Source organism: Gigantopelta aegis, chromosome 2, assembly GCF_016097555.1.
Source record: "Gigantopelta aegis isolate Gae_Host chromosome 2, Gae_host_genome, whole genome shotgun sequence".
Lineage (NCBI taxonomy): Eukaryota > Metazoa > Mollusca > Gastropoda > Neomphalida > Peltospiridae > Gigantopelta > Gigantopelta aegis.
The window spans coordinates 32,829,646-32,973,824 of NC_054700.1; the positions used below are offsets into that span (position 1 = coordinate 32,829,646).

The window sequence follows — 144,179 nt, forward strand, 5'->3', positions numbered from 1 at the left end:
AACATTGGGTTATCTCTCGCTCTAGCCAGGGCACCACGACTGATATATCAAAGGCCGAGTAATATGCTATACTGACTGTGGGGTGGTGAAGAAAAAAAAATCCATGCTGTTCGTGGGGAAAACATAGTAGATTTTCTCTCTAAGATTATATGTTAAAAATTACAAAATGTTTGACATCCAATAGCCGATGATTAATAAATCAATGTGCTCTAGTGGTGTCGTTAAACGAAACAAACTTCATTTAACTTTAATTGTGAAGTTGGGTTGAGTAGATTCCATTTACATGCGCCTCGGTATATGTGTGCGTATACGTTTGCTTATCCAATCACTATGTATTACGGATGGTATATAGAGGCTATTTCATGGGGGTTTTCGAATATGATTTTTATGTTAACGAGTGATGTGTGAAAAACATATTTTCACACATCACGAGTTGACATAAAAATCGCATTCCAAAAACACCATGAAATGGTCTATTTATTATATACATCTTTCCTGATTTTTTATTCGCTTTTTGTTAATATTTTTAACGTCATGATATATTCCTTCCGATGGAACTTTCCCAGAAAATTTACTTGACCATAGACTTTTTAGTAAAAATTATCTTTACTTAATTATTAAATTAGCATTTATTTAATAATACTGCTGTGAAAATATACCTGGCAAAACGATCCTCAAAAAAAACACACCCCACAAAAACAAAACGAATCGAACAGAGTTTAAATTTTAACTTGCACTCAATGACAGGACATTGTGTCATCATTATTTAGCTTCGTATTCAAGTCGTTTTACATATTTTAGTGTAATTGCACTTCATATCCCTTTTTATAGGTACAATTGTTTTGTTTTTTTAAATCTTCTTTTTTTTCGGAAACTTATTTTCGTGCTTATATCCAATTAAGGTTCAAGCACGCTGTCCTGGGCACTTTTCACCGGATATCACTTTTATGGTTTCTGTAGATCTATATATTTTATTGGTATGTATGTAATACACGAAATTAGTACATGGGTTTAATACATGGATAGCATGGTTAAGTTATGGGATAAATACGTGTACGCAGACAGATTGCAGATCAAAGGGGTTTGCGCCTTTTTGCATTTATATTAAAAGTCTGTGCGCCTTAGTCTTAGTAACTAGTTTAACGTGTCCATATACCACTAGGGTTTCGAACACGGCTATCGGCAGTCCGGCCTCCGATAGGATCGGGGGTCTGACTCGGGATAGGGATAGTCGGTGCGCCGCATAGAGACTGGGGCCAGGATCTAGCTCAGTCGGTAGAGCGCTTGCCTGGGGTGTTGGTGTCGTAGGATCGAATCACCTCAGTGGACACATTTTATAATCGGGGTTTGTTTCCTCGTCCCAATCAGCGTACCACGACTCATATATCAAAGGCCGTGATATGTTATGGCTTGTCTGTGAGAAAGTGCATATAAAAGATGTTTTGCTACTAAAAGAAACAAAATGTAGCTGGCTTCCGCGTCAAGACTATATGTCAGATGTATCAAATGTTTGACATCCAATAACCGATGATTAATAAAGTAATATGCTCGAGCGGCTCTGACTAGCGACAAAGAAAAGGAGTCTTCATGTGACGACATTTAAAGCTAGGTTCTCGGGTGTTGTAACATCTACGGCGTTTCGTGTGACGACATTTAAAGGAACATTCCTGAGTTTGCTGCAATTTTTAAGATGTTATCGACTAAGCTGCAATTTTTAAGATGTTATCGACTTTTTAACTATTGTAATTGTATATCAAATATATTTTTCTGCATAAAATATTAGTGTGTCTGTATATTAAACGTGTTTTTGATCGTTCTAATATTTATACTAGGTTCAATTTCATTTTATTTCCTAAAAAAAAAAAAAAAATGTACGTATGAAATTATCCAGTTTGGGCTTCTTACAAATATTAAGACGACCAGAAACACATTGAATATATAGACACTGATATTCTAAAAAAACAAAAATATATTTAATATGTAAGTTTAATCGTAGAAATATTTTATTAGTCGGAAACATCTTAAAATGCAGAAAACTCAGGAATGTCCCTTTAAAGCTAGGTTCTTGACTGTCGTAACATCTACGGCGTTTCATGTACCAATGCTGGGGTATTGGTTCTGGCTTTACAAGTCGAGTACAACGAGGACAATCGATCCTACTACCTGTCACACCTCAAGGTGATTGCTCTAACACTGAGGTACATCCAACTCGCCCCCACCCCAACACACACTTACAATTGCTTCATCGTGTGGCAGCTCAGTCTGGTAATACTTTTGTTCCCAACGAATCGCGTGTATTTGTTGGAAAATCAGTCTCGTTTAATAGTTTGCTCTTTATCCTATCTTGCAATATCTCAAACCTCTGCCATTAAATTCCTTTAACATTTAAATAAATGTGCAAATAAGCCAAAACTGTAAACATTATGATGAAAGTATATTTGTTTTGCTGTCTTCCCACAGACGTCAATAAACCTTTTCTGAATACTGTAGGTGACCTTTTCATTAAACGTGGCACCCCTCCATGCATCAATCCTGCACCCGCCCTTCAACTATGATAAGCAAAACATGCCATTTAGCAATCAGCTAATGTTTCCCAAGCATTAATGTAAAGAGATGGACACAAATGGGCGATGGGTAATCGTGTACGAGAGTGTTAAAGTGACTATCCGGAGTTTGCTGCGGTGTAAGATGTTTTGACTAATAAAATCTTGTAACGGCAAATATTACATATTAAACTTTTTTTTTTTTTTAAATTAGAATATTAGTGTCTGTATATTCAATGTGTCCCAGTATTTGCAAGTAACCCAAACTGGATTTGGTATCCCAAACATTTCGCACGAACGAAAAAAATATGTATTGGGAAATAAAATGAAGTTTGACCGACTACAAAAACTAGAATGATCAGAAACACGTTTAATATACAATCACTAATACGATTTTTATTTAGAAAAATACTTTTAATATGTAATTACAGTCGTTTCAAAATCTCTGTTGTCATCGTCTTAACAATCAACGTAAACTGTCCGTAAAGTCCGTATGTAACACTGGTGGGTAGGCGTACTTGGTCCGCATCTTAGTTCCACCTCCTACTCAATAGTGAGTGTTAAAGCACCACACCATCATTTGTCATGCCATTAATTGTTGTAGAACCTTAATATAGTTCGGTTTAGGAAATAGTTCTTCATTAAATATATATATATATATATATATATATATATATATATATATATATATATATATATATATATATAGCTTCCCACATTAAACATTGCACCCCTCCGCTCGTGTATTTCATATGCATATTTGTTGTTCAAAAGTAGAAATACATAACATATTACATCAACAAATTTATTGAAACACTTGTAACATATAGACTTCTCCGAAAACATAATAAAAACTTGACGTTTTGAAAGTAAAATTATTTATTACAAATGCTGATAAATGCAAAATGTTTTCGATGTATTTTCCACGCTACATATAACATTTGTATATTAGTGTATACGATGAATATATATATACAAACACTACAGTCATGTTGGATCTGTACGATCCAATCAAATAATTCGTTGCAATTAGAATCATGAATATTAAACACAAACAATGTAGGACTTTGTATTAAAATGTTGAGCTGAACTCTGGTTTGGTTACGTCAATTCTACCGCGGTTCGTGGACATACTCCTGCGGAAAATGTTTCGACCTTGATGTTCTAAAATGCAGTTTTATGTTTTCTACAAATAAAATACATCATAGCAAATACCAATATTTTAAATATATACAGCTACCATATACTTAACTGGCGCCCATGCAGTGGCGTAGGAAGGTGCCAAAAAGGTGTGGGGGGGGGGGATACTTTTATATTTATACACTTTTACACTATTATAAAGCAAATATAAAGCAAAATATCTGAAAAGTGGGGAGCATGTGCCCCCCCCCCCGTTTCCTACGCCAGTGCCATGTATAGAGTATACTTAAGTTGGAGCATGTGCCCCCCCCCCCCCCCCCCCCCCCCCGTTTCCTACGCCAGTGCCATGTATAGAGTATACTTAAGTTGCTAATGTTTTACCTGTCTCGGACGAAGGAGTTGTCAGTGTTCAGAACCTACGCCCAAGACAGGCGTGTGCTATAACAACTTGTTCTGAATGTGCACGTAAACCAAATGAATTGAATTGATGGTTCATAGTTAAAGAGTAACAGATCTAACTTGTGATCTATTTAACTAGCCTATTAGAATAAAACAAACCTAATTAACAACACCGCTTGCTTCTGAAGCCTGCCCTGACGTTTGGACAAAACAGCCAACACAGAGGAACCATCAAAGACTTGACAAACAGTAGCCACACGCTGAGCACGCGAATCCAGTAAAGGGCAGAGCACTCTGACTTGGACTGACACGAGATCTTATTGGCTGTCGCCAGCAACAGGAAAAATGGCGTGTAGAACAAAATGGTGGCGAAACTGGCCAAAACAATATCTACCGGCGCGCGAATTCGTTCCCCCGACATGTCCAGCCCCGTTGATCGTCTTTTAACAAAGTATAGAGACACGGCCGCAATCAGCGTAATCATGATTAAAACCGCCTGGGGAATAAAACAGACTAAAATGAAAACGGTTTCTAGCGGCCCACCCTCTAGAGTTCTGATGCACGGATTCCTTATGTAGGCTAGACTGGGCACTGTTGCTAGGATATACAAAGGAATTAGAACACACGACGACAAGACCCATGGTAACAACGCCAATATGGCCGCCATGACGTTTCTGGACGTGTCGCAGGAGTAGAAGAAACAGCCGATTCCTAGAATATAGTCCATGTTTATGACGAACAGAGCCAGGGATGTCACCGAGGGGATCAGGGATATGTGTGCGAGACCCAGGCTGTTTAGAACATTGCAGGGGTGGATCCACTCCCCTCTGAACGTGAGGTCGGCGTACATCGGACACACGAACACGCCCATGAGCAGGTCTCCGAACGCGAGGTTCGCTACGAGGATGTGCTTCGTGGAATTCCGTAGTTTTCGGGAACACACGACGACGAGAATGACGAGGAGGTTGTTGAAGGCGATGAGGACGCCGAACACGACGAACAGGACGAAGCCGACGTCGTTTGTAGCTTGTGAAGTTATTCCTGGAATCAGCGACATCGTGTCTGAAGAAGAAAAACATATAAAACATATTTAATAAAACAAGAATTCTGAGAGTAGTGTTAAAGGTAGTATCAAACCAAAGAACACCCGGCTGGGTCACAATTCGAGGTATGTACACAGAACTTTTGATTCGTTCCAGCCAGTGCTCCACAACTGGTGTAGCACAGGCCGTGGTATGTACTATCCTGTCTGTGGGATGGTGTATATAAAAGATCCCTTGCTGCTAATCAAAAAGAGTAGCCCATGAAGTAGCGACAGCGGGTTTCCTCTCTCAATATATGTGTGGTCCTTAACCATATGTCCGGCGACATATAACTGTAAATAAAATGTGTTTAGTGTGTCCCCCTCCCTTAAAGTATTAACTGAAGAATGTGGAACCTTCTTCAGTTAATACTTTAAGGGAGGGGTTGTAGTACTCATAGTTTGGTTGATATATTACATACACTAGTATTTTAACCACATACGTTAACATTTTCGCCTATGGGGTTTTATTTGGTATAGTACGACTTAAAGTACAAGGGGCCATAACTCAGTCAAACATGGACAAATTCGATTTTTTACAGAGTTATGACCCTTTAATAAATTCCCATGAAAGTCAAACTTTATTTAGTCACTACACCCTCTTCTCTCTCACTAGCCACTAACCAACTTAAAACTAACCCACTGTCTTGGACAGACAGCCCAGATACCTGAGGTGTGTGTGCCCAGAATAGCGTGCTTGAACCTTAATTGTATATAAGCACGAAAATAAGTTGAAATGAAATGAATTTTTTTTATATTTAGCCATCACTCTGACAAAAATGGGTAAATCCCATAAATGTCAAACACAATCTGTATTTGTACATGATATGACTAAGCTGTGAAACACGATCTGTAACTGTACATGATATAACTAAGCTGTGAAACACGATATGTAACTGTATATGATATGGCTAAGCTGTCAAACACGATATGTAACTGTATATAATATGGCTAAGCTGTGAAACACGATCTATAACTGTAAATGATATGGTTAAGCTGTCACACACGATCTGTAACTGTATATAATATGCCTAAGCTGTCAAACACGATCTGTAACTGTGTGAAACACGATCTGTAACTGTACATGATATGGCTAAGCTGTCAAAAACTATCTGTAACTGTATATGATATGGCTCAGCTGTGAAACACGATCTTTAACTGTATATGATATGGCTAAGTTGTTAAACACGATCTGTAACTGTACATGATATGGGTAAGTTGTTAAACACGATCTGTAACTGTACATGATATGGCTAAGCTGTCAAAAACGATCTGTAACTGTATATGATATGGGTAAGTTGTTAAACACGATCTGTAACTGTACATGATATGGCTAAGCTGTCAAAAACGATCTGTAACTGTATATGATATGGGTAAGTTGTTAAACACGATCTGTAACTGTACATGATATGGGTAAGTTGTTAAACACGATCTGTAACTGTACATGATATGGCTAAGCTGTCAAAAACGATCTGTAACTGTATATGATATGGGTAAGTTGTTAAACACGATCTGTAACTGTACATGATATGGGTAAGTTGTTAAACACGATCTGTAACTGTATATGATATGGGTAAGTTGTTAAACACGATCTGTAACTGTACATGATATGGGTAAGTTGTTAAACACGATCTGTAACTGTACATGATATGGGTAAGTTGTTAAACACGATCTGTAACTGTACATGATATGGGTAAGTTGTTAAACACGATCTGTAACTGTATATGATATGGGTAAGTTGTTAAACACGATCTGTAACTGTACATGATATGGGTAAGTTGTTAAACACGATCTGTAACTGTACATGATATGGGTAAGTTGTTAAACACGATCTGTAACTGTACATGATATGGGTAAGTTGTTAAACACGATCTGTAACTGTACATGATATGGGTAAGTTGTTAAACACGATCTGTAACTGTATATGATATGGCTAAGCTGTCAAAAACGATCTGTAACTGTATATGATATGGGTAAGTTGTTAAACACGATCTGTAACTGTACATGATATGGGTAAGTTGTTAAACACGATCTGTAACTGTACATGATATGGCTAAGCTGTCAAAAACGATCTGTAACTGTATATGATATGGGTAAGTTGTTAAACACGATCTGTAACTGTACATGATATGGGTAAGTTGTTAAACACGATCTGTAACTGTATATGATATGGGTAAGCTGTCAAAAACAATCTGTAACTGTATATGATATGGCTAAGCTGTCAAAAACGATCTGTAACTGTATATGATATGGGTAAGTTGTTAAACACGATCTGTAACTGTACATGATATGGGTAAGTTGTTAAACACGATCTGTAACTGTACATGATATGGCTAAGCTGTCAAAAACGATCTGTAACTGTATATGATATGGCTAAGCTGTGAAACACGATCTGTAACTGTATATGATATGGCTAAGCTGTGAAACACGATCTGTAACTGTACATGATATGGCTAAGCTGTTAAACACGATCTGTAACTGTATATGATATGGCTAAGCTGTTAAACACGATCTGTAACTGTATATGATATGGCTAAGCTGTCAAACACGATCTGTAACTGTACATGATATGGCTAAGCTGTGAAACACGATCTGTAACTGTATATGATATGGCTAAGCTGTTAAACACGATCTGTAACTGTATATGATATGGCTAAGCTGTCAAACACGATCTGTAACTGTACATGATATGGCTAAGCTGTGAAACACGATCTGTAACTGTATATGATATGGCTAAGCTGTTAAACACGATCTGTAACTGTACATGATATGGCTAAGCTGTGAAACACGATCTGTAACTGTATATGATATGGCTAAGCTGTCAAACACGATCTGTAACTGTACATGATATGGCTAAGCTGTGAAACACGATCTGTAACTGTACATGATATGGCTATGCTCAATATCTTGAGGCACTGCGTGAAAAAACAAATCATCTACCAATCGAGTATCAAAATCCATAATCCATTGTGGGGGTGGGGGTATTAACTTATTGTTCCTCCGGTTGATGATGGAATTGATGTAAATATGTTGGTGTTTGGGGCTGTTTTTAATGTGTAGTCCTACATAAATAAAAAAGATATTAAATAGTTATTAAAGGTTCAATCAGACAGCTGTAGGGTATAGAATCTGGTGAATACGACAACAGGTGCATGGTCCTTATTTTTCAAATCCTTCTTATGTTCATATAATTCTAATTAATCGAATGTTGATCCTTTTGTGCCAACCGATTATAATTGATTATTGATGATGAAATTCTAACCGATTTCCAGTATTATTTTTAGTCGAATATGTGTATCTTTGATGTATTGTTGGAAAGAATTTAGGGAACACATAAATGGTAACAGCAACTGTCGACAGAAACCAAAGCTCTTATCGACAGTACCAGGGGCCTAATTCACTAAACTCTCGCAACTTTGCGATCTCGCAGTGCAATGCTAAAAGACTTACAAAGAGAATGTTTTGTTGTCTAACAGAGCCCAAGAGATCTTTGTGAATTAGGCCCCAGGACGTTAAACCGTGTTACGCCCATTGGGCTATTTCTTGTTGAAGCCAGTGCACCACGACTGGTATATCAAAGGCAGGGAACATTTTGTTTTCAAAGTCTTGATGAGCAATGTTTCGAGTAAATTGAAAATTTATTAGCAGCTAATATTAAATGTTTTAAAATCGTGTTGCGATTTCTGAAACTTGCTTAGCGAATCTCGACGCGATGCTGAACGATCCTGTCAGTGGGATGATGCATATAAAAGATCCCTTGCTACTAATCGAAAAATATAGCGGGTTTCCTTTAAGACTATACGTCAAAATTAACAAATGTTTGACATCCAATAGCCGATGATTAATAAATCAATCTGCTCTAGTGGTATCGTTAAACAAAGCAAATTGTAACTTTTAACCGTGTTACTGACATTACTTCAGAACTGACATTCAATCCCATATTACATCCCTGTATTTTAAACAGGTATAACCACTCGAGCAGTGAATTAAATTTGGCCTCAGGTATCATGTGTTCCTGTTTTTTTCTTATCTGTCCATCATTATATGTACTACGATACAACTTATTTATATACCGATACACTTTGCATGAAGTTTACTTAATACCCCGTTGTTAGCAACGCCGTATCTTGACTTTGGTCGGTTCTGTCAACGTCTCTATCCTTAACTTATCAAAAAGTAAACGTTTGCGTAAACTTAAGCTGACTGAGGTAACCCATATTTTTGGAGGTTTAAACTATAAACTTCAACTTGTATCACATATTGTCTTTGTTTTATCAGTATCCTTCCTCAAAATACTGCTGATGCGCTTGTAAATAAAATATTATGACATTATCATTGCATATCGCGATTCAGGGCATCCATATAGTGAAATATCGCGATACAGAAATTATCTTTGTACCCATCCCTAATAGTTTAACACTGCTGTGTTTTATTGCAATGCTGTCAGTGTTTGCATATTAAACGTGCATTTCCAAGTTGCTACATGTGTTTCTAATAAATCATTACAGATTAACCGATTCCACATAATATTATAATTTTTGCATAATTAAATCAGGAATATCCACACTCTAATAGAATATAAGAAGTTCGTTTTGTTTAACAACATCACTAGAGGAGATTGATTTATTAAACATAGGCTATTGGATGTCAAACATTTGGTAATTTTTACCAAGTCTAAGAGAGGCAGCACACTACAGTTTTCCATTAGTAGCAAGGGATCTGTTTTATGCACCATCCCACATAAAAATAGCACATACCACGGCCTTTGATATACCAGTCGTGGTGCACTAGCTGGAACGAGAAATAGCCTAATGGGCCCACCGACAGGGATCGATCTTAGACCGACCGCGCATCAAGCGAGCGCTGTACCACTGGGATACGTCCCGTCCTGAGGCGAGATTTAGCTCAGTCGGTTGAGTGCTCGTTTGAGGTGCTTGCGTCGCAGGATCGAACCACCTCGGTGGGGGTTTTCTCGTTCCAAACAGTGCACTACAACCGGTCAAAGGCCGTGGTATGTCCTTTCCTGCCTGTGGGAAAGTGCATATAAAAGATCCATTGCTGCATTAGGAAAAATGTAGCGGGTTTTCTCGGATGACTACGAGTCAGTATTACCAAATGTTTGACATCCAATAGTCAATGTGCTCCAGTGGTGCCGCCCTGTTTGTAATAAATAACTACACATTAATAGATACATTTATAAAATACTAGTACGTAATACACGTAGTTATACCCACACTTTACGAGGTGTATCGGTGAACATCCCTTCCAGTGGCGGATCCATAAAATCCATTTAGGGGGCCCCGAAGGCCACAAAGATCCCCGAAAGGATTCCTCAGATTCTCCAACGGAAAAAAAAATGAAAAAAATAGAATAAAAATGTAACTTTCGCAAAAAAAAAAAAAATTGGGGGGGGGGGGAGAGCCCCTTAAACTCTCACGCCCACCCCATCCTTAGATCCGCCACTTCCTACATGTTTGTCCGTCGGGCATAATTGTTGTTTCGTAATTCAGTGTATACAATGATTGTATTTCTATATGAAAATCTCAGTAAGAAACCTACTTGCGTTCTTTATGCCTCTCAGTATATTAGCAAACCTACGTGCATGTGCTTCCATTTCGTTATCGCCGGGGTACCGAGATAAAATACCGGCGCCCCCTGGCCCTCATGGCTGAGTGTGTATCGGGAAAATCCATCAAGCGATTCAGTGAAGCGGAATGATAGAACAGGTGGAAAGCGGAATTTAATTAAGGTGGACGCAGGTTTTCTTTACTGGTGCTAAGAGTTACAGGACAGGTGATCATTAAGATTATTTTCTGTCCAGCCGAGTACCAGAAAGCCGAGCGAAATGTATTTTTTCTGGAAGGTTTGTTCCCAATGTTAATGCAGCTATGGCGAAGGCGGCGGGGAGGGGGTGGGGCATGCATCCCCAAGCACACCTCCCCCACCCCCCCCCCCCCCCATCCCACACACTAACTGTTATATACTCATCATAATTAATTAATAGCCATTGGACTTTCTCGTATTTCCGTCTGATGTGAAGTCAGTCTGGGATCGATCCCCGTCAGTGGACCCATTTGGCTATTTCTCGTTCCAGCCAGTGCATGACAACTGGTATATCAAAGACAGTGGTATATTCTATTTTGTCTGTGGGATGGTGCATAAAAAATATCTCTTGCTACTAATGGAAAAATGGAGTGGATTTCCTCTCTAAAACTGTATGTAAAACAATCACCTAATGTTTGACATCCAATAGCCGACCGACTCCAAACCCTGAATGAGTGCTCCGCAAGGCTCAATGAGTAGGTGTAAACCACTTGCACCGACCAGTGATCCATAACTAGTTCAACAAAGGCCATGGTTTGTGCTATCCTGCCTGTGGGAAGCACAAATAAAAGATCCCTTGCTGCTAATCGGAAAGAGTAGCCCATGTAGTGGCGACAGCGGGTATCCTCTCACGATCTGTGTGATCCTTAACCATATGTCTGACGCCATATAACCGTAAATAAAATGTGTTGAGTGCATCGTTAAATAAAACATTTCTTTCTTTCTTTTCCAATAGCCGATGATTAATAAATCAATGTACTCTAGTGGTGTCGTTAAACAAAACAAATTTTAACTCTAGCATGGCAGCGATTTGTAGACCTTGTATCAACAATCTTCCCTTTATCTGCCTCGAATCCAAATGGACGGTGTTTTGTACAATTACTAGTAAGTTCCATCAATTTCCTCTGCGTTACGGCCATGTTCCGTTTATATCCGTTTATCAGCGGTATCTTATTCCGTGCGCACGGAGAACGGGGTGTTAATTGAGTGACAGGTCAACAAGGCGTTGCCTACTGATAAAGTGATGAGTTGAGCAGACGGGGATTCCCCATCTGGTTCTGATCGAATCGGACCAGACGGCATCGGAATTACCGTGTTGTGACGGTAAGGAATGCTGCGTGCGGCGCGAAACCAGCTGTGTGGCAAAAGAAATCAAATCATTTGTCGTTGTTAAAGAGAAAGAACCGGCCTCGGTGGCGTCGTGGTTAGGCCATCGGTCTACAGGCTGGTAGGCAATGGGTTCGGATCCCAGTCGAGGCATGGGCTTTTTAATCCAGATACCGACTCCAAACCCTGAGTGAGTGCTCCGCAAGGCTCAGTGGGTAGGTGTAAACCACTTGTACCGACCAGTGATCCATAACTGGTTCAACAAAGGCCATGGTTTGTGCTATCCTGCCTGTGGGAAGCGCAAATAAAAGATCCCTTGCTGCCTGTCGTTTAAGAGTAGCCTATGTGGCGACAGCGGGTTTCCCCTAAAAAACAGTGTCACAATGACCATATGTTTGACGTCCAATAGCCGATGATAAGATAAAAAATCAATGTGCTCTAGTGGCGTAGTTAAATAAAACAAACTTTACATTTATTAAAGAAAGAACTACAGAAACTAAAGTTTAAAACGGAAAATAATTCGAAAATTCTGAAGTTGCCAAGTGGTATAGAGCATTAACCGTGACCAAACTGAAATGATATGTAACAATGTGCAATGTTTAAATAAGTTATATTAATGAAGATTAAAGTTCAAGTGTGTTTTCTTTAACGACACCACTCGTTAGGCGTACGGACTCCCATTTTTGTAGGGGGCAGGTTGGTTTTTGTCCGAATTAAACGAAAATGCCTAAATCTGGATAAAAACATTTATTCATATTAGCATTGCTGCCAAACAGTGTTGCAAACGAATCACTATAGGCCCTACGCATTTTTACCTGGATTACTACTAATTTTGCGGATAGAATGATGGAAATGCATGGTAAAAAAAGGTCTCAGGTTAACACATTTTGCCCGAATATCTCTATACTTTTTGCCCGAATTTGAGGAATTGCTCCAGCGGTAGAAGGTAGTTGCGGGGGCGAGACGTAGCCCAGAGGGAAAGCGCTCGCTTGATGCGCGGTCGGTTTGGGATCGATCCCCGTCAGTGGGCCCATTGGGCTATTTTTCGCTCCAGCCAGTGCACCACGACTGGTACATCAAAGGCCGTGGTATGTGCTATCCTTTCTATGGGATGGTGCAGATAAAAGATCCCTTGCTGCTGATCGAAAAGAGTAGCCCATGAAGTAGCGATAGCGTGTTTCCTCCCTTAATATCTGTGTGATCCTTAACCATATGTCCAACGCCATATAACCTTAAATAAAATGTGTTGAGTGCGTCGTTAAATAAACCATATTCCACAGGCAGAATAGTAACATACCACGGCCTTTGAAAGACTAGTCGTAGAGCACTGGCTGAAACGAGAAATAGCCCAATGGGTCCACTGACGGGGATCGATTCCAGACCTACCGCTCACCAGGCGGAAATTCGAGAGAAACTAAACGGAAAATAGTTTCAAAATTCTGAAGTTACAAAGTGGAATAGACCATTAACCTTGAACAGACAGTGGTTATGTTACATTTACTGATGTAACAGACAAACACAACAAGCCTATAAGTTTAATAAACTCGCTAGTTTTCGCTATTAATGTTCTGAGTTTCCTTCCATTTAAAGATGTTTTGCGACTAACAGAGCATTTTTACCCCCCACCCCCACCCCCTAATAAGTTCGTACGTACGAAAAAATATATACTAGTATTTTGAAGTAAAATAAGAAAAAGAAGTGCTTCAAACATTAAGACACGACCGCAAATACATTGAGATACAGACACTAATATTTGTTTTTCTTTAAATAATGGGTGGGACGTAGTCCAGTGGTAAAGCGCTCGCTTAATGCGCGGTCGGTCTAGGATCGATCCCCGTTTGTGGTCCCATTAAACTATTTCTCGTTCCAGTCAATGCCCTACGACTGGTATATCAAAGGCCCCGTGGTATGTGTTATCCTGTTTGTTGGGATGGTGCATGTAAAAGATCCCTGTCTATTAATGAAAAAAATTTAACGGGTTTCCTTTCTAAGACCATATATCCAAATTACCAATGTTTGACATCTAATAGCCGATGATTAATAAATCAATGTACATTAGTGGTGTCGTTAAACAAAACACACTTCAAGTTTTTTTTTTTTTTAAACAGTGTTCTATATTTTCACCACAAGTATGATTTCTACATCTTCATAAGTTAATGTCTAATATTTATCATTATGTTTAACTGTTTAATCTTTGAAGTACTTAATTTATGTTCGTAATAAACCTGCAAAACATTCAAATATACTGAACTGAAAACCACATTGCCATCTTACCGAGTTAATGTTCATGTAGTAATAACTTCATCGAGTAAACGATATATAGAATTTCAAGAAAGCATATGACCTCGTTTTCAAAGGTTCTAGTTTGCTTTAAAGATTAGAAAAAAATGCTTTTGATGCATTCATCATGATGGGATCCCAATTTAAAAGCGTAATAATTAAGATAAATGCAACAGTCAAACTAAGCAAAAACTCTATAAGTATATATGACGTACGACTGAAATGAAATCTCCAACTTACCTTGTAAATACTTGAGCAAACGGTAACGTATGTAGAACTTCACAAAAACATGACCTCGGTTTCAAAGAGCGGCAGTTTGTTTCTCGGAATGCAGTCAGTAGCATATATCTTCATCTACAGCATATCTCTGGGCAGTGTTTTGATAAACAGTGACCTAGCGTATGTGTGTATCTGAAAGAATTCATGCTTCTACCTTCCAGAAGGCAGCTTGGATATCATTGTGGGATGATCCAGAAATCCCTTCTCCCCAGTCACCAGAGCTTCCCCTATCTAATCTGAGAAGACTTCATTAGACTTGCTGAGGTCCGTTTAGACGGGCGTGTAAATACATCTGGTGCACCGATGAGAACGTAATTCCAGAAAGGACGCGGACATTGCTTCCAGGCAACTGCGTTCGTCTTTGGGGAAATGTCAACAACACGCCATTGACGCAGTTGGAAATTGTAGCTTCAGGACATGGAGCTTAGGTTTCATGTTTGAAACAAATTGCAGCTGATATAACGAGTATATTTGTATTATTTAATAATGTATACAATAGACCATTCATATTATTTATTATTATTTACTATCGCATGCCATTTATTAGTACTCTTTCAGACTTTCACCGTCATGGTAGATAATCATAAAAAAATAAATGTTGAAAAAAGACCAAAACGTTTAAAGTTTGTTTTGTTTAACGACACCACTAGAGCACATTGATTTATTTAATCATCGGTTATTGCCAAACATTTGGTAGTTCTGACAGTCTAAGACCGGAAACCCGTTACCTTTTTCATTAGTAGCAAGGGATCTTTTATATACACCATCTCACAGACAGGATAACTCATACCACCGTCTTTGATATACCTGTCGTGGTGTACTGGCTGGAATGAGAAATAACCCAATGGGCCCAAAGACCGGGATCGATCCCAGACCAACCGCGCATCAAGCTACGTACCGCGCCCCAAAAGACCAAGCAAAAAAAACCCAAAGACGTATGCTGCATGGGGATATTTGCCGATAGCCGTTGATAGTAATAACACACGAAGAAGAAAATGGTTTATTTAACGACGCACTCAACACATTTTATTTACGATTATATGGCGGCGTCGGACATATGGTTAAGGACCACACAGATAGTGGGGGAGAAAACCCGCTGTCGCCACTTTCTGGGCTACTCTTTTCGATTAGCAGCAAGGGATCTTTTATATGAACCATCCCATAGACAGGATAGCACATACCACAGCCTTTGGTGTACCAGTCGTGGTACACTGGCTGGAGCGAGTAATAACACACGAGTTATTGTGTGTTATTTCAGTAAATGGTGCTACAATATGAGGCTAAGAAAAACTGTAACTTTAAACGCACGTATAACATGTGCGAGCTATTTTGTACTGTCATGGGGGTTATGCAAATAAACCATTCTTCTGATGTTCTCGGAATTCACGACGTGTCGGTTAGATGTCTTTTCTTTAAGCTTTCTGTTTGGGGCCATCATACTATAGATTGTGTAGCGTAAAACATAGGCGTACAGTCTTCAATAATAAATTTGTGGAGGGGGAACTGGGAAGCCGATTTGTTGCCCAAGTTGAATGAAAATGCCCGAATCTGGATAAAAAGAGATATATAGAGTTAATAAAAAAAGTGTTGTCGGCCCCGTTTTTATTGTTTTTTTAATAATAATAAAAAAATAATAATAATAAAAACCAGACTTCGAATATTCGTGTCGGCAAGCTTGCAGATATGTGTCTGTGTTATCCAGGGGGCATTGAGGTTTAACGCGAGTGACGCCCCCATTATGACGTAGAACTGTAGGAATTCATATTAATTGTAAACCAAAACGAAGAGGTGCCTGCGAACCCTGGACCTCGGCTTCTAATTTTCTGGATCCGCCCATGCCCCATGTATCCACTGGACCTGACGAAGAGCCTGCAACCCTGGACCTCGGCTTCTAATTTTCTCACGCCTAAGAACTGCCACAAGTTGACAGCTCTGCCTGCTAGACTTTAGCTATTGTGGTGCGTCTTTATTAAGTATGCCACACTTAAATATTGAATCCGTCCTCCCCCACCAAATGACACCAGCTGGCTACAGGTCTGTATATCAACACAACCACCCTTCAGGAAAACAATCAAATACATACATTTTTTTTTTGGGGGGGGGGGGGGGGGGGATTTCAAGAAACGTGATTAATTAAGACGTCCGATTAGTCCTTCCATAGAAACCATAACAATACACGCCATTGGAGGGTAGGGGAAAGAGCAAGTTGAATAATTAATGATTCTTACACACCCGTTGGTGAGAACACCATGCGTTATTTCTGGTTACACATACTTGTTTTATGACATGTGTTAACAATTTCAAGATATACGACTGGCTGCTCATAAATGATGACCAGGTCACTAATGCCATACGCCCAATACCCCCCCCCCCCCCCCCCCCCCCCAGCACGGTGGAAATCGATTACACTGTGACCTATAGTTAATCTGGCAATCATGTGTCTGTGACGCTTAAGTCAGCTACAAGTGCAACGGCTGTAACTAACTTTTAGTAAAAATTTGCTTCAAAAGTTTTTTTTTTTTTTGAGGATATGTAAGAAAAAGAATAATACATTCATGTTCGTTATATACCATGTAACTCACAACTCGTTGTTTACAAAACGTATCAAAGTCGCTTTCTCTCGTTAGATACATTTTAAAACAATTCGATGCGAGATAAATGGTATCTAATGGCCACTCATGTATTATTATCTATTTAAATGACTAATCAAAGCTATGCATCTTATACTTTATTTATACAATTTTCTTCATTTGTAAACAAAAAACAACAAGACCCAATATTTCATAGTTTTTAATATTGCATTTTGTGCTGCACAAACAATATATACAGACAAGCATGCACTCGGACATACTAGGTATAACATATAGGCCTACATATACAACGATAATTATTTTCCACATTGAAATTGGTAATCAGCATCTGAACTTGAATCAAATTAATAATATAGGTATTTAACATTCTTTAATATCAATTTAAAAAGTACATCTTTAAAGGTCTTCAGGAAAAAAAAAACAAGAAGAAAAAACGCAAGAAAAAACCCCTCACAGATTAGAAGGATAAAGCTGTATCCTAACCAGATGTGAACGATTATTTTAGAAATCACCAATTTCAATTGCCGTATCCTAACCGCATGTGTATGGCGCGACATATAAATCTGTCACGTCGCATACGCGCGGTTAGGATTAGGATGTGGCAATTGAAACCAATGATTTCTAAAATAATCGCGTCTGGTTAGGATACAGCTTTACAATCAGTTCTTTGTGTTTCCTTCCACAAATAAAACTTAAAATGGAATGATCCATCTTTTCACACAAAACATTTGGTTTTGAAAATATCCCCCCCCAAAAAAAAAAAAAAAAAAAACAACAACCAAACAACAACAAAAAACCCATTGTTGAATGCAGGCACGTGTGCAGAGGAAAGACTTTAAGGGATTGAAACCCATCCCTGCACAAATTAAATTTTCTTTAAAACAAAAAGTGCGACTTGAACCCCATAAAAACTTTGTTTGCCAGCCTAGACCACCTCCCCCCACCCCCACCCACCCCCCACTCCACCCCAGCATAAGTTCATATGCATATGCCTGGAATGTTTCTTTCTGGAACAGTTATGTATAACAATTTGATGTCATTTGTGTCTGAAAATGTCTTCTTTTTTTTTTTCTACTTTTTTTTTTTGGGGGGGGGGGAGGGGTTTAGATGAAAATTTAGTCCATACTGGTAGTTCATATTAGAAAAAAAACACCCAAAAAACAACATTACACTCAAATACATATACATGTATTTTATATTTCTATACAAAAATACCTTTCAGACACACAAAGTGCCAATCCCCCAAGTGATGAGACTCCATATGCCAATGTTTATCATCATTCAAAATCATTTTTAATCTAACTCCTAACTCCTAATTCCACAACTTTAGTTTTAATTAGTCATGATTAGCTGCTTTGTTATAACATGAACAATTGGTTAATACATCAAACAATGATAAATCAACTGGTTCATTGAAGGAATAAATTAAATAATTGCACAAAATATTCAACAGTTTGACATCTACATTTGTTCTAAATATCTCTGACACGTTCAACACATAGACATAACATACAGCTAACATTTCCGAAAGACAATGCAATAGGTGACAAAACTGTGAACGATCGACAAGCACTATCACAATATTTTTCATATTTAACATAGCACAAATCGGACATATTTTGATGGGATTTCCATCAACCGATCCATCAACATTAACCACTTCACTGCTACGGTAACTGTATTTTGAAATATTTACACTTAATATGTAAGATACCCAGGAAGACGGCTTGCATACACAAAACGGGGTGCACAATGAAAGTATTCGTAATTTGTGTTTTGTGAATGCCAAATTAATATAACAAGAGAAACACAAATATTTTATTATACTGATATAATTAATTAGTTAAAATGACTGTCAAAATGGGCCTTAAAATGGTAATTTTAACAGACACAAAACTAATGGGATTCATATTTAATAACTTTAAATAAATTTAAAACAAATAAAATTAATGTTTCTTTTTGGGTTCAGTATCCGGTATTGTCTGCACTATGTAATATTGTTTTTAAACTACATGTATATTATTAGAACATATACTGATAGAAAGAAATAAACGATCACACAGATAGCAACAAGAAATAATGACTGCATCAAAAATCAATTGATATTATCAGAAGTTGACTGGGAACATATAGGCAGCATATTCAACACTACCGACATTCAATCCCACATTACAACTTGATATGAAATACAGACATTACTACGCTAGTAGTGAATTAAATTTGGTCTACAATTCGATGTGTTTCCTTATTTCTTTTCATCAGTGTAATAGGATTTTACTTGTTGGGAGCTTTTTTGGTTCTTTAAAGTGGACCCTGTATAGCAGAAATATAATTTTGTATTTATTATTATTATTTTGTTGAAATTGATGATATACAAATGTAGTACTGTAGGTATGTTCATGCATCCTCCCACTCAACTCAGGTATACAACAGATTTATATGATAAATAATACTGCAAAACCAATATGAAGAACTAATCACCTGGTTTGGCCATCCTTAAAATCATTTATTTGCTGTAACCAAAAAAACAAAGTTTTGTAAGTCAAGAGGTTTGTTGGTAAGGACCTAATGTTTGCATTTAAAATGTATAGAGAACACTAAAAACAAAATAAAACAAAACAAAAACATAAGGAAGTATTGCTGAACAAAAAATTAATTACTGTAAATCATGAAATTAATAAGAACAAGATACTAATGTGTGAAATGCAACCGATGATGTATGTACAATACTTTCTTGATGCATTACAACGGTTCTTGTCGACACAAAGTAGATGTACTACATTAGCTCCATCCATGTCAGTTCTGTGGTCTGCATAAATTGTGGAGGAAATTACAAAACAAAAATGGCTAGCTTTCACTCATTTGACTGTGAAAACAAATGCCAACTTCTGAAGCAAATAAATTTTAAAAATATTCAGCATTTTGTTTTGGCAGTGAGATCTTTTAAAGCTTTTTCCTTTTTATTACTTTTTCTTTATATTTGTTTAATTTTTTATTTTATTTACATCACAACCATAAATGTTTCAAAATACAAAAATACATACTTAAATAATCAACAAAATTTTGATCTTTTAAAGTGTACCTGGTTTATGCAATACTATCATAATGCATTATTTTCTTGATTTAAAGTAACTGGGTGTGTAGGTTGGTGGGGGGAGGGTGTTACAGCAAACAAGCTCTTTTTTTAATGTCAGGCCTATTCATCATTTTATAGATATTAAATAACTGGCATTTTCCATGAAGAACTTCCTAACAAATCTCTCGCTATTTTTCCAGCGCTGCCTTGATATCTTTCAGTAGCATTGTAGCTATCACCATTTTCTCACAATTGACAGTCATTTTGGCCGAGTCATCGTTTTTCATCACAGTAATGAGAACCAGAGCACTCATTGCGACTGTTTTGGCAGCGAATCTAAGAACAGCATCATCGGATGATGGAATCTGTAGTACGTTCGCCACAGTGTGAACGCACCGACATAAATCATTCATTGGTTGGTTACTCTCGGAAATGTTGACCTTTGAAACATTCTCGTTCATTCCAGACAGCTTTCCTGAAATAAATAGTGTACATGTTATAGAAATGAGCATTCTGTGAGTGTTGCTGAGGCAATGTATGGTCCGTACCAAGCCCAACAAATCTACTAAGTTCAAGGGCCATAACTCTGTCAAAAGATGGATAAATTCCTTCATTTTTGGCCCTCAACTAAATTCCCATGAAAGTCAAACTTGATCTGGCCATAACTGCCACAAATGGGTAAATCCCCATTCAAGGTAACACCTGATCTGTAAAAGTACATGATAAAACTGTACACAAAAATTCAACTAAATATCTTGAGAAATTGTGAAAAAAGGTAGGGAAATTTATGTGGGACAGACAGATAGACATACAGACAAAGGGATAGAGAGGAAACCTATAGTCCACTCCGGTTGGACTGGCAGGGGACTAATAAGGGGCCATTAACAATGACATAAAATGTTCACGATTGCCCAACCATATACTAAGGATCAGAAGGAAGTTAATGGCCGAAAAAAAAGTTTTTGTATAACAGAAGTCTGCTTTTAGAAGTGGAGGGAGTGAGAGAGTAGTAAAAACAAGTACACCTTGTAAGCTTGTGAAAATATTATTTTGACAAAATTCATAAAACTCACAAGCTGTTAACTTCAGGGGGAAAAAAGTTTTAGTATTTAAACAATTTTAACTTCATGTACATACATAGGTCTTAATCTGATGGGCAAAATCTATTTCATGATTTACAGTATATAAACATACGGAAAATTTAAACTTTGTTTTGTTTTATGATACAACTAGAGCACATTAATTTATTAATCATGGGCTATTGGATGTCACATATTTGGTAATTTTGGCACATAGTGTCAGAGAGGAAACCTGCTACATTTTTCTATTAGTAGCAAGGGATCCTTTATATGCATCATGAATCCAACAAAGAGGACAGCACATACCACGGCCTTTGATATACAAGTCTGGATGCACTGGCTGGAATAAGAAATAGCCCACTGATGGGGATCGATCCTAGACCGACTGCACATCAGGCGAGTAGTTTATCACTGGGCTAAGCCTCAACCCCGATGTATGACAGATTAAAAAGGATTTGATGCACAATAATATTCGGTCTTCTCCATCCAGGCCAAAAAACTGGGAGTTGTTCTTATTCATCCCCCCCCCCCCCTCCCCTCCCTAACCATCGTGGTGTACTGGCTGGAACAATAAATAACCCAAATGGCCCATCAACAGGGATCGATCCTAAACAGACCACGCATCAGGTGAGTGCTTTACCACTGGGCTACGTCGTTCTAGTCAGTGCACCACGATGGCATATCAAAGACTGTGGTATGTGCTATTCTGTCTGTGGGATGGTGAATATAACAGATCCCTTGCTACTAATGAAAAAATGTAGCAGGTTACATGACCATATGTTAAAATTACCATATGTTTGACATCCAACAGCCAGTGATTAATAAATCAATGTGCTCTAGTGGTGTCGTTAAACAAAACACATAGAAAGGTGTCCTGTACCTTGCTGGCTGGTAAACTCCATTTCGCTCATCGTGTGCGGCTGTAACAACTCTCCGACTGGAGCCGTGATGCTCACGTTGAATTTCTGTTCCTTCGTGGTCAGCTCGAACGTCGCTGGCTGAGTTGTGTCGTTGTAGTTGATGCCCATCAGTACCGACGTGGATGCTCCTACTGCCAATGTTGCTGCGGTGAGAAATACAATAGGTATACTTAACTCCATTGAAAACACACCACCCAATTATCAGTTGTTAACGCTATCGCATGAGTGAGTTTGCTATATAAAACACACTATAACCCTAACCCTTGTATACAAATTTGGGGTTATTTATTGTCTACCAGAAAACATCCAGTTAAACAAAATCAGTTCAATGTGTTATTTCTTCTCTTATCCTTTTTTACACTACAAATCTGTGTTGTGCATTTTCAATTGAGTTCATTATTTATTTATTTATTTATTTATAATTACATTTATTTCATTGTTAAATTGAGTTGCTTTCTGTAGTTAGAAATAAAGCAGACATATTTAGCAAGTGTTGCTATTGTGAGAAATAAAACCCAGACATTTATTTTTAACTACAACATGTATCCATTTTGAGGAATGAACATTGTTCTATCATTTTTAGCTACTGGTTTTAATACTTTTATTATGAAGATCTAAAACAAAGTGCATATACAGCCAAGTGAAATAATTTTATTCTTTGGTTAGTCAACCAAAACTCTGTCTCTCTTCCCTCACCCCAATGTGCTCTTTTCTATGAAAATTTTGTCTTACCAATTTCAGGAAAATCTTGGATTTCCATACCAGGCTGTAGTTTCTGTGAAAGAGAAGTTTTACCACAACGGTAATTAGTGAATTAAACATTCTGTGAATGAGAAGTTTTACCACAACGGTAATTAGTGAATTAAACATTCTGTGAATGAGGTTTACCATAAAGATAATTAGTGAATTAAACATTTGGTGAAAGAGAAGGTTTACCACAACGGTAATTAGTGAATTAAACATTCTGTGAAAGAGGTTTACCACAAAGATAATTAGTGAATTAAACATTCTGTGAAAGAAATGTTTTACCACAATGGTAATTAGTGAATTAAACATTCTGTAAAAGAGAAATTTTACCATAAAGACAATTAGTGAATTAAACATTCTGTTAAAGAGATTTACCACAAAGATAATTAGTGAATTAAACATTCTGTTAAAGAGGTTTACCACAAAGACAATTAGTGAATTAAACATTCTGTTAAAGAGATTTACCACAAAGACAATTAGTGAATTAAACATTCTGTTAAAGAGATTTACCATAAAGACAATTAGTGAATTAAACATTGTGTTAAAGAGGTTTACCACAAAGATAATTAGTGAATTAAACATTCTGTTAAAGAGGTTTACCACAAAGATAATTAGTGAATTAAACATTCTGTTAAAGAGGTTTACCACAAAGATAATTAGTGAATTAAACATTCTGTTAAAGAGGTTTACCACAAAGACAATTAGTGAATTAAACATTCTGTTAAAGAGGTTTACCACAAAGACAATTAGTGAATTAAACAGTGTTCAAGAGGTTTACCACAAAGATAATTAGTGAATTAAACAGTGTTAAAGAGGTTTACCACAAAGACAATTAGTGAATTAAACAGTGTTAAAGAGGTTTACCACAAAGATAATTAGTGAATTAAACAGTGTTAAAGAGGTTTACCACAAAGACAATTAGTGAATTAAACAGTGTTAAAGAGGTTTACCACAAAGACAATTAGTGAATTAAACATTCTGTTAAAGAGGTTTACCACAAAGACAATTAGTGAATTAAACAGTGTTAAAGAGGTTTACCACAAAGATAATTAGTGAATTAAACATTCTGTTAAAGAGGTTTACCACAAAGACAATTAGTGAATTAAACATTGTGTTAAAGAGGTTTACCACAAAGACAATTAGTGAATTAAACAGTGTTAAAGAGGTTTACCACAAAGATAATTAGTGAATTAAACAGTGTTAAAGAGGTTTACCACAAAGATAATTAGTGAATTAAACAGTGTTAAAGAGGTTTACCACAAAGATAATTAGTGAATTAAACATTGTGTTAAAGAGGTTTACCACAAAGACAATTAGTGAATTAAACAGTGTTAAAGAGGTTTACCACAAAGACAATTAGTGAATTAAACATTCTGTTAAAGAGGTTTACCACAAAGACAATTAGTGAATTAAACAGTGTTAAAGAGGTTTACCACAAAGATAATTAGTGAATTAAACATTCTGTTAAAGAGGTTTACCACAAAGACAATTAGTGAATTAAACATTGTGTTAAAGAGGTTTACCACAAAGACAATTAGTGAATTAAACAGTGTTAAAGAGGTTTACCACAAAGATAATTAGTGAATTAAACAGTGTTAAAGAGGTTTACCACAAAGACAATTAGTGAATTAAACAGTGTTAAAGAGGTTTACCACAAAGACAATTAGTGAATTAAACATTTAATGTTGTGATCACATGTACCTCAAGATTATAAATACAAACAAGCATTTTAAATACAGATACAGATATTTTGGGATTCCATCTTATAATTTTTCACTACTGACCCAAAAACAAGATTCAAAGAAGCACAGAATCATGCTAAATTCACAGCCTGTTAAAATAATAATAAGATATAGGGTGACCCCAAAATTATATATTTCTTGAAAATCAAACTATCAGTGTTTATAATCAGACAAAGAAACCCTACGAGAATAGTCGATTGCATAGAAATCGATGAAATCATAAAGCTGACTTGTCACAATCCACTATTCTCATGGTGATTTTCATGGCTATTCTCGTATGATGCACACACATACTGCGGCATCGCCTTAAAGAACAAGACTCCTTACCTTGTCACCTATCCCTATAGCTTGTAGATTAGTTTCTCCCAGGTTTGTGAAAGACAGCTCTATAGACACCATCTTGGGAGAGAATATGGAGATCGTCCTTGTGAATTTGTAGCATACATTTAACCCGTTCCCTTTCATCCGGCTCAGGAGTTCATATGTCTTGGTTTTAACATTGACTGGCTGCACGGCCTAGAAAACAGAAAATAGAAAATACACCGAGAGAATTTAAACACACAGTAATACTTCATCAATACTGTCAACATGGATTGGATTGGAAATAATTTAATGTGCACGTTCAGAGCAAGCCTGTCTTGGGCACAAGTTCTAGCATGGGCCAGTTCTTTCGTCCAAGACATGAAGAGGTCAACATGATACAAAATTACCTTTTTATATAACACCTATCTAACAAAGGCATTTCTATCTCAACAAAAAATACATGCAATGGGAATTGGAGGTGTAGAACATGCAATGGGAAAGACAGAGAGACAGAGAGAGAGAGAGAGAGAGAGAGAGAGAGAGAGAGAGAGAGACAGAGAGAGAGACAGAGACAGAGAGAGACCATGAGAGAGACAGAAAGAGAGAGATACACAGAGAGAGACAGAGATAGAGAGAGAGACAAAGACAGAGACAGACAGACAAACAGAGAGACAAACACACACACACACAGAGAGAGAGAGAGAGAGAGAGAGAGAGAGAGAGAGAGAGAGAGAGAGAGAGAGAGAGACATATAGAGAGATACAGAGAGAGAGAGACAGATAAAGAGAGAGAGACAAACAGAGAAAGACAAACACACACAGAGAGAGAGATGGAGAGAAAGAGAGAGAGAGACATACATAGAGATACAGAGAGAAAGAGAGAGTGCAACAGAGATTTATCTCAAGACTAAGTGAGTGAATGTTGACTACACTATAATATCTCAATGAACCAAAGCCTACAACATACCAGGTTTCCCGACGCCACTGCCTGACTAATGGCTGTGTCACTCTTACTGCTGGTGAACGCGGTCGGAGTCAGCATGTTGCCAGGGGTAACGGGAACGCTTGTGCTGCTCGACAACCCCACTGTACAAAGAGGAAAGGAATGTTTTGGTAATGCCGAAGTAATATAACAAGAGAAACACAAATATTTTATTATACTGATATAATTAATTTGTTAAACAGACTGTCAAAATGAGTCTTAAAATCAGAGTATGACAAATATTTTAAAAAGCCACTAGCCACAGGGCTAGTGTGAAAACCACTAGCCCACCAAAATAAAGCACTAGCCCAAATTCCTGATCAATTATAACTGAATTTTTACGAGTATAAGAGTAAAATAAAACAAACACTTAAATCATGTTGTAACTTTCAGTTTTGTCGTGTCGTACGTTTGGTCTTTTGTCAAGTGTGATCCATCGTCATTGTCCCGTTTTCGCTTTTGCCCTCCCCCCGGAGAAAAATAATTGAGCAAACTCATGGTTGGTATCTAAACCCACTATCAAATTAATTAAATTTAAATGAGGGTACGACAATGTGACACACGGTAATAGATTGTTCAGTTTATTTGGTAGTGGGTTATACGTATGTATGTATGTATGTATGTATGTATGCCCACAAATGACTGTCGGGTCAGATGTCGGGAATTAACGTGCTTATATCAATTTAATGTTCAAGCATGCTCGTTGCGAGCACGATTTCTGACTAGGACCAGAAACTGTGCTCACAACGAGAGGGGTGGGGAAAGTGTTAGTAAAAAATATTTAAAAAATAAAAAAAAAAAAAAAAAAAAAAATTAAAAACGTTTATACATTTGATTAGATTAAAATACTAATTAATGGTTAAATAAACTTTATTTACAAGGAAGTTAAAAAGTGTTTATACAAAGGGTTAAAAAGGGTTTCTACAAATGATTACGTAAAAAGTAGAATATTGACAATAAAATATGTCTGGTTAATCTGGTATTTATGTCGGAGGAGAGTAGACGGGAAGGTCTGCCCCATTTTAATTCATTTCCCTAGGCCGTCCCGTCCACCACCTCCAGCATAATGGAAATGTTAAGAATTGGAAAGTGGAGATTGATGAATGATATCGCCATATTAACCATAACATGAACCCGCATAAAACTATGTGATTGGTGCTGTGATTTAACTTAAGTCAAAAGAGCTATCACCTAACTTTTAACATCCATTTAAAACAATGAGAAGGATAAAAAAAAAAGAGTAAATAATAAAATAACAATAAAACAATAATAATAAGAAAATAAAATAAGATTTTTTTTATTATTTTTTATTATAAACATGTCATAGTAGTAAATGAGTTATACATTTAGGACCTACTATTTATGTCGCCAGGAACGGTGATGCCAATTGCTCAAATACAGGGCATTACCCCGTGTCGGACAGATATCAAAAGAATAGAAAGAAAGAAAGAAGTGTTTTATTTAACGACGCACTCAACACATTTTATTTACGGTTATATGGCGTCAGACATATGGTTAAGGACCACATAGATTTTGAGAGGAAACCCGCTGTCGCCACTACATGAGCTACTCTTCCGATTTTGCAGCAAGGGATCTTTTATTTGCACTTCCCACAGGCAGGATAGCACAAACCATGGCCTTTGTTGAACCAGTTATGGATCACTGGTCGGTGCAAGTGGTTTACACCTACCCATTGAGCCTTGCGGAGCACTCACTCAGGGTTTGGAGTCGGTATCTGGATTAAAAATCCCATGCCTCGACTGGGGTCCGAACCCAGTACCTACCAGCCTGTAGACCGATGGCCTGCCACGACGCCACCGAGGCCGGTCAAAAAAATGGAACGACGCATTATCCAAACCGCTACAGGTAATACTAATAGGCCAAGCCGAGTCATTGCATGTGCGGTTACCATTACAGTAAATTGTTTTCCTGATTGCCGATAGCCACATGTAAGCGAAGTGTTAAATTAGAAAACAATAGGTAAATAAAACAATTACTGAAATTCAAAGCATGACTGGGGTTTACTTGATTGAGATTAACCTGTCGTCGCGATTGGTGATTTCCAAGTTCTTAGCCTAAAACATATGTGCGAGATTAACTACCACGTGACGTGTCCAACCAATCAAAACATGCATGTAATTAGACTTATTTCCTGTGCCAGAAACTTGAAAGGGAAAAGTAAACAATGCATGCTGTAACTGTGACGATGTAGAGATAGCAGAACAGAACTTTATTTTACTCAGGCCGCTATTCAGCGGCATATGAGGTACATTAACAATAATTATATGAATGTTACTGCAGTTTGCAGACGTACTTCAAGTGGATTATTATTATTATATACTGATTGCTTTGTTGATATTATTCGATGACAAACGTCACAATCAAATTTATTAAACGAAATTTCAGCCGAGAGAAAAAAGAAAACCCACGATCGAGCGATAAGGAGGGGGGTGGGGACCACTAGCCCTGCGGGCTAGTGTTTTTGCATTTCTCACTAGCCCGAACTTAAAAACCACTAGCCACGGGCGTCGGGCTAGCGGATTTGTCGAACTCTGAAAATGTTCACAAAACACTGGCAATTATATTTACAGTTATATGGCGTCGGACATATGGTTAAGGACCACACATATATCGAGAGAGGAAACCCGCTGTCGCCACTTCATGGGCTACTCTTTTCGATTAGCAGCAAGGGATCTTTTATATGCACCATCCACCGACAGGATAATACATGCCACAGCCTTTGATATACCAGTCGTGGTGCACTGGCTGGAGCTCTGAGGTAAGAGTGTTAAATGTCCATATAGGTAAATCAATCAATCAAGGTTAAGAAATCATACACTTGCAGTATTTCTCGTTGACTACAAACAATAACATGAGCCTTTGCTTTACGGCTACTGCACCTCAGCCTGTATCAGTGGATCTGTTGTGTACAGTCCAAATGCCCATCCATTGTGAATGATCATTCACACCTTGTATAATGAAATCAATGTTTGTCAGCGGTGCTTTCACTGGAGGTCCATCATCTGGACCCTGCCATCAATGACCATTCAGCTTGTGTAAGAAATTCAATATTTACCAGTGTCTTTTACTAGGTGTCAACTGTACACTCCCAGAGACCTGTACACTCCCAGAGACCTGTACACTCCCAGAGACCTGTACACCCCCAGAGACCTGTACACCCCCAGAGACCTGTACACTCCCAGAGACCTGTACACTCCCAGAGAACTGTACACTCCCAGAGACCTACGGACGGAATGACCAGTATGAATCTGATATCAGCTAGACCGGACATGGATAAATTTCAACTTACAGTCATCAAGATCTAGAAGTAGATTTGCCTCATCTCTCGCCTTCTTTTCCTTGGGTTCTTTGCTTGTTTTAGACTCCTGAAAACATGCACATGAATAAAGCATGCCATTGTAACAAGTAAATAATCATGTATGTATACAAACAGCTTTCTTGCAGTATGCTTCGATATGGTTGTAATTAATATAATATTACGTTTTATTAATGATCAGTTAGATTCATGATTGTGAAAACATCAACAGCATATGCTTAGATATATACGGTACACATCATATTCTGTCTGTATTTAGTCATTTATACTTGAAGCAGATGTATTATACACATCATTTTCCATCTGCAGTTAAAAAGTTTCAATAAAAGAAGTGTCTTAGCAATACACACAATTTAAAATAAATGCATAGTGATTACTTTTTGTAAATTTTGCTCCAAATGTTTTGATGAGGCTAAAAATAAACTGCGTACTTCTGGGAACATGTCAGAAAAATTCTGATATGGCAGGTCAGCTTTTAAAAATACTTTTTTATTATTACATCCACCCCTACGTGATCTAGATAAAATATTATGCATGTACTCGTTTTACCTACATATTAACAAAAAAGGCCTTTTAAATAAATGGTCAGCCTGTTTCCTAGGTAAGGCCAGACTCTCAGACAAACACTTATTTTTTTAATTTTAAGTCTGACTTTGATATCTTGTACTACTGCTATAAACATGCCCACAATGTTAACAAACCTTAACAGGTTTCTTCTTCTTTTCAATAACATGCACCTCTTCCACGCTGCTGTCACTCTCCTCCTCACTCTCTTCATCGTCGTCATCGTCAGAGTCAGATTCATCGACCTCGTCATTGTCGCGTCGGACTTCAAAACTTTGCCCGACGCCTCGGAGCCCTCGTCCGATTCTTCTTCTTCATCCGAACTGTCCACTTCACCAGACGACTCCTCGTCTTCACTCTCAGACTCATCTGAAGTAAATATACATACTGAACATTACAGAGTCAACTCATTAAACAGCCAGAGAGAGAGAGAGAGAGAGAGAGAGAGAGAGAGAGAGAGAGAGAGAGAGAAAACGAGAGGAAGAGAGAGGGGGAGGGACAGACAGAGAGAATCAGAGACACGGATAAACAGAAACAGCTATTTCTATGAGCATACATGTATGATAAGAGAGAGAGAGAGAGAGAGAGAGAGAGAGAGAGAGAGAGAGAGAGAGAGAGAGAGCGAGCAAGAAAGAGGTTGGGATAGAGGGACAGAGATACAAATAGACAGAAACACAGAAAGATATTTGTTTCCGAAGATGCTAACAGCTTAGAGAATTTATTAATTTAATGCTTATTCTGGCTATTTTCTCTTTAGAATTCAGGAGCCAGTGATCTTCTGAAGCCTATGACATGCACAAATATGCATAATATTATGCCTGCCAAATGCATTTTTTTAACACAACAAGACTTGCCTTCCTCGCTCGATTCATCCTCCGAGTAGAACGACTTCAGATCAGCCGTTTTCTTCTTGCCAGCACCCGCCCGCTGCCTGACCTCGTCAACACTTGCTGTGACAGGTTCCGACACATTGCGAACCGTCGTGTCAGGGGCGACCTCAGGCCACTCAGGCAGCTCCTGGTAACCATGGGCACGGGCGTTGATCAGGTGAGACAGAGTGCCCAGCTGATACTGGTCGATATCTGGGAGGATATTAAATATGAAGGGTGGGTATTAACTTCCTGCAAATTACTGATCAGTAATATCTACTTCTATTTCAAAATAATTTAATTTGCAACCCTGGCATTCAAGAAAGTTGCCACAGCTAAAAAAAATAGCCTTCATGACATTTTCCACGGCAGTTTTGCTGTTTAAGTGTAAGAGAGAAGTTTAATTTGTCAGTATTACAAAAATAAATAATTAAGAAAAGTGATACTATAGAAAATTAAACGTTCCATTGCAAAATAAATGCAATGGAAAACTGAAAACACTATGGAAGTCTCTATGACATTGCCGGACAAAGTGTTGACTTGTTTGTGAAACCACTTTCAAAGTATGGCCTGTCAATAGCGACATACATGTAAGGTAAATAGTTTTACCCAACCCTCCCACTTCATTCATTGGTCATAATTTACATAATTATATACCTGCAAAAAGTAATATGAATATATACGGAAAGGAGGTGGTAAAATACAACTGATGACCGTTACGGAAAGGAGGTGGTAAAATATAACTGATGATCGTTACGGAAAGGAGGTGGTAAAATACAACTGACGATGGAAATGTGGATAGGGTCTGGTAATTTTCACGACATTGTTTTTAGTGTGTACAGATTTGGACTATATAGTCCTAAAAATTAACAGGTCTTGTGTTAATAATTAAAAACATTTGAACTAATCTGATGTCTGGTTCATCTTACCTTTAAACTTTGATTCTAGAACAGGAGCCGGCTTGGTAGCAAGGAATATTTTCTTGGCATATTTTGCCAACACATAAACCTTCTCTCCCCACATTAGCAGTATTAGTTTGATATCAGGCCTGGTGTTTATAAAACTTTTAGAGTCTAGACTCATGACTTTAACACAGTTTTAGACTCTAATGCCATGGCAAGGCCGTACAAACTGCATGCATGTGACGTCATTAGAGATCATCGAGACTACACTCTAAAACTTGATAAGCTCGGGCCTAGGTCCATCTTACCGTTAAACCTTGATTCGAGAACAGGAGCCGGTTTAGTAGCGAGGAATATTTTCTTGGCATACTTAGCCAACACACAACCCTTCTCTCCTGGTAAGACGAGCTGGCGTAGGAATCTGGAGCGGTCACGGATGTCGTAGTTCTGGTCGTACTTGGCCAGGTTGAGCACGTACTGACAGAGAAGTTTCGTCTGTTTCGGGTTTGTGATGCACAGCTTGGCCGACAGGTTCAAAACCTGCAGCTTCACTATGTCCTCCTGAACAAAACAGATTATAGCATATAAAAGAAAGGAATGTGCATTGTTTAGTGAGGAGCATTTTTAGTGTTAAACATCTATAAGATGCTACACTTGGTCTAGAGTGTGAGACAAATGAAAGGAATGTTTAAAGGAACTTCAGTACATTGTTTATTTAGTGGCATTTTGAGTGTAAGATCCTACACTTGGTCTAGAGTGTGAGAGAAATAAAAGGAATGTTTAAAGGAACTTCAGTATATTGTTTATTTAGTGGCATTTTGAGTGTAAGATCCTACACTTGGTCTAGAGTGTGAGAGAAATAAAAGGAATGTTTAAAGGAACTTCAGTATATTGTTTATTTAGTGGCATTTTGAGTGTAAGATCCTACACTTGGTCTAGAGTGTGAGAGAAATAAAAGGAATGTTTAAAGGAACTTCAGTATATTGTTTATTTAGTGGCATTTTGAGTGTCAACTATCTGCAAGATGCTTCACTTGGTCTCTAATGTGAGAGAAAGGAAAGGAATGGATCCAATGAGGATAGATTATACAACCCATCAAATTTTAGGTGAACACTGTAGCACCAACTTCCATCCTAAACACTGATTTCACACAATTCTTGATTACACACAACTGTGTATGGATAGTGTACTGTACTATTAGGTTAATCATTATGTGAGTGGTTATAAAAATTTAAAGTCGTAAGTCCGGACCCAGACTTGACTAACATCAGCACATGACAATTACATGTTATTTCAATGGTGTTGCATCACCTTAAAGTCCCCTATGTTTACTAAAGAGTCTGTCCCAACTTTGTTGCCACTGTTAAAACATTGCCGACTAACGAAGATGCTTTAATGTCTAAAATTGCAACAAATATCAGTGAAGTACTGTCTGTTAAATGTGTTTCTGATTGTTCTAGTGTTTGTACTACATTATGTAGGTCAAACTTCTTTTTCTTTTTTGTTTTCATATGTACGAAATTATAGAGAGACCAAATCCAGTTTGGGCTACTTAGACGACTAGAAACACATTGAATATACAGACACTGATATTCTAAAAAAAAAAAAAAAAAAAGCAAACAAATTTATATATATATATATGTTTGGTGTGTAATTTAATTGTTGAAATATTTTATCAGTGAAAAACATTTCACAATGGCCACAAACTCAGGACAGTCTGTTTAAAGCTGTAAGTCTGGACTTTGTGTCTAATATACCGGCCTCAGTGGCGTCGTGGTTAGGCCATCAGTCTACAGGCTGGTAGATACTGGGTTCGGATTCCAGTCGAGGCATGGGATTTTTAATCCAGATACCGACTCCAAACCCTGAGCGAGTGCTCCGCAAGGCTCAATGGGTAGGTGTAAAACCACTTGCACCAACCAGTGATCCATAACTGGTTCAACAAAGGCCATGGTTTGTGCTATCCTGCCTGTGGGAAGCGCAAATAAAAGATCCCTTTCTGCTTGTCGTAAACAGAGTATCCTATGTGGCGACAGCGGGTTTCCTCTAAAAAGTGTCAGAATGACCATATGTTTGACATCCAATAGCCGATGATAAGATAAAAAATCAATGTGCTCTAGTGGCGTCATTAAATAAAACAAACAAACAAATTGTGTCTAATAAGAGTTGGACAGAAGTTACCTCAGTTATGAAAGTCTTTGCCATCTTCCTCAAGACGTCGGGGGCGATTTTGGGCACTCTCTCACTGTACTCGCCGATGAGCCACAAGATGCTGGCCCGCGCCATGGGCACCGTGATCTGTTCTACCATCTTCGCCATGTGGGTGATGATCGCTCGGTGTTCCGTGGGCTGAAACGTCATCACACAAACACCATTTCATTTTATTACAGATAGTTGAATCATTTTCTGTGAGTACCTTAAAGTTTGTAAGCTATCACACTGAATCATAATGAACTTAGTTTTTTAAATCTCAAATCAATGAAACTGCTAAATAGAGAATCGATACATGTAGTTAATGACATAGAATATTTACTCTATTCTGTGAAGATAAGAATGGGACATTTTCCATTCGGCACAAAAAGGATAAAGCTGACATCTTCCATCATTAACTAGCTATTATTTTTATCCTGGAATGCATAAAAAAAATTAAGGGAAAAATTTACATTTGTGTAATTTCACCTACATTGTACAATGAACTAGAAGCCAAATGAATATAATGTATGTCTGTATGTGACATCAAAGTGATAATCTGCTGGTGTACATTTATGTATTTGCTTTAATCAGTCATCTTAATGGGCCAATAGAAACAGTGGTTGCAGGATAAATAATGCTACACTTGTATTGAAAGGTCAGAATACACAATTCTATCGGCCTTCAAGGAGAGCTATTATTCTCGCTCCCCGTCACATCCCCGAGGTCTGAAAGTAATTTTAATGTCTCCTTAGCATGTAGGGGTGGAATGTAGCTGAGTTAGTTGAGTGCTCGCTTGAAGTGCTTGTGTCACAGGATCAAACCACCTCGGTGGATCCATTCAACTGATTGGGTTTTTTTTCTCATTCCAAACAGTGCACCACAACTAGTCAAAGACTGTGGTATGTGTTTTCCTGTCTTTGAGAAAGTGCATCAAAAAGATCCCTTGCTGCATTAGGAAAAATGTAGCGGGTTTCCTCATGTCAGAATTACCAAATGTCTGACATCCAATAGCAAATACTTAATTAATCAATGTGCTCTAGTGGTGTTGTTAAATAAAACAAATTTTAACTGTTTTCCTTAGAATGTATAATTTACATGCTATCAGTATGGTAATCTCATAAATGACTACCCATCATCTACGTCAGGGTAGCAATTAGTCACCCTCCTCAATTTTGTTTACATTGAGGTCTGATATACAAAACATACATGTATACCTGCTACACTATTCAGTGGTGGGAACATGATCATAATTAAATCCTAAATTAATGCATCATTCATCTTCTATGCTTGTTTTCAATCCTGTACCAACTGTAGACAAATCATGTGGAAGTTGTTGGACATTTAGAGCATACTGTTAACTTGGACTCCAAGGATACATCATCAACCTCAATAACTTAAGTCTACAATCTTGTGTATACATGTACATGTACTTTTATTAGTTAAGCTTTTAGAATAAGTAATTATAAGCTATTAAATGAGCTTCCATTTTGTATCATGTTTATGTCCTGAGGGAAATAATTTTCAGTTGTCACAAGCTTTAGCGAGTGACAATGAAAATTATCTCACGAGGGACATAAACATGATTCAAAATGGTAGCGAGTTTAATATCCTATTTATTACCCATAATCGATCTTAATTTATATCACTAAACTCGTTTGGTTGGCGTTCCTGTAAGGTTGTAGTGTGCCAATCAACGACATCCATCGTGTGACGTCAAAGCATTACAACCTACTTGGCGTTCTTGTGGGATATATCACTTTGACCATATGGGTATGTAGCTTTTAAAATGCAGTGGTGAAGCTAGGTCAGGTAAAACGTATTAAATCCCTATTATTGCTCAAAATAAAAACATGTACAGGGCACCTAAATTGTTTTAAAAGTGTAACATTCTATTTTACAAATGTCCAAAACCTGGTCATAAACACTGATTGTGAAAACAAATATTTAAGTGTATTAAAACAGTAATAATTGTGTTTGCGTTTTGCATTACTAAAGGACAAATATCTGTAAGAATGGGAGGTATAAAATTGTAACATGTAAAACCACAAATTTGGAAGTCAAAACAAAGAATCCCAAAACAACTTTACTCAACTGACATAAATGCCTGCAGTTAAGATACTAAAAGCATTAACACAAAACACTGCCCAAAACTAACATACCAAAATCCAAAGCAATAGTCAGTGTTAAATTGTTAACAAAATGTAACTTAGTTATTAAGAGTTCAAAATGAACTATTGTATCATATTGGAACAAAACCAAATCCCTCCATTATATCCTTAAAACGTTTCCTGTTTATATTTGAAATATCATAAAATATGTATCACAGATAAACCAATAGCTAATTGACATTTTTTATTCATTAAAAACTTAAACAAACATGGGTTCAGATAGTACATCGATTTGGGATGTAGCTCAGTGGTAAGGTGCGCTTGGTCTAGGATCAATCCTCGTCGGTGGGCCCATTGGGCTATCTCTCGTTCCAGCCAGTGCACCACAATTGGAATCTCAAAGGCTGTGGTACATGTATGTGCTATCCTGCCTGTGGGATGGTGCATATAAAAGATCTCTTGCTACTAATGGCAAAAAAAAAACACACACCCAAATGTCTGACATCCAATAGCCGATGCTTAATAAATCAACATGCTATAGTGGTGTCGTTAAACAAAACAAACTTTATCTTTAACCGTGCTCCTAGATTATATGTATATATTAAATCTATGTGACAAAATAATTAACATTTTCAAAAACTGTATCTTAATGGTATAGTGGTTAAGCCATCGGACTTAAGGCTGTTAAGTAATGAGTTCACCTTCCAGGACTGGCTCCCACCCAGAACAATTTTAACAACTCATCAGATAGGTGTGTGGCCACTACACTGACTTCTCTCCCACTAACAACTATCCACTAACTCCATGTTCTGGAAAGAGAGCTCAGATAGCCGAGGTGCATGCCCAGAACAGCATGCTTGAACCTTAATTGAAGCATGAAAATAAGTTAAAATGAAATTACCTCCCTTAGGGGACAGGATATAATATATAACTCTATAGCAGAGTACTTTTCTGAGGTCATACAGTTCATAGATGTAAGACTGATTACCCTCCATGGACCCATCCCCCACCCCATAGCTAATATATTATGGCTGCACCATATCCAGTCCTGTCTCTGGGAAAGTGATAGAAGATCTGGCGACATTAAAAAATATTGTAAACTGACTGCGAGTGTGTTCTGTATGGTGATTGGTTAATTATATTCTTTTTGTGGGATCAAATAGACAATAACACCCAGAAAGCTAATGACATCATTAGCAACTGGGACAGGCGAATTGACGATTCAAGGGTCTTCAGTTACCTGTAGATTGTAGTCAAGTATTTTTTTCAAGAAATACCAAATATACAGTTAGTTCTGTAGAAAAACGATTCAGTTTACAATGGACATAACCATATGGACTTTTTAGATTTGTGGGTGTTGTTGTCTATTTGATCCTGCAAATGTCATTTTTGACCGACGGCAATACTGTTTATCTTGCATGAGTGAATTGATATTCACATCAATTCACGAGTGCAAGATAAATGGTATTGTAGAGTAGCGAGTTGGGTATTCCATTTATTACGCATTTTCAATATTTATCATTTTATGGAAGATTTCCGAACGATACTGTTGTTGAAAATAAGTTTGCATTGATAACAAGAGGCAGTGTTGTGTCATAGCTGTGACATACATATCGCTGATGATGTAAGTTTGTTGTTGGCATAACTTGCACAATGGAAATTATTCTTACACACAATCAACTGTCTACAGTGAAGCACTATTTATAACGTCAAAACATATTTAGGGGAAGAAATGAATTGTTGTCTTTTTCATGGAAATATCACCTTTCTTTGCCAACTTGTCTCTGCCCACATGGGCAATAAATGCTTTTCTGTAACCTCTAAACCATGTGTCAAAGTAATTGTGTGTCAGATACCAAAGAGCCAAAACTTGAAACGTGAAAATGTGTTGTTAAACAAACATTCATTTCATTCTGCCAAGGTTGATTAGAATGTAAATAAAAGCATGGAAATAGGTCACATTATGAAAACAAGCATTTTAAGAGCATTGCTAAAGAGATACATGTCCCCTACTGGGTCCAACAAATTTACGTATCTCCTAAGTTCTAGGGCCAAAAGTGGGCAAAATGCCATGGAAGTCAAACTTAATCTGTGACAATACATGATAAAGCTTTATAAAAAAAATTCAGCTCAATATCTTGAGGTATTGTGAAAACGTTTCTGGAAAACAAATGTTCATATCTCCCAAGTTCAAGGGCCATAACTGTCAAAAATGGGTAAATCACTATAATGATTACAGAAGTCAAACTTGATCTGGAACAGTACATGGTAAAGCTAGATACAAAATTTCAGCTCGATATTTTGAGGCATTGTGAAAAAAAGTCTGGAAAACTATATGTGGGACAGACCGACAGACCGACAAATAGAAAGACTGACAGACGTAAGGACGGAGACGAAACTTATAGTCCCCTCCGGTTGGACCAGCCGGCGATTAATAATCATCATCAATACTAGAAGAACAGATTTAGTTGTTAGAAACATTATGGTATGAGTTGTAACAACCACAGACCTCGTTGTTAAACAGGACTAAAACTATTACATGCTACCAGCACCAAATGTCCGACACCACAGACTACATCTTACATCTTTTTTTCGTTTTACTCGGGAGCGTGGCTAAAATGGGGAAAAGTCAACTATAAGCTCAGTCATTTGTAGAAGATAAAGAGATGTTATTAATGTACAGAACAGATACTATAATTAAACAGACTTGTTAGTCAAAACTGTTCATTTCTATGCTATAGCGTTAAATAGAGCAAACTATTTTTAACTACATTTTAATATTTGAAAAGAACTGATAAATTACTACTATTGATGGAATTGTTTATGAGTCATTTGGAGCAAAGATATGTGTTGAAGTAAATGCTAAAATGTTTTTCCTGTTGGAAATGGTCTAAAATAGGGATCGTGTTGTGAAGGTTTGTTAATATCATTTTGGTTTATCACAAGATAACAATGCTATCATGCAAAGTTTAAATAACTTCATCAATTTTTTTTTTTAAATATAAAATATAAAATGATGATCAAAAGAAACTATCATTCAGTTTCTGAAATAGTAAAAAACGACACAAAACACATTTTGATGGAAATGTTATATTTCAAAATTATAATAATTTGGCGAGATCTTTTGATCAACAGTATATTATATAATAAATCAAACACCTAATGAAAGATTTTACTGCATTGCATATTGTCTGTCAGAAATAATTTCTGAACTATATAATTATGCCAAATTTCTAACATAACTGTTTTGTCATGTTTTAACCTCACAAGCAGTTTTAATATAATATTTTTCATCTACAATTAAAAAAATCAAAAATCAAAGTAATTATATGAATGTTAAAGATTAGATCTTAGTGTTTGTTTAAATTTGTAAATATTCTTACCCGCATCTGCAGTAGTTTTTTTATGACCACCACACTTTCGGCAACTACACTTTCTGTAATAGAAAACAAACAGGAGAATGTCTGTTAATGTTCGCTAATGTTAGTGTAAGTCATGCTAAGAAAATCAACAAAAGTACTTATTGGTTTTGACCTTTTTAAACCTATATATATATTTTAATATATATATATATATATATATTATTTTTTTTTTTTTTTTTTTTTTTTTTTTTTTTTTTTTTTTTTAAAGCTATTATGGGTATAAAAAACAATTCATTTCATTTGATCAAAGTTGTAAATGGCATGACATCAAGTATTAATCAGGTCAAAGTGATAACCTAAGAAAGGGTATGACTAAATAACACAAAATAGTTCTAAGCATTTGACATCAATCATACAATTATGATACTGCACTCTACTTTAAATAATCATATTTAGAAACATATTTATAAAAGGTTTTCTGAAAGTCCCTGATGTAATTTTATTTAAAGATCTCCATTTCTGTTTTCCAGAGTCCATCAGTAGCATTTCACATGTCAGTGGTCTTTCATTTACACCAGAGTAAATATATTGTGTGAAATAAATAAGGGAACATGTGAACTGGAGACTAAATTTAATTCTTTACAAGAGTTGTCATACCTGTATAAAATACAGAGTTGTAATGTGGGATCGAATGTCAATCATGTGGGATTGACTGGCAGTAACACAGTTAATGTCTTGATAATGTGGCTGCAGGTTTTGGATGGTCAATATTTGTTGTTATTATTTATATGTTCCCTTATTTAAACAGTATAACAGCTATGTGTGACATAGAGAATAATACACTAGTAGCCGTAAGATACCATTTATCTCGCAAAAGCGAGTTTGATAAGTTTTTAAACAAGTTGTAAGATAAATGGTATCTAACAGACATGAATATATTATTCTATTTCTTACATATCCTCAAAAACCAGGTTTTAAGCAAATTTTAACATCTTTTTCAACTAAAAGTTATATACAGCCATTGCACTTATAGCTAACTTACATGTCACAGACACATGATTGTCAGGATAACTATACGTCACAGAGTAATATACTTCCACCGTGTTGATTTTCATTGGCTGCATGGCACTAGCGACCTGGTCATTACCTAGGAGCAGCCAGTCGTATGTCTTAAAATTGTTAATACACGTACGTGTGTTAACAACCCATGTGTTATCGAAAATAATGCATGGTCTTCTCACCGATGGGTGTGTAAGAAAATGATTTGTGAGATTACAAGAATACTGTACTCACCATCTCTGTTTGACATGAGATGTACCAAACCGTTCAAGCAGGCGTCAGTGATTTCCGAGATATTACTTGCACATCGCCCAATTGCCTGGATCGTAGCTGCAGCAAACTCTTTATCAGGACTCAAGACATACGTCTAAAAGTAATACAGATAACAATTCAGCACCTTAATAATTATTTGAGAGTACCCGGTATACAGTATGTCATTTCAAACAAAAATTAATGAAAATTAAATAACACAACAATTACAGTCTTAAAGTTGATAGTTAAAAAGTAAAATAAATGAAAAAACAGCTAACATGTACGTGTATGTGGCACTGTATTTTTAAAGGACATCCTATTAAAATCGTTCTGCAGAATTTCAATTCTCAGGGGCCTGCTGTCATATAAACATGTAAACTATTTCCTGACATATTTAAATTACACATTCAATTTAGTCTTTTTTACTGAAACACCAAAACCATTACATTATACTGTGTATGTTCTTGACTAATGCAAGCAACATTCCACATCAATATTGTTTCTTTTTCAAACTGCTCTGTTGTTATTACAATATTTGGAATAATATTAATCAATGAGCACCAAATATTAAAATAGTGTTCATACACTTCGCTATCAACTGAATACCATAACTTTCTATTATTTTTTAAAGGCATTTACAAGACCTTTTCGAGGATTTTTAAAACATTTCTGCAATCCTCAACATAATCTAACAATATTACTATGTTTCTGATGTGAACAATGAATCTCTTTTTGTGTTACTTTAAATTGGGAAAAATATATTATCAACAAATTTTCTTTTTACTGGAAAATGACATTTGAAAATTCCATGAATTTCCAGGATTTCCAGAACTCTGTAATATTCTGAGCTACAACTGCTCAGTTTTTAAAATCATGTCAACTAGTATGTTTTCTAACTAACAGCTCACATTATTGTTGAGACTACTACCTGCAGTTCACGGAGTACTGTTGATATATTCGTTTCTGTAGCAAGGTTTGTCAAAATCTCCAGCTAAAAACAGAGATGGAAAGAAAATTAATAAACCACATAACAATTTTTGTTAAAGACCACCAATATCATAAGGTTTGACATTTATCTTAATGCTAGATAATAAAGAACAAATTTTGAATCATATAAAATTTAATTTCCATTACAATCAATTTGGTCATCTAATACTGAATCCAACAAAAGTTTACAAATTTCATTAAAGTTTTATAACATCTTAGGATTTCACAGATCCACAGCCTGATACTGAAGTTAGATTAAAATGTACATCAAACTTACATATTTTAATCATTGGCCCATAACAGGCTTAAAAGGAAACTTGAGATTGAACACAATGAAAAATGCACAGATCCTGAATACAACTAGTTCCATATATCTCCCTCAATCTCTCTCTCCATCACCCCCTCTCTGTCTCTTTCTCTGTCTTTCTCAATCTCTCTCTCTCTCCCCATTCCCATCATTCCCTTTACTTTCTCTACTTAACAACAGATATGATTAAATACATGTACCGAACCTTGAGGAGTTTGATGTGCAGAGCATCGCTTGATCGCACGTAAAAACTTTTTAAATGTGGCTCAAACATTCCCTGAAAAAAAGAAAAGAGTCAAATTACATCAATTTCAAAGCACAATGCATTTAATTCCAATAATAGTTGAACGAGATTAAATGATACATTACTCTAGCTTTGTATACTCTATCTGAAAACTAATTTCTTCTGTCTGCAAGGAATAATTGTTAAATATCACAATACAAAGAACGTTTATCATTAAGCAATCATTCTTGGACCTGTTGTATTATTTGACTTTTTCCTAGTTGCATATAAACATGGAAATGTTGGTGGGGGTTTTTTTTTTGCATTATCTTTCACTATTTACACAAATTTATTTATTAACAGACTAATTCTTCAACATGCAACAAGTATTTTTTGTTTTTAATGTTAAAAGTAATAAATAGCAGACCTCATCAGTTTAAGGTGAGCCATCACTTCCACTCGCCATCACTCCCCTGAGACCAGTTCAAGGAGAGTGATTTTTAGCTCCACTTAGTATGTGAAGTTATATGGTGCCAATATGATAGTGTCTTAAACGGCTCCCAAAAATCTAAGTATGGGGAGCATTGAATCACTCCTCTCAATGTCTGGTCACGGTGAGGTCTGAAATAGTTTCAGAAAACATTAAACGTAATGATATTTCAAATCAAAATCTATAAATACCTTTCGTCTGATCGTCATGGTTGCAATGTTACTGAGAACCACATACTGTATTTCTCTGAAACAAAGATGTTTCAGAAGATGCATTTTAAATAATTTAAAATATATTATGCATAAACGTTTCTGAGGATAGTCAATCTGTAGGTTGTAAGTTTATTTTTATTTTCACACATGTACAGTTGCATTAAATATATATTTTTACCAAATTGTTTTCTAATGCTAATCAACTGCTTTAAGACCCAACAATTAGGGGGTATTCTTTTAGAAAAAAACATCTTTGAAAACTACTACAATTATAATTATATTTCAACTATACAGTTAGGTCTGTAAAAGGTACAATGGAACAAGGCTGTAAAAGACTTGACAATTTCTTTTATAGACAAACATAAATTAATGCAACTACACCACCATATTCAATGTGGTTTAGATTTGTCAATTAAGTGTAGAATTACTGAATTAGTTACAATATGTTCATAGCAATCATTAAAAATAAAGAAACAAATATGAGCTCACTTGTGGTTTCTAAGGAGACGTATCAGAGACTTGGACACAACACCCACTTCAGCTTTGGGAGCACAGTGATAATACAGTTGGGCAACTGCCATCACAACCTGAAAACAAACATAGTCAGTCTACTCACTGAAATTTAACACTGTAATGCTGAAAAAAGTTTTGTTTTGTTAACAATACCACTAGAGCCCATTGATTTACTAATCATCGGCTATTGGATGACAAACATTGGTAATTTTGACATATAACACTGTTCAATTAATAAAGATAGTCAAACCCGCTTATTTGCATACCCTCGGTGCTGCTCGATTTTGTGCAATTAACCGAGTTAGTCGATTAACCGATGGAGTACCGACTTTCACTTTGTAACAGCCATCCAACTACAAAGTGGCATGGGAGACAGTCTAGCATAATGCGGTACTTCATACCGGAACTATTACAGTTAACACATGTCACATGCAGTTGGATATATATAAATGTAAAAAAATATATCTATCGATGACGTTTTTGTTTTAATCTGTCAGACCAGAAATCATTTTATAAAAACAACCCAACAACGTCCGTCACTGGGCGTCGTTTTCTAAAAACACAAACTTTGTGCATTAAAAAAAAAACACTGACCATCCACTAGTGTAAACAAAGTGTATTAGCCATGTAGTTAATGAGATAAACTTGAAACAACAGAACCATCAAAAAGTTCACGTTTCATCGGTGCACGTGTTTACAAAATGACGTCAGTTTCCGGAATTACCGGGCTGTTGATTGACCAAATAGAATTACGTGAACTTGTATGAATTTGCTGGTATGGTGTTCTTTCCATCCCAAAAGATATGGCAAGCTTTGGTATTATTTGTGATCCCGAAATAATGACTGTGCTATTGTTAAACAATTAAAGTTAAGCTCGGCTATTGAGTCGTTATCAGTTCCAGCAGTCTGCATTGCATGCATGACCGGTCTAACACAACTGACTGACCTTTATGGTGCGGTCCGACTGATTGGTGTCTAACAATATAGCAGAAACTTAGGGACGATCCATATATAACGGTCTTTGGTTTGTTTTTTGATGACCTCCCCCACCAGTCATTTTTTTTCCGCTACATTTTCCGGGAAGCAAGTGATAAATTGTTTCTTTTGCATTTAACAGCTATAGCGTACACTGCATCTAATGAATAAGTGAACAACAACCCTTTCTCAGTCACATTTATTAAAAACATAACCACCTAGGACGATTGATCTGTAATCTTTTAATTACTAACAAGGCTTCTCAACATAACGTAATTGATACAGAACAATGATTGCCCTGAACACGTCAATCGAATAGAGCCTCAATAGTTGAGTGCGCATGCATACAAGCGCACAGGCGGTACTTCTAAAAATAATAGTCGGAGAGTTACATGTTATTGAGATGGCCTCTGATTAACAGCAATATATTGCAAACAAAACATTAGGTGTTAGGTTTATTCAATTTAATTATGTCATTCTTAAATCTTGTAGTCGGGTATTGTGATTCACCAGTAGTAACCTGCACACCATCTCATTTGCATGCCACACGTCGACTCTATAAACACCGATTACAGTCAGCTTACCACGCAGTGAGCTCAAACAAAACAGATTAATCGGTGATTTATTTGAGTTTTTTTGCCAAAGTTTGATAGACTTTCTCAGTGATTTGTGACATTAATTTAGCACAAAAAAAAAATAATCATTATTTATATGTGCAAATAACCGATATATAGCCTGTAGTCTGTGCAATTAACCAGATGTTTTGTAGTGTTATAAGGGTAAATGGTTCCGTGTTGGGTAAAAATAGTCGATTAACCGGATTATGCTATAAACCGATGTGCAAATAAGTGGAGATGACTGTATATACAATTTATATACAGACAGATATTTCATTGGCATATAAGAAACCTGATATATTATCTCACCGCAGCATTACGACTGTTCAGCAGTGGTTTGGCCTGACGTAGTAGCAGTCGATGATCACTGTCCATGATGTAAACTTTCTTCTTCAACTTGCTGCTGGCTTTCTCGTCATCTTCTTCCTCAGATGATTTCTCAGAGTCGTCATAAAACGGCCGATCAGCCTCTTCAGCTTCCTCCTGAAAAATTTAATAACTTTACAGATAGATCACCAAATGGACAAACAATACAGCTATACAGACAAGACACAGACAGAGACACACAAATAGAAAGGAAGACAGAAAGACAGACACAGACAGATAGTCAGATTGACAGACAGACATACCCACAAGAAGACACTTATAACATACACTATTTTCAATGAATGATAATACATAAATCATGTAATGGAATATTCAAGTGTATGGCATATCATGCACAATGGGTTTATTGCACTTTGTCAGTGTTTTTTATTTTTTTATTTTACAACATTTATACATGTGACAAAAAGTTTTGATTATCCAAAATATGCATTCTCAAGACCTTGTCGTGACAAGAATTGAGGTGATTAATTGCTTCCCTAACTAAGATTGTGGGACGCCATTTAAAATATATTCATACTATATTAATTGAAAAGCTAAGGGGAGCTATAAATTACTCTGACTGAACTAGTCTCAGGGCGAGACACCACAGCATCGTAAAAGTCTAAAATTAACGAGCTACTATCGATTCACTAATATCAAAACCTATATTAGCTCGGCCATTTACCTTTCGACCGACCGTTCAAAATTGCGCCAAATTCCCTCAATCAAAATTGCGCACCCTTTTCTCTTTGGCATTTAACTGCTCCATTCAAATTCCATAGCACCACCACCACCCCCACCCACCTGCTACCGATTTGATCGGGCTGCTGGTGCTCCCTTGCACCTGCCAGTGCAGGCAGTCCCTCCTCTCCCCTCCCCCCACCTTTCCTGTCATGGACAGAGGAGCCGGCCAAGGCCGGCTCTTGTGCCCACGACAGGTGTGTGCTACAACAGCTTGTTCTGAATGTGCACGTAAAACCCTATGACACGACATGACATAGTCTCAGGGGAATGATGGGGAGTCAGTGTTAATCACTCTTAAACAGCGAATCTGGACTACATGACAACATATTATTCAGTTAAAGTTAAGAGTTTGTTTTGTTTATCAACACCACTAAAGCACATTCATTTAATAATCATCGGCTATTGGATACTTTTTTATATACTAGTTGTGGTGCCCTGGCTGGAACAAGAAATAGCCCAATGGACCCACAGATGGTGATCGATCCTAGACCAACCACGCATCAAGTGAGTGCTTTACCACTGGACTACACACACACCCCCACATATTACACAGAAAATGCTACATAACACAGACATCACAAGAATAAGATGTTCACTAAACCCTGCACTGACTCACTTCTAAGTTTGGGTTGACGAACTGCGTGCGACAGTAGCGTGTCAGCATGTTGATGATGACCACCTGTCCCCATTCCTCCACGTCCACCAACAGGTTCACCAGTTTGCGATAGTTCTTGTGGATCAGGTCGATCCTCTCAGGACAAACCTCCTCAAATGCCTGAATTGCACTCCCAGCCACAAGCTGAAAAAAACAACATTAGTTATTACTGTGGATTACATTTTTAAATATTGTATTCAATATATTGTTCTTCATATATGCCTGAATTACACTCCCAACTATAAGCTGAAAGATACCAAAATGGATAACATTTTTTAAATATTCTATTCAATTTTATAAATTATTCAATATATTTATTAATAATTACAAATATTTTACTTCAAATGTTTGAACTGCACTTTTAGCCACAAGCTGAAAAACTCTGATTAACATCAATTAAATTGTTAAAAATATGGGTGGCTACCACTGACAGAACTGAAAAAAAAGGGGAATATTTTGGATAAAATTGTTGAACATATCTTATTACATTGTATCATTATTTTCCCTGAATTGGACAAAGGAAATTATTTATGTTTCAAACAGATAATTTTTTATGTAGGCATATTATATTTTTGTTCACAAACCCCAATGAGTTCAAACATTATTGTTCAAATTAAACAGACATTAATGAATACAAATTAATTCATCTCAAAGAAGACATGGTTCCTATTATGAAATTGACATTACCGTTGTTTTGTCAGTCAAGAGTCTTTCAATAACTTCCATCAACTGATCTTTAGTTTCTGGATCTAGACTGTAAAAGAAATTTAACAATAATCTTTTATTAATGTCAGTTTATTGTGAATATTAGGAAGCGGGACGTCGCCCAGCGGGGATGTGCTCACTTGATGCACAGTCGGTTTAGGATCAATCCCCATCGGTGGGCCCATTGGATTATTTCTTATTCCAGCCAGTGCACCACAAGTGGTATATCAAAGACTGTGGGATGGTGTATATAAAAAATCCATTGTCATTAATAATGGTCTAAGATGAATAAATCAACATGCTCATGTGGTGTCATTAAACAAAGCCAACGTTTTGTGAAAATTATGCTATATATGAAACAGTGAAATCAGATTTTTTTTAAAGTTTAAAAATCACATCCCACCTGTACAGTTTAGGAATGCCGTGCGCCGCTGTTTTCCTCACATATGGCGACATGTCCATGACGGCCTCCTTGATAGCTAACATCATGATGGGCGCGATCACCGTCACGCGGACACTCGACAACACTCGCAGAGCACTCGCGCGGATCAGCTGATTCGGGTCCTGCAAAAAAACAAGTCAAATGTGTATTCAGGCTCACATTTAAAGTCTATACTGTGAGAACCACTGGTCAGTAAAGGCTATAGCCAATATATATATATATATATATTTATTTATTTTGTAATGATTGACAAAACACTACAGAGCACTAGGAACAGCTTATGAAAACATGAATTTTGCAGAATTAAATGTTTAGCCTACCATAAATCTTTTTGATACACTGTGATGAACATCCATACATGTACGTACAACTATAAACTAAGCTTCAATGTTTTAGGACTTATAGTTTGTAAAAAATGGATCTAAATTTGAAACTTTAATGCAAACATTGATGCCGTTACCATCATTGGAAACACATTACCTCGCCTATTTATTTCGTAAAAGTGAGACAAAATCTGCATTTTGATGTGACGAAAGGTACATGATCCACTAACACAGTTTAAGTAACAGCTGTAGACTCCATTTAAAAGTGTTCTCGAGATGGCCAGGGCTCGTGCTTAATCATTTGTTATCTGTGGCAATTTTAAAATGTTTCTGCCAGAGGCAAAATGCTCAACTGAAGGAATTTTGAGCCTGTCTATACCAATTCTTTAGCAACAAATAAACATAACAAAAATTATTCCTTTAACAGCAACAGCATTAGAAGAAGTAAATATCTTATTTCCCAATTCACACGTTGTGAATAGCGTTCGTTTGGCAAATAACCTGTGAACACAATTTGTGAACTGGGGTAGGATTTTCTGTCTTAATCTTCACAACTTATGAAATAAATGGCGGAATAAACACAAATCATTTATGTAATTACGAGTTGGGAGTGTGTGAGATTGGAGTGCTAATTGTCTATAACTCACCTGAACACTCTCCACTTGATGAAGTAGTGTTCACAATTTAGAACTGGTGAATTCATGATGTTCACGAGCACCAAACGAATTCAGCATTACATGCACATACCTCTGGTTTATATCAGCTACATGTGTATATCAGGAGATTTAATCCATTTTGATACAACCACTGGGCATGTAAACTTGCACAGAACATCAAATAAGCAATTTATGTGGTTAGTTCTGTTTTCTCTCCAGCTTCATTTGACATACTTTTGACCATCCTCTGTGGTGTCATGGTTAGGCCATTGGTCAACAGGCTGGTAGGTACTGGGGTCGGTTCCCAGTTGAGGCATGGGATTTTAATCCAGATAATGACTCTAAACCCTGAGTGAGTGCTCCGCAAGGCTCAATGGGTAAACCACTTGCACCGACCAGTGATCCATAACTGGTTCAACAAAGGCCATGGTTTGTGCTATCCTGCCTGTGGGAAGCGCAAATAAAAGATCCCTTGCTGTTAAAGGGAAAGAGTAGCCCATGCAGTGGCGACAGCGGGTTTCCTCTCAAAATCTGTGTGGTCCTTAACCATATGTCTGACACCATATAACCGGAAATAAAATGTGTTGGGTGCGTCGTTAAATAAAACATTTCTTTCTATGACATATTTTGTATAAACAGTTATGCTGGGTCTTTTGTAGTATTACATACAAAAAAGAAAACAGAATGTTTTCACTGCATAATCTCACCTTTAGAGCACGCTGAAATGTACTGATGGACAACAATGCAAGATCTTGCTGTTCTTCTGCATATCGGGTTAGGTAGACGTAAACTAATTTCTTAATCTGAAACAGTCCAACATCAAAAATCAATTGATATATCCACACTAGTCAAAGCAAAACCTAGCTTAAAATAATTGTGTTTGTAGTAACAAACAAAATCAAGACACTGAAATAGTGTCTTCTCCAGTTTAAGAAAAAGGATCTTTTGCTATTTTTGGAGTGGGCACTATATCATTGCACCCACACCCACACACACACACACACCGCTTGCTAGTTATTGCTCTGCTATTCAGTAATAAAATTGTCACCAAGATAATCACAAATGCACATTTTTAATACACATTATTAAAACAAGCATTATATTTCATCTTGAAGACAAAGAAAATGCTTTATACTTACAAATGGCACACAATGTTTATAACATAATCACAAATGCACATTTTTAATACACATTATTAAAACAAGCATTATATTTCATCTTGAAGACAAAGAAAATGCTTTATACTTAGAAATGGCACACAATGTTTATAACATAATCACAAATGCACATTTTTAATACACATTATTAAAACAAGCATTATATTTCATCTTGAAGACAAAGAAAATGCTTTATACTTAGAAATGGCACACAATGTTTATAACATAATCACAAATGCACATTTTTAATACACATTATTAAAACAAGCATTATATTTCATCTTGAAGACAAAGAAAATGCTTTATACTTAGAAATGGCACACAATGTTTATAACATAATCACAAATGCACATTTTTAATACACATTATTAAAACAAGCATTATATTTCATCTTGAAGACAAAGAAAATGCTTTATACTTAGAAATGGCACACAATGTTTATAACATAATCACAAATGCACATTTTTAATACACATTATTAAAACAAGCATTATATTTCATCTTGAAGACAAAGAAAATGCTTTATACTTAGAAATGGCACACAATGTTTATAACATAATCACAAATGCACATTTTTAATACACATTATTAAAACAAGCATTATATTTCATCTTGAAGACAAAGAAAATGCTTTATACTTAGAAATGGCACACAATGTTTATAACATAATCACAAATGCACATTTTTAATACACATTATTAAAACAAGCATTATATTTCATCTTGAAGACAAAGAAAATGCTTTATACTTACAAATGGCACACAATGTTTATAACATAATCACAAATGCACATTTTTAATACACATTATTAAAACAAGCATTATATTTCATCTTGAAGACAAAGAAAATGCTTTATACTTACAAATGGCACACAATGTTTATAACATAATCACAAATGCACATTTTTAATACACATTATTAAAACAAGCATTATATTTCATCTTGAAGACAAAGAAAATGCTTTATACTTAGAAATGGCACACAATGTTTATAACATAATCACAAATGCACATTTTTAATACACATTATTAAAACAAGCATTATATTTCATCTTGAAGACAAAGAAAATGCTTTATACTTAGAAATGGCACACAATGTTTATAACATAAAGTGATGGAAGTGTTTATGTATTTTGTAACTTTATAATATTATTGTAAAGTAAACAAAACAAGTATCTTTAAAATGTACTGATCAGTAGATTACTGAAGTAATCAGTGATTAGGATAGAAAAATCTCTCTTTTCTACACATAAGTTAAAAAAAAATTTATTTAGTTTGTTTACCTCCAAATTCTTGGACACAACATTTTTCACGACAGCGGGAAACAGGTCTGATGCATCTTTTCCTTTTGCCACCATCTACAGACAATAAGAAAAGGAATATTTGAAGAGTTCAGGCGCAAAACGCAATATAAACCATTTTCTTTCTTGTTTTAGTTAAAGCCATTATTGTAGGCCTGCTGATTTGCTGCAAAATGTCATTGATCCTTATGAAATTGTATTGGGTAAATCCAGGGTTTTTTTATCAAAACGTGATATACGCCAATTAAAAAACCCATTTTTATTGAAAATGAAAAATTGATATATCACGTTTTGCGCCTGAACTCTTCATTTGTTTAACAACACCTCAGTATTTCTTTAGATATTTACATTATGATGTCTTACAGTTATTGCAACACCCTGCCATCAATCTGGCTACCACTACTGAAAATGTGCAATAGATATTGTATACGAACACCCCAAAACATCAACACACATATGTAATAACAAGTATATTACACTACAGCATTAACCTACCCCGACAATCCTCTTCATGGCCTCCAGTTTCAGATTGTCCTTGTTGCTATCCAACATGGTCTTCAGATCCTCATGTCTGCATAGAAACAAAATTATTATTTACTTTAAATGAACTTTTTACATTTGCATGTAATTATACTAGACTAAACAGCTGCAATGAATACACAAAGTCAGGGTTTTTGCTTTCTGGTTGGTTTTGTTTTAGGGTTTTTGTTGGGTTTTTTTTTTTGGGGGGGGGGTTTGGGGGGGGAGATTCATTTTTCAAATAGTTGATTGAAGTGTGGTCAAAAAAACAATTGTTGACATAGCAACATATTAATATCTCCACTGGGTTCCAGCCAGTGCACCACAACTGGCATATCAAAGGCTGTGATATGTGCTATCCTGTCTGTGGTTCGGTGCAAAAAAAAAATCCACTGCTACTAATGGAAAAATATAGCAGGTTTCCTAAGACTATATATCAGAATTACCAAATGTTTGACATCCAATTTATAAATCAATGTGCTCTAGTGGTGTCATTAAACAAAACAAACTTTAACTTTATATGTAGGCCCTACCAAATTACTAGCAAAATTATGCAAAATGTAAATAAATCTCATTTGTAGGTCATTCACAGCAAAGTTCTTTTCAGTAATTTCTGATGGGGGCCTGTTTGCATGTACATTTACATCTAGTACAAACCAAGGTGGTTTGGTGGAGTTAGAATACTTAGGTTTTATGAAAATATATAGTCAGTATTTCTGCCAGAAAGAAATTTTGGGGTATGGTGCTAGATGGAATTAAATGCAACCACAGTCAACAGGGGGTATGGAGGCCCTCTCACAGAAAGAAAAGGGTTAAGTTTTGGGTTAGGGTTAAGAAAATCATACAGTAATGATAAAAGTAATAATTAATTTTGTCAAAAGGCATGGCTTCTAGAATTTTTGTAAAATCCACTAGCCATGGGATCAGTGATTGAAAACATTTACTAGCCACAATTAAAAATTCACTAGCCCTACTTCACTTAATACAATTATAGTAATTAATTGGATATGTTACCTAAAGATGGAGATGGATATTAAAAACACTAAGATTGGGGGGTGGGGGTGGATGCAGGATATTCATATTTACAAAAGAAACTTCAATGCAGCATTTAACAACTGTTTTCACTAGCCGTTGGGCATGGCAATAGTAGTTATTTACTAGCCCAACACTGAATATCACTAGCCATGGGAGTGGAGCTACCATAAACTAGAAGCCCTGCAAAAGGTTAACTTTAAAAAAAACAATTGGCAAAACAATTTGGGTATATGGCGCAATATCCATTTTACCCTCTGGCAGAAACCCTGATAGTTCTCTTTATTGTTCTGAAAATTATTCTTACAAATTTCAATTATTTTATGATTTTATTTTGAAAAGAAGAATTTGTGGTAAAAATTACTGCACAGAGTGTAGATCCTATATTACCATAATAAGCACAAAATAGACTTCCAATGAAACTATCGAAAATGTATGACGTTTGTCAAAATATAGCATAAACACCTGTACGACTTAGCATCTTGTTTTTTTGTTTTTTTTAAGAAAACATATGTTTATGGGATTTTATCACTGTTTTTCATAATAAACTAATGTGACTTGAGGTAAGTAAAGTATTATTGTATTTACAAAGCAGGGGTGCAGAAATGGAAAATATTTAACTAGCCCGACGGACCAGAACCAACTAACATTTACTAGCCTGCCAGAATGTCTACTAGTCCGCCAGCCTATAGAACAATATATTAATTATTATTTTTTAACAATATCTTTATAACAGTATGTCCCCGAACCCCCCCACCCAGCATTTTCGCCCACTTCAGGGGCTCAATTTATGTCCAACTATTTTACTAAATTAACCCTCTGAACAAAAAACACACACATATTAGTCAAAATGAGGTCTTTCACATTAATTTTCTTTCATATAGAGTTACAAAATTCAAGTGACATCTCGCAAGTCTTTAACAGAAAAATCTATTCAAAACACATTGGTAACATATTTTCAACATAAACAAATCATTTGTAGGAACTATTAATCTTTGATCGGCTCCGTTTCCTAGGAATTAGGCTAAATCAAAACGGAACCATTTTTGTTTGCTGTTATTTATTTATTTTATTTTTGTGAGTTTATTTTTGTGTGCGTTTGTTTTTGTAGGTTTGTTGTTGTTTTTAGCTATAACGGCATTTCATTGTATCAATTTGCAAAAACAGTGTTGGGGATGTTAAAAACGGAAAATGTTTGTTCCGAACATCTATTATTAAATGTTGAATAATGTAAACAACAAATGTTTGTAACTTTGTAATGCCGGTTTAGCCATATATTTAATTTTTTGCTTCCTTTTAAGCCATAGATTTTAGTGCCGTTTGAGCCAAAACTAGCTTCTACTTTGTTCAATTTGGTTCGGTTTTCATTTGAGGCCGTTTTGGCACGGTTCCGTTTTTGTTATAACCTGTTTAAGGAATATTGCACTTGTGCAGTTCGGAACTCCGAAGTGGCCTATTGGCAATCCGGTACATGTATCATTGTGTATTCCCTCATAATTCTGAACCGTTTGTTTGAGTGGTGTGGAATTCTGGCATGGCTGATGTGGAGTCGCGGATTCAATGCAAAAAATAAAATAATAATAATAAAATAAATAAATAAAATTTGGTCACAAAAACCCCCAGATCGCCTGCCAGACTGGTAGTTGTAAGTTTTAACTCGTCCGTCAGAATTTTTACTTGCATTTGACGAGTGGGTGAATACTTTCTGCACCCCTGCAAAGTTTTGTTTATATTATATTTTAATTTTTGCTTGTCGTATCGAAAATAAATGATGCCTGGATATCTTGCCAATTTCAGCTTTAAATTGCATAATGGTGTCAAATGATTTGATGATTTGGTGGATAACACTAACAGTTTAAACCGGGCTGTATTTACATATCAAATTGGGAATTTTCAGTGCCACTTGTTTTCATGAAGGGGTCTACATTGTGTATGTTCTCCCTGGATCATCCCTGATACCTGCAATTATGGACCAGTTTTTAACGCCAGTCGATGTCGGTCGGTGACACTGTCACTGTCACTGTCACAAACTGTGACAGCCTGACTCAGTGACTGTGACTGAAACTGACAGAACTGAGATTGAGAACAGATGGCAGGATGCCGTCTGCACCACAAGGAACGAACCTCTTAAAATCTGTTGTGAAAAAACCACTACTGGCAGGATCGTTGGCCAGTTCCGCATCTCCACTGCCTGTGGAAGATGGTGGTTTGTCATTGGCATAACTAGACGACAACTGTAGGCCGTTCCCTGACAGTGACATTATGATGATTATCGAAGTTCGGTGATAAAACGGAAGTAAGATAAATGAGAAAACCGGAAATCATGTGGCAAAGATTTGTATAATTTCGAATATTTAATAAAAACGAACGCGAAAGACGACATTCCAAATAAATTAAATACCATAATACAAAATTACATGCGAAATTATTAATTATGATTTACATTTAAGATTTTTTTTTTAAAGTTTGTTTTGTTTAACGACACCACTAGAGCAAATTAATGTATTAATCATCGGTTATTGGATGTCAAACATTTTGTAATTCTAACATGTAGTCTTAGAGGAAATCCGTAACATTTTTCTCATGAGCAAAACGTTTCTTGAAACTCGATCGCTACATTTTTTCCGTTAGTAGCAAGGGATCTTTTATATGCACCATCCCACAGACAGGATAGCACATACCACGACCTTTAATATACCAGTCGTGGTACACTGGCTGGAACGAACAATAGCCCAATGGGGCCCATCGACGGGGATATATCTATAGGAATGGAAAGAAAACAAAAAGTCTGTTTTATTTAACGACGCCGCTAGAGCACATTGATTTTTATCTTATCATCGGCTATTGGACGTCAAACATATGGTCATTCTGACACTGTTTTTTAAAGGAAACCCGCTGTCGCCACAAGGCTACTCTTTTACGACAGGCAGCAAGGGATCTTTTATTTGCGCTTCCCACAGGCAGGATAGCACAAACCATGGCCTTTGTTGAACCAGTTATGGATCACTGGTCGATGCAAATGGTTTACACCTACCCATTGAGCCTTGCGGAGCACTCACTCAGGAATCCCATGCCTCGACTGGGATCCAAACCCAGTACCTACCAGCCTGTAGCCCGATGGCCTAACCACGACGCTACCGAGACCGGTCTATAGGAATGGAGTGATTATAGTTAAAATAATTTATATTAAAATGGGGGTAGATATTACTTGTACACTGTACACAATCCCCTTACTAAATATAACCCTGATCAGGTGCGGCACAGTGTAAAAAATAGTGGTACGGCTCGTGCATGGTTGCCAGACTCGCCTTTCAAATTACTTGTAAGAACATTTTCACAGATCTATACAATAAATATAACCCACACGCACGCACGCACGCACGCACACACACACACACACACACACACACACACACACACACAAAAGTGGTACGTCCATGCCGCACCTCTTTGAAAGGTGGTACGATCATGGCCGTACCGGTCGTACTGTCTGCGCCGCCCCTGTTGATATGTATATGTATATGTATATATATATATATATATATATATATATATATATATATATATATATATATATATATATATATATATATATATATATATATATATATATAACTTTATATTTTTGTTTTGAGATATTTCATTGATAAAAAAAGAATCAAAAGGATTGCACAACAGGTAGAGCCTATATAAGTGCTCTCCTAAACAAGATGGACATCAGACAATATTCATAATCATATATATCTAAAGCATAATAACAATGTCTAATGGCATAACATATTTAACATAATTAATATTTTTTAATATATAGTAATAAAAGGTACAGAGTAGATAGAATAGAAATGGGATAGTCGAGAAAAATATAGTAATGATCCTATTGTTGGAGCTAACCTTATATGGGGCAGTAAGATCAGAATAATAAGTTAGTTCAGCTCGAATCTCTTACTTTCAGCTATATATTTATGTACTGCGTTAAAAATTAAATGGTTTTCTTCAATTGGTAGGTTTACTGACCCGGATAGTAGTAGATCAATGTCTAAGATATCAAGGTAATTCCGTAATGATGCAAATAAATCATATCTTTGTCTGATGAACAGAGGGCAGACATAAAAATTATGAAAATTATCTTCACACTTGAATTGATGGGTCACTTTAAAAAAAAAAAAAAAAAAAAAAAAAAAAAAAAAAAAAAATTAAAAGAAGTTATTCAAACTAACATAAAGATTGCTATTTAAAGAAATAATGAGTTCTATATATATATATATAAAATAAAAAAAAAGCTCTCAAATTTTTCTTTTGGAAAAAAGGAAGAAAGAAAAAACACCATCCATAAACATCCACCCACCCACCCATATTTCTGTACGTTTGTTAATTTAATGTCATAGGCCTTAGAAGTGGGGGTGGGTGTATGGGGTACTGGCTTCAGACTCTGAAGATATTGCTTAACCCCATCCCAACTCCACCCCCGCTGAAAAAAATCGAAGTAATATATTAACTGTCCCTACCCCCATTAAGGTTTTGTTATTCCTATTTATTCCAGTTTGTACACAATTAGCTGAAAAAGATACATTTTCATATTCATATATAAATACTCTATACAGTACTGCGTAAAACAAATTTGGCTAAAGCATTTTCAATATGGCTAATGAAAATTCCATTTGGCTAATATTTTGGCTACAGGTATTTTTGATCCAGGGTGAGCCCTGTCACAGTTATCTCCACATGCATAACTTTATATTAATCCCATTCCGACTTAAATTCCAATTATCAATAATTAGAAATCAATACATTGTCACCGTATTGAAACAAGTCCTAAAATAATAAAAATGGATGTCTCACATATTATTAATAGTAACGGTCACATACTAAAACAGGCTACACAAATCTGAGATAAAATGCACGTGTAAATGAGCTCATTAGACACATCAAATGACGTAATTTCATGTGACATTAGTTATTGCGCATGCGCATGGGGAATCTGCCATTTTAGAAACACCTTGGAATTAACCTGTCATGAAAACAGATTTTACCTTGCCTTGGAACTGACAATAAAAGAAACAACGGCTCAAGAACATTACGTTCAAGGGCGTCTTTCAGTTTTAATTGTATAAAAATTGTTTAACCATGTCTGAGTTCGATGCCAATCCATTCGCTGATCCAAATCAAGCGAACCCATTTGCGGTGAGTTTTTTGTTGTCGCAGACTGTACAGGATTGCCTTTATTAAATCCTATCTTCGTGTCATACTTCTAAAACAGCATTATGCGTTGGATGTTGTAAACATTACTTTACAAATAAAACATATTTGTATTCCTATTATTATATTAAAATTATAATTATCAATATAATACTTCATTTCCTGCACCGGTATCCTCTAGAGTCTATCCAGCTTCCTCAGTTCCTGACTCCTGGTGCTGTCAAAAGTCGTGGCATCATCAATTGACTTGGTTCAGTGAACATAACATTAAAACTGGTATAGTACTATTTTGAAAGGACCTCTAACTGTAACAACATTTTATTATTGAAATTGCATCAAGCCTACACTAATACAAATTTATGTAAAAACTTAATTACATCCTATATCCTGGAATAATCAGTAGTCGTGCACATAATAGAGTTGTGTAAACATGTGTAACCAAAAATCAATAACATAAATATTATTTACTTAAAGCCGCACACCCTAGTTCCATCCAGCAAAAATAAATTATAATTTGGTTAATCTACAAACCTGTAACACACTTAGATCACGTTTTTATCAAATGGAGTGAAAAAGCAAGTTTTATATCGATAAATACCATGGGAATCCCCATGTCCCAATTGCTTGAAATAATTTTGAAAGATATTATTCTGATGTCACCGGTAAATGTCGCTCAAAGCACAACAATGCCTACGTCACGACAAATTTCACAGACTTTGGGTGCGTTCGTTTGTTTCACCTCTCCTGGACATGTTCCAACTGTTCTGTCCTGGTTGTATCCCCCCCTCCAGATATCGTAAGACTTAGCAAAATTATTGGTTTTAAGGGTTTGTAACGTTTTGTATTGAGACACTTGTCTGAACTTTATTGTTACTGAAAATGTTCACGAACTGTGAAGAAAAATCTCACAGATGAACAACAACAAATTGGATGTTGATTGCACGAGAAAACAAACCGAACCAAAATGATAACGGTCACGTGATATACCAATGTCTGTGATATTGAAATGGAAATATCCCCTCTAAAAACAGATTGGACCTCGCTTGCTTAACGTTTTTTTCTCGACAACACGTTTTGTGAAAAAATGCAAAAAATCCATTTCGTGGTTTTACAAACATCAGGATTACCAAAAAGAACTTCAGGTGAATGGAAATGTGTATTCTAAATAATAAAATGTAAGTAAAGTGCAATTTTATTTGTGAAAAATGGGGTTTAATAGCGAAAAACAACGCCGTAATGGTTAACAAATAAACGTAACTAGGGTGTGTCCCTTTAATGAGTGCACTCCATTCTTGTTACATGTTGAGCATTTTCCGTCTCTGGACCCTTCCCTTGTATTTGGGTTGAACATATTTTTTATTGGTGAAAAAGAAAGATATGAATCACTTAAAAGTTAAATCAAAATGTTTCTCTCATTTTGGACATATTCCATTAAACTTAAAGGACCAGGCCTGTTGCTTATAAAAGTTTTAGAGTCTAGACTCGAGACTCTTAATAGGAAGGAAGGAAATGGTTTATTTAACGACGCACTTAACACATTTTATTTATGGTTATATGGCATCGGACATATGGTTACGGACCACAGATATATTGAGGTAGGAAACCTGCTGTCGCCACTTCATGGCTACTCTTTTCGATTAGCAGCAAGGGATCTTTTATATACACCATCCCATAGACAGGATAGCACATACCATGGCCTTTGATGTACCAGTCGTGGTACACTGGCTGGAGCGAGAAATATCCCAGTGGGCCCACTGGCGGGGATTGATCCCAAACCGACTGCGCATTTACCACTGGGCTACGTCTCACCCCATGACTCTTAATAGTCTGAGGCAGTAATGCCATGACAACGCCTTGCAAATTGTATGCATGTGACATCATAAGAGATTGAGTCTGGACTCTAAAGGTTTCAAGCATGGGGCCCAGGAAGTGTTGTTTCTTAATTTGCTGATAAATGTGAGGTAACTGGTTTGCGGGTTTTATTTTTTAAAAATGTGACATGTGCTACTATTTATGTGTCGGACTGTTACATGCTAGATTACTGTGTCTTACCAGTTGGTCACACATTGGTATGGGAGCAGGTCAACTCTCCCCCTACCAACTCGCCCCAGCGGTTAGTCAACTTGCCCCACACTGTTTAGTCCACTCGCCCCACACTGTTTAGTCCACTCACCCCACACTGTTTAGTCCACTCATATCAATTAATACACTAATATTTTAAAGCAATAATGTGCATTAATTATTGTTGAATATGCACCCCAGTCGAAGTCCAAAAGCCTTGCCTGATCATTCCTTTATGGAAATAATGGAAAAACTCACAAATGTCGTTAAAATGAGCTTGACAGTTCATAATGGATTATTATTTATCCGATATTAGGATATAAAACCATTTAATAAGTGGTCGCAATAGAGGATTTTCACTGTAATATTAGTAAATAAACTGACATCAAAGTTGTAGATGTCCATTTTTAATTTCGTCACAATTATTTACGGAAGTTTGGGGTGAGTTGTCCAAATGCTGGGGTGAGTTGGCTTGGGGTGAGTTGACTAGCATTCATTGGTATTGATCACAGTGTTCGAGATTAAAATTTTTGGTCAGTATCCCAGTTGGATAGTAACATTTCAAAATCTGGTATCCCATCTCAGAATTTAGCATCCCACTTTTGGATATTTAGTTACCTGACATTCAAATATCAAGCAATCCAATTTTAATTTTAATAAATAAAAAAAAGGCTGTATTGGTTGAAAACATTTTATAATGGCTACTTGCCTTTTCAGTGTTTTATCGACTTTGGAATTACTAGGCCTAAGGAACACTTAAATTGGGAGGAAACATCCCAACAAAAACAGTAGTGACGTAGCGGTTTTCAGTCTATTGCTATGCCGCTATTGCTTCAGTGTAGCATTAGACTGGGTACGAGTTGGTGGGGGTGGGGGGGGGGATATTGTTACGATTGCATTGGTCTGGGTATGAGCTCGAAATACTGTGATTTAACGTCACTGGTAAATTATGACTTTCATTGTTTCAATGAAATATAAAAACTTGGTATTAAAAAACCCCAAAATGTTGTATGGTATCCCAGCGGGATACTGGGTTCTTGAAGTTTGGTATCTAATTTATTAAAATCTGATATCCCCGGGATATCGGATACCATTAATCTAGAACACTGGATCATTGGTTGAATATGTATTTTAAGCCAAAGTTATAAACCAAACTGGAAGCAGTTCCTATGAAATAAAATAAATATATGTCTGTAATCTCTGGCTGTCTCTGATAATTTGGATGGACCATTGTCCACATGGAGGAAAATACATGTACAGTTAAAAATGAAATTGTTAATCATTCGGAGAGAAATTACTTGTAATTTTTAAATTAAAAAAAATATCTGCATAAATTATTGTTTATCAATAATGTTTCAGGCCATAGGATTTCAAATTTAATTGGAAACACTTTTTTGGTTCCGTGCCTTGTGATCATGGGAACCCGTTAGAAACTCTTTTTAGGTTCTGTTGAATAGTCGTACTCGATATAATAATCATGGGAAACGACATTTCGGTTCCGTTATTTTACTAACACCGTACCGACATGGTACTGCATGGTACAATTAATATTTCATGAGAACTGTTGTTCTGTTCGTGTGTCTGTTAAACAACTTTAAAATCACGAGAACCGTTACGTGATGAACAATTACATTCTAAAATAAGTACCATATATCAGTAATTAAAGTGAAAATCAGTTTGTTTTTGAACCATGAATGTGGCACAGAACCATAGTTAAGTCTTTTAGGATTAGGTAGGCCTAACTCATCGGTTATGAGAACTATATTCACATAACCGAGCAATCATTTACGTAAGTAAAACTCAAGTGAACTGACTTCTGGTTACCTAACTCTTTTAAATGTTGTCCCCTGTACTGAAAATGAAAGTTTCCGTAAAATCCAAAGGCCTGATGTTTGGTATTCCACAATGAGTGGATGTTTATCACATATATACATGTAGCTTGTTCTAAAGTAAAACAAAAAATTGTCATTATATAGATTTTAAATGGTATTTTAATTTTATTTGCAGGATCCTTCAGTTAGACAAGCTGCAGGAAATCGTGGTCAACAAGCTGGAGGTTTAGATGACTACAATCCATTTGCAGAAAACAACAAGACACGGCCAGCGTCTGGGGTAAAGCATAGTGAAATTAGTTTTATAACATACACAGGGGACAATATTTCAAAATCTTAGGTAACCAGAAGTCAGTGCACATGAGTTTTACTTAGGTAACCAATTGTTCAGTTACGTGAATATAGTTTTTTGTAACCGATGAGTTGGGCCTACCTAATCCTCAAACACTTGAACTACGGTTCTGTGCTACATTGGTGGTTGAAATGTATTTAAAAACATAAACTAATTTTCACTTTTATTACTGATATATGGTACTGTTAATTTTAGAGTGATGCCATTTAAGTGTCCGTGGTGGGTGTCGGGTTGAGTATACTTAGTTCATTTCATGTTATTTTAAGGGGTTGAATCCTGCATTCTAGTTTTGAGTTGAGAACTACATGTAGTTTAGTAGTTAATGTTTATATTTTTATACAGGCGATTTAATTATTTGGGCATACTTAATATGGAAATAGTGTCTATCATTGTGATTTTTGTCCAGGCAGCTGTATTTTTATTAGGCTGCGAATTTAGCAGGATTCAGTGGTTAAACAAATACTAGATTTTGAGGTGGAAGCTTAATATTATCAATGCTTGTTTATAGTCAAATGAATAATGAAAAAACCTCTTTCTTGCAGTCGACTGCTTCTAATGCACCACTTGTACCACCCCCGCAGCCAGCCCCACCCTCTCAGCCTGCGATCATGAAGCCATCTGAGGATCCCCCACCTCCCTACGCTCAATCTGCCGCTCAGAAAATAGACACGTCTGATCTGCAAAGACGGCAAGAGGTTTGTTCTGCTTGATGATGTGTCGCAAAAGTGTCGGCAGTTGGTTAAAATGCCTCATTAATTCACAGTAAAAGTTAGTTTGCACCACATTCATGATCATCTTTCAGTTGATTCAGCATTCAAAACGATTTTTGGACACAACATGCAAAATGTGCACCTACTCATTTTGACTCCCTGCAAACAAACTTATGAACGTGTAATCGTAACATTTATTCAAAACCAAATTAGGACGTTGTTCCAGGTGATCTAAAAACAAAAACTTGTGTTACCCATACCAGGGTTTCTGCCAGATGGTAAAAAACGGCTATGGCACCATACACAAATCTTATGCAGCTTTAAAAAAAAAAAAGTTAACCTTTTGACAAAGTTAATTACTTTTGTCATTACTGTATGATTTTTTTAACCCTAACCCTAAATGTAACCCATTTTCTTTCTTGGGGAGACGCCCCATACTCGCCGACTGTGGTTGCATTCAATTCTATAGCGCCATACCCAAACATTTCTTTCTAGCAGAAACCCTGCATACACAAAGCAACAGCAGTAGGATTTATAAGCTTTCTAATAGTATGGTGCAGTATCGTTCTTGCAAATGTCAAGAGGCCTTTAACAATTGCATTATACGTTGATGATAAAAAAGAAAAGAAAAGTGCATTAATCGGCATGTAGCTGAAAAAGATTGCATATTGTTCATCAACCCCTGCAATTGACCACAGTAATTAGTAGTGCCATGGAGTTTTTAAATCTCAACAGCATTTTGTTGCCTTGGATTTTATTCAGGGTTTTTTTCAGTGGCATTTGTTTTTGAATTGGACATTTTCTTAACCTTTAGACTACTGGGTTAATTTTTAACAAAAACCACGTTGAGTGGGTACAAGTTTAACATTTTTACTGACATATACTCACTTAAATTATTTATAAATACATGAAATAAAGTTCATATATGAATCTGTAAGTATTATTTTCGTGGGTTTTTGTAATTTTTATGAGTTTTAGATCAGTTAATGGTGATTAAAATTAGGCAAAAATTTGAAAAAGTTTACTTACGGGCATTTATGGCCAGCTATCCAGTATTTATGTCAATTATTCCTGATAACCCGAACTATGATTCATATTGCAATATTTGGTGATTTTCATTGTTGGTAAAACGATCAAATTTATTATCAAATTAGCTGTCACAATCGGCTGTCAATCCCTGAAAATGACCGTGACGTGCTGCCATTGTTGTCAAGTGAAATACTTGCTAAGAAACACTTTTTGAACTAAAAATTTCAAGGTATTTTCAATTGAAAAAATCAAAATAAAAGCCACCATTTTGACGAGAAATCTTTTTTCTTTTATTATATTTCCGTTTCCGGTGAGTTCTGTGTGCAAAACGGCGGGGAATGTGAATTGGGGAGTGCACTATATGCAGTATACAGTATGTCGACTGAGAAGGTTAATTGCAGGGGTTGTTCACTATGTATCTGCATTTTAGAATTTCTAAGTTCATTTTAGCAGGACTGCACATGGTATTTCGAACACTGATTATATATACATTCAATTTAATCTTTTTTACTACTGGATTAAAATTTGACAAAAACTGCATTGTAAGGGTACAAGTTAATGTTTAAATTGGACAGCTAATCCAAAAACGCATACTAATAAAGAATTGAGTTAAAACACAAGTTGAAGATTTTATATATTTTTCAGGAGTTGGAGAAAAAAGCTGCAGAGCTTCAGAAGAAGGAACAAGAAATGAAAAGTGCACAGTTCAGAGGTATTGGATCATACATGTTACTTTTGTCGATGAAACCATCTTATCACAGTTTCACCCAGAGGGTATGGAGGATAAAACTATGTACTCTAAAATCATGGAGGGGCGGGACGTAGCCCAGTGGTAAAGCGTTCGCTTGATTCGCGGTCGGTCTAGGATTGATCCCCATCGGTGGATCCATTGGGCTATTTCTCGTTCCAGCCAGTGCACCACGACTGGTACATCAAAGGCTGTGGTATATGCTATCCTGTCTATGGGATGGTGCATATAAAAGATCCGTTGCTGTTTAGTGAAAAAGAGTAGCCCATGAAGTGGCAACAGCAGGTTTCCTCTCTCAATATCTGTGTGGTCCGTAACTGTATGTCTGATGCCATATAACTGTAAATAAAATGTGTTGAGTGCGTCGTTAAATAAAACATTTCCTTCCTTCCTAAACTCATGGAAATAATGGATACATTTTTAATAATGTTTAGAAATATTATAGTGTGAGAACTGCTGTTTAAAAGTTTGTCAATTTATACATGTAATGCAGTGTCCAATTTCAAGATTTCAAGTCCATAACTACTTAGTAGGGTCACTTAAGATCTGTTTTGTTTTCAAATTATTTTCTGGCAGAAAGCAATAAACGTATGGCTTCTTTTGTGCAGTTGATCAAACAGATATAATCTGCTTTAAAATTGTGGTGTAGTTAGTAATATTTTACCCTTAGTGATATGTGTGTGGGATACACAATATTTCAATCCAACAGTCGTTCTGTTTGCATGTTGTTTATGCAAACTTATATTCACATGGGCAGCCATTCAGTTACTTGACAAAATGTTAAGTTCTAAACTTAAAAGTTGCAAACTTCAGGATCACTGAGACTTGATTTGTCTTTCAGAAATTTAAATTTTTAAAAATAAGTTTTAGACCAATTGTTTTTTACACATAAGTAGTGAAATTGTAAAATAATTAGCTCATTGTAAAATGTATTGCTTTAAAATACAAATAAAAATGTGTTGGGATGACGTTACTCACCAATTATGTGAATAAAATTTGCGTAACCAAATAATTGCAGACCTCAACATGAAATTTTTGTTTAAGGGTTGCGCGGGGGTGATTAATTGCTCTTTAAACTTAACTTTTAGGGAACCATTTATACAAGATAAATATTACAATATTGATATCAAGTAAATTTACTTACTAATGGGAGCCAATACTTAATTACACTCCTTGAACAAGTTTCAGAAGATTGATGGAGAGCGAGAATAATAGTTCCCCATAAATGTTGAGGTCTGCAATTGGTTATAAGAGTAAGCATCACGTTAACTGATTTCCGATTGCATGTGATTTTGAAATACTGTAGCCTATAATGTGATCTTTTTGTTTTGTTTTCCCCCAGAGAGACAGAACAACTGGCCTCCACTTCCATCCTGGTTTCCCGTCGGGCCGTGCTTCTATCAAGATTTCAGTGTAGATATTCCCTTAGACTTTCAACGCGTTGTCAAATTTATATACTACATGTGGTGGTGTAAGTATCTTTTCATTATCCATACGCTTTAACCCTTTGTAGCTCAGTGCCTGAAGTGAAGTTAGTCATAGGATTGATCGCCAGTAGTGGATTCAGGTTTTGCCCCATCCCAATCAGGTTTTTCCCCCCATTCCAACCAGTGCTCCACTACTTTTACATGTCTGAAAAAGTGTACTTGAAAGATTCGATCCTGGCTTATCGGAAAAAGCGATGGATTTCCTTTCTTCTCTCTGTATTTGGCACACGATAGCTTAATTCCTGTACATATTTTACAATATAGTGAAATTTGTTGAGTTGTCGTTAAAAAAGCCTAGTGTATGACTTAATAGTGACTAACAGCAATGGGAAATATTTTTCCCAAAACAATAATTCAAGAATAAACAGTTTTGTCATCTGGCTAAGAATAAGCAAATTTGAATGGCATATTTTTGTCCTGTTTTTGGCGTGTGTTGGAGTGCATATTGCCACTGTAAAGTCATAAATGTGAACATCCAACTTCAGAAATAAAACCTACTTGTAATTGACCAACAACAAATTGTCCGCAGTCCTTTTTATCACATTTGAAGTGCTAGCGTTGAATGCAAATATCTTGGATATCTTTCAGAAGTTGTCTCATTTTAATGTCATGTTATTTTCTCTTTCAGTTCATGTGTTTGTTTTGTTTCTCAACATTCTGGCAAGTCTTGCCTACTTCATTGTGGACTCGGGAGATGGCGGCACTGTGTTTGGCTTATCTATCCTCTGGTTTATTCTCTTCACCCCATGCTCCTTTCTATGCTGGTACAGACCACTGTACAAGGCATTTCGGTAAGTGCATCATGTCTAATACTATTTCAGTAGGTGGAATCGGTGTGTCCCACCAATGTCTGGGGATAAAAAATAATGTGTTTAAATATTAAAAGTTGTTGAATAGTAATTGTGCTTTAATTGTGGTTTTTATTGTGTATATCAACAAAAACTGTGTTGTTGTTGCTTGGTCAGTTAAGTTAGTGTTTTCCTTAGCTTGTTTTAGCATGGTGCAGCACCATTCCTCAATAGTAACACCATCTTGCCTTAATTAGCACAATGCTTCCCTGAGATTAAACAAGCCTTTTTTACTAATTAATTCTAAAATTGCTCTTATAAAAAAAAAAAAGGTATTATTAATTAATAAAATACGCCTTTTATATCTTTTGCCATTCATTTATTAAAGCAAGCCCATAAATTACATTAATGTTTATTTCCATTAATTTTTGTATATTTTTAATGAAAAACAAGTGCCCCGAAAATGGTGAAAATGCCCCAAAAGATTTTGGTCTGCCATGCCTTTCCTAATTTCTAGGGAAATCACTATAAGTATTGAGTTTTAGTAATATATCCATACGATAGTAACATAAAAATATAAAAATTATGGTTCAACAGTTGAGACATGCCATTTTATTTACAATACTGTAATTCTTTTTCTTTCTTTTTTTTCAGGAGTGACAGTTCCTTCAATTTCTTTCTCTTTTTCTTTGTATTTTTTTTCCAATTCTGTGTGTACATTATCCAGTGTTTGGGAATCACCAGCTTCACAGTGTAAGTACCATTTGGCTTTGTTTGCTGATAGGTTATAGGTTTTTTTTGTTTATAGATCACACTCTCTGCAATTCTGTATACGTGATTGTTTAATATTAATGGACAACATCAGTTAGGATAAGCAATGAAATGGACATTATCAGTTTTAAGGATAAGCAATGAAATTGGATCTGCTTCTAAAGATAATTTGTATTCGATTACAATATTTGACTAATTTAATTTTCACTTGTTTTTATGTTCTTCATGATCACTGAATCAGCTCTTTAAACTAGTAACTTCATGAATATTGATGAGATCAGGCATCGAAATAAGTCAATGCATTCCGGACTTCTGTATTTCAGTTTCTGGTAAGGAAATGCATCAGTGTGAAATTGCAAGCAGTAATAGTCATTCCGCATTTAAGCCGCGTCCACTAGATTAATTTACTTCCGGGTTTCGTTTTCTCGATCGAAATTGCACCGAAGTTCGTGCGCACTTGTGCAATTGCAAAGCGATTTCGGCAATTCACGTTTAAGCAGCACCCACTAGATAAATTTACTTCCAGATTTCGTTAGTCATACCGATAACAGGAATATAATTCTAACTTTCATATAGTTGTGGTAACCTATAGGTTACCAGGCTATATTTTGTGGTAACCTGTAAATGGGTTACCAGACACGATGCTTATTTCGATGCCTGTGAGATGTGTGATATATTTGTTTTCTTTCAGTGGGATAATAACTGGTCTGACAACGGTTAAGCTGAATGTGGCTGCAGGATTAATTATGATTTTTATTGGAATCTTCTTTGGATTACTAGCCATTATTAGCTTTGCCTCCCTCGTGAAGGTATTTTTCAGTGGGAGGCCGTCACAGTCTGTCGTGAAACCCTTTGCTGTGGTGTTAGATATTAATAGAATGTTGTGTGCATGTCTTAAAACAAACATGAAAGAATCAGTAAAGAATAAAAACCCAAACCTAAAGTAGGGATTTGGACGAGTGCAGGGAACATTTTGTTTGAAAAATCTTGATTAGTGATATTTCTAGTCGATTGAAAATTGGTTATCAACTACTGTTTAATGTTTTAAAATTGTGTAGCGATCTCTAAAACGTGCGGAGCTAATCGTGTCTCGATACCGAACAAAATGTTCACTGGAGTGGATAAGATACTGGACTGTCATATGCCATGTGAATCGATGCAGTAGGTTCGAAACCTGCTAGTTAACACTTGGTGGGTTTTTAAAAATATTTTCCTTGATTTACAGTGCTATTTCGATCACAGTATTCTGGGGTTTTCCCAATTGCAATTTACGTTACATGCTTCGAGAGTTCCTGTACACTGTTTTTTCCTTAAAGTGAAGTTTAAAACAATGAAGGATACATTAATGCAAAATTCATGATAAAGAAAATAGTGCAATCTACAGTTCTAACCAGCCTGACAGTATTTTTTCTTTTTCATTTTTTAAAAAATGTTTGGTAATTACAAATCTGATGAAACAGATCTTGACATGAAATGCAAATAATCATTACAGTGATCAAAATACCCGGTTTCCAAAAATGAAGATGGGGGGAAAAAGAAGAAAGGATAATTAGTCCTAATTATGTTAAATTAATTGTTTGTTTTTGACCCCTTTTCAAAAAAGTGTGTAAAATTTATATTTTTAAAAATTCCCCTGAAAACCTGTCGGACATTCCCGGCTTCAAAAACTTCAATCTGTAATGTAACCAGTATTGTTAACAGCTTGAATAAAATGTCCTTCTGTAACTTGTACACAAAATACAATTTATAAGTTTTTTTGAACAATGGAAACATTTTTAAAATTATTTTTAAATCCTATATGCACTTATTTGGCACTATACCGGCCTCGGTGGCGTCGTGGCAGGCCATCGGTCTACCTGGGTTCGGATCCCAGTCGAGGCATGGGATTTTTAATTGACTCCAAACCCTGAGTGAGTGCTCCGCAAGGCTCAATGGGTAGGTGTAAACCACTTGCACCGACCAGTGATCCATAACTGGTTCAACAAAGGCCATGGTTTGTGCTATCCTGCCTGTGGGAAGCGCAAATAAAAGATCCCTTGCTGCCAATCGGAAGAGTAGCCCATGTAATGGCGACAGCGGGTTTCCTCTCAAAATCTGTGTGGTCCGTAACCATATGTCTGACGCCATATAACCGTAAATAAAATGTGTTGAGTGGTGCGTCGTTAAATAAAACACTTCTTTCTTTTATTTGGCACTAGAGTAATATGTCAGAAGATAGAACAATGACTGTATTTAGTTTGTTTTGGTGACCATTGATTGTCATCTGATATTCTGTCTTCAGTCGCAAATTAATCGGGTTTGACTGATGATTTTAATTTTATTTGTTATTCTGCACCAGTCTTACACCACCTTTATAAAAATGAAACTGGGTTTATTGGCTAATGATGTTGTTTCATTTGAGGAGGATAGAAATAAAAGAACTACCGAATGATGTTATCCTACATATGATGATACTTTCAGATATCTTTATTCTTTTTCCTTAATGATGAAATCAGCCAACATTAATATCGTAATAGTAATGATACAGAAGTTACTGAATTTAAACAGTGGTTTTTAAGTTAACCTATCATAGCCTATAGGTTAGTCTTCTGTTTTCACGTAATCTGTTTATAAAATATGGTCAAGGCCTGTAAAGCCTCACAAAATTAGATAGTTCTTTAACTGGTATGGGTTACAAAAACTTATGTTTTTTTAACTAAATATTTTGGTTAGATTTGGGAGGTTTTATGTACGAGCTATGAATTGTCTTAGGATTCATTCATGTTTGTTTGAAAAAATCATGCATGTATTGCCATCTTGTTTCATTTTATTTATTTATGTTTGTTTTTTGTGGTATACTGGTATTACAGCAGCTGCTTTCTTTACCATTTTAAGATAATTTTTTTAACTTTAAAATTCAAAATAATGTAATAGTTCTGTTTCAGAATGAAACACTTGAAAATGGAACTAAAGGTGCTATGTCAAAGTTGAAACTACAATATTTTGTTAGTTTCACATTTACTTGTAATAAAAAACCCTACAAATTGATCAATCTCATGGGTAATCGTTACATAATTATCTCAAAAATAATCGTTTTGAAAAGTCTTCTACTGGACGACAAGAGTGGTTTCTCAAATAATTTGTGGCTAAATATAGCATGGTCCCATCTTTGTCTCTTTGTCAGTTTTCTGCAAAGAATTATAGAAAAAAACTTTGTGTGTTGAATGTGTCCACATAAAACAGTGATGTCACTAGTTAATGCATGTGACACACTCAAGATCCCTTTAAAATACATTTTTTTCTACTAGTAAATGGAATTATTTGGTTGTACATTTTTATAGGCATATAGCTGAAGGTATAAACTTTGTTTCAAAGCAAACATGTATAAATATTTTTAACAGGAACCACCATTATTGCAACTTGACATAGTACCTTTAATGCAATAGTTTATAATTGGGATTTATTGGTCAGTGTTTCAAGCATAGGTGAGGTAACAATGTAGTTTTTTCGGAAAACACAAAAGATGGTTAAGAATGTTCAGTGCTGCAGTGCCACACTTCGGTTTCATTTTTGTAGCCTTTCATTTTGTTCCTTGTAGAGGCTGGATAAATGGGATTAAAGTCGCTACCAACAGTAGTGTAGGTGCCGGAGCAGTGATGCTTTTTGTCGCATTCTTTTTGTCCTTAGAGGCTGCAGCAACAATCTTTATGTTAATTAAGGTAATATGAAAAGCAAAATCTGCTCATCTTATAAATGATCGGGAAGTGGTTTCTGCTATAAGTCTTTGACTTACAGTGTTAATTAAAGCTGCAAGTCACCTACCCAAACTATAACATCATTTAAAGAACTAAACAAATATATTATTTGTTTTTCACCTAAGAGCATTTTAAACTCTAGCTTTTTGGTGTCTTAACATATGGTAGTGAAAATAGTGGAGTGAGTCCCTATGATATATTGTTTTTCACACAATCTTCTCAAGTGGGCTGTTTCACATTCCACTGAGTATTTCATGACCGATACATTCATGATACATATTATGTTGTCAGGGGTGATTTATCTCGGTCAGATGAGTGTTCCCTTGGGGTGCTTGTGTCGCATGATCAAACCACCTCAGTGGATCCATTCAACTGATTGAGGTTTTTCTCATTCCAACCAGTGCACCATAACTGGTCAACGGCCATGGTATGTACTTTCCTATCTGTGGGAAAGTGCATATAAAAGATCCCTTGCTACATTGAAACATAATTTAGCTGGTTTCCTTAGATGATTACGTGTCATAATTGCCAAATGTTTGACATCCAATAGCCGATGATTAACTAATCAATGTGCTCTAGTGGTATCGATAAATAAAACAAACTTTATATGGTCTGGAAAAGTTCATATGAGAGATAATTGTTTGCTTAAGAATTGTTTTCTTTTAATAACCTGTGTTTATATTCCTTTTTTTTTGTAATGAGTTGGTTTTTGTCTTTTTCAAATGCAGGGTCACAATTTACATGTATCTTTATGCAGAGTTTAAGCTCAAAGCCAAAACATTATTGGCAATTTAGCAAAATTTTATCAGAAAATTGGTAGCCAAATTCAAGGTTTTATTTTTTACATTTTTTTTCTCTCAAAATTTGGTTGTTTGTGATTTACTAATGAAATTAATTTATATTTGGTAATATGGTCAACATTAGCTTAAACATTGCATATGTTAGACACCCACCAAATGCCTGCAGTTTAAAAATTGGTTGAGGTATTTCTAAACATTTCCTTTCTTTTCCTAACATAAACTAAAAACTGGGATTGGTAGATTAAATTTGGAATGGTGCATAATATTGAATGTAGGTATAGTTCTGCTGCCTGTTAATGAAATTGAAATCATTGTTATTAAAGAAACATGCATGACGCCAACATGCTCTGTTTTCATTACTGGGCAGTTCCTACGCCATATAAGTGTAAATAAAATGTGTTGAGTGCGTCGTTAAATAAAACATTTCCTTCCCTTATTGGGCAGTTTTTAAGCACTCGCGAGTGCCTGTGGTTGTTGATTCAGTAAGCAAGTGTTGAAATAACTATATTCAACATGAAATGCATGCAGCTTTAGTTTAAGATGTGCTGATGTGTTATTAAACAAATATTCCTTTACTTTGTAAGCTGTTCAACAAATAGTTAAGATATTCAAAAAACACACAACATGCATCTTTCACAGCATATATTAATTAAGAAATTAAAGTTAAATTAAAAAATAAATACTAGTCTAGTAAATAAACAAAATTAAGATGTATTAGATTTAAATTGGTTAATGATTTAACTTTTTTAAAAAAAAATGAAACACAGCCTGACAGGTGTGTGTGCATGATGTATTGTAGACTGTTATAATAAATATTGTTAAAGTGTTGTTTGTCAAAATGTTATGGATTCAGGGATCAAGCTTAACAATTTGTTATCTGTAGCAGTTTTGAAAGGTTTTTGCTGGAGGTAAAATGCTCACCTATAGTCAATCCCATCATTCTATAAAACTGTTTTTTGTAAATAATTTCAAGTTAGTTTGACGTAAGAAGAAAGTAAGTGTTTTGGAAATAACAAAAAAGTACTACTTTTGTGTGCAATTTACAAAAATAAATACATGTAGCTTGTAGTAAATTCCATAGTAAGAAAAAAGGCGTTCCTGTGTGACGGACTATACCTGTACATTTGTATGGTGATTTTGAGCCTGCCTTCAGCAATTTTAAATCAGTAACTTTTGTAGCAAATTAATGTAACCTTCAAATTACTTTAAAATATATATTTTTAATTATTACTATATTTGATTTCAAATGCATTCAATTGATAGTCTGTACATGTTCATATTGGTTTTAAAGGAAACATGACACGAGACCATATTATAGCTCATTTTAAAAGCAAAATGATATAAAAATAATATACAAATAACTTTATAACAATAAAATACGTGTAGTTAACTTAAAATGAAGAAATTACGCTAATCAGTATCGAAGTACGATTTATGCATATTTATTCGTGAGTGCTCGGGGAAAAAAAGGGAAGTGACGTCAGAGCCGCTGTACTCTTCCATTGTTGTTAACTGTTTATATATGGAGTAAGGGGCTTACGATCTTTTCAGTCCAACAGTGCCGTACTGCGCAGCCTTTGGGTGTAAAAATAAACAGTTTAAACAATCAGGATTGTCTTTTTATGGTTTTCCAAAGGATTGTATCCGAAGAAAGACGCGTGTATTTTATCGCAAAAGAAAAGATTGGACACCAACACCGCATAGTACTTTGGTGTCTGTCAGCCTATTTACAGCCCGGAGCCTGAACGTTACCCGGAGACAAAAACAGTACTCTGTTGCGAATGCCGAGGTGTACATTGTACATATTTGGCACAAAGATACACCTCAGCATGATGTATTTATATATGTTAAAAAAAAAATGTAGAAATTTTTATTGATTTATTTTTTTGGAATTTTTTTTTTTTTCATGTTAGGGCTGTAGGCCTACATAAACAAAATCTGTATTCACCATCCGAAGAAGGAAACGTCAATAAGTAATTAAATATGGCATATACAAACATGGGATTTGGCATGAGGATACATCTCAGTACGATGTATTTAAATATGTTTTTAAAAAAACGTGTAGAAAACTAATAATAATTTTAAATAATGTTTTTAATCTTCGGGCGGAATACGTCACAAAAACGTTCCTCATCGCCCAAATCCCAAAGTAACACGAAGTTCAATACAAAATAAACCACTGCTATTGGTGTCGAAATAACTATTATGTTTCATCCATGGGCTGACTTGAGAATCGGAGTGTTTTTTTAGTTAATTGGTTCTTTCTTTCCGTGGCCTGCACATGTGATTCCTGATTGGCAGGTGTATATTGCAGGGTATCGACCAGGTAAGTGATTACCACGGTCTAGACATACGTACAAAATACATGCCAGTTTTTTTAAGATCACAGGGTATTGTGGCGTAACCTGTCGCGACTATAGTATAATGTTAATGGACATTATCAGCCGCCCTGCTTCATTACTGTAAATAATGCTGTAAAACCCTTGATTAAGTAGACTTTCCCATCTAAAATTACAAAACTGACCAATTGCGTAGTACCAAAGAAAAGAAAATTATCACTTGGGTATCGTGAGTGGTCGTTTTTACTCTAACGCACCCTACCAATAGGCCTAATAATATGCTACGTTTTTTTATGAGAAAAATACTATAACCCCATTTAGTTCTATTGATGCAAATAGAAATATATTTAGTTTAAAAGCTGATTATACTCTCAAGTCATTTATGTTGTTTTACAAGTCAGGTTAATGAAAGTGAAGCGCCTTGTCGTAAATTAGAGCGTTTGTTTACACTGTGCATACAGATTTCATTATGTACAGCCCGAACATAAAAAATGTGATATTTTCTAAAAAAAAAAAAAAAAAAAAAAAAAAAAAATGTTTGTCCTACATTTATATTTTTTACATATTTAAATACATCATATCGAGGTGTATCTTTATGCTAAATATGAACAGTATACACCTCAGCATTAGCATCCGAGTTTTGGTTTTGCCGGGTTACTTTCGGGCTCCGGGCTGTAAATTGGTCGACTGGTCTGGTCTGGCACCATCGGTTTCTCCACCCTCCGACTCGCTATCCGTTTTTTCTTCAGTATCACTGTTGTAAGTAAATGTGTGTCTTTCTTCATTTACTAACAGCTCATATTGATACGGCAAAACGTTTTGCGAACGAACACTCATTGTTTTGGTAAGCTGTGCAAGTCTTAGATTCTTTATGAGTGGTACGGACTAATGCTTTTAAGTGTAAGGCTTCAGATCAAGTGACACGTCTCTGACGTCGCGGACCTCGTGATTGCCCTGCTCATTAAAGATCGGCAATTTCCACTAAGAGCTCGTATCTGGGGGGGGTTTTATGGAGATATTTTAAGTAAGTAATTAAAAAAAAAAATGTTTTTAGGTGATTCAATTTATAATTAATTGTACATGGTTGGTGCCAAATATAGGTTACGTGACATGTTTCCTTTAAACTGTAATCCTGCTGTTTATAGTAAAACAAGCATGTTAAGTAACAAGGCGCATGCATATTGTTTGTTTAGTAGATGGTGCTTGTAGTGTAAATGTTGGTTATTGTACATATTTATAAGCATTGGAATCATATAGTTTTATGTATTCGTCTCATTGGTGCAGAACATTTAAAAACATTAAGCCCAAAATGGCTGCACATCTCTTTTTTTTAAAGTTGACATTGCGAACATTAAGCAGGGCTTAAGAAGTCATGACTAAATCACACATTTTCAGACATAAGTTTGCAATTACATGTACATAACATCATACATATTTTCCCCACGTCAAGCATTTTCATATTTATAATACCTTTTAACATCATCCATTTTGTTTGGCAAAGACCACAGAAAAACAAAACAATTGGTAATGATATTGATTTTGTGTTAATTTAACTTAAATACAAAGGATGGTAATTTCTTTCAAGTTTCGAGTGAAAAATTAGGTCTAGATAATAGATTAATTTTTTTAGTTTAAAATTCTACCCTTTAAATGGTCCGGGTAAAGTTCTGTTTCTGACCCAATTTTCCTCTTTTTATTAAGGTACACCGGATCTACCGCAGTACTGGTGCTAGCTTCCAGAAAGCCCAGGCTGAGTTTGCCCAGGGTGTGATGCGGAACGAGACAGTACAGAACGTCGCATCTGATGCAGCCGCAGGAGCAGCACGGGGGGCCGTCTCACATTATGGAACAGGAGGAGAAAACCGGTACTGAGAACGTGGAGATAACACAGGAAATCACCATCACTGGGGTGCAAGAGGCACACAAGGGTATTGCTTGTGAACATGTGACAAGAGATCCACTATTGGCAACAAGCTAACATGTCTTCGTCATGTGATTATAAATTATTATTTTTTTTTTTTTTAATGAGCAGGTGGAGTATGCTCAAATGATGATTTACAGTTCAGTTTTGCCTCTAAAAAAGTTGAGCATGTGTAGTTATAGTATGATCCAATAACTAAAGATAATAAAACAAGATTGAGGAATCAGATGGGGAAAACATCATTTTTGAAATCATATGCTGACCATCACTTGTGGCTCACTGAATTGTTACTCAGTGTTAGGTCACTTTTAATTGCCACCTGTGTTTATAGGTATAAATTATTACATTTTAGCTCGTAGAAATGGGGATTAGTGATGCTTATTATGGTACATACACATTTGTTAGTAGTATACTTATACTGTACTTTGTGTGTTTTTGTTCTAAAAAAAAGAAAGAAAGAAAGAAAACTATGTGGACATAGTCGTTACTGGTGTATACCATGAGTGAAAGATGATGGTTGTTGTGAACATTTAATATCACCAAAAGTTTAATTTCACTGAAACACATGCTTGAGTAGGTTAGATATTCTATGTGCACATCATTCTAGTTTAATCCAATTGTTTAATGTATTATTTATATTTATATATTGTTAAAAACACAGACAAAGAGGTCAATTTTGTCTTTGGACCTTTGGGATTCTCCAGTGGTGTATTATGTTTTATCGTTGCTTTAGTAAAACTAATGTAATCGCAGCATTACATTCACCAGCTTTTATTCACCTGGGGCTTAATTCACTAAACTCATGCAACTTTGCGATCTCGCAGTGTAATGCTAAAAGACTTGCAGAGGATGCTTTGTTGTCTAGCAGAGCCAAAGAGATGTTTGTGAATTAGGCCGCAGACATTTATAAGTATGTGCTACTTAAAGTGTCATTCCTCCTCGTGTGATAAGACTTAATAGAACTGCTCAAAATTGATGGTATCAATCTATTCCATAAGGGTAGATACAGGATATTTCTAAGGATGGGTGTGACTTTAAAAAGGTCATTTACAGTATGCCAACATGCATTTTACATGTATATCTAACGGTGTTCTCCAGCAACACCTAACCGATCAAGATATATCTGTGCACTAAATATTGATTAATAAATCATCAACTATTGGATGTCATGCTACATTTGTCCATTAGTAGCAAGGGATCTTATATAAGCACCATCCCACATACTTATTAAACTTTGGCTTTTGTAGTCACAAAAGAGAAAAACAGACAATGTATTTGTATGTTTTAGGGTGATTGTTTTTGTTGTTTAGTGAAGAACTAAAGAGTGTGAATCGTAATACAAAATAAATTCATTATGTGAATTTTTATTTTAAAAATATTTTTTAATGTTCAGTAAAATGTTAGAAGTAAACAGTTATGCTAGTCCATTCTATTGAAATGTCTGATTAAAAAACTTTAAAAATAAAAAATGCGCTTTTCAGTAATAAGCAATCCTAAGTTTAGTGGTTGCATATATGCTGCTGGATAATCTGAAATAAATGCTATTCAATAGTGCATTTTTCACACACCAACTGACACATTTTCAGCATTATCTCCTCAGAACAGTACACTGGTAAAACATACTCCTCACTACCCTTGATCCTTCAAAAGAAAGCCGGACCACCTTCTGCACCTAGGTTTTCTCATGGGCCCTAGCTGGTAATTTTGACTGGCTTGTGCCCAAGTATATTCATTGAATGTTGCATAAAACCCAGGTTAGCAACAAGTAGTAATGCCTTAAAGAATAGGCTGGCTTTGGGTGCGCAGAAGGTTTTGGCAAATCATCCATTAAACTTCAAAAATTGTTGCAGGCACACATTCATGATTTTAGCCAATTTTCATCCTGTCACATTCATTAAACATTAAGTCCAAACCATTCTAGTGTTTTGTAATACACATACCACAGAGTGCTTGTGTCACTTGAAGGCAGGGCAGTTGACTTACTTGGGGGAGCGGGGTGTTGACCGTTAGGTGATGATGGTTGTGAAGGTCAGGTCAGGTCAGGTCATGGGGCATTCAGAACAAACTGTTGTAGCTCGCCTGTCATGGGTGCAAGTTTGTGCGTGAGCAAACCCTTGCGTCCAAGACAGGAATGGTTGCGAAACATCTAGTTTCATTATAAACACTGAAATCCTGTCAGAAATAATACCACTGTTTTTAAATTAATTTTTGTTTTTGTTACAATTTGTATATTTATTAGGTGATGGATATTTCTGGGTTTATTCACAGTGGCTTTCATCATAAACTGTATGAACTTCCTACTGTGTACAAGTTTGTTGAGATTTATCTAGTCTGTTTAACTTTTGGTATATGGTCCCTTGTTGGGTTTTTTAAATACACCATTACTTGTAGTATACAAACATTGTGCTTGGTTGTATCTAGAAAAGGGGTGTGTGTGTGTTTCTGTTGGGGGTATCATATTCAAAACATTTTGATTAATTATTTATGCTTTCTGCATTGAACTCCACAGGTGGTTTTAAAATGTTGACACACATTTCTGGTTTTGATCTTCATTCTTATAGAATTATTGTTTATAAATGCATGTATTATTTTGTCGTCATTATATACGCAATGTATAGATAGATATTTATGGTGTATAAATGGATATAATATATGATCACATTGCTTATAGAAAACAACTACAGTGACCGTTATTCCTTTTATCCTATAATATTGCCTTAGAGTAACTAAATAATAAAAGTATTTTTACTAAAATTATTAAGCTTTAGTATGAATATCATGTCGGTACATGGTTTGAAAAGGACTATTTGGGATCCCATAGAAATCCATACAATTTATACATAGAGGATTTGGAAGTACATATATAGCAGTGTGTCACTTTAAGAAATAATGCAAATGAGAGAAAACTGAACATAGAGGATTTGGAAGTACATATATAGCAGTGTGTCACTTTAAGAAATAATGCAAATGAGAGAAAACTGAACATAGAGGATTTGGAAGTACATATATAGCAGTGTGTCACTTTTAGAAATAATGCAAATGAGAGAAAACTGAACATAGAGGAAGATATATAGCAGTGTGCCACTTTAAGAAATAATGCAAATGAGAGAAAACTGAACATATAGGATTTGGAAGTACATATATAGCAGTGTGTTACTTTTAGAAATAATGCAAATGAGAGAAAACTGAACATAGAGGATTTGGAAGTACATATATAGCAGTGTGTCACTTTTAGAAATAATGCAAATGAGAGAAAACTGAACATAGAGGATTTGGAAGTACATATATAGCAGTGTGTCACTTTCAGAAATAATGCAAATGGGAGAAAACTGAACATAGAGGATTTGGAAGTACATATATATATATAGCAGTGTGTCACTTTTAGAAATAATGCAAATGAGAGAAATGTACAATCATAACATTTTATTAATGTTAATAAGTACAAATTTAAACTCATAAAAATTAATTCCAACAAGAATGTTCATTTAATCATTAATGAGCATGATTGTAAATAATATTAGTTTTAAATTCTCTAGCAGGTTTGTTTGGTTAATTTTTGTTAATCATTTGCTTATGGAAGGATGATTTTAAAATGGAATTATTAATTGGGCATATTAATGTAAATTTTTAGTTATATTCCTAGTAAGTTCAGGGTTTCAACTGTTCTTTAGGTGAATACTGTAGTACTGTGGTTCTCTTGGCTAATAAAATACATATAGCTGACATCTAGCGAGACCAAAATTTCAGATATGCAGGCACGGTTCGCGGATCTGGGGACAGGGTCTGGCAACATGTATTATGTAAATCAAGACCATACTGAGTCTTAACGTAAGTGGATGGCAGTACAAAAGGCTAGGGCACAGGAATTGTACACGGTCCTCTTTGGGTACACAAAAAACTCACTTTTCCTTATTTTTCTTGGGGTTTCAACTGTCCTATTGCACCCTTTCCACAACTAGATGTGGTTATGTAAAGTAAAAAAAATTTTTTTAATTTGGTCATTGCCCTGAAAAATTCATCCATTTCGCTGGGTGTATGAAGAGCTACTGCCCTCATGCATTCCCATCACATATGCCTATACCCAAGGAAAAACTGTTAACGTAAATTTAAAAAAAAAAAAAAAAATGCATGCCATGCTTTCACGCAAGTGTCATATTAACATCTTGATGTACTGGAATGCATATACACAAGCAGTAAAATAATCGGTATGCTTATGAACATTTACATCAGACTGCTGAACATTCAAAATAAAAGCTGTTGTCCACTTTTCATCCAACATTGTTAAAATTGCTATAAACCAGGAACTAGCAAATAAGCTTCGTGTGTGTCATTTATTAGAAATACATGTAGACATGTAGTAAGCAAACATTTTGATTACTATCAAGTGTGTGTTTGTTTTGATGATTAACAATACCTGTCTCATTACAATTGATAGGATGGACCACTGATAATATACTTTTTATGTTGTTCATCTGTTCTTATTGTGTAGCCTATCCATGCAGAACTGGTGATGACATTCAAGATTCCATTGATAGTGAAATTATGTTCGGTTTATGCAGTGCTTCTTGTTGTTGTTGTTGTTGTTACTGTAGTGTGGGGAGGTACTACATGTACAGGTTATTAATCGGGTACCTGGCTATTGTTGAATGACTGCAAACCAGTAGCAATCATGTCATTGTATTTTGTAAGTTTGTGTTGCTGACACAGAGTAGTAAATAAATGTTTTATTTGGTCAGTTCCTTGTGGTGTTGTGCATTATTAAACAATTTAGAATAATATAATACATTGTTATTTACCAGTTCCTGTAATCCTGTTTGTTTGGGGTGGGGGTTTACGGGTTGGTTTTTCTTTTTCTTTTTTTTCTTCTTTTTTTAAATTCTGGTATGTAATACATTTACATTATATTATATGTATGTGACATGGGATTTCATTTACACTACTCTGATATTATTTTGGGGTATAAGCCCCTCTCTCTCTCTCCCCCCCCCCCCCCCCCCCACATGTTCTCTAAATAGAGAATTGTACTGGATACAGTGAAGATAGGTTTTGACCCAATGATGTAGACAAATCTCAGGACAGTGAAAGGTAATGCTGGAGAAATTAAAAGATTTCTTTCTTCGATTTAAAAAAAATAAAAAATTCTGTTGAATTATTTTAAAACCCCTATCTCGCCTCCTTATTGTTTACTAATGCAAAATAAAACGGCAATTACAGCGTTAAATTTGAATAAACATGTATTTTTGTTATTAGTGAACATTAAAATCTGCTTTAGTACATTTTAATTGTATTGTGGCAATTTATTTCTTTTTAAATTGTTTTTTTTAAATGTTAAATACTACTAAGTTCATGAGGTGTAATTTGCCTTTAGGATGTGAATGTAAAAAAAACCTACCCAAAAAACCAACAAGACATTGGCACTGAACTTGAGATCATGTACAGTTGTAAATGAGTCGAGAAGAATGGGAAAATAATAAATTATCTATTATTCTGAATCTTAAAATATGTACTTGAGATTGTTATTGTTATATTTGTTGCAACAGGTCCTCGAGGTATCTATTTATTTGGCTTTGTACTCAATAAATCTCACATTATGTGGGGTTTTTTTCCCTTTGAAGTTTGATTTTAATGATAAAACAAATAGTAGAAAGCTTTTAATATAAAACATTGGTGGAAAAAACATTTTAAAATTAATCTTTCATTCTTGAACTAAAAAAAAATGACAATTTGTTTTTTTCTATTTACAAAAAAATGGATCTGGAATGAAATTATGCAAATTTAAAAGTATCCGATACTAATTGTGTTGCGATATATTCTGTACAAAGCCAAAGTGGTACGACATGTTGCAGATGGTGACCACAACTCAAATATTTACAGCTAAGATGAATTGGTTTCCGATTATATAGTTAATATAGTTAGAGCACTTGTTCTGTATTTATTAGAACCCACCTCATCCTATTCTCGTCTTTGTGTGAATGATACAAAACCTGCTTGTGCAGAATTTATCAGTTTGAAACATGCATGCATCTATATTTCTCCTATTTCTTGTAAGTTGTATACATTCTTGAAAGCTAATGAATATTCGTCAAGTCGTTTCACATGTAAAGTATGTCATGAATAAACTGAATATGTACAAGTGTTGTGCTCTTTGTTTAACTTTATGTACGAGTGTTGTGCTCTTTGTTAAATGTCATTGTGCGGTGGGAAGGTAGACACGAAGAACATGCAAGGAAAAGGAAGGAAGGAAATGTTTTATTTAATGAAGCACTCAACACATTTAATTATGGTTATATGGTGTCAGACATGGTTACGGGGCACACAGATATATAGAGAGGAAACCCGCTGTTGCCATTTCATGGGCTACTCTTTTCGATTAGCAGCAAGGGATCTTTTATATGAGCCATCCCACAGACAGGATAGTACATACCACGGCCTTTGTTAAACCAGTTGTAGAGCACTGGCTGGAACAAGAAATAGCCAAATGTGGCCACCGACGCGGATCGATCCTAAAACGACCTCGCATCGAGCACATGCTTTACCATTGGGCTACGTCACACCCGCAAGGAAAAGGGAAGTATTTGTTTACTTCAACACATTGTTAAAACACTGCTATTTGGTGACTTGACATAATATGGTTATTTCAAAACTTTGTCTAGACTGAGGAAAACTGTTACACATGTATTAATATTACCACTAGCACTGTATACATGAAGATTTTAAATCCAGGTAGAGTCCACTGGCTGCCAGACTAATGGATGTTTTGTATGCACTTTTCTATAGACAGGACACAACACAAAGGGTATCGAGGCCTTTGATGTATCGGTCGTGATGTAATGGTTAGTTTGGGATAAGTCATATGGCAATAGATTATGTAACTCGTCACAGCTCAGGTGAGTGTTCTACCATTAAGCTACCTTTGTACATCCTGTCACTCGAGGAAACAACAGTTTTCTTTAATGACCGCTTTTATATCCACCATGCCACAGACAGTATAACACATGGATAGAACAAGAAAAGGGCCTACGAATGGGAATTGATCCTCGACCGTCGCGACGTCAGGCAAGTGCTTTACGACTGTGCTGTGCTGTGCCACTTAAGGACGTACTGAGAAGAGTTGTCAGAGTGAGGACATAATCTTACATAATATTAAAGTTTCAATGAATAGAATGTACAGCTTACATGGGCTCACATGTAACACTGCAAGTCATTTGCAAGTGTGGGTCCAGGATTGTGTGAACAGGGGCCCCAAATTCCATAAAGGGCAAATTTTAGTCTACAAAGACAAATGAGTGGAGCTCCCGAAAGATGCAAGATTGATATGGGTCCAGGAGCAGGCTCGTCCAGAAACGATTTTAAATGATTCGGACAAATTTTCAGGTCAATTTAGTGGGTTTTGTTGGGGGGTTTTAACCACTGCACACCGGTGATTCCATCCACTCTGGGTTAGGCCTGCTTACCATTAATGTGATTTTTCATGCACGTTTCCATGCAAGTAAATGTACTTTCCCAAGCAGATTACTAACAATTAAAAAATTTGGTGTCCAAGTATACTTTTAAGCTGCTATTAAATACTTTGTTATGACAGCATCATGCGTACAAAATCGCTCATGGGTCAACTCTTTTCTCTTTTGTTTTTTCCCCCCAGTATGCTCAATACACAAATACTGATTGGAAAAGGTACTGTATAGATAAACTTGCACTAAATCAAGCTACTTGAAAGTGGGCCCAAAGAGTTTGTACCAAGGTACAACATCAGTATCCACTCGGTTAACCCAGGCACTGAGGTACAAAGTCATCTCCTTCGAGCATGATAACCACGAACACGCACACAAAAATGTTGTTCGTTTTAGCAACACCACTTGAGCACATTGATTTTATTAATTATCAGCTGTTGAATGTTAAACATTTGGTAATTTTGAAATAGTCTTAAAGCTAATATTTATAGCTAAGGGGTCTTTTTATATGCACCATCCCCAGACAAGAAAACACATACATGTTGCCCTGGTTTGAATGAGAAAAAACCACAATCAGTTGAATGGATCCAATAAGGTGGTTTGATCCTGCAACACGAAGCACCTCAGTCAAGCGCTCTACCAACCTACGAGCATAATAACCGCTGAACACAAAAGTTGGTTTGTTTTGTTTAACGACACCACTAGAGTACACTGATTTATTAATCAGCTATTGGATGTCAGACGTGGTAATTTTGACGGTCTTGGAGTGGAAACCTGTTACACTTGTCCACTAGTGGCAAGGGATCTTTTATATTCACCATCCCAGACAGGATAGCATATACCACGGCCTTTGATATACCAGTCATGGTGCACTGGCTGGAACGAGAAATAGCCCAATGAGTCCACTGACGAGGATCGATGCTAGCCCGAGACTCATCGGGAGAGTGCTTTACCTCTGAACACCAATTAGTGCCACAACCACTACACCACCGAGGCTGGTTATGCATAGTTCTCGGAAGATGTCAGCAATTGGGAGGTCCAGTTATAATTAATTACATTTCCAGTGGCGAAGGGGGCAGTACCCCTCGTTCACCCACCTAGTCTGCCGACAAAGCTATGTAGGAATTAAACATGCAAGCAATTATGGTTAAATGTAAATAATATACCAATTTGTGTCCTTAACAAATAATAACAAGTAGACTTGTTTAGTATTGGAAATTTTATTTGTCAAAAAAAACGTTGAGAAGTGGTTTTTGGTCAAGCAGCGTCAAACGTATTTGTTACAGCAGTAAAGTTACATAAAGTTGAAAAATATTCAGTTAAACATATGTCTGTACATTTCAAGCACTTTAGTGTGATTGGTGTACACATGACCACCCCATCAAACCTTCACAAAATTGTATAAAATCGCAAACATGTTTTTAGTGAATTCAACTAACGTTTTGTTTTTAAAGATAATTTTAAAGGCATGATGACCATGTACACCTTGATGAAAAGGTGCCATGTGGCAAATTTAATGACATGTTACTAGTCTATTTGTTCAAATTGTTGTCTGAGATGAGAACTGCACTCGTATGTTAGTCAAAAATGCTAAGGCCTAAATAAAAAGTGGGTGTTTCCAGGAATGTACTGAAAAATATTAAGCAGGGTACTTTTTAAAAACTACATTCAGTCCTACATGTAAGTGTCCTGATAAAAAATGCCATGTATGCACTCTTTTCACCTTAATATTAATAAATAAAACAAACTGATCAAAATAAATAAATAAAAATACATGTAGGCCTACATTGTAATTAGAATTAAGGTTGGCCCTTTTAAATGATTCCCGAAAACACACATTTTTCCTAGGCCTAATAATATGATATAAAATTTAACTCAAACCATAGCACATTTTAGAGTATTAAACATACTGATAAATAATTAAATAATGTAAATAAAACTAAATAGCAAAATAGTCAAAATAAATACTTCTATATTGTTTACATGTACATGGAATGAAATTTTGGCTATGTTGATTCACCACAACACAACAGAATTACTCAATAAAAACAATGACTTGTGCACATAACACCGGTAATCATTAATCACAGATTTTGGCGGACGGTACAAAAATTCTTAGGTGTAGGAAAATGCCTGTAACAAGGGAAACACGTAACATTAAAGGCATACTGTCACAGACCACTGACCTATTAAATGGCCTAGCAAAGTATTATGTGAAACATATGTATTTGATTTGTCCCTAAATGTACTTTATTCAACAATCTACGTAACCATCATACTCCACTTATTAATGATATTTTGCAAAAATAGTTGAATTATGGCAATGGTCCATAATTTAAAAATTAATATTGCCAAGAGGATTGACATGGATTTCACTCCATCATGGTTTAGTTAAAGCGAGTCAATAGCCAGATTTGGTTTCTAAACATTGATGTAATTTTCATTTATTATCCACTTTTGGAGAAATAAGGTCCTTAAATCTGTGACAGTATACCTTTAAAGTGACATATCCTAGTTTTTAAACACAATGGCGTACATGTATAGAGATACTACTGGAGCTTTTTTGGATAATTTAAATCAGACATTACTAGATTTTATTGTTTAGGTTATACATTTCTGTACATACAAAAAGATTTTGGTCATTCTCATTATTTTGATACCACTAAATGCATTTTCATATTTTAAAAAGAGCACATACCATTGAAAAAAGAAAGAAATGTTTTATTTAACGATGCACTCAACACATTTTATTTACGGTTATATGGCATCAGACATATGGTTAAGGACCACACAGATATTGAGAGAGAAACCTGCTGTCACCACTTCATGGGCTACTCTTTTCGATTAGCAGCAAGGGTTCTTTTATATGCACCATCCCACAGACAGGGTAGTACATACCATGGCCTTTGATATACCAGTCATGGATACCTCTGAGAAGTAACAGTCTATGTTTAAGGCTATTTCCCGGTTTTAATATCACAAACTCCTGTCCGACTCTAATGTAACTTTATCCAAATGTTATGGTTAGTAGATTGACAAAACCTAGTGCCAGTTTTCACAGGTTCAAACTAGAGCCTGCATCTTCAATGGACAATTTATAATCTTCACAGGCCTCTCAAAATTGTGAGAGCGACTTTCGTTCGCACGTCACTCGCGTATTTGTTTTTGCGTAACCCATAAATTGTTTATGCAAGTTTTCAATTCTCAGAGGTCTGCTTCAGACATCTATAAAGTTGTATCTATTATCCATGCGAATTTAAAAAACAACTGGCATATTTTATTTTAATTTGGCGAAATAATGTTATGTAATAATTGGTATTTTGATACAAAGTAACTGGGTTTCTGCAATTTTTGAAGTTTAACCGATAATTTGTCAAAATGTTCTGCTGACCCAGAGTCAGTCCTGGTACATAATGCATCCAACATCTGTGTTCCTTCAACGTTTGATATACTGTGTGGGATCATCATAACACTAATCTATATGACAATCATGTATTAATGGAACAGAACAGTTCGATGTAAATTTTGTCATTTGTGACCAACTGTCCAATCCAATTCCATGTGTTTTAACCCATAATAAAGTTACATTCTCTGGTTACCATATTATAACATCATGTACAAATGTGAAATACAAGCTCAAATGCATTTAAAAAAAAGTTGTGTGTGTTCGCTATGAACGGATATCATCAAATGTATACGCTTGATTCGTCGCCTGTGCCGCCATAGCTCTGCAAAGCACAAATGACAGCCTGTTGTCAGTTTCAGTTAACACGTGCGTTTGCTGATTTCAAATTGTAGGATTCGTCTCAAAAAATTAAAAGAGAAATCTTGCGCTGTACGAAGAACGTTCGGTTGAGAATACGGTACTAGAGTCTTTAGTTAAAATCGGTTTGATCTTGACAACGTATTATCGACAGTCGTACCTTCCTATTTCAGAATTGTTATTTTATAAAGTGTTAGTAGAACTTTCAAAGTTTAGTTTGTATACTAGTAACACATTAATCATGTATATATTTTTAAAATAAAATATACTAAAGTAGACAATGAACGTTTTCACTTCTTAATTTTACGTGTTAAAATCGACAAATTCAAATAAATATTATTTCGTTTGGAAAGTGTAAAGTTCGGGGGGGGGGGGGGGGGGGGGGGGGGGGGTTGTTTAACGACATCAAAGAGAAAGCATATTGATTTAATAATCATCCGACCCCATACAAAGGTAAATATAATGTGTTGAGTGCGTCGTTAAATAAAATATATCCTATCCTTCCTTCCATCTGCTGTTGGATGTCTAACATTTGGTAATTTTAACATATACCAGTAATCTTAGAGAGGAATCGGGTGTTTGTGCAGGGGGAGGGTATTGGAGGTCGAAACCCTTACTTGCCCAAGCTTAAAAAAAATTGAAATGTATTTTTGGGGGGAGCATGGCCCCATATAAACTTCGCTTAACACAGTCTATAACTCCAACCCCGCTGAAATCCCCGCACACGCGCCTTGGAAACCCGCTACATTTTATTTTTTTTGCAAGAGATAGTTTATATGTACCATCCCACAGACAGGATATCACATACCATGGTCTTTTTGTATACCCACCGATGGGGATCGATCCTAGACTGACCGCGCATTTCCAGAAAACACCTTTTTAGTAATGAATAAAAATAACATATAGTCTTGAAAAATGTTAAGTAAATCGAACACAGTACTTTTCCTCTACCCCTAGAGTGTTACGTAATTAGTAACACCCCCTTACATGTAACGCGTATGCCATCAGCTGGCCACTGTCAAAATTTCAAGGCAAATCCCCCACTCACCGACCCCTGGAAAGGCGTTGTACCATACCTCTATGGATATAAATATGTTTTGGAGATATGAGACAGTTCAAAAATTGCGAAATCTCGCGTGATCTCTTGTTGGGGAATTCTATATTTGTGATAAGCCAATTAAAACCGAGATTGGTACGAGCCCGTCAAAGTGTCCCACTTTCAAAATACTGGTTTTGTTTTTGACCTGGATAAGCCAGCGTAGTGAAACTAATGCGGAGTGCGGCGTCATATATGCACCAAACGTAATTGGATTTTCTGTTCTATATGCTTAGATAATAAAAATATTCCAGGGTTGTAGTTTTAATGGCATAAAACAGTTCAAGGTCAATTCTGTCATTTGTGACTAACTGTCCAATCCAATTCCATGTGTTTTAACCCATGAAAGTATTCATCAACAGTTTTTGGTGACATCACTATTCAGAGCTCACTCTGGGACACATTTTGTGTTAGCCAATTTCCACATATATAAGAGTATAATTTACTTGAAAATTATTAAAATGTGGTTAACTTAAGGGATATTTTATGAGTCAGACTACCAGTAAATGTAGCCATTTTGTACAAACATTAGCAATATATTGGCTAACTTGGTGGACAGAGCAAGTCCTGAGCATTTACAAACTCACAAAATGTACCACCTGTACTATGAATTTTTACAAAATATACTGTATACAAACACCATTATGATAATGAATGTTCTGATTTTCTAAACACTATATAGTTTTGACTTATCATGTATGAATTATTTTACCACATGTACCAGTACATACATATATACATTGTATGTTCTTTCAGAACTTAAAAAGATACAAAATAACCTTAATATTCAAGTGATGCCAATCTACAACAAATGTGCTATTTTACATAGATCTATAGTACCCACACAGTGATGAAGGACTCCCAAATTTTAAAATGACAGTAAATGCAACTTATAATACAGTTTTCTTTCTAATAATCAGTTTAAGAAGCAGATTTTGCTTTGACAATATTCAAGTTATATCCAGAGTTCTTCAATTTCAGGAATGATAATAATCGATGCATGTATGTATCCTCCCCCACCCCTTAGCATGACTTCCCCACCATTAGCATAGCTCCTCCACCCCTTAGCATGGCTCCCCCACCCATTAACATGGCTCCTGACACCTTAGCATGGCTCACCACCTCTTAATAAGGTTCCCCTACCCCTTAGCATGGCTCCCCTACCCCTTAGCATGGCTCCCCTACCCCTTAACATAGCTTCCTTAACATACAAAACAAAGATATATTTATTTTGGTCATTTCTTATCATTTGTCATTATCCTAAAAGTATACAGAAGTTAAATATGCAACATCATTGATATAGCCCAATCATAACTCTTCCCTGCCCCCACCCCCATGACACACACCTCCTTTTATATTTATGAGTCACCCCATAATATGATTCACAGACAGTATAGGTTCTCCTTCCCCACCCATTCAATATAATCTTGGCTATACCAATTATCTATATTTAAAAACTTGGGTACTCTCAAACCCATAAACTGAACCAGTTTTTGATTAAAGCATCAGATATGTCGTGTATTTATCATCCATGGACTAGTGATATGTTCCAATGATCGATTATAATCGACAATTGATCAGTTGAGCTGTACTGATGCGATCATCCATTACAAACTTCCATAACTGATTGTCACTGAAAATGTTAGCTACTGTTCGGCCCGTTTTCCACTAACACAATTATGTGTGTGTTTTATCGCGTGCATTTCCACGAGCAGAAATGTGTTTTTCCATTATCTGCATTTTTATAAACGGATCACTCTACACAATTTTATGTTTTCGGAGTGTACTTCGAGCTGAAAATAAATGCTTCAAGTTATTATGTCAGTGTTCTAAAAAAAACTTGAGCGTGGAAAAGTTGCTCACCGGTCGACCTTTTTTTAGCACGCTGAATGCCCGCGGGTGGAATCGTGTATGCGGAAAAGGTACTATGTAAATGCGTTGTATCGAAATGTTAATGGAAAGTGGGCCTAATTGTTCCAACAGTGTAGATGATGGAATTGATGTAAAGGTGATGGGTTGTGAGTTTTTGTTTTCATGTGAACATAAAGAAAACTGATAATGAATAGGTATTAAATACACGTAGTAAAATTAGCAAAATGTACGGATTATCCCTGTGAACATGAACATAGGTCCTAATAATTCAAATGCTTTTTAGAGTTCACATAATTCTAACCGGTTGTGTAATCAAAAGTTAACTGACCGACGATTGATGATGAGATTCCAACAAATGCCCAACACTACCATAGCTACATGCAAGTATATGATTGTAAGTCATTTTCTGTGAAACTTGGTGATTACTACAAACTGACTACACATGAAAATGCATATGAACAATTTGAAGTATTTTCACCATTTATATTATTGCTTTCAATGGTAATATTTTTTACCCAGGAGAATGGAATGGTTATACAATTTTAAGTGAATTTTTTAGATTCATCGTTGTCCATCATACAACTAAGGTAAGACTAGAGAAGGGTTGAAGTTGGACACCAAAAAATTGGCGACTTTGGTCAAACAATCTGCATCCAAATTCATGCTTCAATTAGTCAAAATGTTAAAAGGTCAGATCTGCATGTACCCAAAGGTAATAATAGCATGGAATTTTCAAAGTAATTACTTTTTGAAGATTTATTGTAATAATCAAATATATTTGCAACGTTCAACTTCAACTGACCGTAAGCAATTAGCTTAAATTGTGTTAAAGGTATATGTACATGTGAGAGAAATACAAATATACCTGTATGTGAATGAAATACATGTACGGCTAGATGTACATTGTAAGGTGAGATACACGTAGAATGAAATAAATTAGTGCAATACAAGTCAGAATGAGATTACAAACAGAACCAAATCACCGTATTCAAATTTCAACTGGAACAAAATTAACATATGTGGAGCGATATGAAGCGATATTCAACTATTTTACTCCACATGGAGTAATATGATTGACATCTGGTTCAGTTGAGTAGAGTCTTGAGTTTCCCTTGTCTGTGTAGTTTGTCGGTTTCAGTGCCACCGCCAATGCATTTACCATTGATGAAAACACGAGGCACCTGAAATCAAAGTGAAAAACATATAGTGAAGATTCGTCACAAGTTTTTCTAATATGCAAAATATCAACAAAGTCTATGTTAATCAGTATTTGTTGAGGATTTGCCGAGACAAAGACCGGTTGACTAGACGATGTTGATATTTTACATATTAAAAAACACGAGTAATGAATTCTATTTATCCTATAACACTTCTAAAATAACATTTTAATTAAATTTTTAGTAAATCACAGCATTAAAGTCGATGCCACTGATAATATGATGTCATCAAGATTAGCACACATTAGTTTGACATCACGCATTTTAACTAAATTTTTTAAAACGTTATGCTCAGGTACAGGTATATATATATATATATATACCACCCTTTCTCACCAATATTGCCCAATTTAAACAATTTGCTGTCGTTGTCGATTTGTCATTCCAAACAATGTGATAGGATAAAGAATTATCGCTTTCCAAAAGCTACCAACCAGTACTAATGACATCATTCAGAAACAAACTGGGAGCTGTAAGATGTTTTACTAAATTTATCTGCCCGAAGGAGCAATTGCGCTAATTTACATTGTCGTTTGGAAAGTATGCAAAACTAATACGATGATAAAATACTATTTGCAATATATATTGCGATAAATGTGTTGCAATGCTGTAATATTCCATTGTATTTATGTGAAAATTTGAAATAAATGATTCTTGATGCAAAAAAGTTCTAGTACTTTGAACATTGTTGCCCAAATTCGAGTAATCTGTGTTACATTTTGTTTATAAACACAAGTCATGTTAACAGAACGAAGCAAAATACAATATCAAATGCATATTTCAGAGCCCTAACATCACCGAATCAATGACAAGTATACTTGTTACATACTAGTAGCGAATTTCGAAGCGTTGCGTTAAGCATGTAATCTACGAGACTGACCCTATCATACACATGAGTAGTGCCAATCGCTCATGAATACATGTAGGTTTGTGAACGTATTAATGCAATAATACCAAGTAGTCTCATAAATAATTGGTATACTTGTGGCATTATTTTAATTTATGGGAGAATGGTATAATTTCATGTTCATTCTGCCAATTATGTGTTAATTGTAATCTCTACGTTTCTTTTTTTTTTGCTTTTGTAATTTACGTTACATAGCTATCAATTGGGCTCAGTTATACAATTGAAGCATGATTTTTTGGGGGGTCTTTGGCTGTGATGGAGTATTTTATCCAGCAAATATGATGTTTTTGTAAGCATTCAAATATTTTTCCTTTTGATTATTTTGCACTGTCAATTTGGGCAACAATGGTACCACCAGTTTTGAATACCATCTATACAAAGGGTATATATATAACAAGATCTGGACATAGAAAGAACCACAATTTTTACGTCCCTCTGGACTATCAATATAATAATCATGGAAAACAACATTTTGGTTCTATGATTTTACGAACATGGTACCCGAAACTATTGTTACTGTGTAATCTGAAGGCCTGCATTAAACTTACATGCTGTTAACCAGTAACAATGCTACACAAAGAAACCAGATGCCCCTGTGGAAAATTAACCTGTGCTGTACTTTCTTGTGTTGACAATGACATGGTAACAGGTCGTTTCACCCTTATTACTAGTTCACCCGAATTGTTTTGAGCGGGGTCTATTCGTACCTCCAACCGAGTCGTTTCGCTTCATGTTTCGATTCGCCCTAATTTTATTTTCTTAATAAAGTACATTTATTCATTGATTTGTCCTATGTCCATTGATTTTTTGATGTGAAACATTGCGATCTATTTTGCGTGTTTATATTTACAGATAAAAATAATATAATTTTGTTTATTTCCAATATCATTTACTCAAGCCATATACACAAAATACGTACAGGCCTTAGATAATATACAGACAATGTATTCATTAATAATTATGAACAGTCACACTACATACTACTGTTGTGCTGTGATTTCTTATTAAATATGTACATATACTAAATACCCAGCTGAGGTTCAAACACTGAGTATGGTATGTTGATTTCGACTAGCTTCAGTTGACAGAAAGTAAACAGCTGATAGGGCATTGATATCCAAAGACAGAAAATTACCTAATATTTGGAAAAAATACTTCAAAACCATAATATATATTTTTTATTTTTTTGGGGGGGTGGGTGGGGGAGGGGCGAAACAACTCTATATGAATGAGATTTAGGGTGAACCAACAATGGGTGAATAGGACCAAGGACGAAACAACCCATTGTTCGAAATGGTTTTAGGGCGAAACCACCAGGATTCTTACGACAGAGCAAAGTGTTTTTCTTTTTCAAACTACTAGTAAAGCTCTGTAACATCAGAATCAAGACAGATTTAGGTAAAAAAAAATATTTTAGACATATCTGCTTGCAACCATTTGGTTGTCAACAATTGCCAAAGCATTACACAGTTTCCTCTAGGCTTTCCCTACATATCAATATCAAATGAATACGGGGAGGGCTGGAGGTGACTCAACTAAATTTCATAGTATTACTATTAGTAGACATTTTTTTTTTAAAAGGCGTTCCCCGTTATATAAGTGTGCGTACCGTGCTTTGTCCGGTCATTGTTCCTAAATAATCTTGAATTTGATCACAATCATTTTCGCCGTCAATTTCTAAAACTTCATAGTCGCTAGCATCCAACTCTTTTCCTAAATATTTTCGAAATACATCTTTCGCCATGGAACAAAATGGGCAAAACTTTTTTGAGAAAACCATGACCTTCTTACTGGCTATCTTGTTATCGACGAGTTTCTGAGCTCGGTTACTCATAATGGAAACGATAGGACAATGTACTTGTGACAAATGAAACGTGATATGGCCCCTTTTTTTATATATATATATCAATGACAGATGAAGAAAATAGAAGTCACTTTTGTAGACCGGTTTCCAATAAAGAATCACGTTTCAAACATGAATCAACTATTATTCAGTGCGCATGTCATTATTAAAGGTGTTGGGTAGGGGTGGTCTCAAACTTGCATATAATGATGCCTTAATTTTTGTTCTGAACTGTAAATATTATACTTTGAGCGCGCGCGCACACACACACACACACACACACAGAGAGAGAGAGAGAGAGAGAGAGAGAGAGAGAGAGAGAGAGAGAGAGAGAGAGAGAGAGAGAGAGAGAGAGAGAGAGAGAGAGAGAGAGGGAGTGGGAGAGGGGGAGGGGGAGGGGGAGGAAGAATGAAATAATTTCATGTGCATTATTTATTCTGCCAATTATGTGTTTTGTAATCTCTACGTTTTTGTTGTTGTTCTTTTTGCTTTTGTAATTTGCGTTACATAGCTATTAATAGGGCTCAGTTATACAATTGAAGCATTATCATTATTATTATTATTTAATTGTTTTTTTTTGTTTGTTTTTTTTGGGGGGTGGGGGGTTGTCTGGCTGTGATGGAGTATTTTATCCAACAACTACCAAAACGGAACCTTATTCGTTGGCGAAAACGGAACCAATTTGGCTATAACCTTTTTTTGTTTTTGTTTTTGTTTTTCTTTTCTTTTTTTTCTTTAGTCTTTTCGTGTGGGTTTTTTGTGTTGTTGTTGTTGTTGTTGTAATATACGACCTAACAGTTAAAAAATCGATGCATTGTGTCACGTCTGGACCGAACATGCATCTATTCCGTCCCTGAGATACTTAAAATAGTCCTCCTACAATATGTTTTTGTAAATAATTTGTTTTGTTTGACGTAAAAATAAAAGTAAAAAAAAAAAATGTTTTGGAAATAATAAGATAATACTATTTTTGTGTGCAATTTAGAAAAAAAAAAAAAAAAAAATTGTAGTAAAATTACTTGAATATCTTTATTGTGGTCCCATTGGTTCAATGAGAAACGGTTATATTAAATAATTATCAAGAGACAAAAAGTAGCAAAGATAAAATAAAAATGTATTCCACAATTTTTATCTTGGTCTGTTTGACACCCAATAGCCGATGTATTTTTCGTGCTGGGGTGTCGTTATACATTCATTCATTCATTCATTCATTCATTCATTCATTCATTCATTATCTTGGTCTATATGATGCAACATCTAGATCGTTCAAAAATATATTGATGCATCCCTAAGACAATACGATCGGCTTGAGAATTATTATTGTCGATGATCTTTTGTAGTAACTTTACTTGAAGATATATAAAAAAACAACTTTAATGGATCGGAGACCCTTAAACGCTTACAATCGGGTGTCAGAATAATTTTAGGTGATGCATATGTGAAATAAAAAATTCCTTTTTGCAACCATTTTTGTAACCATCTTCGATTCAAGCAATGCAAAAATGTATCTGTATTTGAAGAAAAAATGGAAACTCCTTTCCCTTTAAAAATCTCTGTAGGCCTATTTCTTTTTCTCGTTCTTCGTATGATTCCCACAAAAGATGCGGTGTTCATTAGTTCAGTGACTGTCCCATGCAGTTTTGTGGCGAGTGTTGTTGTTTTTGGCCATATTAATTGTCTGGCTGTGTTGTGTAGGCTGCAGTGTTGTCTTATCACTTAATAAATACACCAATGGCGTGTAACAAATAAAGCCTCTGACAGTCCAGCCCAGCTCCAGGCCTTCCCGTGGCGGAATTGTTTAAACTAACAGGAGAAGGGACGAAAGGTGAATATCTGGCGCCTAAAAACCAAACATTTCGGGTAGATGTGGCTCGTGAGCCTTGGATGGCTGCTCGTCTAGGAGAAGGAAAACTGATATCAAACCTCCACTGCCTTGTGGCCACACCTTGTCAGAGGAAAGGCTAAGGGAGTAAACCCCTACAGAAAATCATCACTGCCATGGGGTTTAGGTGGGTAAACCAAAGGCTAAGGGATCTGTCCTGGAAAAAAAAAAAGGACGCTGAAGTCGGAGGTAGTTGACCAAAAGGTGCAAATAAAACAGTAGGACGTAAATGCCATGACTGCAAACTACCACGCAATAAACTTCAAATGATAGTCAAATAAAAAAACAAAACAATAAAAAAACCCTAAACAAAACAAACGTTATGGTGTTCCATCAGTAGCCCACCAGGCAGATGGAGTGCCGGGGTTTAAGCCTCGAAGGAGCCCACCCCAAACTACTGGTGAAAAAACAAAGACAAAAAGATCTTTGTTTTTTGAAGTAAACATTATTGTTTGGGGGTAAAATAGAATGTAAGTTAAGGCCACTTCTTATTTTGGTGGCCTTCTTCGTGGACATCTTGGAGTTAAATGATGATGCAATACTAGTATATCATTTAGCAAGAGGCTGTTATAAAATAAATTCCACATCTCGACTCATAAAACTACATCACAATTTTGCTGTAAACTGTGATAAATTGCAAATTCCTTGTTTTGATTGCTATAATGACGGCTATCTTGAATTTAAATGTTCTTGCAATGTCTTGATGATCTGGGAGTAGTTCAGAATTAATTTCTGGACCCTAAAACACTGTCACAGACATCACCAGTTCCGTCAATGTCCAATATACATGTAATAAAATATTCGAGATGCTGTCAGTTCGGTGTTTAGGCAGCCATCTTGAATATTTCAAAATGCTCAAGAGTGCCAAATTTGCAGTCAGTACCTTCTAAAGATGCAGAAACCGCAAAGAACAATTGTGGCTATCGAACTGCAAGGTTTAATGCCTTGAGTCATGACAAACAGACTATTTTCTTACGTTTAGTACTTTACAGCTTGAGTGCGCAAAACAACTGGAGGGTTGAAAATAAAAGAAGACAATCAACTTCCTTTTCCGCATGTAATTCAACATGGTGAGATCGAAAATAAAATATATGTTTAAAATCGTTGTCATCCTTGTTATTATGTAAACAAAATAACGAAAACGACTACAGTTTCAGAAATAAAATTATGTTGTGGTTATTGTATACTGGTATTATAATTATTTACTGTCTTGTTTAGGGGTATAATTATTTATTATGATAGTTAATGGGGGTCTCAATTTTTTTTTTGAAACGATACTTTCTGGATAAAAAGTACCATACCATGTGAACAAAAAGTATGATTTGTTGATATCACAATAAATTACACGTGCAGCTTCCAGTAAAGTTTGGACAGACCCTTTAATTAGTGATTTGTTGTGACTTTATTATACAAATGTCGAAATGAACAGCAGTCCACTCGGACCGTTACGGTTTACCATATATAACTAATAAGATCGATGACAGTCACTTTTCGAACCCTTGTTTTGGCTTTGTACACAATACATAAAACACATCCAACGGTAATTTTTTGATATATTTTTGACAAAAGGTACTTTTTATTTCTTTTTCTTATAAAACTTAAAATTAATATTTTGCCCAGTTATGAAAAAAAAGAAAATACTGACCTGTAAACAGTGTTGCTGCTTGTTATAAAAATTTGACAGGGGTCAAAGTTAGACCAGTTTTTATTTGAATGTGCGAAGCTTTGGAATAATGTAGCTAATTTTTAATTTGAATGACACTTTGAATCTCCATAGAGGGTTTCTGCCAGAGGATAAAACAGGTATGGCGCCATACCCAACTTGTGTGCACATGTTTGTAATTTTTTATATAACTAATTCAAATGTGCAGTGTATGTGCGTCGTTAAATAAAGCATTCCTTCATTCCAAAACAAACTTTTAAATCATAAATTTTCTTGGACAGGTACCAGAAATTACGATTTTTAAATGTAATGTTATTGTTTGTTTTGATAGGCGCGTGTTCGGACAAAGACTGTGAAAAAGGCTGCCCGTGTAATTATTGAGAAGTACTACACAAAACTGACTCTGGACTTTCACACAAACAAGCGAGTTTGTGAGGAAATAGCCATTATTCCCAGTAAGAAGTTGAGAAACAAGGTTGCTGGGTAAGTAATTATGGATGTGTGAAGATTTTCTGTTTGTATTTTAATGGATATATGAAGATTATTAATGCATTTTGTATTTACACCAAGGATTCTCGAAGCCAAATATTAGCACATCAAGGTTTTGTCTGTGGGACTATGCATATACATGTAAAAAAATGTAGCGGGTTTCCTCTCTTAGACTATATCGAAGTTACCAAATGTATCCCGATGATGACCAATAAATCAATGTGCTTTAGTGGCATCGTTAAACAAAAACAAACTTCTTTTGGTATATCACAGGGAACATTTTGTCAGTATCGCACCACGATTTGCTGCACAAGTTTCAGAGGTCGTTACACAATTTAAAACATTAAACTGTAGTTGCTAATAAATTTGCAATTGACTAAAAATATCGCTAATCAAGATTTTGAAAGCAAAATGTTCCCTGCATCAAAGGATGTGGTATGTAGTGTTCTGTCTATAGGAAAGTGCATAAAAAGATCCCTTGCTGCTTATACAGTATGGGTAATCTGTGGCAGCAGTAGTTTCTTTTCGACCCTGTGTTGAAATGACCATATTCGACACAAAATAGGTTTATTTTAAAATATGCTGAGGTGTCACTATATTAAGCCAACATTCCTTTCCTTTTTTTTGACAGGTTTGTGACCCATTTGATGAAGAGGATTCAGCGTGGCCCAGTGCGCGGTATCTCCATCAAGCTGCAGGAGGAGGAGCGAGAACGAAGAGACAACTACGTCCCAGAGGTATACACCACAGCAGTGCTTTAACATCCAATAGCTGATGACTAATTGATCAGTGTGCTCGTTAAACAAAACAAACTTAGACCCCAGGGCTCGAAATAGTGGCCTGAAATCAATTGAATTGTAGTCCCATTTTTTAGACCTAGTAGATGAAATAGACATTCACCAGGCTCAAACCACCAGAAATATGCAGGTGATTTGTTTTTTGAAGAGAGATGTTTGTACAATTATTTCATCTGCTATTTAGCTCCTAATTATGTTGTATTGTAATTCCATAAAGTCTGGGTGGGACATAGCCAGCCAGTGCACCACGACTGGTATATCAAAGGCTGGGTATGTACCACACTGTCTGTGGTATGGTGCATATAAAAGATCCCTTGCTGCTAATCGGAAAGAGTAACCCATGAAGTGGCGACGGGTTTCCTCTGTCAATATCTGTGTGGTCCTTAACCATATGTCCGACACCATATAACTGTTAATAAAATGTGTTTAGTGCGTCGTTAAATAAAACAATTCCATCCATAATGCTGTAAAATGTATCTGAGATGTCATCATTTTCCACACATTATATAGTCTCTACCAATCCCTGTCACCCATGCTATCTTTTTTCTTCCAGCAGGTCATATGTTTTTTAGCATGACCTATTTCTTTTGACTGGCTATCTTTAAAAAAATATAACAGCAGGCCATATTTGGCTTTCTATTTCAAGTCCTGTACTGACCATTTCAGGTCTAGATCTGGCACTCCCCAAATTTTATTTTAATTTGGTTAAAATATTTTATGTAATTTGTATTTTGTGGGTTCTCGGACAGATGATGATTATCAAACAGTAAACTTTAATCCACCAGTGTGGTTCTCGGACAAGATTTGATGATTATTGAACAAATCCACAAAAGTCCTATAACACCATTGAGAAACAAAGAAAGAAAGAAAAAAATGTTATGTGGAAACGAAGGTCTCATTATTTCACACCCCTTAGAGGGCATCTCATTGTATTTAGGGATATGCAGAGATAGATCATGCTCGTGCCTAACAATAAAAAGTCTACAGGGTGTATACTACCAAATCAAATCCCATAGACGACAATAGTAACATATGTGGCTAAAACTCCTACCTGCAACGTATCAACCGACATAAACGTCACAGATATAAATACTACCACCCCTTACACTTAAAGTGAATCAGAAAAAAATGGGGGTCAAGCTGCTCGTTTCTGAGATAACGGGTAGCGTCTATGACTACCCTAGTTTCGCACAAAATTCGAGTACTTTTTTTTACAGGTACCCCATACATGTTTCAAGCACAAGGCTACTTGACACATTGGTACTAGATGAAATAAAATTGCACATTTTTTTTAACCAGATGAAACTATTATTTTTTACAACCAACACACTCACATTTATAACCAATCACAGGACTTGTGGTGTTCACTTCTCTATCAAAAGTTGGTTGCTCCTCGAACTTTGACCCAGCCAGAAGTTATTTGGTTTAGTACTACCTACAGTGGTTTTCAGCCAAATGATCCTTGGATCAGTCAGTTATTAAAAAGGGACCACACCAATACCCAAAAACTAATCCTAACTCTTAACCGTAATAATGGTTGGGGAGGGGAGGGGGTATTAACAGTTGGATGTTTTATAAGTTTGTCCAACAACAACAACATAAAATATGATTTGACTGTTGAGATGATAAAATATTTTGTTTGTTTGCCCATACGATTCCTACAAATCTGACAGTTGGTTTGTAGATTTGCAGTGGGCGGAGATAGATTACAGTTTAACCTGTAGAAGAAGGTCACGCTTTGTTGGCCATCTCTTCAACTTGAAACTGTTATAGGAATTGTTCAGGCATCAAGAGCTATAGCTCCAAGAGTTGCTGCCCTTTTCTTATAATATTTATATCTAAAGTTGGCAAAAAACAATTGGTTTGCTATAATTTTTGTGAGCAAATATTTTTCTTGTAACTCTGTATCCAGGTTTTGTTGCTATATAGGACCACAATTCACTGTTTTTTTGCATTATTTTATTCATAAACATTGTTTGAAGTTTACACATTGCTTGAAGTGTTGTGCTGTTGGATTTTTTTATACGCCCATCTATGGCTCGTATTATGGTATGGCGGTGTCCGTCCATATGTCCGTCTGTTAACTTTTTCTTGTCAGGACCATATCTTGCATAGAGATGCATACAGGACCATCAAACCTCATATGTCGGAACAACTTGGGATGGTGGTGTGTCACATACTATTACTAGGTCACTATGACCTACTTTTCACTGTCTACTGCACATAACAGTAAATCCTTGTCCGGACCATATCTTGGATACAGATGCATCAAACCTTACATATAGGAACAACTTGGGATGGCGGTGTGTCACGTTCTATTACTAGGTCACTGTGACCTACTTTTCACGGTCTACTGCAAATAAAAGTAAATCCTTGTCCGGATCATATCTTACATACAGATGCATACAGGACCATCAAACCTCACATGTAGTAACTACTTAGGATGGTGGTTGGTCCTAAACTGTTCATCCATCCCATTGAAAAAAATTCACATGATTAGAATTGAATCATACCCGTAACATATTCATTAATATAGATACGGTTTTCCATGAAACTCCTGATGGGCGTATTATGTACCTCACCGGTACTCTTGTTAATTTTTACTTCACATTACATTTATTTTTCTTCAGCTGTTCACTTGGGCTGGCATATCATGAACTTGTTAATGTATTAATTACTTCGATGTACACACATTTACTTTGATCTGTTTCTTGCAGGTGTCTGCTATTGACATGGATATCATTGAAGTGGATCCAGACACAAAGGAGATGTTGAAGTCTTTGGTAAGTTGTCATACAAAGTCATGGAGGTCTGAAAACAGCAGTACTGGTGTGTGGTATACAAACTTTATAGGGCATGCTGTGGCTCATTGGTAGCGCATTTTGTCAAAAAAGGTTAACTTAAAAAAATTAAATCTCCAAATATTTTTGGGTATGGTGCCATACCCGTTTTACCTTTTGGCGGAAATCCTGTTTTCTGATTATTCAGTATGAATAGCTTATTTGTCAGAAGGAGATTACCCCTCTCGACCAACTACTGAAATTACCATATGTTGGGTTTTCTTTCCAAATTATTGAGGGACGTCCCAGTGTTTCATTTTCAATAGTCTCCAGTTGTGAGTCGAGTTATTCATAGTGATGTTCGAATGGTTTCATTACCAGTAATCTCAGTTGTTAGTTTAATGCATATACAATTTATGAAAGTTAAAACATTATTTGTAGTGTTATATTTGTAGTGATGTTACAATGGTTTCATTTCATTAAAGACACTAATTTTGCCGTCGAAGTGACATTTAAAAACAAAATATATAACGAAGCCTAATAATGACACAATTTCATCGTTTTATTTTAAAGAGGAACACCATACAATAACTACCAGCTATTTTAACCAGTTATGGACGAATATTCCAAAATTATGTTGGGAACTATATATTCTTTGTAATTCTATACCTGACGAACATTTATTAAATCGCTTGCAGTTGCCTTTTAATGACCAAGTCAGAGAGTTACATACAAGAATGAGTTCAGTGTATATATATCTAGATGTTTGACATGTCTTGATCTTTTTATTTTCAGGACTTTGCCAATATCTCCAATCTTCAAGTGACTCAGCCGATTGCTACAGTGAGCAGTTTCCGGGGTCCACGGACATGAATGTGAACATTGGGACAGTATAAAAACTATAATTAAAAAAAAATATAAAAAACTAAAATTATTGTCTTGTTTTTATGGCAATTGGTATTCATCTTCTAAGATGGGGCCAGGATGTAGCCCAGTGGTAAAGTGCTCGCCTGAAGTGTAGTCGGTCTAGAATCGATCCCAGTCAGTGGCTCATTGGGCTATTTCTCGTTCCAGCCGTATGTGCTATCCTGTCTATGGGATTGTGCATATATAAAAACCTTGCTACTAATGATTATATGTAGTGGGTTTCCCCACTAAGACTCGGAATTACCAAATGTTTGACATCCAATAGCTGATGATTAATAAATTGGGGCTAGCTCTGCCACTTGCCAAATTTCCATTTTCTGATCAACCCAAGCTAAACCTGTAAATCAATGTGCTCTATTGGTGGTGTTGAACAAAAAAAAAGTAATTCACGCCATAGGTGTAAGCAAACAAGATTTTGCTTGGATTGCAATTTGTGGTTCATTCAACCTGAAAGTTGTGCCAGAAAAATAATCTAGTACACATCCCTAGACCAATGCGCTTTATTATTATTTATTTTTTTCTTCCATTGGTCAATTGGGTCACATAGTTCAGGAAGTAAATGGCTGTAACTCCCTGTTGAATACATCATTCCTCAACATTGTATCTTGTGTCACACAATATAGTCCAGGGACTTTTGTAAATCTGCATATTTTTTTTTTGCTCCAGACCGTAAAATGTATTTCTTTTTATTCAAAGACTATCCAGAATTGAAAATCCATTGGTAGCATTTTTTTTTGGTCATTTGATCATGGCAGCCATCTTGAAATTAAAAATGGCCATCATTTTAGGGTATTTTACATATATCTTTACTCCCAGTCAACAAAGAAACAATTTTTGTGTCGTTTTTCAATTTGGAGGACAACGAACTCTCTAATAACATTTTATTTAGTCATTTGGACATGACCGCCATCTTGAAATTCAAAATACCGTCATTTAAATATCTTTACTTTCGGTTGACCCACGACAACAACAACTGAGGTATCTATTTACATTTATGAGCTCCGTGAATGAATTTGTACTAAAGGAAAATTGTCTGACCTAGGCAGCCACCTTGGAATTCAAAATGGCCACCATTTTAACACATTTTCTCATATATTTCAACTCCCAGTTAACATGGAAACAATATTTTTTGTCTATGTACATTTTTGCAATTATGAATTTATTGGTAAAATTTTTATAGTCATCTAATGATGACAACCATCTTGAAATTCAAAAATGGCCACCAGTTTAATGTATTTTTTTGTACATCTCGACTTCAGGTTGACATCGAAGCACAATTATTTTTGTCTATGCACATATCTAGGATCAATGAATTAATTGGTGACATTTTTATATCCTCCAGTCATAGCAACCACCTTGAAATTCAAAATGACAGCCATATAGAAATTCAAAATGGCCACTAATTTAATCATTTGGCAAACACTTTTTTTCCTAGTTCACATACATTTTATATCAAATGATCATATTGGATGTAACATGGAATCTTGGGAATGTACTCTGGGTATGCTGTTTTCATATCCCAGAGAGATGTGGCAGTTTCCACACTTTGGTTTGGTGATGGCTTCTTAAATTTCTTTCCTTTCAAAATAACTGCATCTCTTGTACAAAGGACTTTTGGGCTTAACACCATGCAGTAAAATGTTCACATTTTTACTGACCTCTTTGTACAGTTCATCACCAATTCCAAACTGGCTAAGAGCTTCAGATATAGCTGGTGGATCTTTCCTGAATACATCCAATAATATATTTTGCCAGTGCCACCAATTAGTCCATTTATGTCACATCCAGTTATTGCATGAAAGCCTTCTAATGTTGGGGTTTTTCTGAACCGAGTTCATCATAAATTAGTTCCATGTTGATCTGGTTGTGATTTATGTCTGCACCTTTAATTATGTATTGGGACCCATGTGTGTAACCTTCCCAGGATGAGAACCCAACAATGTATCTAGTGTAGAAATTCACTTCATATCTGCCAGATATGTTGTCAGTGATAAGTTCAGGATGTTACTCCTATCAATGACATGAAGTAGATATACAAAGGATCATCTGAAAATACATCTAGCAGATAAAAGTATACAGACACCATAAAAGATGTTCTCCGATAAGTACCAAAATACAGATGTCGGTACACAAAAAGCAGACATGCACATGATTCCTCATACTCGTGAAGTAATCAGACCAGGCAATGAGGTGGATTTCTGTATCAAAGACTGACTGACTTGGGTTTTCGTCACAAGATAGTTACATGGTAGGCCTGAATACACAAATAAGTATATATAAATCACAACCAGTCAACCTGTAACCATTTTATAATGAACTGTGTCTAGAGATAGGACAAATTGGTTATGGTGGACATTAATAAAGAGAATTCATTGTATTCACAAAAGCTCCACAGATTACACTGATGCCAGCTTGGAATTGGTGATGAACCATACAAAGAGGTCAGTGAAATTGATGCAGGTACTCTTTTAGATGAAAGAAATTCAAACACCATTCACCAAACCAAAGTGGAAACACTGCCACATATCTGGGACATGGAAACGGCATACCCAAAGAGCACATCTCCAAGCAAATATACAAGCTCAAGATTCCATGCTACATCCAGATATTCTTGATCCATGCAGACTTGGTTGGGGTCAGTGGGTTTGGTATATTTGTGTCTGTGATGTTGGAGGTGCAAACTGCACCAGAATATGTCATTGAACTGAGCAATTCAACTGTGGCGTCAGTAAGTAATGTACAGAGTATTGCATGCGTGAAGCTGATGAGGACTGCTGCAGTATGCATTATATTACAGACAAAAGTAGATGCCTAATATGCCATTATGAATTATAATTTACAATAGGTATGTTCCTTTATTTCATTAGTATAAAACATAAAAATAATAGATATTGCAACATTTTAATTATTTTACCTAAAAATGTACTTCGGAACACAAAATTGCATTTGTATGTGGACTAAGAGAAACATTATTTGCCAAATGATTAAATTGGTGTCCATTTTAAATTGCCATATGGCTGCCATTTTAAAGTTTAAGATGTTTGCCATGACTGGATGACTATAAATCTAAACAATTAGATTCATTAACTACTGAAATGTACGTAGACCAAAAAAAAAAAAAAGTGCTTCTAGTTAACTGGGAGTTTAGGTATAAGAAACATTTTAATATTATATTAAAATGGTGGCCATTTTGAATTTAAGATAGTTGATATGATTTAATGACTATAAAAATGAAACCAACCGACGGACGGACTACAGAAATGTACATAGACAAAAAAAACGTTTAACTGGAGTTGAGATATATGAAAAATATATTAAACATGGTGGCCATTTTGAATTTCAAGATGGTTGCCATGATCAGATGAATAATAAAAATATATCTTTGAATTTACTGACAAAAATGTTTTAATAGACCCCAAAAATATGTTTCTATGTTAAATGCCATAAAGAAAATATATGAAAATGACGGCCATTTTGAATTTCACGATCATACACTGCAAATCCTTAAATTTTCCATGACTTGTGTACCATATTAACTTGAAAAACACTTCCATCTCTATTTGGATTCTGAGGGATCGATGTCAGAAGTAGTCTGTAAAGTTACATCAAGAGAATTTTGCTAACAAGTTTGACATCAGAATATTAAGTAACATTTATCTTGGGGACTAGCTCAGTTGATGGAGCGCTCAGCTCAGGTGCTTGGGCTGAATTATCAATGGTTGATAACCCATCCACCCCCATGAACCTATAATCTCATTGGGGAGGTTTCTGTACCAGCCAGTGCTCCACAACTGCAGGGTTTCTGCCAAGGGGTAAAATGGGTATGGCGTCATACACAAATTTGTTTGCAGATTTTTTTTTAAAGTTAAAAGTTAAAGTTAACCTTTTGACAAAATTAATTACTCTTATCATTACTGTATTTTCTTAAAGGTAGAGTCAACTCAAACAAGAGCCTTATGTGTTGGAAAGATGTATACCCAGACCACCAACACATACTGACACTTTAACAAATGAAAAACGCGTAATTTTTGAGTTAATAAAACAACATGATTATTCCTGCTAACTGGGGGCAGCCATTTTGTTTCGTTTTTGCGACGTCCGGTGGTATAGCTTGGGGCGAAGTGACGTCAGCTCCGTCCATCTTCTCTATGCACAGTGTAAATAAACGCTCTAATTTACGACAAGGCGCTTCACTTTCATCAACCTGACTTGTAAAACAACATAAATGACTTGATAGTATAATAAACTATTTAACTAAATATATTTCAGGTTAAATCAACAGAACGAAATGGAGTTATAGTATTTTTCTTTTTAAAAAAATCCAAAGAAAAATGCATACTATTAGGCCTATTGGTAGGGCATGTTCGAGCAAAAACTACCACTCATGATACCCAAGTGATACTTTTCTTTTCTTTGGGACGATGTAATTGGTCAGTTTTGTGATTTTAGATGGGAAAGTCTACTTATTCAAGGGTTTTACAGAATTACTTACAGTAATAAAGCAGGGCGGTTGGTAATGTCCATTACGGTTTGAGGTGTATCCGTGCTGTTATCACACAATACCCTGTGATCATAAAAGAGGCACGTGTTTTTAGTGTGTCTAGACACAGTGTCTGGGGACCGTCTGAATATACACCTGCCAATCAGGAATCACTGAAAGGCCACGGAAAGAAAAGACCAATTAACCAAGAAAACACTCCGATTATTGTTTCAGTACGTGGGTTAATTTATGTACGAAACATAATACAGTTATTTTAACACTTTGAAAATGGTGGTTTATTTTGTATTGAAAAATAATATATAATTGGTACTGGCTTACTAGGATATATATAATTACAGAACATTGCGATGCATCTGCAAAAATCAGGTATGTTTTGTTTCATCAGTTCGAAGACTACTTCCTGACGTGACACGTTAGGTATTACGTAACCACCAGCTCGCCAGAGGGTGTATTCACTGGGATGGTACAAAATGGCTGCACCCGTTATATATAATAGCCATCACATTTTATTAATTAACTATACGATTATACTTGTTAATATTAAGCAATAATGTGCATTATATACCGTTGAATATGCATACCAGGCCAAATGCCTTAATTGTCCCCTCCTTTAACCTTAACCCTAAACTTAACCTATTTTCTTTCTGGGGTCCCATACCCTCATCTGACTAGTTGCATTCAATTCCATAGCGCCATACCCAAAAATTTCTTTCAAGCAGAAACACTGAACTGGTGTATCAAATGCTGTGGTATGTGCTGTCCTGTCTGGGAAAGATATCTTGATGCTAATGGAATTTGAAAAAAAAAAAATTCAACCTATAATTTTTTTTTTATGAGGCATATCGTTGATATTAGTCGTATTTCCCACTTCTAATAAACCAATACCTGTAAATTAAATAATACCACTAGCGCACATGTATTAATTGAAAACGGTCTACTGAATGTCAAACATTAGGTAATTCTGACTTAATATTCTTAGAAAGGGAACCTGCTAAATATTTTCCATTGTAGGAAGGAATCTTTTATATGCATCATCCTACAGACAGGATAACATATATCAAAGCCCAAAGCCTTCGATATACCAGTCGTGGTGCACTAGCTGGAACGAGAAATGACCCGATGAGGCCATGGACAGGGAGAATCATAGTCACTTCATACCCAAGTCATATCGTACCATGCTGCCTGGTCATTTCGTACCCTAGTCATTTCGTACCATTGTGAAAAGTCATTTCGTACCCCCGTCATTTCGTACCCTAGTCATTTCATTCCAGTATATAGAAAACGAATTGACTATACCATAAAAGCAGTGGGTTTTGTTTTTGAAACTTTATTTTGACAGTTTGAAAACCAGAACACGTTATTGTGCAGCATATCGTTATTGATACCCATAATACCTGTCAACTGTTATTTCCATTTTACCTAACAAGAGCCGTATATGGTATATATTTACTACTAACTGCCAACTTCGATTTTGTGTGAAATGGCTCCAGATAATTAGTCAAAAACAACAAAACAATATAATGGACCAACAAAATATTATTTATTTATTAGGTCTTCTTTTCAAACTTGCTTATTTGCATCTTATTTGTTTAAGAAATAAACAATAACAGCCATTAAAACATTAACTACCTTACTGATTGCCAAATTAGCCAATTGCTAATGTTTATACAAAGTGGCAATAATTGTTAGTCTTTTGCTGATAAAATATCCCTTAAATTAACCACTAATTTGTAATTTAATGTTATTTTGTAAAAGACTTTACTGGGGTGATTATTATAAATTGTTATACCATGGTACGATATGACTTTCAGTTATGGTACGAAATAACCAAGGTACGAAATGACTTGGGTACGAAATGACTTTTTGCAATGGTACGAAATGACCAAGGTACGAAATGACTTTTTGCAGTGGTACGTGGTACGAAATGACCAAATTAGGTACGAAATGACTATGGTACGAAGTGACTAGCAACCGACAGGGATCATATGATATAACTAAACAATATGAATAACTCTTTGTTATAAAAATAATATGTATTCATTTGATTTGTCACTTGAGAAGAATATCACAATTGGCCATATATCACTATTATCAGTGTCTTTGGCCCTGACTTGATCCACCTCTGCGGCCTTGTCCAAAAGCAAAACCTCCGCGTTTTAGGCTATCGTCCGCTGGGTAGGAGTCTGAACGTCCTCGTCCCCGCCCTCTGCCTCCCCCTCCCCTGCCGCCTCGTCCACGGACCGCTGGAGGCTGGTGCTTCTGTTTCACGAACAGATCCATCGACTTTACAATGTCCATTTCATCTGGAATGTGCACGTATCGTATCTGTTTTCCCTGAACATAAAAGTCGGTGAATTTGGATTCTTTCCCTTTGACCGGTTTGAAAGTAACATCTTTCATAGTCAAGTTCATAAAACCATCACAGAAAGCAATTGTTCCGACAATAACGTTTTCATTTCTCAATTCCACTTGAGTCTTTTTGCCTTCGACGGTTTTGAGCAGGCACACCAAAGTGTTATTAATTTTAAAATGTTGTCTCGCAGATGTCATTTTTCAATTTTTTTGCGATTACGGTCTGAACCAAGCTGCCAAAAGCGGATATCCGGTTTGTTGGGATAAAAACCGAACCGTTTTAATTTTGGACCAATTTTTAAAATGCATTCTAGGATTTGATGGACTTCAAAAACGGTCACGTACAAGAAGTTTGTTTTGTTTTACGACTCCACTAGAGCTCATTGATTAATTAATCATCGGCTATTGGATGTCAAACATTTGGTAATTGTGACACATAGTCATCAGAGGAAACCTGCTACATTTTCTTAATACCGCAACAAGCAAGGGATCTTTTATATGCACTTTCCCATAGACAGCAAAACACATACCACGACCTTTGACCAGTTGTGTGACGCAGACAGTCTGTGACATGATGGTCTATGCCACGGTTAACATTAACATAATGGACGTTTAGTTTTTGACAAGATGTCAGTAAACATTATGTCGACTCTGTGTAGGGTAAGGGTGAAGAGGAAGGTGGTGACGAATATTAAATTATTTACTAGACTGTCTTTAAGAACAGCCCTAATTGGAAGAAAGTGGCGATGTCTATTAAATTATTCCCTGTTTGTCTTATTTATCTATTGTCTTCTAATTTAATGCCTCGCCTACTTGCGATAGGGATATTGGCAATCAGGGACCACAGCCGGCTTGGCCTGTTTAATGTGCGTAGCTGCTGTTCAGATAACATTTCACATCTGTACAAGATAATACGTTTTTTGTCTATCAGTTAACGAGTTAAATCCTGTCAATATCTTTGTTGATATCTGTCCGACATGAGATATATTGCCCTGTAGACTATTTGAGCAACTATCACTGCTGCTGGTGATAATTCACTATCGAATACACTGAACAAGCCCATACATTGTACTGTGCATTAAATTCTTTTGTTTTAGGTGGTTAGAGAGAGGAGTTCGTTAAATTGTTTACCCATTCTGGATGGGGGGGGGGGGGGGGGGGGGGGGACGGGACAATGGTTTAGGATTAAACTTGACAAAATAGGGTAGATCATGCAGGATTTTTAAATTTTTATTATTAATTTATTTTTGAAACTTCATTCACCTGTACAGGTTGAGATACATTTTCACTAAATAATACTAATAATACTAAAAACAAAAATTTAAAATAATTTTTTTTATACTTATGTACAAAAGAGAAGAAAACAGGTCAGCCGGTTTTTGTTTAGGTACTATAGGGGTTGGTTTCCTTGAAACATTGTTTTTCAACCATATATAAAGTGTGTTGTAATTGATCAGAAATTTGGGCTAGTGCTTTATTTTTGTGGGCTAGTGGAATTTACAAATCCACTAGCCCTGTGGCTAGTGACTTTTTAAAAAAGTTGTCATACCCTGCTATTTTGCTCTGAAACATTGACCTACTGGTTTGACTGAACACATTTATATTTTGTTTATTTATTTTCTACAATAAAGCTTTAAATACAGTCATCCGTTATTGTTGTCAATAATTAATTTGCTCTTAAGATTTATGAAAAAACCCTGAATGTTTTGCTGAACTTCAACCTACATTTACTTGTCAAACATTTGATAATTCTGACAGTATTCAACAGAAACCCTCAATTTTCCATTAGCAGCAAGGGATCTTTATATGCTTTTAACCGAAGACAGTACTGCACCCACTACCGACTAAGTAACAAGTCTTGTTTTACGGATTTGGGATTGCGGGTGAGGTGGGGGTAAGTTTGGGGGCAGGGCAATATGTCCGACGAATGTGATTGGTCCTATGACCCAAACACTTAAAGCGAGCAGTGTACTGAATTTGTTTTACATTTTGAATTGGAATATTCTCCATCCCTGTTGGTGATGGTAGTACTAAACCAAATAACTTCCGGCTGGGTCAAAGTTGGAGGTGCACCCAACTTTTGATACAGACGTGAACACCAGAATGTTTGTAATTGGTGATAAATGTGAGTGTGTTGGTTGTAAAAAAATAAATATATATGTATATAGTTTTATCTGGGAAAAAAATGTAGGCATTTTTACTTCATCTAGTACCACTGTGTCAAGTAGCCTTGTGCTTGGAACATATATGGTACCTGTAAAAAAAAAAAAATCTCAAATTTTGTGCGAAACTAGGGTAGTCATAGACGCTACCCGTTATCTCAGAAATGAGCAGCTTGACCCCCAATTTTTTTCTGATTAACTTTAAGGGTAAGGGGTTGTAGTATTTATATCCGTGGCGTTTATGTCAATTGCTACGCTGCAGGAAGAAGTTTTAGCCACATATGTTACTATTGTCATGTATGGGATTTGATTTGGTAGTATACACCCTACCCTGTTGGTGTTAACATTTTTCTTACTGTTGGTAAATAATTTGGTTTAGATACAATTCAATTTTTTATACCCAAGTTTGTTTTGCTTTACGATACCTCTAGAGCGCATTGATTTTTCAATCATCGGCTACTGGTGGTCAAGCATTTGATAATTTTGGGGGCGGGACGTAGCCTAGTGGTAAAGTGATCGCTTGATATGCGGTCGGTCTGGGATCGATCCCCGCCGGTAGACACATTGGGCTATTTCTCGTTCCAGCTAGTGCTCCACAACTGGTGTAACAAAGGCCGTGGTATGTACTATCCTGTCTGTGGGATGGTGCATATAAAAGATCCCTTGCTGCTAATCGAAAAGAGTAGCCCATGAAGTGGCGACAGCGGGTTTCCTCTCTGAATATCTGTATGGTCCTTTACTACATGTCTGACGCCAAATAACCGAAAATAAAATGTGTTGAGTACGTCGTTAAATAAAACATTTTCTTCCTTCCTCTCTCTCTCTCTCTCTCTCTCTCTCTCTCTCTCTCTCTCTCTCTCTCTCTCTCTCTCTCTCTCTCTCTCTCTCTCTCTCTCTCTCTCTCTCTCTCTCTCTCTCTCTCTCTCTCTCTGATTTTTGAGTGAAGTGTCATCTCATACACCTTTGACTAAAGGCATATTGCTATGGGGTTGTAACGTGCTTCAAAATCCAGCATTTAAAAAGATGCCCCGAGTTTGCTGCCATAAGCGTACGAGACAGGCGGGCAGTGGGAGAGGACAACTTCACCCTAATGCTAGAGCAAAACCTCAAATTCCGACAAAATGACAGAGATATTCGGGCAAAATGTGTGTGACGGAACATGCTCTTAATTTTGTTTTCGCCTGTGGCGTTATTAATTGTTTTAGAGGGCCGTGTGCAGTTCCAATATGCACTTAAGCCCAGGTGGGCACTTTGTTACGTAATACCTCTGCGCGACGGTCGTCGAGCTCTTTCTAATACACACCCAGACCAGTTGCGGAGGCCATGTTGCCAGTAGTTACGTAATACCTCCGCGAGTGCGGTTTTTACGACCGTGATTTTGGCCACTAGGCGTCATCAAGTCTGGCCATCTAAGAAAAATATGCCTGCTTGGTCGCTGTGGAAATATCACTTGATAGGGGGAGGACCGCGTTGTACCCCCAGGCGATATTTGGACTTTTTGATAAATAGCTAGGGTTTTAGAGATATGGGCAGAAACATATTGGAAGGCTACCAGGGAATGCGTCCGTTTGGACTTGGTAAATATTATTTCTGCTCTGTTGTATAACCTTGATGTGATTGATGTGACTTTAAATATTTTAATACTGTATTATACCAATATTATTTAGACGGTGCTGCCGGTAATCTGACGCAGTAAACTGTAGGCTCACTGTTCTAATATATATAAAGCTTAACCAGTCATCCTAGAGGACCTAGGTAAACTGTAGGTTATTGTCTTTATTGTGATAGGTACCAGTATTAATTCTGTATTACAAGGTTACTGAATGAGTAGTTAAGGGTTAATTAAAAATTAACCAGTTAGGAATAGAGTTGTAATTCCTTTATTAATTAAGTTCCCCTGGAAGCGTTTCTCAATTATCACACGTGTGGGTGTTGTGTCATGGTGAAGTGATTAGAATATTGTGTAAACTAGACACCTAGAGATTAACTAATTAAGTGATCAGTTCTGGGTTGTTATTATTTGTTGTTGTTAATTAACTACTGCGGCAATACATTTGTCAGCGTAGTAGTAATACAGATTCCAAAGTGTATTGTGTTTTTGTTGTGTTTTCTAGTGAACTAAACGTGCTATAATAATACATACTTTATATAAGATCTTATCTCTGATCATACCTAGACGAGCCACGCGGGTATAACTGCCCGTTACAGAGAGATCTAATAGATATACAGTTAGGAGAGATATTTGGATAATCGTGTGTTTCATTCAGTTACGGGTATTATAGGATCCCCGTGACAATGTGCTAATCTGAGGTCGTTTTACCATGTATGTCCATCATTCTACCCTCAGAATTAGTAATCCATGTAAAACTGCATAGTGATTTGTTTGCAACCCTTGGTAGTAATCATAATATGAAAAAAAATGGTATCCAGATTTGAGCTTTTTCTTTTAATTTAGGAAAAAAAACCTCGGCCCATACGTCTATGTTTTCTGCCATTGTAAGATATTTCCGACTAATAAAACTATTTTAACAACTAAAATTACATTCTAAATATAGTTTCTTGTTTAGAATACCAGTGTTAGTATATTCAGTATGTTTCACGGTGTTATACTGTTTGTATAGTAGCCCAAATTGGATTTTTGTCTCCCAGTAATGTCATATGTACGAGACACGACCACTGCCCCTCCCCCCCCCCCCCTCCCCCCTCCGGCTCATACGCTTATGTGAGGGGTAAATTGGTTGGGACATGGGCGAGACGTAGCCCACTGGTAAAGCGATTGCCCGATGTGTCATGCTATTAGTCTATTTGTCATTCCAGCCAGTGCACCACGACTGGTATATTAACGACCGTTGTATGTTCTATCCTATCTGTGGAATGGTGCATATAAAATAAAAAATCCCTTGCTACTAATGAAAAAACAAAGAGATGCAACCTTGACCTGTCTATGACACGGACTGAACACGCGGCCATTTGCTACCAGGTACAGACAATCTGATTAAAATTAGCTCTACTGGTCTCACCAGTAGATCTAACAGCATTGCGTGGAACCCCATGTCCAGGTGACATTTCATCTATAAATAACGATTTAAATATCGACCAATTACCAAAACGTTTTATAGCGTTATTCGGGAGCATACAAATTCTAAAAATATCGGGCGAGACTATTTATGCAATAGGCGAACTTGTTGGTCTATTTCAACATTGAAAGAACAGGGGGAAAAGTGCAGTAATAAACTCTGGAGTGTATACTAGTACAAACAGGGTTTATGGCTATACCATCACGTTTTTTTTCCCGTCTTGAAACTAATTTTATATAAAATTTTATATTGAAATCAGTTTCCGGCATACTTCGTAATTCACCCGAATCATTTCGTATACCCTCGGCATAATCCCGAATGTTTTCAAATTCTTTTCAAATCACTGGCATAATTTTGCAAGTAAGGTTTTGATTGGTCGAATGAAAGGTCAGCTGGACATGAGCTCCAACGGTCTGCTATTAGATCCACATGTAATTGTGGAGCTAATTTTAATTAGATTGACAGTATAGATCGCTGGAAATGTCGGCGCAGGACAGGGTGTTTGAATCTTAAATTAAATATAAGAGTACGAACATCGATTAAAATGAAATAACAATTTAACGTCTACGTTTCCCATGGACGCACCATGTAAATAATCTTATAACAGTTTCACAGTTCAAATCCTAAACGAGTTAGCTTGAAATTCGCACACGCAGGTGTATTACAAACCAAATCGACTGGGAATTGATACTGCGTAATACGTCTGCGGTTGTTAGTTCATATTCAGATTCAACTTTGTATCTGACCTGACAGCCGCAGATAGGCACTGCAGACTCTGTGTCGTGTTCCGAATTCATTTATAGCAATTCCATCTCTACTTAGATCATTGAGACCCATTGAATTTCGAACACAGCAGACATGGTCTTGATTGGACGCGCCTGGCAAGGCATATAGATCAATGGAATTGAAGCGATCTTTTTATAGCGCGAAGACATGCACCACGACTGGTAATTCAAAGGTCGACGTGGTATATGATTTCCGGATCCCAAACAACCCCTCTCCCGAAACTGTCCTTGTTTAAAAGTTAAAGTTTGTTTAGGTTAACGACGCCAGTAGAACACAATGATTTATTAATCATCGACTATTGGATGTCAAACATTTGGTAATTTAGAGAGGAAACTCGTTAAAGTTTTTCATTAATAGCAAGCAGGCTTTCTGCCACAGGGTAAAACGGGTATGGCGCCATACCGAAATTTTTGCAGATTTTATTTTTTTAAAGTTAACCTGCAGACAAAATTAATTATTCTTATCATTACTCTATGTTTTTCTTAACCCTAACTCTAAAAATAACCCATTTGTTTCTGGGGGAGGCTTCCCATACCCCCTCTTGACTGTGGTTGCATTCAATTCCATAGAACCATACCCACAAATGTCTTTCTGGAAGAAACACTGGCAAGGGATCTTTTATATGCACCATCCCACAGACAGGAAAGCACACACCACGGCCCTTGATATACCAGTCGTGGTGCGCTGGCTAGAACGAGTAATAGCCCAATGGGTCCGCTTTATCACTGGGCTACGTCCTGCCCCTGTCCGTGTTTAGGTTACAAGTGTCCTTTTCCAATACCTTTTCTTGGGGACCATGTCTCAACCTCATCCACTATAAATGTCGCTAGTCACAGGCTGAGTACTGTGCCATACGAGAGCAAGACGGGAAGCCTTTGCCTACCGTGTGGTTGGCAGCAATTCCGAGTTTTCGCTATAGAGTGATCTCTGACGGCAGAGAGCGACAATAACCGTAAAAATGTCCGTCTAGCCCTCTGACGGCTGAGAGCGATCATAACCGTACAAATGTCCGTCTAGCTTTCGAACGGCAGAGAGCAACCAGAAGCGTCCTAATGTCCGTCTAGCTCTCGAACGGCAGAGAGCGACCATAACCGTCCGAATGTCCGTCTAGCTCTCGAACGGCAGAGAGCGACCAGAACCGTCCGAATGTCCGTCTAGCTCTCGTACGGCAGAGTACTCGGGCTAGACCCGCCGGTTAACGAACACAGATAATGTAAGAACTTTCCGATTAGCAGCAAGGGGTATTTTATTTGCAGCACCCCACAGACAGGACAGTACATACCACGGCCTTTGGTATACCCGGAGAAGACTCTCTATTACTGTGTTCTGGTTATTCTTGTACTTATTTTGGGCCGTTCCGTAAAGCGATCTTAGCGCCAAGTGTAACAACACCAAGATCACCTTAAGTGCACGAATATGTTCAACTAAAACTTTTATTATTATTATTTGTTTTGCTTGTTTGTTTGTTGTTGTTATTTGTATATAAATTTAATTTATCTATTTTACCGTATCCGTCTACACTGGAACATAATTAGAAGATTAAACGAGACATACCTTTAAGTTGAAGTTTGATGATAATTCTGTTCTACTGCTGAGGGAACGGAGGAATCAAGTGAGATGCGCGCGCAGGTCGATCATACTTCAAAGGATTGTGTGAACAGAACACACACACACACGGAGAAATCAACGGGTGGGCATAACAAACAAGGGAGGGCACTTGATTCCTCCGTTCTCTTCCCTCAGCAGTAGGACAGAATTATCATCAAACTTCAACTTACAGGAAAGTCTCGTTTAATCTTCTAATTCTGTTTATTGCTGAGTAGCACTCCGGAAACAAGTGAGATTTCAAAGCTGGTGTTCTGAGAGCACACAGGAGATGAACCAGTTATGACAAAAGGACATTTAAATTCACACTTCTTTATTCACCATTCTACTGGCAAAACAAAACACAACTAAAGTTAACTGTTAGGATATCGGTCAAGGGAGTGTTAAAATAGTTCTCAAGTTAAAACTAAAACACATACTGGTAACATAAAAAACCTCACCCATGAATACGTAATTCAAATGTTCAGTAATTATGTAACTCAGTACTAAAAAGAACATAACCTGTATCACTTCATATTAATCAATGCAAGTACACCATCACTAAAACCTTGATAATCTGACAAAGGTTTATTATAAAATGTAGCAAAAGTTGATGAATTACTCCATCCCGCTGTACTCAGTATAGTTTGTAAAGGCACTCTTGCTTTGCTAGCTGCAGAAGTTGCAGCTCCGCGTGTACTGTGTGGGGGTAAAAATAGACATATCAATTCCAGCCTTAAATAGCAATGTCTTGATCCATCTAGAAATTGTAGACTTACTCACCACTTTATGTGGTTTCACAAAACTGATGAACAAACTGTTAGTTTCATTTCTAAGTGTTTCAGTTCTCGTCAGATATTCTGACAAAAAGGTAACAACACATAAGCTAGAATCTTGAAACGCTCTTAGAGTTATCTCTGCTTGATGAAATCCAGGCCTGCTTTGCTTTAGCAGGTCTCCAAAACGAAATTTAACATAATGATCTGTAACAGTCACATTTCTAATGTCAATCAAATGTAGAGACTGTGCTCTCTGTCCTGAGAGCAAAGCCAATAAAGAAACTGTTTTCAAAGTTAACATTTCTAACGTCAAACTGCAAGCTGGTGATAAAGATTTCAAATAACGTAAAACCACATTGGTATCCTATGTGACCATATTTTTTGGCAATGAAGGTCTCAAATTAAACACTCCTCTCATGAAACGCTTAATCAACACATGCTTCCCAACTGGGCAACTATCAATTAAAATAAAAGAAGACAAAGACGAACGAGCTGTATTTAGGCAACTATAACCAAGTCCGCTGTGGAATAAATCTGTAAGAAATTCTAACACCTGAGCCACAGAGGGTGAAAATGGATTAATGTCCCGAGTGCTGGTAAAGCAAAACCATTTCCTTGTGTAGGTGTCGTACTGCCTACGGGTTCCGCCACGCCATGAAGACATGATGATGTGCTCTGCAGCCCTTGGCTTTGGACGACATTCCGGACAGCCGACATGCTATATGAGACGCAACTTGGGCAAGTGATTCTGGACTCTCTTTGTTGGATGAGACAGGATACTGTTGTCTGTGTGAAAAAGAAAAGGACAGTCGATTAGCATTCTTAAAAGTTTCCCAAACCATGGCTGTGTGGTCCATAAGGGAACTACAACTAGTAATTCAGCCCCGTCCTCCTCCAGCCTTTTGCAACATTCTACCAATGAGAGAAAATGGGGGAAATGCATAAGCATTTAAACTTGACCAATATACTGAAAAAGTATCCACATATGCTGCAAACGGGTTAGGTTGCCATGAAATGTATGTAGCAACTTGGTGCTTAAGCTGTGAAGCAAACAGATCAATATCAGGTCTGCCCCAAATATCAACCAACTTTTTAAACACAGCAGGATTTAGCTCCCATTCTGCATTATCATGTTTGATTCTGCTCTGTTTATCTGACTGTTCATTCTTGACACCATGAGAATGATTAGCTGATAACCATGCACCATAATTAGATACTTTTAGTCAGTTTATTGCACTGATTAGTTCCCCCCCCCCCCCCCCCCATGTTGTTAATGTAACCTATAGCAGTTTTATTATCCAGTTGTAATCGGACATGAGTATTACTAATGTTGGAGCAAAAAGCTCTACGGGTAAACCAACCCCCAAGCAACTGCCATAGACTTATCCCCAACCATTTCTGTGAGACCAGTGTCCTCCTGTAACCTTACTACCATAGACTGTGCCCCAACCATTTTGCGAGGCATGGACTGAAGTATTATGGATGATTTGTGCCGTCTGTAAACCTGTCAAGGACCCCTGGGATCAACCATCGGATCAACAATCCAGCTACATCCTGATAGAACTTTGCAAATTGCAGAAATAGTTTTTTTGCCAAAAAGTTTAACCTTTTTTTAGCCGTCTCATGCTTGATAGAAACTTTCTCATTGTCTAGCTGTTATAAAAAAATCCCAACCTGCAAAACTGAAGTTTGGAAGATTTTGTTGGATGTACTACAACCATGCCTGAGAACACATTCAGCTACAACTCTCCCTGACATAGCCAGTTGCAGCAAAACTGGTATCTACAAAGGCTGTGGTAAGCTTTTACCCTCTTTCTGGGATGGTGCATATAAACGATCCTAAAATGCTAATCGAAAAGAGTTGCAATTTCTGGCGACAGGTTCAAATCTCGATTGTGTTGGATGTACTATAAAACCCTGCCTGGGATGATATTAATGTTGATCTCCCTGCATCGTTATTCCTACATTTCTTCCTTCCACCCTGACTATTCCCTGTAAAGCCACTGACATCATCGATGTATGAATAATTGATGTAGCCCCTTTTCTCGAATTTGAATTTTTAAAAAAAATGGCTTGGTCAATTTTGTAAACACTCGTGGTGCTGAGCTTAGGCCATTTGGAAGTGCTGTGAATTCAAACAATTTAGTCCTATGTCTGAATCTTAAGAATTTTCTGAAATTCTGATCTATGGGAACACTGTAGTAGGCATCCTTCCAATCAATGTAAGCCATTTAACACCCTTTAGTCATCAAACTGATAACATTTTTCAGAGATTCCATTTTAAAATGCATGTATGTAATTTGATTATTAAGACTTTTGAGGTTCAAAATTAGCCTATTAGAACCGTCCTTCTTGGGTCTTGTAAAAATATTAGACACAAATTGGCCAACATAGGGCATCGCTTCAACTACCACGCCTTTATTAACTAACATAATTAATTCAGTGTCCATTGCCCTAAGCTCAGCATCTGAAAACTTGTACCCACATGGCTCTTGTATCTGATTGGGAAATGTTTCAAACTCTAATGTACAACATTTAACTGTTGCTAAAATGTGCTCATCAGATGTTGAAGTTTCCCAGAAATTAATGCATTGCTTAATACATCCAGCCTGAAAATCTTGAACCTGTTGTGGCAAGTCTAATTCAATAAATTTCTAAAATGTAGCCATTCATCACACATCATCTGACTTACCTGTATAGGTTCAGATTTGTCCATATCCACCAGAGTTACTTCTGACTGGGGTTGAACGGTCTGTTCTGCTGTTCTGCCCTCCGTTTTTGAAAATGGAAGTTTTTTGGACGGAATTTCTGTTGATAAAACTGTCATGTCCAGCATCCTTTCTAGGATAAAAAGGTCCTTTGCCCTTATTGGCAAATCCTGATATACCTTTTTGCCCTGCGAGCTTGTAGCCAACTCTTATTAGTTTCATTAATATCTTTCACTGCTTGTGGCAAGTCGTCTCCAAAAAGACAGGTTGTGACTGGGATGTGAGCTGAACATAACTGTCCAAACTGAGCATTCAGATCAGGTTTTATCATTTCCCGACGACGTTAACTAATTTCTTGGCTAGTGTTTGCTATGAGTGCAAAACTCAATCTAATTAAAATTAGCTCCACTATTACACGTGGATCTAACAGCAGCCAGTTGGAGCTCATGTCGACCAATCAAAACCTTACTTGCAGAATCATGCCAGTGATTTAAAAATAATTTGAAAACATTCCGAATTATCCTGAGGGTATACGACATGTTTCGTATGAATTACGAATGCCTTATTTAGACCAGTAGAACTAAACAGATTGCTAACAGCACTGCGTAGTCTCCAATGTCCAGGTAACATTTCGTCTGTAAATAATAATTTAAATATTGACCAATCACACTTCGCCTTTTATAACGTTATTTGGGAGCATACAAATTCTAAAAATATCGGGCGAGTCTATTTTAGTGGCCGCAGTACAGCGAACCATACCAATACGTATGGGATGGATTATCAGTCTTCAATTTTACATTAAAAATTATTTATTTATTTATAAAAAAACTAAACTAAATCAGTCTTCAGTTTTACATTACAAATTATTTATTTTATAAAATAAAACATGTTTTAAGGCATTCGTAATTCACACGAAACATGTCGTATACCCTCAGGATAATTCGGAATGTTTTCATTAGATTGTGCAAAACTGTCAATAGCATATCGCATTGTATTATCTAATACAATACCGGCATTTGTACCTGACGCCCTTGCTTGCAGACAATCTTCAAGCAACTTGGCCAAAGGGACCAAACCCTTTAGAATTTCCCCCTGGATGTTTTGAAGTTTAATATCCCTGGATCTAGTAGCTGGTTTTAGTTTACTCCAAATTTCAGGATTGACTTTTGACACCTGAAGAAATTCAACCTTCTTCGGTCTGGGATATTCATCAGACTTGGCCTTCAGTTTTTCTTCTGGCATTTTCTTACTCAAAATGTTTTGTATTTATTTTGACAACTGACCTCCCAAATCTGGTCCAGTGGTTTCCTCTTCAGAAAAATCCTGACCAATTTCCTTGAAATAATCTGGGAAAATCGTCATATCAGATGTGTTGTCACAGCCTTTGTCCGCAACCAGGCAACCACTATCCACCACAGACTTGTCTGTTAATAAGTTTTCGATCTGGTCATAAATGTCATCACCCGAAGATTCGGAAAAAGAATCAACTCGGCGACGTTTCGCCGAACGCTCACCGTAAAGAACAAAATCCTCATCATCACTGCAAACATTCGATCTCTGAATGTTTTCAGACATTAATTTAACAGATGACGCAAGTGAATGCACCATGTTGTAAAGTTCACTCAAAGATTTGTCTTTAGCAGAGGTATCGGGACCATTCTTATCCGATATACCCACAAATGAAGAATTATCCCCCTTATCTGTCTGAGGTCGCGTTCAATCGGTCAATGCAGTGCTCGTGTCACTGGAAACTTCGCTAGAAGATTTAGCCAAACGTGAACCCGATGACTTTTTTGCCGCTTTGCCCTTGGTAGGCATATCTGAACCCAATATTGCACCGATTAAGTCAAATTCAGACACAATAGTACTACAATTTGCAGTTTTCACACAAGATGGCGGCGTAACGTTCGCCATGTCACATGGCATGGGCCTACAAGTTGTGGCCGAACAAAGGTTCAAAAGTACAAACATACGTATACAAAAAACAATCAAACAATGAGAACTTATTCTCAAAGTTACCAGTAATTGTACTGAACCGATGGGAATGTTAAACATGTAACACTTGTGTCACAAAACATGGAGATTGCTCCACACCAACTCATCGGGTAACCATGCTAAACGCGCTATGATCGACCTGCGCGCGCATCTCACTTGTTTCCGGAGTGCTACTCGGCAGTAAACAGAATTATATTGATAGTAGAAGGCCACAGACCACAATTAATTTCGCTATATGTTTCTATATAGCCTTAATGGCTCCTTAATGGCTATAACATTTGTATCAATATCAGCAAGCCCGTGGATTTTTGTATGTACCTTTGACACATACCCTGAAAAGGACAACCCCTGTTGTCCAGCTCTTTCTCCTAGCATATTGGTTTAAACAAACACACCCTCTAAAATTGGCCGGAGTACACCGGAATTATCACAAACAAGTCTTCCATGTCAACAAGTTACACGTTTACAAACTGCATGCTCTCCCCTGTCACTTCAGTCAAATAGTTGCCACTTCATAGCTGTCTGCCATGAAATAATCAATCAAACAGCAGACTATTTGCGCGGACAAATTTCCGGATTTTAAATATTGGGGTTTTTTTTCTCGGTTTTTTTATTATGATGATTGTTTGAAACACTTTATTATTATGATCATGCTGTTCCAAATGTGTAATGTTTACTTGAAATACATTTTATCCTGTCTTTACTCTTGACGGGGAGATGCTTGCGTCGTAGGATCAAATCACCTTAGTGGACTCAAACTCTGATTGTTTTTTTTTCCCGTGACTACCAATGCACCACGAATAGTATACCAAAGGCCGTGGTATGTGCTGTTTTGTGTTGGGAGGTGCATATAAAAGATCCCTTGATACTAATGGAAAAATTAAGTAGGTTTCCTCTCTAACACTGTATGTTCCAAATGTTTGACATCTAACAGTCGATGATTAATGTGCTCTAGTGGTGTCGTTAAACGAGCAAACTAACTTTAAACTATCTTATCTTATCCGTGTCCCATGGAACATAAATATAGGCTACTGATCCAGGGCCGTACCCTGATCAAAAGCCGGGGGGGGGGGGGGAGACTACTTTTTATAAACAAATGAAACACTAAACAAATTAAACCCTAAGATGTGTATCTATTTTCTGGGGGGGGGGGGTGGAAGAAGAAAAAAGTGAGATTCTCAGGGGGCAACTGCCCCCCACCCTCCTGCTCCCCGGAGGGTACGGCCCTGCGATCGTAGAATCTCTCCATGCACCATTGTATATGGGGGGGGGGGGCGGGTGGTGAGTAATGATTATTATTAAAAACAAATTAATTATTAAAAACAAATTTTTTTTTAAACTGGGGTGGGAAAAACCGAGGGAGTTACCTGTATACAGAATGGAACACCCCCCAAACCCCCCCCCCCCCCCAAAAAAAAGAGAAGAAAAACCCACTTCAAAACACCGTACATTCTCCCTACTCCCCCGCCTCGACTTCCCGGTTCCCGATGGCTTGATTGGTAATACTAATATCCTAATGTACATGTATATTATTTATAAGAAAAACAACAAAATGAAACCAGACAAAAAAATACTATTACTTAACGAAATCCTCACATATTAATTGCTTCATTTGTGAACAACAAAACAGCACATACAGGTAAATACAGGTAGGTGTGTGTCAACTTGTAAGTAAAAGCTTGTAATGAGAACGGGCAACGGGCAACTCGTTTTACGTGCCCCTATCCACGAAGGTTCAGGCACGCCCACCACGGATTTAGCCTCTGACTTCGCCAGTGACTAACTCCGGAGCAGGAGGGGGGGGGGGGGGGGGTGTAAGTTTGAGGTGGGCGGAATTTGGAATAAAGCCATTTAGTAAGGTCAACGCGAGCGCGGACCAAATAGCAGACACTTCGTAAACTTGAAGTACACCGAGTGGGAGCCGTGCTCTGATTGGCTGAATTTCGATTCCTCGGTGAAGCCTGTATTTTACCTAAGTCTACAAAGAGTAACTGCATCCAAAACATGCCCGGACACTAAAATTTAACCCAAAATAGTTAAGACTTCTCAGCCAAAAGGTTTTTAAGGTGATTTTGAGCAATTGAACGGGCGCCAAAATAAAATGCGTTAGACTACTTATAAAAAAATAAACATAAGAATTTTGAACTGCTTCCAAAACGTTTAAAGTCTAACTAGCCCAAAAAAGAGGTTGGTACTCACGGAGGTAAAGGTTGTTATCTAGGGGGTTCCGATGTAGTCGTGGATGTCAAGGTGCGGGAGGAACTGCCGGTAATCGGAGTCTGCTAGCGACTTGGTGATTGGACGGTAATGTGGACCCGCGACGGTTTTTAGGACACGATGTAATGTCGGGTTGTCCATCTCCGGTAGTAGCAGACCTTGATTAAACTTCCCGTTCCGGCGGATGGTTACGCACACTGCGTTCTGTCTCTCCCGCATATTGAGCCGGTGCACCGCGAATTCCCCCTCGTTGAGTCCGTCGGGTAGAGGTTGATATGACTGCTCCTTAGGGCGGCTAATCAGGTGGCGTACATCTGAGAGATTAGTCTTCACCAACTGCTGGTAACGCTGTTGGAGACGGCCGGCCTGCAGTGACCACCATCCCTCTGGTTCTGTCTTCGGCTGCGGCGGTTTAGAGGGGCGAGTTGGCTTGGGTGGTGTTGAACTCGGGGGAGTGTTCGCCTTCCTCCTCTTCACAACTGGCTCCTTCCGGGCCTGCGCCTCAACGGGTGTCGTCGGTAGGGTCGGCGATACGTCCGGAAGCGCTTGAGTAGGAGTAGGTGTTGGAGGCCGATTGGACGGGGTGACACAGATGGCTGTGTCAGGCTCGTCCATTTCGTCTTCTTCCAAGGGGACGGTAGCCGAGACAGCCGGGGCCGGAACCTCTTCTATCTGGGTCGTCTTCCTCTGGTGAACGGTGTTCGGCGGTCTAACAGAAGGAGTCGCCGCCGGCGGTTTAGCCACCGGTTTTGACCCCCCCCCCCCCCCCCGCGCCGCCGCTGGCACACGTCTCCTCTTCCTCCACCTTCCTTTCTTCTGAATCCGGTCTCCGTACACCAAGGTCACGGTTGCCCGTGACCCGGTGTACGAGACCCGGTATTCAAGCAGCATTCCATAGGTTTTCATCAGTCCCCCCAGGTGGGGGGGGGGGGGGGGCAGATCGAGAGAGCAAGGGCTAACATCCGTCATCATCGCGAAAATAGATTGGAATGTGTAATGAGAATGAACTCGTAATATAACGCCTGGAAACATATTACCTGCCAGGCATATTACAAGCTGTTACATCATCAAAACCTCCCCATCCCACACTTCCCTCCACACACACACCTTCCAATCGTAATCAAATCTTGTTGACGCATTCAAGCCGACGACAAAGCAGATGACAAAGCAGATTAGCAGAAATCAGAACTCACTTTCACAATGATGTAATTAAAGACAATTACCAGCTTTTGCACAGTAAATAGATTACAGGTAATCACATGACGTGGTGACCGACTTCTAGGGTTGGTGGTAACGCACGTGTTGGTAGTGACGTGTCGTGTTGGTGGTGACGGCTCCATATAAAATGACAGGCTCACGCAGTTCACGTGCACAATCTCATCTCGCATTAACTTCTAGACGTTTACGCGAGTATATTTTTACTTTTTACACGTCCATCTTACTTCGCAGCAAACATGGTAAGTACATGTACTTTTGAGTAGTAAAACTATTTAGATATTTAAAATAACATGTTTAAATATTTTTTCAAGGGACTGTCCTGAGTTTGCAACTATTGTAAGATGTTTCCGACCAACAGTCTTTTTAAAGATAACTACATATCATATATTGTTTTGGTTAAGAATACCAGTGCCTGTCTATCCAGTGTATGTTAAAATTGGGTTTGTTTAACGACACGACTAGAGCATATTAGTTTATTAATCGTGGCTATTGAATGTCAAACATTTTCCATTCGTGATGAACTGGCTCGAACGAGAAATAGCCAAATGGGCCCACTGACGGGGGTCGATCGTAGACAGACACCGCATCAGGCGATCTCTTTACAACCGGGCTACGTCCCGCCCCCAATGTGTGTGTGGTCATAGTCATTTTTCACTTTACTAAGTAACTTTTTTATTTCGTGCGTACGAAATTACTGGGTGGTACAGACATTAGTATGGCAAGAAACACCTTGTTTACGCGGCAAACCTTAATATTCTAAATAAGAAAATATATTTCATAATTTTAGTCTGCAACAAGGCTGTGCTAGTTAGAGATTGGGCTTTAGATTCTTTGATGTAGAGGGGTACGGGTCGAATTCATGCCAGATTGTTTTACGATTTGAAAAGACAGGAATTTAGTCTGTTTACACAGTATAAGCATATGACAATTTCGATATTCTTGAGTTATATATGCGAAGATTGTGTATGGGATCGATTCGTTTGCAGTTAAATCTAAAATTAACGAAATACGTCATTTATAACCGAGATATAGAACCTTTAATATCAAGGAATACAAATTAATCATATTGCACTGGTTATTTTATTCTGATATTAGTGGGTTGTTTACCTTTTTGAAGTTTTATTTTAATTTTTGTTACATTTTCGGAATTATTTTAAAAGTATCTGCCCTATATCTAAGTTTTCCAGTGCTAATCTTTAATTTTAATTCGTATGTACTGGCCCCATGTATCTGTCTAGTATCTCGTCTATAGGACAGCCACTCCCAAGGAAATCCTTTACTGGAGATGTTGCCCCTCTTGCATCGTTACAAAGAGGACTGTCACTAGCAGACTAGTTGAATTAATAAAGCACGCGCGATTCTAAATTTAGTCTCTTTTTTTTTTTGATTGAGAGACGATACAAGTTATGCAGCATACATTGTCTGTTCTGGCATTTTGCCTTCACTCCTGTACTAAAAATGAGATTTAATCTGTATAATTAATGGTAATGTGTAAAAACCCTCCCCCCCCCCCCCCCCCCCCAACACACACACAACAAATTATACTGGATTTCGTTTTCAAAAAAATATTATTTGAGTTTGTATAGGTTTAACTTTAAAACTTAAAGTAAAATTCATATGAAAATATTTTAACTTTATTCATTATGAAGTTGCATACCAATTCATCAGTTTCGTTTTGAAGCAAACGGACTATATATGGTGAGCACATGGTTATTATTCAGTAAAGACCATTCTTATTTTGATTTTGGCTGTGCAGTTAAATTTCAATGTGATAATTGAAGGGCTAGTTTAATCTGAAAAGGGACGCTAAGATTTTTTTTTTTTAACTGGCCCAGCTGGCGACCATAGTTTCATGTTAATTTTCAACCCTGATGTAAATCGTATGGAACATAGTGCTTGACAATTGAATACGAACAATTACCTAAAATCCGAATAGTTTCAGCTCTCTATAACCAATATTTGTCATCGGATGTCTAGCCGTGTTTACATGCGGAGAATGATCGGAAGTATGACCAAACATGTTGGGCCGTTGTGGAATCGTAACAGTGGTGATGGTGCATATAAAAGATGCCTTGCTACTAATGGCACAGTTTAGCGGGTTTACTGTCACTGTCAGAATTACCAAATGTTTGACATACAATAGCCGATGATTACTAAATCATGTGCTTAAGTGGTGTCGTTAAACAAAACACATTTTTAACTTTTTAACCTTAAAACTTTAAGACGACTAGAAATACACTGGAAATGCCTAAAACTGCTATTCTAAACGATAAACTGTATTCAAGATGTAATTCAGTTGTTAAAAATGATTTGTTTGGAAATGTTACAATGTTGCAAACTCAGGATAGTCCATTTAAAAAATAGAAACTTTAAAAAAAATCTTCCTTTTGCCATGCGAAAGTCTATTAAAGATTTTATGGAAATCGGCCGTAATAGAAAGCTTTTAACTAAAAACTGAAACGTGTCAATTGGCATGATTCTTACAAAGCCTACTGCATTAACTCACACTGCATTTAAGTCAAGAACAACTTTACCGCTCAGCCTTCATCATTTCGGTACCGCTTAGCCACCTGAACATCCAATTATACAGGTAAGCCCAATTAGTCTTTTTGCATGAAAAGGGAACCGATGAACTGCCATTTTAACTTTTATAATACGTTTCAATTTCGTGTTTCAGAGGGAATGCATTAGTATCCACGTGGGACAGGCCGGAGTCCAGATCGGCAATGCATGCTGGGAGTTGTACTGTCTGGAGCACGGAATTCAGCCTGATGGACAGATGCCGTCCGACAAGACGATTGGGGGAGGGGACGACTCTTTTAACACGTTCTTCAGCGAGACCGGGGCGGGCAAGCACGTCCCCCGGGCGGTTTTCGTTGATTTGGAGCCAACCGTTGTAGGTCAGTATTAGTCTTTTAAATACGTGTTCACGGGGGCAACGAACCAATCCGGACTAGAATCGATCCCCGACAGTGGACCCATTGAGCCATTTCTCGTTTCATGCAGTGTTCCACAACTGCTTTAACGCCGTGGTATATCGTATTGTCTGTGGGATGGTGCATATAAAAGATACCTCGCTGCTGATAAAAGTAGCCATTATTTGTGATCCTTGACAATTTGTCTGTCGTATAACCGTAGATAAAAAAGTTAGTGTTAAATAAAACATTTTTATTTTTTTATTCTGAAGAAAAATCAATTGTCCTGTACCGTTCCTAACTAGTGCTTTTTGGTACCATTAGGGTTTTGCAGATTTTGAATTGGAACTTCTTGCTTATATTAAATTAAAATTCAAGCATGCTGTTTGTGGCACAGACTTGGGTGATATTTCCTGTCCAGGACAGTAGTTAAAATTAAAATGTTTTGTAGTTTGTGCAATAGTTTGCTGTAGCGATGACCTGTTTAATTAAATGTCATATTTTTGGTTTGGTACAATCTTGACGACAATGTCCAAACCACAATGCAATCGAGGTGGGTTATTTTCAGAATGCGATGTGTTGAAAATGTAAAAACAATGAATTACAACTCGTGAACGTATATGTAACCGTAAGTCTGATGTCGCACGGCAGTCAGAACTATACGGCATATTGAATAAGTTCAATCATCTTTTGGTGATCTCTCCAGATGAGGTTCGTACCGGCACCTACCGCCAGTTGTTCCACCCGGAGCAGCTCATCACCGGCAAGGAGGACGCCGCCAACAACTACGCCCGCGGCCACTACACCGTGGGCAAGGAGATCGTCGACGTCATCCTCGACAGGATCCGTAAGCTGGCCGACCAGTGCACCGGTCTCCAGGGATTCCTCATCTTCCACAGTTTCGGCGGAGGAACCGGTTCGGGTTTCTCCTCCCTGCTCATGGAGAGACTCTCCGTCGACTATGGAAAGAAATCTAAGCTGGAGTTCGCAGTATACCCAGCCCCTCAGGTAAGAACTTAAAAACAATATACTGAGCACTCAAGTATACAAAGCGATAATAAAAATTCAGTATTCTCGCTCTCAAGTTGGTGTTAATTTATTAATAGCAATTCAACCTAAAAAATCGTCACAAAATTTAGTATTCCCAGTCCTTCTGGATGTTAAGAACTATACATGTTTTGCCATGTTAAAGCGTGACCTCTGATTCAAAACTGGAAATGGGGTCGGGACGTAGCCCAGTGGTAAGGCGCTCGCTCGATGCGCGGTCGGTCTAGGATCGATCCCCGTCGGTGGGCCCATTGATCCATTTCTCGTTCCAGCCAGTGCACCACGACTGGTATATCAAAGACCGTGGTATGTACTACCCTGTCTGTAGGATGGTGCATATAAAAGATCCCTTGCTGCTAATCGAAAAGTGTAGCCCATGAAGTGGCGACAGCGGGTTTCCTCTCTCAATATATGTGTGGTCCTTACCCATGTCTGACGCCATATAACCGTAAATAAAATGTGTTGGGTGCGTCTTAAATAAAAAACATTTTCTTCATTCCCTCAAAACTGGAAATGGAAATGTATACCGAGTGTTTCATATGTGACATCTACATCATACAATACTTAATTAATTTTTTTATTTAATATCCATAAGAAATGTATATATTTGTACATCCATATATTTCTACTATTTTCGTGGTTTTTGCCATCTGTAGACTTTTGTTACAACCCAACATGATACCCTAAAATCTGAATAATTATCTACTTAAAAATACTTTCAATGTAATTTCTTTCGTGGAATGCCATGTGACTGTAATACGATAAAACTAATATTTGCAATACAATGTAGTGATCGTAATATTCAAGTTGCGCATATATCTTATATAGTGCAAGTGGTTTTTGTTTAGCTTTAACTACACATAATGTTTGGATTGTAAATGTAAACGGTATCCATATATTGAAAATTTAACTTAAAAATATGGTCTGCATGGGTAGTTTAAAAATATCTTTTTGGCCTTCTTGAAACACTATTAGCCCTTAGCTATTAAAGGTCGCCTCAAGCGATTGATCGACTGCTAATTATTATTTTTTTGGTTGAAACATTTTACTGGATATAGTTTTTATTCATTTAAAATTTATTTTCGTGTTAATATGCAATTAAAGTTCAAGCACGCTATCCTGGACACAATTCGGTGATAGGGGTTTAGTGGTGGTTAGTGAGAGATGAGGCGGTATAGTGGCCTTACACCTACCCTTAGTCATTAAAACTCGCTCTCGGTGGGATCCGGTACCAGGATGTGAACCCAGTATCTACCAGCCTCGAATCAGATGGGTTTAACTACTACACTACCGACGCCAGTAAAAAATTTTCTTTATAGTAAAGGACCGGCCTCGGTGGCGTCGTGGCAGGCCATCGGTCTACAGGCTGGTAGGTACTGGGTTCGGATCCCAGTCGAGGCATGGGGTTTTTAATCCAGATACCGACTCCAAACCCTGAGTGAGTGCTCCGCAAGGCTCAATGGGTAGGTGTAAACCACTTGCACCGACCAGTGATCCATAACTGGTTCAACAAAGGCCATGGTTTGTGCTATCCTGCCTGTGGGAAGCGCAAATAAAAGATCCCTTGCTGCCTGTCGTAAAAAGAGTAGCCTATGTGGCGACAGCGGGTTTCCTCTAAAAAAAAAAAGGTGTCAGAATGACCATATGTTTGACGTCCAATAGCCGATAAGATAAAAAATCAATGTGTTCTAGCGGCGTCGTTAAATAAAACATCCTTATAGTAAAGGATGCACAAACGACAATGGTTATTGCTCAGTACCAGTTTGTATTTATGTTTTTCATTTTAGATCTCCACGGCTGTTGTCGAACCCTACAACTCCATCCTGACCACCCATACCACCCTGGAACACTCCGACTGCGCCTTCATGGTCGACAATGAGGCCATCTACGACATCTGTCGACGAAACCTTGACATTGAGCGCCCGACCTACACCAACCTCAACAGACTTATTGCGCAGATCGTCAGTTCCATCACCGCCTCTCTCCGCTTCGACGGGGCCCTCAACGTCGACTTGACAGAGTTCCAGACCAACTTGGTGCCCTACCCACGTATCCACTTCCCCCTGGCCACCTACGCCCCGGTCATCTCCGCCGAGAAGGCCTACCACGAACAGTTGTCTGTTGCTGAGATCACCAACGCAACCTTCGAGCCTGCCAACCAGATGGTCAAGTGCGATCCTCGTCACGGAAAGTACATGGCCTGCTGCATGCTGTATCGTGGTGACGTCGTGCCCAAGGACGTCAACGCCGCTATTGCCACCATCAAGACCAAGAGGACCATCCAGTTCGTCGACTGGTGTCCTACTGGGTTCAAGGTCGGCATCAATTACCAGCCGCCCACCGTCGTCCCGGGAGGTGACTTGGCCAAGGTCCAGCGTGCCGTCTGCATGTTGAGCAACACGACCGCCATCGCCGAGGCGTGGGCGCGTCTCGACCACAAGTTCGACCTGATGTACGCCAAGCGCGCCTTCGTCCACTGGTACGTCGGTGAGGGTATGGAGGAGGGAGAGTTCTCGGAGGCTCGCGAGGATCTTGCTGCCCTGGAGAAGGACTACGAGGAGGTTGGCGTCGACTCTGTGGAGGGCGAGGGTGAAGAGGAGGGTGGTGACGAATATTAAATTATTCACGAGACTCCCTTTTTAAGAACAGCCCTAATCGGAAGAAATTCCCTATTTATCACTGGAATAAAGCTTTGAATGCAGTCATCCGTTGTTAATAAGTATTTTGCTCTCAACATTTATGAAAGAAAACTGAATGTCTTGCTGAACTTCAGCCTACATTTGGGTGCAGGGCAATATGTCCGACGAATGTGGTTGGTCCTATGACCCAAACACTTAATGCGAATTTTTGAATTGGAATATGCTCCATCCCTGTTGGCGTTAGCACGTTTCTTGCCGTTGGTAAAGAATTTGGTTTACATACAGTTCGATTTGTTTTGCTTTACGATACCACTCGAGTACATTGAAAAATCAATTATCGGCTATTGGAGGTCAAGCATTAGGTAATTTTGGGGGCGGGACGTAGCCTAGTGGTAAAGCGCTCGATCGGTCTGGGATCAATCCCCGTCGGTTGGCCGATTGGACCATTTCACGTTCCAGCCAGTGCACCACGACTGGTACATCAAAGACTGGTCTGTGGGATGGTGCATACAAAAGAACTCTTGCTGCTAATCGAAAAGAGTAGCCCATGAAGTGGCGACAGTGGGTTTCCTCTCAGTATCTCAGTCGCAAGGGTCTTCTAAACTTACGATAGTCGGAAAGAAATATTAAGTTAGGTGAGGAACACAAACCACTCGTAGCCCAGTGGTAAAGCGCTCGCTTGATGCGCGGTCGGTTTGGGATCGATCCCCGTTGGTTGGACCATTGGGCCGTTTCTCGAACGGCTGGCTAAGCCGATGTTCCAGGTTAATAACCATTTAGGTACGTTCCTATTTGGCTTGGAAGGCTGTCGAGAGCCTTCCCGCGATGGCGAAAGGCTGTTTGGAGGCTGCGTCAAAAGCCTCTAAGCATATCGCTCAGTTATCTGGCCGATTGTTTGCGAATAGTCTTTTGTTACGGCGTGACCATTACCCTGGCGGGTTTGAGTGCGTCAAACGTTGCGAAGACGGTTTTTCGTACACGTTCGGTACGGGAAAATTTACTTTTCGGTCCCGATTTTAATATTGTCCTAGACAAGGATTTGTCGCGGCCAGTCCCGAACACTCAACCCTCAACCTCTAGTAAACGTCGGTCCACGTTTTCGGGGTTCAAGCCTCCTCCTGTGAAAAAGGCTGCTTTTTTTAGTCAGCTCAGATCCCTCGGGTTCCTGACACTAGGAGGCAACCAGGTAACAACCCGTCTTCTGCTAAGCGCGGACGCAAACGTCGTACTGCGTTCCGTTCTCAGTCCACCAAAGGCGTTGCGCCTACGGGTGGTAAGCGGTTGGGGTGAGGGTACGTGAACGATCGGCAGTTGCTTTCGGAGGTACCAGTAGCAACCATGCCCTTGGGGGGCAGGCTCCGCCATTTCCTTCGAAATTTGTGCAAGCTGCCTGGTCTCGACCCCTGGGTTCTGTCGGTCGTTCGACACGGTTACAAAATACCCTTTTCTTCGAGCCCCCGTCTTACTTCCACTCCGAGAATGCCGCCGTTACCGTCCGCGGTCGGCGCGTTTTAGTGGAGAGCATGATTGCCGAGTTTATCGACAAAGGGGCCATCCAGAGAGTCAGTCTGGACACTGGAAGAAAAATGGGGAATGGAGACCAATCCTAAATTTGAAGCCACTGAACGTCTACGTCGATGTTCCTTCCATGAAAATGGAAACGGTTCATTCGGTCCGGAACCTGCTTCAAATTGGGGAGTGGGCTGCGTCGATCGATCTGAAAGATGCATACCTCCATGTCCCGGTGCACAAGGCGTTTTGGAAGTTTCGGCGCTTCCTGTTCGACGGGAAAGCGTACGAGTTTCGTGTGCTCCCATTCGGTTTGGCGACGATTCCCCATGCTTTTACACGCGTGGTAAAAGCGGTGGTAGGTCATGTTCATTTGTTAGGGGTTCGAATGCATACCTATCTGGACGATTGGTTGATCCCAGCTTCGTCGCAACAGGAGTGTCAGACCAATGTCGGGTTGCTTTTGGACACGATCCTCCAATTGGGTTTTATTCCCAATTGGGTGAAATCGGAGTTAACGCCGGCTCAGATTTTCACATATCTCGGAGTGGTCTTCGATCTTGTGGTAGCGTCGGTTCGTCCCACCGATGCGCGTATCCACAATTTTCAAACGTCGGCGCGAAGTTTGATGGGGGAGCAAAGTACTACGGTACGATCTCTCCACGTGGTGTTGGGCCACCTCGAATCTCTGGCCTCATTGATCGTGCGGTTCAGACGATTCAAACGACCACTCCAGTGGCATTTGTCCCCACGGTGGGACGGTCACAATTGGGACACGATAGTACCTCTGGGCCCATGGTTCACTCATCCGATACAGGAGTGCCTGTCGGACAAGTGCATGTCCCAATCGGTTCCGTTGCATCCCCCTGCTCCGGATCTGATCCTTTTCACGGATGCGTCGCTGCACGGGTACGGGGCGCATTTGTTGGATCAACACATTTCAAGGGTATAGAATCTCTCCGAGAGGAAGCTTCATATCAACTGTTTGGAGATGGAGGCAGTGCATCGTGCCTGTCTTCATTTCCAGTGTGTTCTTCGACACCGTCGAATCACTCTCCACTCCTTCCATCCAAACACATCTCTCATCCAATCATCGGTGTGATAATCACGTGCCAAATTGCAATTTTTCTATTGAATTGTACATGTAGTTTTTATGGAAATCGCTAAACCATCCATGCCGGTTTATTTAAAAAAAAAATACCATGGGACTCTGTAGTCAATCGTTACATTTAAAAATTCCTTGTGGAAATAAAGACAATGCAGAATTGGCGAATTTAGTTATGTGGATGACTTTCACGGATGTTTATGCTCATGCAATCTTTCACAACGGTCGATTGCATTCAGTTCTAAATTGGAGAAAAGAGAAATTTGAAGAAAGAAAAACAATTACTGTTATTTTTTTATGTAGCAACGAACGAATTCCTAAATCCTTATTGCAGTTACAAACGAATAATATTTATATAAAGACCCGTCCCCCCCCCCCCCTCCCTCGAATATGGCGAGGGAAGTAGTTGAGTTTAAGAGCGCTCATCTGGGATCTATTTCACAAAGTTGTCTCAGGCTCTTTTAAACAACACTTCATCGTCCTGGCATCTCTTTGTGCACTGTGCTGCTCTGCGAGATGGTAAATTGGCACAAAAGTTTAAAGTGAATCAAGCCTCTGAACTGCAATGGGTCATAGCATCACATTTCGCTCTCGGTGGATTTGAATTTGTCCGCGCTCCAACCAGTATTCTACTAGTGTGAGATGATCACATTCAAACTGCTGTGATCGCACGGCAGGACATTCAGTGGCTATCTTCTAAAATAAATTGACTTGAAAACTCAGTCCAAGAAAACACCCACCTATTTTAGTAGGTTTTGTTTAACGACACCACTGGAACTCATTGATTAATTAATCATCGGCTATTGGAATGAATGAATGTTTAACGACACCCCAGCACGAAAAATACATCGGCTATTGGATGTCAAACAATTTGTAATTATGACACGTAGTCATCAGAGATTACTTGGTAAATTTATTTTCTAATGCAGTAAGGGATCTTTTCAAATGCACTTTCCCACAGACATGAAAACACATACCACGGCCTTTGATCAGTTGTGGTTCACTGCTTGGAACGAGAGAAAAAACAGTCAGTTGAATGGATCCACCGGGGTGGTTCGATTCTGTGACGTTCATTCATTTGAACTTATTTTAGTGCTTATATCCAATTAAGGTTCAAGCACGCTGCCCTGGGCACACAACTCAGCTATCTGTCCAGGATAGAGGGTTAGTTGTTAGTTGGTTAATGGTTAGTGACGCAAGCACGTCACGCGAACACTCAACCGACTGAGCTAAATCCCCCCTCCCCACGACAGGTAAATGAATCCACCGAGGAAGGTAGCTTTTACAAAGCAATCTTTGCATCGCTGTTTACCAATTAAAAATATGACCTGCTGGCACCCATGGTATGTACTGTTCCATGGGGAAGTGCAGTAAACAGATATCTTGCTTTTCGATAGGAGTAGCCTATCATCCTAATTAAAAACAATAAAGCAAAGGCTGTGGTATGTGCTATCCTGCCTGTGGGATGGTGCATATAAAAGATCCCTTACTAATGGAAAAACTGTACGGGTTTCCTTTCTAAGATTATATGTCAAAATTACCAAATGTCTAACATCCAATAGCCAATGATTAATAAATTGTGCTCTAGTGGTGTCATTAAACAAAACGAGTCGTAATGTATCGACTGGGACGAGAAATAGCCCAATGGGTCCACCGACGGGGATCGATCCTAGACCGACCGCGCATCAGTCGAGCGTTTTACCACTGGGATACGTCCCGGCTAATTAACCACGGACCACAATTTATTTCCAAGATTTCTCGGACGAGGCATCTCGCAATGATGTTGCATGCCGATTTCCCATATTTAGAATCGGTGCTCACAATGAATTTTGATTGGTTCTGTGGAAGAATTTATCGTCCGGAACAAGCTGTCTGGTGGAATATTGTTCCTGTCTTGGAGGCCATCCGAAACGTCGTGTTTGATGGATGGACTTCAAGTCACACCTTTCATATCGCAGATTGCACGCACCACGTCCAGAATAGCCGACATTTGTACATCAGAAAATCAGTGTTGAAAAAAGTGTTTGTATTGTAGTCCAGCCGTGAGAAACATCAGTCCTCGCGGGAAGGGACCGGTCGCTGATATTAACATGTTGAGGAGTGAAGAGTATTTGGTTTCCGTGTGATTTGGACGTATTAAGCAAATTGTTTTCTGAGCATGGACTTTGAGGAGTGTCGTGGGGATGGTTTGTTTGGCCCGAGGTATTAAGTTCAAGCGTATCAATGTGTTCATTTGTTATTATGAACAGAAGCCGCAAAACCTAAAACATGTTGAGGTATCTATGTAGGCGCAGACCCGGAAGTCGGGGGGGGGGGGGGGGGGGGAGCGAGAGGTGGTGTCTGGACATCTCTGTTTACTCCAAAATGTTTTCCCCCACATTGTTTAAAGTGTATTCATCGCTAATATACAACTTCCTTTATTCCATTACTACATGCATGTAGACCCCACCTGGAAAACAAGCTCGATCCACGCCTGCCATGGACCTCCTAGAAGCTTTGGGTGGAGTGGCAGGTAAGGGGGACATCGTACAAGGTGGGATTCATCATAAAAGTTTTTATTTCCCTAGAAATCAAAGCAAAAATCCGCAATCAAGAGTTTGACCAATATTCCACTCAGTCCTGAGAGTTGGTGTGCCTGAGTGACCGACCTTTAATTATCCTGTCGGTGGACCCATTGGTCTATTTCTCGTTCCATCCAGTGCACCACGACTGGTATATCAGTCCGTGGTATGTGCAGTCCTACTTGTGGGATGGTGCATATAAAAAAATACCTTGCTACTAATGGAAAACTGTATTGGGTTTCCTCTTTAAGACTATATGTCAAAATTACCAAATGTTTAACATCGAACAATCTAATTAAAATTAGCTCCACTATTACATGTGGATCTAACAGCAGCCCGTTAGAGCTCATGTCCAGCTGACCTTTCATTTGACCAATCAAAACCTTACTTGCAAAATCATGCCAGAGATTTGAAAAGAAATTGAAAACATTCGGGATTATGCCGAGGGTATACGAAATGATTCGGGTGAATTACGAAGTATGCCGGAAACTAATTTTAATATAAAATTTTATATAAAATTAGTTTTAAGACGAAAAAAAACCCTGTGATGGTATAGCGATAAAATCTGTTATACTAGTATACAATCCAGAGTTTATTACTGCATCTTTCCCCCTGGTTTTTTTCAATGTTGAAATAGTCCAACAAGTTCGCCTATTGCATAAATAATCTCGCCCGGTATTTTTAGAATTTGTATGCTCCCGAATAACGCTATAAAAGGCGAAGTTTAATTGGTCAATATTTAAATTGTTATTTATAGATGAAATGTCACCTGGACATGGGAGTCCATTCGATGCTGTTATATCTACTGGCAGACCCAGTAGAGCTAATTTTAATCACATTGATTAGCCGATGATTAATAGCTTGAAGTGCGGTTGGTCTAGGATTGATCGCTGTTGGTGGGGCCATTAGAATATTTCGCGTTCCAGCCAGTACACCACGACTGGTATATCAAAGACCGTGGTATGTGCTCTTTTATGTGTGGGAATATGCAAAAAACCCCCACAAAAAAACAAAACAAACAAAACAAAAAACAAAAAAAAATACTAATACTAATAATTACCAAATGTTTCACATCCAGTAGCAGATGATTAATTATTTAATGTGCTCTAGTGGTGTTGTTAAACAAAACAAACTTCTTTTTTTTTAAAAATAAATGTTAAATTCTTACTCAAGAATTATGATATTCGATGGATCGAAATTTGAGTAAAGCCCCACTGTGTCTAATTTTTTAAAGGAAGGACATATTTTATTTAAGGACGCACTCAACACATTTTATTTACGGTTATATGACGTCAGTCATATGGTTAAGGACCACACAGATATTGAGAGAGAAAACCCGCTATCGCCACTTCATGGGCTACTCTTTTCGATTAGCAGCTTTTATATGCACCATCCCACAGATAGGGTAGTACATACCACGGCCTTTGATATACCAGTCGTGGTGCACTGGCTGGAACGAGAAAAAGCCCAATAAGCCCACCGACGGGGATCGATCCCAGACCGATCGCGCATCGAGCGGACGCTTTACCACTGGGCTACGTCCCGCCCCCTAATCTTTGAAGTGATGGCGTTTGTCTATGAAAGTCCCGATGACGGGGATTGATCTTAGACCGACCACGCATCAGCCGAGCGCTTCACCATTGGGCTACGTCCCGCGCGTACATCCACAATACCTAAAACACCTTTTCAGAAAATCAGGCTTTGTAAATTGAGCCCTCCAATGTCTACAGTGACTACGACGTCTTATAAGAGGATTAATCCTCGTCCCGGTCTTACTGGATAATGAAAACACAAACTACCAAACCGGGATTCCTTACTGGAGAACCGATTCGCAGCATTTCCACTTTGCTCTATGTTTCTTTTTCATTAGCAAGAAAAACACAACTTAGGGCTTTTGGGTTTTAAACGGACACGACACTTGCTAAAGATTCGCTTTCACGATGTAACATTTAGAGACGATTTGTTATATTTGTCGCCTGTATATATGAATTTGTGATGAAGGGTCGAGGTGGTGGACATGGATATAGATTTTCACTGGGGATAACCGCATGCGGATAACTATAGTTACTCGCATCCAATATGGCTGAGGACGCACATGATGAGTATTAATCAATGTGAATTTCCGTATTTCTAAGATTTACATTAACATTTTAATAGGGCGTATCGGCAGTTGGTTTAGTATGAATATATTTTGAATCGATGTACTAAGGATAAATTGTATTATTCAGCTGATAATGAAATCAGAAAGTTAGGCACGATGAAGGTAACTATGAAGCGATGATGTTGGTAACTGTCTAGTCGACTTCAGATGGAATGTGGGTATCTGACAAAAGGGATGCGGGTAACTACAGTGATGAGCGTAGCTGTAGGACGGGAGTAACTGCTGTAGTTGTCTCTTCATAACTAATGATTCTGGAAACAATTAGTAAAACAATTTTTTATAATGTTTTCCCCTTCATTTTCTTTTTCAGATTATTACATGTTCTATTTGTGCGATACATCCTCCGCCCGAGCCAATACTATTTTAACACACACCATCAAAATGCACATTGGGACCATTAAAATATTACGGAATGCTCGAGGGGGTGGGTGGGTGTAGGTCCAAACGTTATGTGGCGTTACGGGGTGGGGGGGGGGGTGGGTGGGGGTGGGGTGGTGGTATTTAACAGTGTTATGTAACGCACTGGTATTTTTAAAATTATTATTTCGGTTTTTTTTTATAAACGCTCTGTCATAGCGACAGTGTTTAACATAGGCCTAGTTAGTTATAGCTAGACGTATACACTCAATAAGGATTATAAATCGAGTTGAAATCGGTATCTGCGCTTTCCCAAATTGCAAAACAGTACGTTAAAATTACATTACACCCATCGCATGATTTGTTTGTGCATGGGGAGTGGGTTCCAAACATTACATGATATTTGGGGGGCGTATGGTCTAGCGTTACGGAGCGTCACATAGAAAATAAAAAAAACGAGTTCCCGTGTGAGACCGCACTGGCTGGAACGAGAAATGGCCCAATGGGCCCACCGATGGGGATCAATCCTAGACCGACCGCGCATCAAGCGAACACGTTACCACTGGGCTACGTCCCGCCCTCTTCTGAAATTAAAGTCCCTCTTTTATTATTACGCGATCGGTAGTTTGTTTAACGACACCTCAGCACATTTGAGGAAATACGACTATTATATGAGAGGGAGAGGGAGGGAGGGAGGGGAAAGAAGAAAGCAGCTCTAGTGATATTGTTAAACAAAACAAACCAACTTTGTATAAGGCCAAACAAAATAAATGTCTGGTGTCTGGTCTCTGGTCAGAGCGCGCGTCGATTTTGACATTTTTGCTTTAATTTCCCGAGGTATGACGTCGATTTTTGCCGGGTTTTTCTTGCTAGGACATAACACCGTATTTGAAGGCAAAATGGTCTACACGTTGGCTTGGACCATTAGCTTTCTTTAACTTCTCTCTAAAACAGGTCCTGTTGTTCTGAATGAGTAGCATGGTTTGTTTTAAATATATTTGCGGCCGAAGTCGAAGTAATAAAAGCAGCCTTGTCTATATGGAAAATGTAAAGGAAAATATTTAGGGTATCATGGCCACTGAGGATTGATCAAGGCCAATCTAATTAAAATTAGCTCCACTATTACATGTGGATCTAACAGCAGCCAGTTGGAGCTCATGTCCACCAATCAAAACCTTACTTGCAGAATCATGCCAGTGATTTAAAAATAATTTGAAAACATTCCGAATTATCCTGAGTGAGTGCTCCGCAAGGCTCAGTGGGTAGGTGTAAACCACTTGCACCGACCAGTGATCCATAACTGGTTCAACAAAGGCCATGGTTTGTGCTATCCTGCCTGTGGGAAGTGCAAATAAAAGATCCCTTGCTGCTAATCGGAAAGAGTAGCCCATGAAGTGGCGACAGCGGGTTTCCTCTCAAAATCTGTGTGGTCCTTAACCATATATCTGACGCCATATAACCGTAAATAAAATGTGTTGAGTGCGTCGTTAAATAAAACATTTCTTTCTTTCTTTCCTAACTGGAGATAAGTATTATATTTAATAACAAAAGAATCGCAAATAGAAATTAAGTTTTCTTTAATTTATTTTTAAATTAGTCATATTGAATCACAGTTGTTGTTGTGACTGTTGCAATTATCAACGTCTTGTTAGCATTTCAGGTCCATTTTGACAGTCCGCACATGCCAGGAAATAGATTAAACTGTTCACGTTTATATGTTCAGCGTATTTAAAGGTACCGTGTTTCTGAGTTCACTGTTTCTTGACCTTAAAGAGAAGCGTATCTTAATACCCAACACTAATACCCGTAGCGTGTTCAAGAGGCCGAACATTAACGTACAATGTGACTGGTGCCATCGTCTTCCATCACATCACCTTTATATTACGTTGGTTGCAAAAACCAGTCCAGCGAGCGACCGCTCCCCCTCTCTCTCTCTGTCTCTCTGTCTCTCTGTCTCTGTCTCTGTCTCTGTGTCTCTCTCTCTCTCTCTCTCTCTCTCTCTCTCTCTCTCTCTCTCTCTCTCTCTCTCTCTCTCTCTCTCTCTCTCTGTCTCTGTCTTGTCTAAATGAGTCGTAAAACGGTAGCTTGATGCGCGGTCGGTCTAGGATCGATTCCGGTCGGTGGACCCATTGGGCCAGTGGTCCACACATGGTTTGACAAAAGGCCATGTTATCTTATCTGTGGGATTGTGCATATAAACGATCCCATGCTGCTAATCGAAAAGAATAGCCTATGGAATGGCGGTAGCGGTACAAAAGAACATTCTACCCCATCACTGAAAAAAAAAATCACTCTCCACTCCTTCCATCCAAACACTTCCCTCATCCAATCATCGGTGTGATAATAATCACGTGCCAAATTGCAATTTTTCTATTGAATTGTACATGTAGTTTTTATGGAAATTGTTAAACCATCCATGCCGGTTTTTAAAAAAACCACCTTGGGACTCGGTAGTCAATCGTTACATTTAAACATTCCTTGTGGAAATAAAGTCAATGCAGAATTGGCGAATTTAGTTATTCACGGATGTTTATGCTCATGCAATCTTCCACAACGGTCGATTGCATTCAGTTCTAAATTGGAGAAAAGAGAGATTTGAAGAAAGAAAAACAATTACTGTTATTTTTTATGTAGCAACGAACGAATTCCTAAATCCTTATTGCAGTTACAAACGAATACTATTTATATAACGACCCCTCCTACACCCCCCCCCCCCCCCCCCCCCCGAATATGGCGAGGGAAGTAGTTGAGTTTAAGAGCGCTCATCTGGCACCTATTTCACAAAGTTGTCTCAGGCTCTTTTTAAACAACACTTCATCGCCCTGGCATCTCTTTGTGCACTGTGCTGCACTGCGAGATGACAAATTGGCACAACAGTTTGAAGTGAATCAAGCCCTTGAACTGCAATGGGTCATAGCATCACATTTCGCTCTCGGTGGATTTGAATTTGTCCGCGCTCCAACCAGTATTCTACTAGTGTGAGATGATCACATTCAAACTGCTGTGATCGCACGGCAGGACATTCAGTGATTATCTTCTAAAAATAAATTGACTTGAGAACTCAGTCCAAGAAAACACCCACCTATTTTAG

The 144,179-nt window shown here is 37.2% G+C and overlaps 7 protein-coding genes across 9 annotated transcripts; 3 read left to right on the plus strand and 4 right to left on the minus strand.

The window, feature by feature from the left end:
* Window positions 1–3,300: 3,300 nt before the first annotated feature.
* LOC121377884 (tyramine receptor tyra-2-like) lies at window positions 3,301–15,210 on the minus strand. The gene is made up of 2 exons (XM_041505985.1): window positions 14,614–15,210; window positions 3,301–5,144 (listed from the first exon to the last, which is right to left on the minus strand). Exon 2 carries the CDS (start codon window positions 5,137–5,139, stop codon window positions 4,246–4,248), a length of 894 nt encoding a protein of 297 aa, XP_041361919.1. The 5' UTR covers window positions 5,140–5,144; window positions 14,614–15,210; the 3' UTR covers window positions 3,301–4,245.
* A 4,173-nt stretch (window positions 15,211–19,383) lies between these two features.
* Window positions 19,384–55,237, minus strand: LOC121388294 (AP-3 complex subunit beta-2-like). Its single transcript, XM_041519580.1, has 25 exons — window positions 55,085–55,237; window positions 51,905–51,980; window positions 51,392–51,466; window positions 49,660–49,755; window positions 47,935–48,095; window positions 47,514–47,580; window positions 46,788–46,970; window positions 45,371–45,544; window positions 43,446–43,543; window positions 42,936–42,990; window positions 42,237–42,308; window positions 41,666–41,728; window positions 40,720–40,852; window positions 39,448–39,500; window positions 38,648–38,677; window positions 33,945–34,112; window positions 32,072–32,324; window positions 30,847–31,074; window positions 30,081–30,361; window positions 29,402–29,477; window positions 26,077–26,195; window positions 25,135–25,323; window positions 23,051–23,093; window positions 22,279–22,461; window positions 19,384–20,794 (listed from the first exon to the last, which is right to left on the minus strand). The coding sequence occupies exons 1-25, from the start codon at window positions 55,219–55,221 to the stop codon at window positions 20,508–20,510; spliced, it is 3,300 nt and encodes a 1,099-aa protein (XP_041375514.1). The 5' UTR covers window positions 55,222–55,237; the 3' UTR covers window positions 19,384–20,507.
* Window positions 55,238–57,927: 2,690 nt separating this feature from the next.
* Window positions 57,928–82,863, plus strand: LOC121383980 (secretory carrier-associated membrane protein 2-like). 2 transcript variants are annotated; one of them, XM_041514123.1, is made up of 9 exons: window positions 57,928–58,141; window positions 62,225–62,329; window positions 62,944–63,096; window positions 64,786–64,852; window positions 66,231–66,359; window positions 67,004–67,166; window positions 67,818–67,916; window positions 68,626–68,743; window positions 76,509–82,863. In XM_041514123.1, the coding sequence occupies exons 1-9, from the start codon at window positions 58,085–58,087 to the stop codon at window positions 76,677–76,679; spliced, it is 1,062 nt and encodes a 353-aa protein (XP_041370057.1). In that variant the 5' UTR covers window positions 57,928–58,084; the 3' UTR covers window positions 76,680–82,863. The 2 variants fall into 2 exon arrangements, with proteins under 2 accessions (XP_041370057.1, XP_041370049.1); XM_041514115.1 differs by lacking the exon at window positions 68,626–68,743 and adding an exon at window positions 71,512–71,632.
* An 8,788-nt stretch (window positions 82,864–91,651) lies between these two features.
* On the minus strand, window positions 91,652–94,976 carry LOC121384004 (glutaredoxin-like). Its single transcript, XM_041514144.1, has 2 exons — window positions 94,644–94,976; window positions 91,652–92,091 (listed from the first exon to the last, which is right to left on the minus strand). The coding sequence occupies exons 1-2, from the start codon at window positions 94,866–94,868 to the stop codon at window positions 91,996–91,998; spliced, it is 321 nt and encodes a 106-aa protein (XP_041370078.1). The 5' UTR covers window positions 94,869–94,976; the 3' UTR covers window positions 91,652–91,995.
* A 2,828-nt stretch (window positions 94,977–97,804) lies between these two features.
* Window positions 97,805–103,419, plus strand: LOC121383993 (40S ribosomal protein S17-like). The gene is made up of 5 exons (XM_041514134.1): window positions 97,805–97,829; window positions 98,754–98,905; window positions 99,543–99,648; window positions 102,426–102,491; window positions 103,284–103,419. Exons 1-5 carry the CDS (start codon window positions 97,827–97,829, stop codon window positions 103,359–103,361), a joined length of 405 nt encoding a protein of 134 aa, XP_041370068.1. The 5' UTR covers window positions 97,805–97,826; the 3' UTR covers window positions 103,362–103,419.
* Window positions 103,420–109,934: 6,515 nt separating this feature from the next.
* On the minus strand, window positions 109,935–110,508 carry LOC121377895 (U7 snRNA-associated Sm-like protein LSm10). Its single transcript, XM_041505995.1, has one exon. The coding sequence runs from the start codon at window positions 110,464–110,466 to the stop codon at window positions 110,008–110,010; it is 459 nt and encodes a 152-aa protein (XP_041361929.1). The 5' UTR covers window positions 110,467–110,508; the 3' UTR covers window positions 109,935–110,007.
* A 16,372-nt stretch (window positions 110,509–126,880) lies between these two features.
* Window positions 126,881–133,461, plus strand: LOC121384015 (tubulin alpha-2/alpha-4 chain-like). Of its 2 annotated transcripts, none has more exons than XM_041514153.1 (4): window positions 126,881–127,033; window positions 129,472–129,694; window positions 130,416–130,717; window positions 132,544–133,461. In XM_041514153.1, exons 1-4 carry the CDS (start codon window positions 127,031–127,033, stop codon window positions 133,372–133,374), a joined length of 1,359 nt encoding a protein of 452 aa, XP_041370087.1. In that variant the 5' UTR covers window positions 126,881–127,030; the 3' UTR covers window positions 133,375–133,461. The 2 variants fall into 2 exon arrangements, with proteins under 2 accessions (XP_041370087.1, XP_041370096.1); XM_041514162.1 differs by lacking the exon at window positions 126,881–127,033 and adding an exon at window positions 129,366–129,384.
* Window positions 133,462–144,179: the final 10,718 nt, after the last annotated feature.

What these genes read in the sequence shown, in the direction of transcription:
- LOC121377895 (XM_041505995.1), bottom strand. Translation starts at nt 110,466, where the DNA reads ATGACATCTGCGAGACAACATTTTAAAATTAATAACACTTTGGTGTGC.
- LOC121384004 (XM_041514144.1), bottom strand. Translation starts at nt 94,868, where the DNA reads ATGAGTAACCGAGCTCAGAAACTCGTCGATAACAAGATAGCCAGTAAG. An exon ending in CAATGACCGGACAAAGCACG is followed by an intron (nt 92,092 to 94,643) that starts GTACGCACACTT and finishes CTTTGATTTCAG; the next exon opens with GTGCCTCGTGTTTTCATCAA.
- LOC121383993 (XM_041514134.1), top strand. An exon ending in GAGACAACTACGTCCCAGAG is followed by an intron (nt 99,649 to 102,425) that starts GTATACACCACA and finishes TGTTTCTTGCAG; the next exon opens with GTGTCTGCTATTGACATGGA. An exon ending in AGGAGATGTTGAAGTCTTTG is followed by an intron (nt 102,492 to 103,283) that starts GTAAGTTGTCAT and finishes TTTTATTTTCAG; the next exon opens with GACTTTGCCAATATCTCCAA.
- LOC121377884 (XM_041505985.1), bottom strand. Translation starts at nt 5,139, where the DNA reads ATGTCGCTGATTCCAGGAATAACTTCACAAGCTACAAACGACGTCGGC.
- LOC121388294 (XM_041519580.1), bottom strand. Translation starts at nt 55,221, where the DNA reads ATGTCACTGTCAGGGAACGGCCTACAGTTGTCGTCTAGTTATGCCAAT. An exon ending in GGCATTCCTAAACTGTACAG is followed by an intron (nt 47,581 to 47,934) that starts GTGGGATGTGAT and finishes TTTCTTTTACAG; the next exon opens with TCTAGATCCAGAAACTAAAG. An exon ending in TCTCGAATCAAGGTTTAACG is followed by an intron (nt 31,075 to 32,071) that starts GTAAGATGGACC and finishes ATATCCTCCCAG; the next exon opens with ATATCGACCAGTATCAGCTG.
- LOC121384015 (XM_041514153.1), top strand. An exon ending in TTTGGAGCCAACCGTTGTAG is followed by an intron (nt 129,695 to 130,415) that starts GTCAGTATTAGT and finishes TGATCTCTCCAG; the next exon opens with ATGAGGTTCGTACCGGCACC. An exon ending in CAGTATACCCAGCCCCTCAG is followed by an intron (nt 130,718 to 132,543) that starts GTAAGAACTTAA and finishes TTTTCATTTTAG; the next exon opens with ATCTCCACGGCTGTTGTCGA.
- LOC121383980 (XM_041514115.1), top strand. Translation starts at nt 58,085, where the DNA reads ATGTCTGAGTTCGATGCCAATCCATTCGCTGATCCAAATCAAGCGAAC. An exon ending in ATCTGCAAAGACGGCAAGAG is followed by an intron (nt 63,097 to 64,785) that starts GTTTGTTCTGCT and finishes TATATTTTTCAG; the next exon opens with GAGTTGGAGAAAAAAGCTGC. An exon ending in TATATACTACATGTGGTGGT is followed by an intron (nt 66,360 to 67,003) that starts GTAAGTATCTTT and finishes TTTCTCTTTCAG; the next exon opens with TTCATGTGTTTGTTTTGTTT.